The sequence below is a fragment of the Ambystoma mexicanum genome, chromosome 1q (assembly GCF_040938575.1).
Source record: "Ambystoma mexicanum isolate Mex_15411 chromosome 1q, UKY_AmexF1_1, whole genome shotgun sequence".
Classification (NCBI taxonomy): domain Eukaryota; kingdom Metazoa; phylum Chordata; class Amphibia; order Caudata; family Ambystomatidae; genus Ambystoma; species Ambystoma mexicanum.
In genome coordinates, this window is record NC_090922.1 from 976,685,811 (window position 1) to 976,829,989 (window position 144,179).

A 144,179-nucleotide genomic window follows, 5' to 3' on the forward strand; every position below is an offset into this window, starting at 1 on the left:
CTAACCACTTATTTTCCCCCCTTTAAGTGACTTTTCTATATATGTTTGCAGAGTAAATGCATTATCCTATGACCTGTGGAAAACTGCATGAGTGCGCAATTACCAATGGTATAATAACCTTGTCTTTTCCCTTTCTAAGATTGCTGCAAATGTAACCCGAACAAACACAAAAGTGAAAGTGCCCTTTGAAGTGTATTAGTTAGTATTCCTAAGTGTCCTACTGTTACCGTCTGAAGTATTTAAAGTGATTCTGGTGTAAATATAATAAATATATATATTTTATATAACTATACATGTAAGCGCTCCTTTGCTGTGCCTGTCTAAGAATCAGAATACTTACCTACAGCTCACATCTACCTCTTATTATAGATAAGCCTGAGTGCTCTGCCAGACTACCAAGGTCCAGAGCTAGTAGATGCTGATATAAAGAGTTGGGGATCTACAAACCACTGGGATAGCTTACTAAAGTCTTACTCAGTAGGACTTTAGGAACACTCCCCTAACACTGGTGTTACAGCAGTGGGATTTGTGTAGGTTGGAATACTCTGATTTCTGGTTGTGTTGCACACAAGGAATCCATCCTTGAGGTCATTGTACTATAAAGTACAAAAAAAACGATTTCCACTATGGAAAACTATAAGGCAGAAGCACTTATGTCTCTTACTGTTGAAAATGTGAAAGAAATGTGTAAAGATAAATGTATTAGTACAAAAGGAAAAAAAAATGAGTTAATCCGAAACTTGTTAGATTACCAAATTGTAAGTAGACCTGTAACTCTTTTTTCCAGAATAGAATTCTCTGGTTGGAATACTCTGATTTCTGGTTGTGTTACACACAAGGAATCCATCCTTGAGGTCATTGTACTATAAAGTACAAAAACGATTTCCACTATGGAAAACTATAAGGCAGAAGCACTTATGTCTCTTACTGTTGAAATGTGAAAGAAATGTGTAAAGATAAATGTGTTAGTACAAAAGGAAAAAAAGCTGAGTTAATCCGAAACTTGTTAGATTACCAAATTGTAAGTAGACCTGTAACTCTTGTTTCCAGAATAGATCTGGAAGACAATGATGGTCAAAGTGTAACCCTTAGCCCTCAACTTCCAGATCATGAGTAAGAAAATGATGTGGATTAAAGTGTGAATATGAATCTTTCCACCCAACCTCTGACTTCATCCCTACCTATTTATAACATGTCAGCTGAGCTAGTTCTAAAATTAGAAAAGATGAAAATGCAGCTTGAATTCAGGAAACTGGAAATACAGTCTGAAATGAGAGACTGCAACTCAGGGAAAGAGAGATGCAGCGTGAACTAGAGATGAAAAAGTTGTCCTTTAATTCAACTTCTGTTCAGAGTCCTCTTTGCCAGACCACTCCAGAAGCATGAATCCTTGGGCCTCATTACACGGATGGCGGAGAACCATGGCGCTATTAGCGCCATGGTTCATGCCGGTAAAATACCAGCACCGCCTTGGTGGAAAGGGGAATTACCGCCCTATTCCAAGGTTGGCGGGGCTGTAATTCCCCCTTCCACCATTGCCCTTCCCCATTCCCATTTTTGCCCCATAGGGCTCTATGGGAATGGGGAAGGCGCTAATTAAGGTACCGCAAATTGTGGTACCGTAATTAGCTCCCTGGGTCCCTTTGCGGGTTGGTTTTTAACGTTAAATTCCCCAACCCGCAAAGGGACCTCGTAGTAAGGCGGTAAGGATTTACCGGTACCGGTATTTTACCGGTACCGGTAAATCCTTACTGCCATCCGTGTAATGAGGCCCCTTGTCTCTCCAAAGATTTGGTGAGTTTGTATGAAAACTGATATTCTTGATTGGATGACTACATTTGAGTTTACATGTAAAGTACAAAGTATTTGTGAAAGTGAGTTTGTTCCATGGGTAATCTCGGTGTCCAGTTAAAGGTGCAAATACAAAAGGTTCGAATGCAATAGGATCGGGTCAATAGGACCGAAAACAAAAGGTTCACATTTTTTTTTATTATATATTTTTTGGGGGGTTTCCATAGGTAAAAAAGTGTTTTTTACCACAAAAACAGGGATTGGGGGAATATTATTTTATTTTTTTTTTTTTACATTTTTTCAAACCTTTTGTTTTCGGTTCTTTTGATTCGAACCTATTGTATTTCAAACCTTTTGATTCAAACCTTTAACCTATAACCAGTAATCTCTAGGCTTCCCCAGAATGGCTGTGATGCTATGATGGAGCTGAATGATGTTAAAAGACACGATTACCAGTTGGTAAAAACTGCTCCCATAGCCAGGTTTTCGAAGACTCCTTCCCAAACCTAAAAAGGTTTACTGACCAAAAAGAGAGAGATGGTAACTAGTGGGCCACTTATAAGGTGTGAAAGCGTGATAAACCTAGATGGGTGGATCAAGGGCTACAAGGTGAGCTGCTCTTATGAAGGCATTAGGTGTCTCTTCATGCTGGAAAGTATTTTCGAAGCCTGTTCCCCAGAGCTGAGACAGCACCTTGCTGGAACCTAAGAAGCTAGCAGTGGCTGCTGATTTATGAGTGGCCAATAGGGCTACTTATAAGAATTCTAGGGCTCCTGATAGGAAAGAGGAAGGGGAAAAAGCACAAAAAGAATGAGAATGATCATTAAAAAAGAAATAAACACCCAAAGAGGGCCGCAGACATAATAAGAGTAATTATCCCACTAAAGCAACCTTATAGGGTTAGTGAAACCTCTGCATTAAAACCAGCGTTTTGAATCAATAAAATAAAACACATTTCAAAAGACCTTTGGGAAATGTGTGGTTTGGGTCTGGTGACAATGTAAAAGGAGATTCCAGAAGAAAGGCTAAAACTTCAGGGATCCCCTCTGTCAGCTTAGCATTCACACATGATGTGAATATTCCAATGACAGGGGCTAGCTTTCACACTCAAGATGAAGAACCCATTGGTGTTCAGTGTAGAGTTTCTTTATTATCTCTGTGACTGTGAGAACAACAGAACATTGAGGTTCATAATTCCATCCCAGATAATACTAAAGAGTATTATAAAGACAGGTTACCCTACACCCGACAATTAGAGTCACTGGGGCCAGTATAATTTTGGTAGATACATGGTTCTCTCAACCTGAGGAAGTTGCTATGACTCCCAAAAGGCTTACCAAGTCAGTGGGAGGCCCAGTCCAAATGTTCCCAGTATTGTCAGCTATCATTAAATGTAATGAGATGATGTTAACTATTTCTGAAAGTGTTCCATCAGAGGTATCAGGAAGAGTACTGTTAGGCAATGATTTAAAGGCGTTAGGTGTAGTCTCCATTACACCAAAGCCCCCCTCTAAGAAGAGAAGGGAGCTGACAAGGAAAGCCAGAGAGGCAACTTTAAAGGATCTGACAACTGAGAACAGGGGGAAACCTAGAGTCTCCCAAGGAAATAAGGGCACTAATCCCAAAACGTTGACCAGGAAGCAGGTTCCTGTAGAAAACCTAAAGTTCACCCTAGTGACCCCACCACCAGCTGAGACTGAGTTGGTGCAGGAAGAATCCCCTGAAGAGCCTTCTACTGATGAGGCAGTGGAGGAGGAGTTTCAACCCTGTCTGGAAGATCTGGATCCCAGAGACCATCCTGAGCTGCAGACTTTGCTTACAGAAGGTGGACCCTCCAGGACAGACCTCAGTAGGGGATACAGAGAGGATTCATCTATAGAATGACTGTCAGCAGACAGCTTCCCAGAGTGAGAGGCAATACCCTGGGAAGCGTAGGCTGTACTATGAAGATGAACCTCTATACTGTGAGAATATATAGTCTGTTCCAGGAGACCTCAGGAGACTGGCAGTTCCTCAGGAACTAAGACTCATGTTCCTACAGTTAGCACATGAAATTACCCTGGCTGGTCACTTAAGCTCTGAGAGGCCGAAGGAGAAAATGTCACTGTACTTCTATTGGCTGTAGATGGGTACAGACCGCTCGTGCCATGTAAATTGCATGGAAAAAGATCCCCTGTGGCGTGGGCTGCCTGTGGGGCATGGCCAGGGTGGGTGGGCTGCCTGTGGGGCATGGGGAGGGTGGATGGGCAGCCTGTGTGAATTTCGGGGGTGCGCAGGAAGTTTCACACGTGATAGGCCCTGTGCGACGTGGGTACGTGTATTCTGAGGGGTGCGCGGAGGGTTTTACACGCGATGGGCCTGGCGCGAGTGGGGTATGTGTATTCTGGGGCGTGCACAGCTAATTTTACATACGATAGGCCCTGTGCGAGCGGGGTATGTGTATTTGGGGGTACGTGGGGAGTTTCACACGCGATAGGCTATGTGCGAGCGGGGTACGTGTATTTTGGGGGATATGCAGGGAGTTTCACACACGATAAGCCCTGTGCGAGCGGGGTATGTGTATTTTGGGGGTACGTGGGGAGTTTCACACGCAATAGGCTCTGTGTGAGCGGGGTATGTGTATTTGTGGGGTATGCAGGGAGTTTCACACACGATAGGCCCTGTGCGAGCGGGGCACGTGTATTCTGAGGTGTGCGCAGGGAGTTTTACACGCGATAGGCCTGGAGCGAGCAGGGTATGTGTATTCCGAGGGGTGCGCGGGGAGTTTTCCAAGCGGTGGGCCTGGCGCGAGTGGGGTACGTGTATTTGGGGTATACACGGGGAGTTTTACACGCGATAGGCCCTGTGCGAGCGGGGTATGTGTATTTGGGGGGTACGCAGGGAGTTTCACACACGATAGGCTCTGTGCGAGCGGGGTACGTGTATTTTGGGGGGGTACGCAGGGAGTTTCACACACGATAGGCCCTGTGCGAGTGGGGTACATCTATTTGGGGGGTACGCAGGGAGTTTCACATGTGATAGGCCCTGTGCGAGTGGGGTACGTGTATTTGGGGGCTACACAGGGAGTTTCACACACGATAGGCCCTGTGCCAGTGGGGTACATGTATTTGGGAGGTGCGTGGGGAGTATCACACACGATAGGCCCTGTGTGAGCAGGGTACGTTTGTTTGGGGTGTAAACGGGGAGTTTCACATGCTATTTGGCATTGTGGGCCCTCTTGGGTGTGTGGTTTCCCCCCTCCCCATGCCCTGCAGGCAGCTCACACCACAGGGGACTACCCTACAACCCTCATCATGCCCTGCAGGCAGCCCACATGGCACCATTCACTTGTGAGCACACTTGTGAGCCCCGACTCATGACCCCCACCCATCCACCCACCCCCAGTGACGGGCACCTACCAGCAGGCCCGACTCATGTCTCCCACCCACTCACCCACCCACTATTGACGGGCAAATGCCAGCATGCCCCGACTCATGTCCACCTGTGCCCCACCCACCCAACAGTGACGGGCACCTGCCAGCAGGCCCCGACTCATGTCCCCCCACCCACTCACCCACCCACCATTGATGGGCACCTGCCAGCAGGCCCCAACTCATGTCCCCCACCCACTCACCCACCCAGCAGTGACTGGCAACTGCCAGCAGGCCCCGACTCATGTCGCCCCACCCGACACGTCATCACACTCCAGACCCATGGGCCTTATGGCCATCCAAATAACACCCCCGGCATCCCCAGTCCAAACACCCCACATAGAATTCCCAAACTCATGATAGAAAATACATAACCAACATGCCCATGAATACATGTACCTCAGACCCACACAATGGTGACACATGACTGTGAAAAACAACATTGTGACATGCACAAAAGAAATGATAGAAGACCACACAAGTAAAGTAAAGAAAAAAAGTGTATTGAAGAATCAACGAAATTAATAAAATCAAATCACACAATAATGAAAAGAAATAATCCAAGTCCGGAACTCCAAAAAAAATGCTGCAACTAATAAAATCCAAAGTAAAATGGCTCCCATGGGTCTGTCCATAAAAAAAAATCACAGTTCAAAAAAAGCAAAGTACTCCACCATTGGTCCAAGAAAATGAAATTCACATCGAAAACTATTTACAAAATAACATCCAAGGGTCCATGAGCCCAACAATCCAAAGGAAACCTACAAAAAAACCTACCTAATAAATATCTATATACAAAAAGATGGGGCATAGTCCATGCGCCCCAAATGAAAGAAAAATAGAAAGGAAACCTAACACTAATGAACTATATACAATGGCGGCGGGCAAGTCCTATGGCACACTTGTTGATTTCCTGGGCCAAGGCATCATCGAACTCCTGGTCAACGTCCTGGAGGCGGGCCTGTTCCCTGGCCCCGAGGTCTCTCAGGGATAAAGCCATGTCCACCTCCAACTCCCTGCGAATATCCTCGAGGCACTCAGCCCGCCTCAACGCCCTGCACAGGGAGTTCTCCGCCCTGACCACAGTGAGCCATGTCTCTTCCGCCCGCTGCCGCTCCGCATCTATTTGCTGGCCTAACTGCTGCCACACGGAAGACACTCCCAATCCAGGGTCCTCCTGCACTCTGGCAGATGCCTGCCCCTCTGATGTTGATGGCCTCGAGCAATCATCGCTCCCACCTTGAGCCTGCTGCTGCCGTGCATGTGCCCTGCCTGTTGATGCTTGCACGTCCTCCTCCTGTTGGGGGCCAGTTGTTGGGGTGCCCACCCCTGCTGGACCTCTGACTCCCTACTGTGGCAGGGATGTGTCCTCCACCAGCCTGGCCGCTGAGTCAGGGGCAGCTCCACAGGGTGGCTAGGTGGTACATGGCCAGGAAGATGGCACGGAGGATGACTGTTGCATAGGGGGTTCAGTTGAGGAGGGGATTGGTAGAAGGTCCAGCAGATGGAGGAACCCAGCACTGGTGACCCGTCGTAGTAGGTCGACGCGGTCAATGAGGCATCCAAAATAACGTGCAGAGTCCTCACGAGAACCCTGCACATCATCCCGATGCCACGTTGACTTAACGCCACCCCAGCCAGGACAGGCTCAACACGGTCCCAGATTGCCACGTCTGCAGGGAGGGGAAGGCCAGTTGTTGTTAGCGGATCCCCTCCCTAAAAACAGGTCTGGACGAAGGCATCCCTGCTGGTGCAGGATGATGCACTCACAGGATCGGGGACAAGATTAAACACAGGCACCTCCGTGGCCGCCTTTGCTGCCTCCCGTCCTTGCCCCTGCACTGCACCACTAGCACCAGTGGAATCCCCTTCCAGACCACGTGTGTGGCCCTTCCACGGCCTCCTCCTCAACCAAACCCCCCACCGACCTGGATGACTCCGTGCCACCTTCCTCCATAGGCCCCTGTGGGGTCTCAGCTGCCCCTTCTGCTGCTTAGGAGTCCACCTCTGACCTCCGCCTCTTGGACCTACCCTCGGCAGCTGCGGCCATGGACGCGGCACTTGACTCCTCACTCCCCGACGAGATGACAACCTGGGAGGGGAGGTTGGCCTTGCGTCTCCGGCTGGCAGTGGGATCCCTGCCGCTGTGCTCCACAGCACCGTCTCCACCTTCTTCATCAGTTGACGCTGTAGACAGGGAGAGACAGAACACAGGCATCAGGGCAGTATACAATGGTCTGATACACATATGACAGTTGCACATGAGCTGCAGTGTCAAACTTCACACATGGCATCACACTCCCCAACACACATATCATTTGAACCCACACACATGCACAAATTCACAGGAATGTTGCAGCCGGCAGCACCATCCATACACATACAACAGCATGAGCATCCGAAGGTTAGCCTGACATCACATGCAACACGAGAGTGCCAAACAAATGCACACACGCCACCAGACATACATGCATCTGTACATCTCCACCACCTGTTGCAGTGAAATCATCCGCATCCATGTCACATCTGCCAATCAGCCTCCTACATGTCGGTGTCACATGCATCCATGGTGTATCACAGTGGCACACATGTCAAATACACACACACACGCACATGTACATTGTGCACATACATGAAGGTGGAACCGGCATCCATGTGCCACACCACAACCATGCCACAGTACATACACAGAAATCTAAACATGTGTGTACCAACACATGCATTTGGGCACGATGCATTTGAACACATACACCATTGATGTGTCTCACACATGACTGGACTCACATGCGGCAGGCTCATGTCCCTGTACATACACATCCATACATGGGCCTTCAAAGACGTAGGTCTAACCTGCACACTCTTGCCACACCTCAACATGCACAGCGTCCAATCAGTACGCATGTACACTTACTGCTCGACTCCGGACAGGTCTGCCTCTGAAGGACTTAGAGGTGGAGCGCTGGGCGTATACGTTCCAGGACCATCATCTGGTTGACGGTAACGCGGTCACCCCTCAGCATCCACTGCATGTCGTGGGCTGCCAACCCCTCCACATTGATGGCAGCCATGTTGTCCTTCCAGATAATCTTCCGTCCTTCATTGTCGGCGAGTGAACTTCCAAAAAAGGGCATCATAATGCCCCAGGACTTGCTCCACCAGGATGCCAACTTCATTGGCACTGAAGCTGGCAGCCCTCTGCCTTTCTGCTGGGGGGTTGCCACTGGTGCCAGATGGTGTTGTGTCAGACATGGCAACCCCGGAGGCAGGTGTACTGGGGATTGGGGCTGGGCTGTGGAGTGATGGAATACCAGTTAGGAGTCTTCTGTTCCAGCAAGGGTGGTCACAGCAACTGGACCCCTGCATATGGCTGACATGCAGGCACCAAATAGCAGGGCACATGGCCAGCAGACAGGCAGCAGCAGATGGCAGGTGGGAGCGTGCTTAGGGCTCTGGGGGGCAGGAAAATGGCCTTCTGAGCAGGAGTGCGGTCTTCCATGTGTTGTCGCGTGGCCAGCTTGATACAGAGTGATTTGGCATGTGAAAAAAGTGCACGTCAGCGTGTAATTCGAGGAATGGCCCTTAGCGCGTAAGTGTATATGTGACGTGATATGCGCAGGCGTTTCTCTCAGCACAGATCCATCCGCACGTGCAAAAAAAATCACGTACGCGTGTTAATGGGTTTAATCCGAGGAAAGGGCCTAAGCGCGTAAGAGAAGTGACGCGCACAGGCGTTTCCCTCAGCATGGGTTAAAGGTGAGTGGGGCCAGCAGTTCGCTGTACGTGCCTTTCGTGGAGACCGACATGTGTGTCGCTACTTCATGTTGTTTTGCGTGCCATCACAACTTCACAGCAGATCAAGGACGTATCTATTCTTTTGGCGGGGGTATTGGCTACGTGTGTTTTTCATTATCATGCTAGTCTGACAGTGAGTCGTGCATGCTATTTTTCCCACTGCGGGTGCCCCTGTGTATCGCGTGCCTGTTTTAGAGGCCATAGTGGCCTGCGTGTCCCACGCGTACGTGTTTTTCATGTCCCTGGGTGCCACCGTGTACTGCGGGAGGTTAATTCCACACACGTGGGCTACCAGGGGTTGCGTGCGCGGTTTTACTGCAGTTTTGGGGTGATTGAGCATTGCGTGACACGTCACTTTATCACTGCGGTCATATACAGCCTTGCAGATGCACAGGGGTGCTGTTAAGATCTTGTATCCCACCCCCTTCACCCCAATTGCCCAGGACAATTGTTGTGTACACCTCCCATTGGCACTACTACCTCTGTGCCGGCACTAATACATCTGTGCCATGGCTGGGAGGCCACGAAAGGTGAGGGGCACCTCAGCTGGGCGTACTCCACGTGGCGGCCATGGTCAGAGACATGGCCGGGGTGACCAGGGAGTAGGGGGACTCCAGGGTGTCCAGTGTGGCTGCAGAAGGGGAAGAGGCAGGGGTGCGCCACTTCGACACGATGTTGTGCCATGTGTTGGTGCAGTCATGCCACCACCCCCTGTGGCTACGGGAGATGCAGTTCTTGCATTTGGCACTGGCACCCATGTGACCCGGCAGTCTGTTTCATCGACTGCCAAGGGCCCAAGGATAGTGTAGCTGCAGGTTCAGCTGTGGACATCACCACCCAGGCTCAGGGTCTGCCAGCGCAGGCTGCGTTGGCACCTGAAGAGTCCCTGGAAGATTTCCAGGAGCTCAGGAGGCACACCGTAAATCCATGCGAGCTGCCCTGACCGAGGCACGTGTTCCTGGGGTAGTAATGTCATCTGCTGCCCCGACCAGCCGGGTGTTGGCAAGTGCATGGGCAGATGCAGCCGACACCACTCCGGTTGTGAGTCTACCATCCAGGACAGTCCCGGTCAATGACCCTGGCACAGAGGTTGTTGCTGTGCAGGGTCCATTCCAGGGCACCCAGCAGCCACTGACGCAAGCCAGGGCTTCAGTCCTTGTACAACCTGCCACTCCCTCGGTCCAATCCACCAGCGCCACAGCCCATACTGATTAGGGTGGCATTTGCCAGCCAGGGTCTGGACCACTGTCCAAGAGGAGGAAGGTTGCACCTGCAGTAGAGGCTGGGACCCCAGACATAGCTCCGGCCTCCGGCACGTCGAGGGAGAAGCCTTTCTGCAATGAGGAACTGGACTTCCTTGTGGACTACGTGTGGGACCACAACCGTGATATGCTAGTGGGTCCGAATTGTCAAACTACGGCTGCCCATCGTATGTCCCACTGGAAGCAAGTTGTGGATTGTGTGAGTGCATTCAGCCATGAGGTGCGCACAGCTCAAGAGTGAAAAAAGCATTGGGATGACCTCAAACGCAGTACTAAGACGAAGCGTGCCTCTAATTACATGACTCTGGTGACTGGCAGTGGGCCACCACCTGAGGAGGAAGACCCTACTTCGCACGAGTCAGTCGCTGCGGAGTTCATACTGGCAGGAATGGTCGAAGGAGTGGGAGCGATGCTGGACTTTGATGCCCCGTCCAGTGAGTGTTGTTGCGTGTTTGTTAAGGCCATGTGTGGTTTGCTTGTGTGATGTGTTGTGCTTGACTACCACTACATGTCATGTGTACATGGTTCACATGTGCAAGTCATGCAATGCTTCACTGATGCTTGCCTGCTGTGCAGGATAGTGGACATGTAGAGCAGATGGGGACTGTCCTCATCACCACACTTGCACCCTACTCACATGCTACTCACCCGGCTGCTCCTCCGGTCCATGTTCCAGCTCACTGGCCCTTCTACATGTAGCCTGGGGTGTCTTTCCTCTCAGCACTGGGACTATGTCATTGCATGACTGACATGCATGTGTCTTCTGCCTGCATGCGGGTACTCGACGCAGGCATGCTCCCTTGCCCCTGCACCCCCCCGCACCCCAATTTCACCATGGCACTGGTGTGCATCATGTTGGCGTACTGCAATGGCCTTTTCAAGGCTCCTGTGTACATGCAAACTTCCACCAGCCAACCTGCCAGACACATACAGTGGGGTACATCCTATGTCCTTCATGCAGGGCATCTCACTTGGACTGTGCAGATGGCAGATGCTCCGCAGGGACATGAGTGCCCCTTCATGCTCCATGTGCATTCCAAGCATGCCCCTATGTGTCCTTGACAGGATATTAATTGTAGTACGTGTCCAGGATGACCTACATTTCATGGCATTTGATCATCCATTCCATGCCCACTCTGGCTCAGTCCAGCATCACACACAGGTTTAGGGTGTCACAGTCTGTGTGGAGCACAGGTCTCCCCTGTTTCAGGCCCACTGACTCTGTTCAACTGGTGTAGTGGCTTCTGCACACATGGGTGTACTACTGAGGGTTCATCATGTGTCCTGCTTACTGTCCCATCATCATCTGCTGTGTTGTCAGTTGACTCAGATGATGCAATTGACGCTAGTCAACACTATCTGCCAATCCACAGGTCTCAGGTCACCCTTTCGCTGACATGCAATGCCTCCCTGCTATTTCACTTTGGGGGGCGGGGGGTTGCTTGTAGCCATGCAACCCATTGCATGCACATTGAACGTGATGCCTGAACATGCCCTTGCACTGCCTTTACGTTTATTGAAAGACATCATAATGTACTTGTTCATGTAGATAGTGGGTAACGTAAACATGTTCTGCACTGCATCAATCCACTTCTGAGCCATGTTACACCCTTCAACATGCCTACTCACTTGTGCAATGTCAAAGTCACCTGGCATGTATAGCCAGTTTTTCATCCCTTCTCTGTCATGAATGTGACGGGCACAGGTGCATCCTGTGACACATGTACTCAGTATTGGAACTCCTTAGTGGTTGTTTAGATGAGTTGATTGGTCAATCTGCGGCCTATACCAACTGGTATAGGGCACTGATTGGATGTAGCCTGCCAATAGGGTTGTAATGACTGTGGAGCTTCCTGCACGTGTGTATGTGTGCACTTCCACACACATCAAAGCAAGCAGCGTTATAGCTGCTTCCTTTGGTGTATTGGATGCTGGTCATGTTCACAATACAGGTGTATGGGGAAATGGGTGTATTTGAACACTTTCACATGTACATATGCAAGCAGCTTCAACGTTGTGTGGTGCAACATTGCGAGTTCTAACTTATGTGTTTGTGAAAGTGTCCATTTACATATGTCTTCCACAGTTTTTTTGTTGACTAATATGTAGTTGATAGACGTTTATGCTGGTGAGACTTCTGCATTGCGCACGTTATGTGGAACTGGCATAATCACCAAGGTTCACTGTTGTGCAGTATGTGTATGCCCATGCCCACTTAGCTACTATGGTGGGTCCTGGGCATGGAGAGTTCCACAAGGAATGATGTAATAGGGCACACTCACAGCCCAATGTGCTCAATCAGGCCCTGAGGGGTGTTGGGGAGGCCTCATGTCCTGCAGCTCGGACAGTACTGGGCGTTATGGTCCCTCATCCCTGGTTGCAGGCCCTTGCTTTGCTTGGGACATTCACTATATATACATGGCCCATGCCACCCCGTATGGGCCAAGCTGCAGATGGATGTAGCTATATTGATGATGATGCTTTAGTGATGCATGTCTACATGCATGTTACCTGTGTCATTGTGTGTTTGGATTCACTTGCAGCAGTGGTCAATTTGCATTTCAGAAATGCTTATGGTATGTTGCATCTCTTAGTTGCCATCTGTCTATTCCGCCTGTGACATGTGCCTGACAGAGGTGGTGTCTGATGGAGTTCATAAACTACATTTTGTACTTGTGTAGGCTTTGCTATTTAGACACATCCATTTCTGCTTTTGGGATGTGTTTGCATTTCAAGGCCACTGGATGCATGCAGGTTCTCATTTGTGTGTGACATGTCTGCTTCATGTGTTGGCTGTCTATGTGATGCCTATGTGTGTGTGTGTTATGTGCTTCTGACATGTGTACTAATCTTAATTTTTCTCCACTTTTCAGATGATGACACAATGGAGCCAGAGGATGGTGTTGTCATGCTAGGCACAGGGTTGCTATCACACCAGCAACCCAGCACAAGTGGGGGTCGTGGGGTGGTAGACCACGAGAACCTACTTGTGTTACAGACCATCTTGTCTATGGCTGGCAATGAGTCTAGCCCAGATGATCACTTTGACAACAATGTCGAGTTGGATGTGCATTGGGTCCATTCGTCAGGAGTGAGCGATTCTGATGTGGACGCTCCTCTATCCGCGACACCTACACTGAGGGGCCAGACAGTGGTGGGACCTCCACCTGTGGTGGATCGGGACGCATGGTCACCCTCCACTCAAGTTGCTGATTTGCCTGGGGCATCAGGTTAACGGAGGAATGTAGTCCTGCAGCCGCGGGCGGTGCCAACCCAACAAGGATATCGGCTCCTTGGACCCCGCAGGTGTCAAGCCCAGCAACACGTTGGCCGCACGCCACTAGGGTATATTGAGTGGGAGCAAGCCATGGTTGCCAATTCAGAACACCAGGGGGCAGCAATTGATAACATCGCTGAGAGCATGGAATGTGTGGCCCAATCCGTGCTACCCCCTGCTAGGCAGGTGGAACTCAAGCAGCGGGCGGCACAGTCCACAGCCCGCTCGCTCAGGCTGGGCATGGCGGCCTCAGACAGGGCACCCTGGGCTGAAATGGTGTCTTTGCATCAAGCAATTGCTGCTCACACAGATGCACACATGTAGGCCATGAGGGTTGACTATGAATCCCTCAAATCTACTCTGGCTGTGCTCATGATGTCCCAGAGGATGCGGTCAGTGGAGAGGTTGGAGCAGCTAGAGAATACCATCTCAGCTGAGCTACGTGCTTGCCGGGAGGTGTACCAGTTGTCCAGCTAGGAAATGCAGGAAGAACTCTGTGTTACACATGTTACCTTGCAAGAGGAAGAGGAAGCACACGTATCACGCAAGTTTCTACATGCTGACCTACGTGTCATCGCCGCACAGAACCAGGCTCACCCGTCCCGCAGACTTTCTGCCGACGAGGGGCAAGCTGCACCTAGGCGTGGTCAGGGTACTGTGCCATGTCATCCTTTTCACCCAGATGGTGATGAGGACGACAAGTTATCTCCCACACAGGTCGGGCTGTGCATGCGTTGAGCCCATGGAGGTTGTTTTTTTTTGTCTCAACATCATCGCATGTGGATGTTGAGGTGCACCCTGCACCTCCCCCCTCCTGGGTGCCTTCTCGCCCGGGACATATGTGGCCATTTTTGATTTTGAGTTTTAGTTTATTTAGTGAATATGGCTTTTGATAGTTTAATTAGGAAAATAGGTTTTTTATAACTAGTTTAATTAGTTAATATAGTTTAAAATTGCTTGTCTATTGTGCATTCATGTGACGGTGTGGTGTTTTGTGGCTTTTGAAAGCATCCACTGTCTGTTCCAGCTGGGCCCTTCAAGCTTCTCTCGTGTATGTGTTTGCAGCTTGGGGTCCTGACTCACATAGGCCACTCCTGCTTCGCTTATCAATGGGCTCGCAAGGATGGTTCGGTGTAACAACCATTTAAACAAGGGCTTTGGACTTTCGTCATATCTGTGGCCTGTCTGCTGCTGTAATACTTGTGTTAACACCCCTAGTGGGAATTGAGTGGGTTTTATCCATGGCATGTCTGTAATCAATTTGGGTGAGTACATGATTGATATCTCCATTAATTAATGTGGATTGTGATGTATGTTATTTTGTTGCCTATATATGTGCTTGATGCACTTCCTGCTGTACGCAGTAGCCTGCAACCTTTGCCTGTCAAAGTCACACTGATGGTGGGAGGAGTTCGGATGTAGGTCTCTAACATGGCCCAGTGACAACCAAGACTACCTTTGCCAGCAGACACAGGGCCAAGTTCTACTGCAACCTGGACACGTTCAGTGGTGCAGACGTGCGCATGTGTGCGCAAGCAGAAGCACAGGGCTTGTGCTCAGACGTCCAACAGAAGCAGACGTGTTTCCAGGAGCTCCAAGCAAGCTGAGCAGCACAAGGGGCCACACTGCAGCCAACCTTCCACCAGGTCACTTGCCACTTGCACATGCATGCTAAGTAGCGCCAGTGCTGGGGAGCTTGGCCAGGCATTGTTGTAGAAGCGCACAGTACAGATAAGATGCATTGAGGGAAAAATGCCAAGTAACTTTGCAAGTTTTCAGGGGCACACGCAGGGGCCGTCGAACATATCCTTGAGTTCCCCCTGCTCCATAGAAGCTGAGTTATTAGCGCAGTAGTGTTCCTAGCCAGAAACTAATACAGCGCACAGGGACACCCAGCGAGGCACAGACTCCTGTGCAGTGCATATTATTTGCATGTGCAAATTGCCACGTGCACTACCTATTGAAATCCACGGCTGCCAGAACACGACTTGTACTGAAGTCGCAACTCACTATACGTGTCTAGCACCCAGGGACCATTCTATCATGTGTGATTCTTGAGGCATTGGTCTTCCATTTACCGCGCGCCCACGTGCGCCTGCCTTACTGCATTGACAGTGTATGAACCATCACGGGGGCAAGCTAACGTATACGTAAACAACAGCAGACAAGAGTGTTTGTGGAGAAGTCACTTACTTTGGGGCATGAATGGTGTGTGTGTGTGTGTGTATTGTAAACACACACAGATTAGTAACTCACACTCTTTGCAGCATTGAACAGCTCCTGTTACAGGACCTGACAGTGTGCAGGCATGAGGCCAGCACTCACCCCAGAGATAAGTCTCTCTTTGGCTTGCATTTGACTCATTTGGTACAATGTGCATGATGAACATGGTTTCTCTGATTGAGTATGTGTTATTGTCAATAGTTGTATATTGTATTTTCCTACTTTCCCTTGCCAATCCAACTCCCCTCTCCTGCCCCTCTTTCCGGTTATCTTGAATACCAATGCATGTCAAAACAACAGATCCCTGACCCTCTTTCCCTGCAGGGGTCTCGGAGGCCTGTGTAAGTTTTACCTTGTAGGCGCCCAGACCACGGAGGGGGTGGTTGGTTCGTGCCACTCCTGCACCTGGAGACCAGAGTTGTGACACTACCCATCAGTTGTTGCATCCTCATTGTATATTATGTACTGAAAATGGTACCCATACTGTTGATCCATTGTTGAACTGTGCTACCTTGGTTGTTCTATCATTCTGCTTGGACATGTGCCTGGACATTTTCTGCTACTTCAAGTCATCTACTGGAGACTCTTCCAGGGTTTTTTGGTGTCTACAGGCTTCTTCCCTGGTTTGGGGGTTTGGCTCCTTGGAGTTCTCTGCGATTTGGTATTTTTACCAGTCAAGGTGGCCTCTGAGGGGCCTGGACCCTATTTACACGCAAGGTGGAACATGGAGACCAAGGGTAGGGTGATCCTGTAACCTTGTAGACTTGAAGGAAGAAGGCTACATACCCCAGTCACAGTTGTTCAGAAGGTCATGGTGATGTGTAAATGAGGGAGGGCCTTTTGTGGTTGGACAGTTGGCTTGGGCTACAGTGTTTGGGCACTTTGACATTGTAATTGTGGGGTACTATGTACATGATGTGTTCTGCTGCTCAATGCCTGTTCCTGTGTTGTGTTTACTTTTCAGGTGTGATGGGATTGGTGTGGGTGTACACGTGGCCAATGTTCACATGTGATGTGTACAGGACACTGAGGGTCACTTGATTTCACATGCATATATTGAGTGCATGTCCCTACTGACACACACAGTTGCACAATGCTCCACCACACATACAACCACCCGTCCATGCCCACAAATGCACACAGATTGCCTTCTAGGGCACGCTGTGTCCCTGCAGCGCATGATCAATTACCATTTGAGGATCCTGTACATGTGTAAATAGGTTATTTATTTTGTTTGTCCTTTTCATGTGATGCTCAAGGTGTATCCCCAACACAATGGCTGCTCATTGTGCTGTGTACGGAGCAGTGTGTTGCAGGAGACACACACAGCACACGGGTTCGGGAGTAGCAATTTTGGCTCGCCCAATGTGCATGTGAACAGGAATTCAGTGTTGTGTTCATGCTACCACTCGTGGAAAGCATTTGTGTATGACTTGGTATGTGTGGGAGGTTGTTGGTCAGTCATTTCATCTGATTCCATGTCAGGCATCATTGTCTCGGGCCACTTTCCATTTATCACATGTCACTTCGTATCTTGTTGGTCATGTGTTGGGCTTTTGCTATTGCATGCCATGTCATGGTGTGGCAGACAAGGGTGATGTGGGTTGGGAGGGTTTGGGTGACATACCAGGGATTGTCTTGGCTTGTTTTGCAGGGAGTGGGGGGGGGGTGATACACACCTTTCATGTGTTCCTTTTGGTCACACGGGATCGGTTATGTTTAAGTAGCTAGGGATGCACACAATGTAGCACTTCCATGGCAACATTCTCAGGGTGGTAAGGTTGTGACAGTTGACTGTCTCTTTGTCATCATCGATTGTCACCTGGTATGTGCCAGGCCCATGTGCACTCCGCAGGGGTGGGAGTTTAGGTGAAAAATGTCGCCACAAGCTGGATCCAGCTGCCTCGCCACATGCTCTTTCCCCTCCCATGGGCAGCACCTGTGCCTGTGGTTGGGGATGTGGGGGCACCACCATGTCCACCGGTACACCCTGCCGTGTTGCAACATTGTGCAAGATAAATGCTGCCACAATAATCCTGCACACTACTGGGGGTGCATATAGTAGCTGGCCGCCAGAGCGGTCAAGGGAGCGGAAGCGTGACTTGAGCACTCCGAATGTGCGCTCCACTATGCCCCTGGTTGCAATATGGGCAGCGTTGTATTTCACCTGGGGTGGTGTGGTGGGGTTCCGGACTGGCGTCATCATGTGGTTGCTCAGAGGGTAGGTACTGTCCCCTGGGGAGGTGATAATATTTGTGATTAGTTGGGTTTGTGTTTGTGTCTGTGTGTGACATGCATGCATGTGCACAGGCATTTGTACTCACCAATAAGCCATGTGTCGCCATGCTTCCCAGCTTCCAGGGCCCGGCTCAGGGCGGACATTCTGTATATGAAACTGTCATGGGTAGAGCTAGGGTAGTTTGCATAGACAGAGGTGATGATTCCCTTGGCATCGCATACAACCTGCACGTTGATGGAATGCCTGTGCTTGCGGTTTCGATAGATGTGCTCAGTGGCCCTAGGTGGACGTAGGGCCACATGGGTGCAATTTTTGGCACCGAGCACTTTGGGGAAGTGTGCTACCCTGTAAAAGTCCTGGACCACGGCCTGCCTTTCTGCGGGTGTTCTGGGCATGTATATGTGCCTGTGGACTGAGGGGCGCGCATTCATGATTGCCTGGTGTAGGCAGCATGACTGCGTGGTGTGTGAGACCCCCCCCCGACTATGGCGGTGGTCTGCTGAAATGACCCAGTGGCCTAAAAATGCAGGACATTGAGCACCTTCTCCAAGGGGCTCAATGCTTGGGAGCAGAGGGTGGGGGATGTAAGGTCATCTTCCCACTCCCTGACCAGGTCTAGGATGATACGAGGTGGAAACCTATACCTGCCATATACCTGGTCGTCAGGCATCCCAAAAAGGCTGGTCTGGGGGAAAAAATGCAGGGCCTGGCTATTCTCCTCCTCCTACGGTGTCCCACGATCAGTGCTGCGACAAATGGGGCATTCATCGTAGCTGTATATACGTGTTCGTTGTTTGCACGCACTTTTATACTGCGCACGGGGACGCTTCTGCCTGCCTTCGTGTGGTGGACATGTTGACGCCTGTGTGCGTCTATTAGCGTGCACGGGTTTCCCATATTCGATTCCATGAATACGTGTCATTCGCGTAATTGTGGGCTTTCCGTGTATTTCCCTGCAATGCTTCCCCAATCACGCCTTCTTTTTCACGCGTTGTTCCCCATTCCGTGTGTTACGCCCCGTGTCCCGCCCCCTTTTTGGTGTGTGCGCCGACGTTGTGCACTTTCCCTGTGCACGTCGCGCACGGCATTTGGGATGTTGCTGTGACATGTGCACCCGTACGCACCCCACTCGGATTTGGCGCACATCCCACAGTGAACATACGCAGGCCCTTCCATGAATCACAGGCGTACGCGTGCGCTTGCTTTTTCACGCTTGCGCCGGCTTGCACCAAGATTGTCGGCACACATTTGTTCCATGAATCGGCCCCTCAATGGGCAATCAACAAATTATCTTATTTAAAATCTGCAGGGCCTGATGGGCTACCCCTGTGTGTTTATAAGAGCGATCCAGACCTATTCTAAAAATCAAATTCCAGAATATAATCCAATTTGGGGTGGTCCCTTCTTCCGGGTTGACCTCGAATATAATCCCAATCTATAAGAAGGGCGATCCTTCCCTTCTTAAAGGTCTATACTCTAAATTCCAAACAGGCTTCCACAAAGCAATGAGTACCTCCCTAAACGCTACTATAATGGAACATGTTATAGCTGGGGCGCAACCGAAGAACTTATATCCTGTTTATATTGCCCTGATTGACATGTCCGCCGCTTTCGACAATGTAGTTCGTAACATACTTTGGGCCAAAATGGCAAAAATGGGAATTCCATCAGAACTAATGTACTGGTTTGCTAAACTCCACACAGTCACCTCATACAAGATCAAGATCACTGCTGATGGGAGAATAACTGAGCCTATTAAGCCCTTCATGGGACTGAAGCAAGGATGCTACCTTGCTGCCTCCTTTTTCAACCTATACATGTCGGATATAGATCATACTTGCAATGAAATAAATCTATTTTCGGTTAAACTTGCTATTTTACGTCTGCAATGGCTCGCCTTTGCAGACGATATCATAATATTTGACCCCACGCCGATGGGCGAAACGAAATTATATCTCTTTAAAGATTTTGCAAAAGCACATAATTTGGCCCTGAATCCTACAAACACTGCTATCAATGGCAAATTGTGGAAACACTGATACCACAGATAACAAACACAATTAATTTGGGCTATCATATTTCCTGGAATAATTCGATCAATTTCTTGGGCTTCATTATTACAACTAAATAGCCGGCCATTGCTCTCTCAATTAAAAATAATCTATGCAAAATATGAAAATAAAAAAATACTTAACCGTGAACTACTCTGAACTGTGTGATCCTCTGCAAAGACTTTGGTCCACTGACTTTGGCCCTGGTCTCTTGATTTGATTTCCTCACTGTAGTTATTTTTTCTAGATTGCCCTGCTTACTTGTTGGTGCTGCTCAGCTTCTGTCTAACTTTGTCTTTCCCTCCCTTTTTATCACTGGAGTGCCATTTTGCTCTCACTTCATTTTGAGCCTAACTTGTCCAGAATCTATTGGGTGTGGTGTAGTATGTTAGAATCGTGATTTTTCAACTGCTTGATAATAGTGAAATGTTTTATAACTGATGTGTAATTAAATGTATATTCTTTTACTCAGAAATCTTGAGGCAGTGTTTGTTTGAACCTATAGTAATTGCTGTCCTTTGTGTAACTATTGATACTGCTCACTTTACTCTTGAGATAAGTCTGGCTGCTCAGCCATCGCTACCACTTTACTGTGTAGAACATGCTTGTACCAAAGGTGAATTTGTACTGTCACTTGTAGTCTTAATTGTGTGTGGTGTTCCCAAAGGGTACTGCATATGATTCTGTGTAAAAGCACTTATGATGATAGAGGCTAGTGAGAATTTGAAAAGTTGGCCAAGCTCTGGTTAAGCAATGGCACTCCCAATAAGACATAGGGTCTTGTCAGGACAAATAGACTGGCCCCTTTTTCAAAGTTGTGTGAAATCTTGGAGAGGTCAATTATTTGTTAAACTTGGCAATCCCAAGGAGACCCCTGGGGTCTTTCATGCCACCCGGTTGAAGGCTTATGTTTCCAGTCCAGAGAAAGGAGCTTCTCTTAGCTTCTGTTCAAGAAGAATAGGTGAGTGAGCCTCTCCCAGATCTTCTAAGGTGACACATTTCAGATGGGTCAGTAGAAGGGGTGAAACGCTGTACTAATCTGACAATGCAGCAACATTAGGAGTGCAGATGCTTGTTGACTCATGTTGCCCCTCTGTTCTCACTTAAACCAGGATTGACCCCTTGCGGCCACCATGACATTTCCACAAGTGATAGTGTACCTGTTAAAAGCAGGGGCTAAAGGATGTCATATAAAGTGAGGATTCACATAGAAGATGATGGCAATAAGATGCTTGACCTTGGAATGATTGCACATTCCAAAGGTCCTTGGGCTAGCCCATTTGTGTTAGTACCAAAGACAGGAACTAAGGAACTTAGATTCCCATGTGGACTATAGGGCATTAAATGCAGTCACCAAGACTGATGCCTATCCCTTGCCAAGGACAGATGAACTGGTGGATAAGCTGGGCTCAGCAAAATTCCTCAATACTTTTGACCTGACAAGTGGATATTGGCAGATGGCCATGAATGATCAGTGTGAGAAACCTGAAGGTGTCTCACTTACTAATCACCTGGGTTCTGTCATCCAGGTGGCCAGGACACAGCCATCTCTATTGGATCCAGTTCCTAGGGGTGGACCAGTGCAGGAGGAACACCTGGAGGAGGGGGCCCCGGGTAGTGGAAGTGGAAAACCGAAGGTTGAGATGTGGTGCTTCCTTCCTTATAACACCTTTTTCCATCCTACCACATAGGTTATTTAGATGCTCTACCCCCCTTTTCGACAAAAAACTTTCTTACACTGTGAAAGACAATGGACTAACACCAGAGCCTTTTACCTGACATGTCCCAACACAAGGGTCAGACAATTGACAATAACTACACACACCTGACGGCCCTTTCCCTTACCCACAGGGATAAAAGGTGGAGCACGAGAGCACACTTTTAGCAAGGCAAACCGCATGAGGAGGCATCTATTCCAGGACGGCAGTTAAAAAGGAGGAAAAGGATGTTGAGAACTGAAAGAATGACAAGGAGGGGAGTGCCCTTGCCCTTTTTGACCCAGTCCTGCGAGGGCTCTGTGAAAGGACTCATAAGACTTGTATGTACAGCTAGCGTGTGGTGTAACCGATGTCAATGGTGCACAGGGCCCTCCCACACTGATAACCAAGGCGGGGAAACGTGCTTGCTTCTGTGGTGCTGTCTTTGACTCCAGAGACAAGAAATGCCAAGGAGTTCAGCACAGCCAGTGAGTCAGAGGGAGAACCGATAGTAAAACTGGACTGTTTTGAGCGAAGGTTGCAAACAGCAACATGATATGAATTGAAAGAACTTGTGAACAAAGAACTTGCATGTTACTGAACTTTTAAGAAAGCCCAGGAAAAGACCAGCTGCCGAGTGGTCCGGCACCATATGGGCATTCATTCGAAACACTCTGGATGGTTTCACTTTTGTTGAAACTACAAATACCAGAATGCCCCAGGAGAGCCCGAAGCAAGAAGTCAATGTGGTCAAACAAGGGTTGAGTAAAACCCCTTGTTCAACTGAAAGTCTTTGACCCATAGCGAAGAGGAAAGCTAATGGAAGTGAATCCCACATTGGTGGTTAAGCAAAGTGAATTGTGTCCCTGACAAATGTAAACCCGGCTGAGGGATGCCTGAAAATTGGGGTGAAGCATAACCCATTGAACATTGTGTTGACAAGAGTGAATGTCCATAGTGAAGTTAGGGTGAGGCATAATAACCCTGTGAACATTGTGGTGATAAGAGTGAATCCGGCTGAGAGATTTCCACAGTGAAAGGTTGTTTACAAAGACATTGAGACTCATGAAAGATACTGGTGAAATTATTTTGAGTAAAAGGCCGTAGTTAGCCCAACGGAGGGAGGCTAATATTCAAGAAGGATCGGATCTAGTTGAGGGGGATGCAGGGGTGAAGAGTTATCACCCAACCTAAAAGAAAGATTATGGAAAGGAACTTTTTGTCTTGTTATTGTTGACACATCAGACTCTCGGAGGCAAGAGACTTCATTTGAAAGAGACTTGGCCACCGAAGGCCCTGATATTGGTGAAAAGAACTATACCCTCGTACTGGAGAAGCCCAGTTGTGTATTGTTGTAGAGGTGGAGCCAAGTACCCCTCCCAAAGCTCCTCCCCATTCTACCTATATGTTGGGAACCAGAGTATGAGACACGTACAGTGCCAGTGAAGATACCAATACCAAGGAGAATCCTGGAAACAAAGTTGTCAGACGCACCCAGATGAGATACAGAGATGAGAGAACATAAATATTCTATAGTCTCTAGAAGAGGAGGTGTCAAAGATGAGCAATATTTTGGGCTCAAGATAAAGATGCTCATGCTACAGAATAAATAAAGAAGATATCAAGTCTTTTTACAATTGTACAGAAGCAGCAACGCAAGTAGACAAAGTATTCTTAAAGGCCAGCTATGTAGTTAATAGATTGTGGCAATATGCCAACGTATATGCATAGGAATGTATGAACTATGCATGGTTCCACAAAACGCACTTCAGCAGAGCTGAACCCAGAAGGCAGAAAAGCTTTTCAGTGTGTCGCAGTTGGAAATCGAAAACTTAACCATGGAGGTGAGAGGCGAGAACATTGAAAATGTCAGAGTTTCCTCAAATAATAGTATTAAGACTCAAAAACATGGTCTGCAGTCACGTGGTCAGGCGGAAATAGACAGTGGGGCGAACTGTATCGAAACCAAGAAGACAGAGTATGCTTATACTCCCTTGTATTCTCCAGAGCAAGGACCATTTCCAATACCAAGTTCAAAGCCTTACTTGACTAGCATACTGCAAGTGTGATGATTGATGAAGGGGTAATTGGTGGGAAGCTATGGATATGACCAACTCGCCAGCACCTGGGTGCAAGCCTGAGTGGTGCTTGCGCATGTGGAATAGTACAGTGTAGTACAAGGGTGCCAACCAATGATAGACGGCCACATAATAGAGAGCCCTTTAGTTTGTATAATCAAAGGATGTTGTGTATTTGATGACATTCATAGAAACCTGCACTAGAGAAAGACTGTCCCACCTGATGTTAGATACCCAATCACCTTCACTGACAAGTATGGAACATATACCTAGATGTTCCCTGTAACCCTATCACCATCATAAGTAGGTTTTTGTAGTTTGCAATGCAGAGTGATATCAATGATGATGAGTTTTTAGTACATAACCTGCATTTTTCATATGATGCATTGATTGAGACGGTCGAGTGGGCACGTTGATGTTCGTTGTAACTCCCTGTTTTAGATAATTAATATTAAAACATATGCGTTTTTCCAACTTCCTGAATCAGTTTTGATTATTGATGTTTCAGTATATTTTGCATCCCATCTGTCTCTAAGTATTGCTGCCTCATCTTAAAGAGCGGGGTCGGACACCCCAGTTCGTGGTGTCAGAGCTGATGGTTAAAAATCCATCAATCCAATAAGCTTTGGCTTCCTGGAAATATCAGACGTCCTCCGCCATTTAGCTTAAGGTACATGAAGCTCCCTGCAGATAGTGGCCCTTAGTTTAAAAAATCTTGTAAGTACAGGTGGGTCAGGTCCCTCGTTTTCAAGAGAAATCCCCATCCCGACGTCTACACGAAGCTCAGAGGACTGAAGGCTGAAGCGACTGGTTGAGGAGGCGACGATCCCGAGAGTCGGAAGTCGAAAACGCGAATAATGAGTAGGCTGAGTGATGCAGCAAATTGAATGAGCACTGAGTGGGGAAGAGTGATAACGGGGAAAGTGTAACGGAGGGTTGGTTGGGATATTTTGGTATTTATTTAAAGACGAGGAGTGTCATAGTGTGAGACGATGAGCATCACAGTTTAAGTTATATAGACGAGGAGCGATCTATATAGTAAACCCAGAGACCCACGTCAAAAATGTTTAGAAGGAGCTCGTCCTAAATTCCAAGTGGACATAAATAGGCTACAAACGACCAAGGTGTTGTTAAAGAGGACAGCTCATACTCCATCAGAGTAATTTTAGAGGCAGAAATAGTCACAAGGAGTGTTGACGAAGATATACTGGGGGCCGGCCGAGTCTGTCAGTTTGTCTGTTTGTCTGTATATTGTATATGGCGTACATGGTAAAGAAATTAGACATTGAAAGAACGAGGAAGAAAGAGACTGTGGTGGAAATATTAAGATTTTAAATGTATTATTTATTTATTGGTCATCTGATAATGTTTGGTGAATAGGTAGATCGAAGTGAAAGGTGATATACAGGCTTGGAGCTGCGACGATCGGTGCACACTCATAGTGTGTTATTGAAGAAGCATTGATCTGTGTAAAAAATAACGGTAAGTAGTGACAGTCAATTGTGACTAAGTCACAATGGAGGATATTACTCCACTTACACACCCAAGCTTAAACAGTATAGTTCAGAATGGTTTAAGGGCATGGCAGACAAGATGTTCATGCCATGGCCACATGGGGAATACTGTCCAAAGTGGTCTTGCACCATATGACAACATATTTGCACGCAGCATATACAGGGAAAAAATTTGAAAACAGGCTTGTAAGCTCAGAGCTCTGGAAAATGTACCAGAAGGAACGGGAACACCCACCTCCTGATGACTGGATGCTTAACCAGTGTAAAGAGGGGGCGAAGGGCCTTCTGCTCCCCCTCCCGCACTTGAAGTAAATGCCGATAGTATGAAATATGAAGGGGTATATCCTTTAAGAGGGTTTAAGGCAGCGACAGGGTATAGCAACCCAACATATAAATCGCCTGCATGTAGCGGTGACAAAAGTGCAGAGAAGACTCCAGAAAGGGACATAATCCCTAAAGTCATGTGGGACAAAGAGAAAAGGGACAAGGAGAGACGTGTCCGACTAGGTATGTCTCTATACATAGAGAAAGAAATAAAGAGATGGAAAGGAAAAAAAGACACAACTGATGAGGCAGCGCTCATACAGAATGAATGGATGGGCAGTCAGATATTGCTCAAACTTGATGGAAAGAGCATTGAGGAAGTAAGGCAAAAGGAAGTTCAGGACGAGCAAGACAGAAAAGATGATGAGAGAAAGAAACGAGTGAAGGAAGATGAGGCCAAAAGGAAGAGTAGACAAAGGCGAGAACAACTGTATCAAGAGAAACAGTTGATAAAACAGGAAAGAGCAGATGAGAAAGGAAGTATGATAACAGACAGAGAGCAATTGAAGAATGGGACAAACTAGAAAGAAAAAGAGAGGAAGAAGAACAACAGAAATTAAGAGATAAAAAAAATGCAAAGATGAAGGGATGAAGAACTGCATAGGGCAAATGAGAGAAGGGAGGAGAAAAGGAAGATAGAGGAAAGGGTAAGGGAAGAAGCAAGGAAATTAAGACAGGTTGATGCGGAAATAGAACTCAAAAAGAGGCAAAGGCCACGCGACATTGATCGCATAGGGTGAGAGTTAATGGAACCTAATGCAATAGTAGCATGGGAGGACAGAGAAAAATTCTTCCCGACACATGAACCAATGCCAGGTCCATCTAGAGCAAATCTAGATGATGATTTGGATATAAGAAGCATTGGGGACAAAATCGATAAGGTCTATCATGAGATGAGGACCAAAAGTGAATCAAAAGGAAAGGGAAAAAACAATTGATTTGAAAGTACGCAGTCAAAAGGCAAAGAAGAAAGTTTGTTCAGTCTTGAGCATAGAACATTGTCTTTGGACAAGCTGACTCTGAATATAGATGAGAAAAAGGGAAGTCACATGAATTGGGCACTGGATATTTCAGATGAGGACAGAGAAACCTTCCCTGGATTGGAGGGAGATAATGCATGTGGTCCTGAAGGGTGTTCTCCAACAGACAAGGAAGTAAAATGGTCAGATCTAGTGCAGCCAGCAAGTGGAAAGTGCTGTGTTTACAGCAGCAGAGCTGTGTAACACTGATAAGTGCAGAAAAAGAAGAAATATGGGGGGAACTGTATGGGTACAGGTACAGTCCCCAGTGCAAGGGGTGGCCAGGAGGCAGTGCAAAAGAATGGCAGGGTGAGCAGGGGACAGTGGGTGGCCAGGTTCACAGTGCCAAGACAGAGCAGATCAGCAGGGGAAGGGTGGAGAGAAGGCAGAAGCAAAGAGGAAGGTCTTGAGGAGCTTCCGGAACCGAAGATGGTTCTCCTCAAGTTTTAAAGCGGCAGGGAGGCTGTTCCAGAGGGAGGCCCTGGCCGAACACAGAGATCTACCTTTAGCTCGTTTCTTTGAAAAACAACTGACCATGAACGAGTTAGAGGTAGAGGAGCTAAGAGCTTGATGGGGGAGGTATTTGCAGAGGGATAGCTGAAGGTATTTTGGACCCAGGCCGCAGAAAGCTTTGTGGACAATGCAGAGGCTTTTGAATTTAATCCTTGCATCCACTGGGAGCCAATGGAGAGATTTCAGTGCTGGAGAGATACGGTCCCAGGGCTTGAGGCCAAGGACAAGTCTCACAGTCCTGTTCTGGATTGCTTGCAGAGGGTGGAGACTAGAGGCAGGTAGATTTAGAAAGAGGCTGTTACAATAATCCAACCAAGAGAGAACCAGAGCTTGGGAGACAGTGAGCTTCTGGGGGAAGGAAAGGAAAGGCAGAGTAACTCTGAGGAGGTGCAGTAGGAAGTTTGACTTTTTAGAGACCTCAGAGATGTGAGCGGAGAAGGAAAGTGTGGAGTCAAAGATGACCCCAAGGTTCTTAGCCTCACAGGTGGGGGTAGGAGGAGGGCCAAGAGAGGCTGGCCAGTGAGTGGGGGGAAAGGATAGTGAAGGTGTGCCAATGAGAAGGATCTCCGTCTTGCTGGCATTCAGACAAAGGTCATTGGCAGCACACCAATCTTGATTGGCAGTTAGGAAATCAGAGATGAGAGAGGGAGAGGAGGTGGCCTAGGGCAGCCTGAAAATTAGTTGAGTGTCATCAGCGTAGCACTGGAAATTTGAGCATAAAATGGCAATGCAGTGGGTGAGAGTTGCCAGGTATTGGTTGAAGAGCCTGGGCGAGAGGTTCGACCCCTGGGGAACACCACAGGTAGAGAGGAAGATAGATGATAGGAAGGACCCAAGTTGGACCTGGGAGGGTCGATCAAAGCGGAAAGAGGTCAGCCAGGCCAGAGCCTGATAGGTGATACCCAGGTTGTCACGGAGACGGTTGAACAGGATCGTATGGTTGACTGTGTCGAAGGCAGAAGAGAGATCGAGTAGAATGAGGACAGAGGGAATGTTAGAATCGAGGTTGGAGAGAAGATCTTCACGGATGATCAGGAGAGCAGTTTCCGTGCTTCTGGCCATTCTGAATCCAGACTGGTGGTCATGGAGACAGCCAACAGAATCAGAATGAAGATTAAGCTGAGATATTGCCAGCTTTTCCAGAAGTTTGCCCACAAAGGGAGTAATGAAGATTAGACGATAGTTTGCCGGACAGGAAGGATCAGCTGTGGGTTTTTTGAGAAGAGGATGCACAAGACAGTTTTTCAGAGAGGAGGGAAGGATCCTGAGGAAAAGGAATGGTTTCAGAAATTGGCAAGGGCCGGAGCGAGTGTGTCAATGTGGTCCTTGATGGTTTTAGAGGAACAGGGATGAACCTGTTTTGATGAGGCTTTCATAGATTGGACTTGTCGAGCAGCCTCATCAGGGGAGAAAGGAGGAAAGGAGGAGAAGGAGGGTGGGATGGTGTTTAAAGGGGGGTCAGCAAGCACAGACTGAGAGGGAATAGGAGGGTGAGGGGAGGAGAGGGTGGACAGGATGTCCTGGGTTTTAGAGATAAAGCGAGAGCCAAGGGAATTGCAGAGAGCCCGGGAGGCAAGGGGTAGAGACCGCAGAAGGGTTGGCAAGCTCTTTGCAGATTTTAAAGAGTTTGGCTGAGTTGTTAGATGCCGCAGTGACACAGGCTTGAATGTGGACTCTCTTCTTGGTGCAGACAGAGAGTCGGTATTGCCTTTGGAGCAGGTGACAGGCCAGTTTGTAAGAGGATGAACAAGAAGCCCTCCATTTCCTCTCGGCCGCCCTACACTTATGTTTAAGTGTAGCTAAGTCAGAGTCATACCAGGAATTGCACTTGGCTTTGGACTTCAGGCCGATCCTCATGACAGGGGCAAGAGCATCCAGAGTATCAGAAATGGAAGAGTAGAAAAGGGACAGAGTTGTGTCCGGGTGTGTGTCAGCCAGAGGAGTAGCGGGGGAGAGAAGGTGGCAGCGAAAGCCTCAATTGACACACGCTTCATAGGTCGGATGTCTGAGAAAGTAGGTGGCAGTGTTTGGGTGAGCTTAACTAGGGGGGATGAGAGTGAGAGGTGAGAGGAGAGAAGGCAATGGTTACTCCAGGAGAGAGGAGTGGTCAGAGGGATAGAGAGGGGGAGGCCAGAGGAGAACAAGACATCAAGTGTGTGTCCTGCAGAGTGCATTGGACCAGATGGAAGGATAGTGAGGGAGAATGAATAGCCAAGGTCATGAAAGAGCAGAGATGAAGGACAGGGATAATCGAGGTGGATGTTGAGGTCACCGAGGTGGAGGAGTTGAGATGTTGAGGCCAGGAGGGAGGAGGAGAGGTCAGCCCATTCAGAAAGAAAAGAGGCAATTTGCCCAGGGTCCGGTAGAGAATAGCAACAGTAAGAGAGTGGCGAGGAAGGATTGAGGGCCTGCAGGCAAGGCTTTCGAAAGAGGAGTAAATCTGAGTGGGAATGATAGTTGCAGGAATCCACTCTGGAAAGATTAGGGCAACAACCCCTCCAGGCCGAGTGAATCTGGGTGCGGAGAGGATCTTGTAGCCATCAGGGAGAAGAGTGTCAAAGCTTGTGACAGAGCTGGCCGTGAACCATGTCTCTGTAAGATCAAGAACATCACGGTCCAGTTCTTCAAGGAGGTGGTCGATGTCAGAGGAGTGTTTGACAGCAGAGCCAGAGTTGAGAGTGGCAAGATGAAGAAGGTTGCCGGCCTTAAAGAGCTTCCAGGGAGGGGTACAAATCAGAGGTACGCCCTGCAGAGGAGTGGAGGTAGCCTGAAGTGGGACAGAGGAGGAGGGACAAGTGGGCAAGGTAGCCAAGGAATGAGAAGAGGGGACAGCCGGAGATGAAAGGAAGTTGATGAGGTGAGGGAACCGCCTGTCGAAGAGGAGGAGATTGGCCTGAGGACCTTGGACCATGACAGTGCCATTTAGATAGACATTAAGGATGACTCTGGAGGAGTCAAAAGAGGCCATGTGGACTTCCCAGCGAGTGCCACCATTAATGGGAGAGGAGGAGACAGGACAGAGCACAGAGATCATATGGGGGTCCAAAGATCCGGCAAAGGAACAACAAAGAGGATGTTGATGAGGGGCTGTCTGGAAGAGGTGCTGGTATAGGTATCAGCGATTGAGAGACAAGGGTTGGAGGCCAAGATATCCTTTATAAACTTCTTCTTTCCAGACTTAGCGAGAAGGGAAGGACAGTTGATAGAGAAGCAGTTAGAATAGATGGAAGAAACGGAAGGCACCATGAGTGGGAGGAGAGGAGGCAGAGGGAGGAATATGCAAGTACAGCGGTATAGAACAGTCACTGGGAGGGCAGGTTACAATCAATGGCCAAAGGTAAATGTAAAAACACCCAAGTTTGATTTACAAGTAAAATGCAAGAAACACCCAAGTTTGATTTACAAGTACACATTTACAATGTGATATGTCTGTGCCATTATTGTATTCAAGGCAGACACCAGTTAATATGCTGGGTCGAGATTTAATGACAAAGCTAAATATGATGATTTTGTTTACTGATGAAGGCATAGTGTGTTCAACACCAGGAATTCATTATTTAAATGTGAGTACATTCATTATGGCATTTCCAGGGCAAATAGCCAAATGAGGAGTACCTTTAGAACCAGAAGTGTTTTATTATGGGGTACGCATTTTGCTAATTTGGCTGCCTGGGTTAGTTTGTAAGACCATTAGGATACCTGATGAGTTTCTCTTTAGGCCAAGTATCCCTATGGACAAAGAGTGGGGACAGATTATCCCCTTAGAGCTGCAAGCAGGTGTAGTATGATGGGTTTTGGCTATTCTCATAGGATAGATGACAATGGCAGATCATGGAGCACAGTAATTGCCATTGGAGAGGGTTACAGATTAACTGAAGTCACTGATGAGGATATGTTGAAAGATGACACATCTGATGACCAAGTGGTGTTCAACATGAGCATTACATATTGGGTTAGATCACAAAAATGTGATATCCTGCAGAGATTCATGATAGTGAGATAACCTCCTGCGTTTTATGATGAAGACATGGCAAAAGTACCAGTTTCTTTATGGACCACATGCCCCTATGACTTAGGCCTATTAAAGGGGTTTGAAGAAGTTAAGATTAAACCGAAGCCAGGAACAATTTTACCTCGAGCACGACAGTATCCCATGTCTCGAGAGGCTGACAAGGGTATTTTTAAAATGATATCCGACCATGATGGATCAAGGCATTTTATTGACGTCAGAGTCACCATGCAATACACAGGTGTAGCCTGTGAAAACATTGAAGGGGGAGGTTGTGGCGTTTAGTGCAAGATATGCGCCTAATGAATCAGATTCCAAATCCAGCAATGATCTTATGTAGTATCCCTGTTGAGGCGTGATATTTCACCGTGATTGACTTGAAAAACGTGTTTTTCTCAATCCCATTGCATAAAGATTCTCAAGATCTGATTTCATTTACGTTCATACCAACTAAGTTAAAAAGCACAAGATTACCTCAGTGGCACTGTGAGTCCCCATCGATTTTCTTATAGAGTCCTGCAGATGAACTTGAGCAATATTGATTTGACAAGTACTGTGCCGCAATACATAGATGACATTTTAGTCTGCAGCAAGTCAGAAGAAGAGTGCAGACTTGATTCCGTTCAGCTAATGATTATCTTAGCCGAGAAAGGATATAAAGTGGATAAAGAGAAATTGCAGTAATGCCAAGAAGAGTTGTTAAACATAGGCCAGTTAATCTTGCACGAAGGAAAGAAAGTTACACCGGAAAGGGCTTAGGCAATTCTGAAAGCTTCAAAACTGCTCACGATAAAGCACATGCAGCATTTCTTGGGACTGTGCAATTATATGAGAGCATGGGTATATAATTATAGTTCATACTCAAGGCCATTGTTGCAGGCCCTGAAAAAGGCTCAAGTAATTCTGGAAAAAAAATTATTGACTGAGGAGATGAGGAAGGTTTTGATGAATTGAAAAAGGCAATTTGCACAGCCCCAATGTTAGGGATTCCGAATTATTTTGAGGAATTCTTTTTGTTTTCGCACGTGAATGGGACAGCTATGACAGCATTACTCATGCCCAGAACTACGTTGGGGTACAAGCCTTTAGCATATTACAGTGGTATTTTGGTCCCAGTAATAAGGGGTCACTTCCCCTGCAAACAATCGTTGGAAGCCTCCTCGTTCGCTACTGAGAATTCTGCCAGCATAGTAATGGGGTGTTCCATGACAATGTTTGTTGAGCATGCATTATTTGCTGTGTTGGAAAACCTAAGGGTACACTGCCATCTCAAAGAGCTTCTGCTTATGAGGTGGTCAGAACGAATCCAGTGATTAAAATAGTCAGATGTAAAATGGTGAATCCTGACTAGTTTTTAACCGATCCACTGGTAGAAGACGAGCATGCACATGATTGCTCGAATTATGAGGAATTCTATGATGAGATTCTAAGTGTGAAAGAAAATGCTTTGGCAGCTGGGGGGATTATCTTTATTGATGGGTCTTCAAAGATCGATCAAACTGATGGGAAAAGATAATTAGGTGCTGCTGTGGTAAGGCACATGGCTAATAGGGAATTTGAATTAATGATAAGTGCACAACTACGTCTCACTTCTCAGTCCAAGCTGCAAAATTAGTTGTGCAGATTGTCACGCTCGAGAAACACACAGACCAGGAAGTAACCGTGTACAGTAACTCTGCCTATGTGACATCGACAATACACGCAGGGATAGAATGTTGGAAAAGGAGGGGCTACCTCCAAGCATATAGCACTCCAGTGCAACATGCCAACTTATTGGACAGATGTATTAGAGCACTACAGCTCCCAGTAGCCATTACAATCATTAAATGAGCAACTCGCACTAAGAGAGAAGACTTTATTACACGTGGAAACCAAGCCGCAGATGAAGAATCAAAATGAGTTGCATAGTCAAAAGCTTTGATACGTCTGAAGTGAATGAAAGAATGGCGGTGATGATGATTATGAATTAAAGTTTCAATAACTTGTTGAAAACACAATTAATGGAAGTTCAAGGTGAAATACCACAGGATGAGAAATATCTGTGGACACGGAGGGGGTGTTCTGTATCTCCTTCCGAGGCATTGTGGCAACAGGAAAGCACTGGTAAACCGGTGATGCCTGTAGCCTTATTAAAGGTGGCGTGGGAACAGCTGCACTACCCTGCACATGTCACTAGGGAAAGCCTTGCAGCAACTGTTACGGAGGAATGGTTTGTACCGAATTTGTTAGAACACTTTGAATTTTCTGTAGTAAATTGCATCTTATGTCAAAAGTTTACTGCTGGGCACACGTGGTGAACAGTCAGAGGAGTCATACCTCAACCAAATGGTCCTTTTCAGCATTTACATACTCATTATATTGACATGCTGCAAGTCTGTAATCGCTATAGATACATGATTGTGGTAGTGTGCCCCTTCTCAAGATGGGTCAAAGCTTGCACATGCACACATCCAGATGCCACTTGCACTGCGAAGTTCCTAGTATGAGAAGTATTTCCTAGATGGGGAATATGTGAAGTATTAAGATCAGATAATGGCCCACATATTGTGAATGAAGTATTCAAGCAGATCATCTTATTGCTCAGTATAAAGCATACATTTTCTTCGGCTTATCACCCACAAGCAAATGGAATCTGTGAGAGACTCAACGGCCTGCTTATAAAAGAGATGATAGCCAAGCTTAAGTTAACATTGTAAAAAGGATGGCTGCATTACCTTGCATTATATGCTTTGAGGAATCAACTGGGCTCTGACCATCATCGTATGCCCTGTTAACTAGTAAACGTGAGGCAAATGAGAACAAATGAGAATGACTCTCAATCCTCCATTGAGGAATAGAAGTGATGTCCAGACCACAGCAGAATTGTTAGGAGATGAGCTACATGCGTATTTAACATGTATGGCTACAAGTATCTCGGTCATTTCAGACCAAGTAAAGCGGAAGGGGTGTCAGTCTCAGAACACAGATGAAGACCATACAGCAACCTGATCAAGCGAACTTCTATTGCCAAAACTTCGTCCCAGAGATCAAGTTCTGATCTGGATCTTTGTCCACAAATGGGATCAACCCAGGTTTAACGGTCTATTCATTGTCAAGGACGTTACTCCATCAGCAGTCAAGGTATTAGGAAGACGAGCTTGGATAATCCTTGGAGACATGAAGATCTACAACGGCGACACCGCTTCACCCTCACCCCATTTGGAAACAAGCAACAGAGAAGTAGTTCATCATGTGTAGACTAGATCGATGACAAGGAAGAAGGACGCAGAGACTGTTCAGTAGACGGATAAAGAGTTCATTGGACTGTGGTTCGTTTGAGACCCTCTTTGTAGCTGCTAAACAAGGAGTGAAAGAAAAAGATATTGTTCTTGAGCCACAAGAGCTTGCTAACATTGGACTGAAACATATTAAAGTATTGAAAAGAAATGCCAGACCTAGAGTTCATCTTTCACAATTGGAAAAGGGAGCAGTACCCCGATTCCTTCCTCAATGAGTTTCTCTTTCGAAGGCACCCATGGTAGTGCCCGATGGCAAAATTCAGCAGACAATTCTTGCTGTTTTTTCTCTTCATTCTTCTTGCATACCCTGCGCTTGTGGGTAGAACTGTTAACATTCATCTGTTACTGCAAGATCCTAAAAATGGTCCAGTCTGGAGGAGATTGCTTGCAGCCCTATTAGAGCATAATAGAGCAAATCCTCCAATTTCCAGAGTACTGTATGGAATATACAAATGCCCCTGTCTGATGAGGATGCTCATAGGCTAGTTGGAATGGTCTTTTATTTCTTGATTGAAGAACATCCTCATCTTGTTGGACAACAAACAGGCACCCTTAGTTTTCTTAGAGATGCTAGGAATCAAAAGGCAATCAATCAATTGCTACAGGATATAATTGAGCAGGTCCGTCTATTGTCCGAGACAACACAGAGAGCATCTTGAATGGGTCTGTTGAGCCACAACATTCATAATCCACTGGCGTTGGTCTTTTATTATCTGCTGAAAGCACATCCTCATTTGGTCTGGCAAAAAGACAACTCTTTTGTATTCATCGGGAACCCTATCAACCGTCCTGCCATAAGGCAGGTGCTTGTGGAGCTTGTGGAGAAGATACATCAATTGCCAGAATATTTTATGAGATTGCCCGATTAAAGTTTGTTTTTTCCTTCCTTAAAAGTAAAAGTAGAAAATGGGTAACATAGATAGTCACATCAATGTGGCAAACAACGAGAGACAACCACAACGTGCAAGAAGCTATTGTTGTAAACATTGAACTTATTGGTACATCATCTACACATGCATTATGTTCATTATCATTTTACTTTCTCTCACAGTACATACTGTCTATTATGTAGATCCAAACAAAACAGTAGTTACAGCGCATCTTCCTATGCAGAAGGAGGGTCCAGATGTGGCAGTCATAAGGAAGCCAAAGCCTTATGCAATAGTCCCTACTACAGTGGTGCATATGAATGCACCTAGCCCTGTGACGGATAGGTCTGGGCTTCCCTTTGAGGGGAGGTCAGCTTTAGAGGAGGTTTTTTGTGATTCTATGCTACCTTCATATTATGCCAACAGGATGAAACCTTGTGTGAATGGTCCTACACCAGTAGCACATGTAAAAACACAGATTTCACTGACCAATGTTCCTATGATTCTCCCAGTGAGAATGGATTATGCTGACATACTTCATGAGATGATCATAGCAGCTCATGAGGCAAGAAGGAGACCTAAGAGTAGTATAAGGGAATAAAGGAAGATGATCATGACTATCATTTGGGAAACAATATGTGGTATCAGCATGTGAAAGAGGTAGGAAAGCTAACCCCAGAAGAGCAATGCTGTGTATGTGCACTCCTGACTTATAGTATGGGAACGTCTAAGATATTCATAGCTATTGAAATAGATGTTCAGACAGCACACTGCCTATCTCACATTGTAGTCTGCTGAGCAAGAGGTCAGTTCATGGTCCAAACAGGTTATTTAGCATGGGCAACTGAATGGACAGATCCAGATGATGATGACTATGCGCAAGACACAAAGACAAAATCACATGATCAGATACGAACATCCTGGAGTGAAAGGGGCTGGAATTATATGGGAAGTAAACAGAACACTTGAGAGCCCAGGAAAATCTGTAGAAGACATTCGAAGATGGAAGAATAGAAGCCAAATGCAGATTTAGGATCAGTACTTTCTCCAGATGTATGGGAGGAAGGAGTGGTTATCTGCAGAGTATGGGTAGTGATTGGATGCTACATGACTATTGACATTGTAGAGAATGGATGCAAACCTATATGGCCGAGACTTGCTAAACTGCAGACATGGGTCAAAGACAAATAGTACCTCTGGAAAGTACAAAGCTATGCTTCAGAAACAATGGAACAAGAAAGCTTAGAATTGTGGTCAAATCTTTGACATACCAGGAATGAGCATTGGAACAGCAGTGATAATGGATCACTACTGGGCTTGTGGATCCAGAGCTTACATGAAGCTGCCCAAGGATTGGGGTAGACTTTGTTCTACAGTAAATGTCCATGTTCCAGCATTTGTGATTCCTAAAAGTGACCAGAACATAGGCGAGTTTCCAAAAGCAGATGCTCACCAGAGGAAGAAGAGATCTGCTGAAATCCTGAATCGAATGAAGAGAGATAGAAGCCTTTGATTCTATTCCATATGGACACAGATTGTTTAGTAAGACTTCATCGATATTCACAATAATCTTCATGCCCAGGATCCAGACAGATGCAAATACTAAGTGGTTACAAATAACCAGGTGGGAATTGTTGCAGATGATCAACACGACCAAAAAAGGATTCATAGCTATCAAGGAAGAGCTAAGATCCATAAGATATAATATGATATGATATGGCATTCATAAGGCACCTATGCACAAGTGTTTCTAGGCGCGACGAGGGAAGGGAGGGGAAACAGGGGGAAGACAGAGACAATGATCCTACTAGGCCGGGTGACATTGAAATCACAAAATGGCAGGGGAGAGCTGATTGGGAAAAGTGCAGGGGGAAAGGGGAGGGGGCAGTGCAGTACATAGGATAACAGTAAAATAAATAAAGACAATAAATAAAAAAGTGCAGCCAGCTGGTGGCAAGTGCTAGTAGGGGCTGTAGGGATACAGAAACAGTCCCGGAGTGCATGATTGCCAGGGGGGGCAGTGCAGGTGTGCATCTGGCAGGGGGGCCTGGGCCCGAGATCAGAGAGTAACCAGGTAACCAGTGCAGTATTAGATTCAGCCAGGAGATCAGCAGGGGAGAAGAGGAGAGAAAGCAGAAGCAAAGAGGAAGGTCTTGAGGTGCTTCCGGAACCAGAGATGATTCTCCAAAAGTTTCAGAGAGGCAAGGAGGCTGTTCCAGAGGTAGGCCCCAGCAGAAGAAAGAGATCTACCACCAACTCGCTGTTTGGAGAAGCGACTAACCCTGAGGGAGTTGGAGGCAGATGAGCAAAGAGCTTGCGAATGAAGATATTTAGGAAGAGAGAGTTGAAGATATTCATGTCCCGGGCCCCAGAAGGCCTTGCGGACAATGCAGAGGGTTTTGAACTTAATCCTCGCTGCCACTGGGAGCCAGTGTAGGGATTTCAGTACTGGAGAGATACGATCCCTGGGCTTGAGGCCAAGGACAAATCTCCCAGTCCTGTTTTAGATGAGTTGCAGAGGTCGGAGAGTAGAGGCAGGCAGATTTAGATAGAGGCTGTTGCAGTAGTCCAGCCTAGAGAACCAGAGCTCTGGAGACAGTGAGCTTCTGGGGGAAGGAGGGGTAAGAAAGAATACTTCTTAGGTGGTGCAGTGGTAGTGTGACTTCTTAGCGACATCAGAGATGTGAGTAGAGAAACAAAGTTTGCAGTCGAAGATGACCCCGAGGTTTTTTTACCCTCACAGGTGGGAGCAGGAAGAGGGCCAGGAGAGGCCGGCCAGAGAGTGACAGGAAAGGAGGGAGCAGGTGAGCCGATGAGGAGAATCTTGGTCTTACTGGTATTAAGGCAGAGATCATTGACGGCACACCACTCCTGGATGGCAGACTGACATTCGGAGATGAGAGAAGGAGAAGAGGTGGCTGAAGGGAGCCTGAAAATGAGCTGAGTGTCATCCGCATAGCACTTTATGTTGGGGCAGAGAGCGGCAATGCGGTGGGCAAGAAGTGCTAGATATTGGTTGAACAGCCAGGGAGAGAGGTTAGACCCCTGGGAAATACCCCAAGTAGAGATAGAGATAGAGGAGAGAAAGGACCCAAGTTGGAACTGGGAGGGTCGATCGGAGAGGAAGGAGGTCAGCTAAACCAGGGACTGATCTTCGATACCCAGATTATCACGGCAACGGTTGAGAAGGATGACATGGTTGACCGGGTCAAAGGCAGAAGAGCGATCAAGTAAGATGAGGACACAGGGGGTGTGGGAATCGAGGTTGGAGAGCAGGTCTTTACAGATGTTCAGGAGAGCAGTTTCCATGCTTCTGGCAGCTCTGAAGCCAGACTGATCCGAGGTCGATAAATGAGAACCAGATACTGTGGGTAATAATAAGCAGCGCTTAGATACCTGAGGGTTCATAGCGCTATATAAATGAAAAATTATTATTATTAATTATTATGGAGACAGCCAACATATTCAGAGTGAAGATTAAGTTGGGAGATGGCCAGCTTTTCCAGTTGTTTGCCCAGGAAAGGAGTGATGGAGATTGGACGACAGTTAGCAGGGCAGGAAGGGTCAGCAGTGGGTTTCTTAAGAAGAGGTTGCACAAAGGAGTGCTTCAGGGCGGAGAGGAAGACTCCAGTGGCGAAGGAGTGGTTGCAGAAATCAGTTAGAGCAGGAGCCAGGGTTTCAATCTGGTCCTTTATGGTTTTGGAAGAACAGGGGAGAACCAGTTTCGATGAGACTTTCATAGATCGAACTTGTCTAGACAACTTGTCTGAGGAGAACAGGCTAAAGGCAGAGTGGCAGGGAGGAGAGGTGGCTGAAGAAGGGCCAAAGGAGGAGCAGGCAGTAGAAGGAGGGGGAGGAGAGGAAGAGAGAGAGGACAGGATGTCCTGAGTTTTAGAGATGAAATGAGAAGCCAGAGCCGTGCAGATGGCCTGGGAGGGGACAGGAGAGATAGAGACTGCAGCAGGATTGGCCAGCTCCGTGCATATTTTAAAGAGCTTGGCTGAGTTGTTAGATGCCACGGAGATGCAAACTTCGATGATGGCTCTCTTCTTGGTGCAGACGGAGAGCCAGTATTGCCTTTAAAGAAGGCGGCAGGCCAGTTTGTCAGATGATGTACCAGAAGCATGTCATTTCCTCTCAGCCACCCTGAACTTGCGTTTAAGGGTGACAAGGTCTGAGTCGTACCAAGAGTTGCACTTGGCTTTGGGCTTCAAGCGGATCCTCATGACAGGAGAAAGAACATCAAGAGTATCAGATATAGCAGAGTGGAGCATGGGAAGGGCTCTGTCAGGGTGTGACCCCTGCCAAGGGGAAGGGGGGTGAGAAGGTGGTGGAGAAAGCCTCAACTGACACATGCTTCATGGGTCAGATAACCGAGAAAGTGGGTGGCAGTGCTGGGGTTGGTTTGGCCTGATGGGTAGAGAGGGTGAGATGGGAGAAAAGGAGAAAGAGGCCACTCCAGGAGAGAAGAGTGGTAAGAGGGGATGAAAGGGGACGGTCTGAAGAGATCAGAACATCCAGAGTGTGCCCTGCAGAGTGAGTTGGGCCAGGGGGGAGAAAAGAGAATGGGAGAGAGTCGCAAAAGTCACAAAAGAGTCCGGTGGAAGGACAGGGAGCATCCAGGTAGATGTTGAATTCTCCAAGAAGGAGGAGTTGGGTGGTTGAGACCAGGATGGAAGAGGAGAGGTCTTCCCACTCAGAGAGGAAGGGGGGATCTGACCAGGTGGCCGATAGATGGTAGCCACAGTAAGGGAATGGTCAGTAGAGAGAAGGAGCCTGCAGATGAGGCATTTGAAAAAGAGGAGTAGGCCTGAGTAGGAATGACAGAGGCAGGAATCCACTCAGGGAAGATCAGGGCTACACCCCCTCCGGAACGGTTGGACCTGGGTGCGGAAGAGATCTTGTAGCCATTAGGGAGGAGAGTGTCAAAGCTCATGACAGAGTTTGCCGTGAACCACGTCTCGGTGAGACAAACGACATCGAGATCATGTTCCTCCAGGAGGCGGCAGATGTCAGAGCGAGAGTTTAAAGTGGCAATGTGGAGAATGTTGCCATCCTTGAAAGACTTCTGGTGAGGGGTACAAATCAGAGGTAAACCCTGCAGAGGTGTAGAAGCAGCCCGAGGGAGGGAAGAAGAGGAAGGAGGAGAGGGCAAGGTAGTCACAGAGAAGACAGCAGCGGGAGGTGAGGAAGCAGTGGAGGGGAGAGAGGGGACAGCAGGAGAGGAAAGGAAATTGATGAGGCGCGGGAAGCGTCTATCAAAGAGGTGAAGGTTGGCGTGAGGGCCTTGGACCAAGAACGTACCGTTCAAGTAAACATTAATGACAACCTTAGAGGAGTGAAAGGAGGCCAGGAGGGCCTCCCACTGGGTGCCATCATTAATGGGAGAGGAAGAGAGGGGAGAGAGCACAGAGACCATATGTAGAGTCCATAGGTCTGCCGAGGGAACGACAATGAGCATGTCTGTGAAAGTTTGCCTGGAGGAGGCACTGGTATAGGTGTCAGCGATAGGGAGGCCTGGGTTGGAGACCAGGATGTTCTTTTTAAACTTCTTCCTACCAGATTTATTGAGGAGAGCAGGATAGTCGATAGAGAAGCAGTTAGAAAAGATAGGAGGGACAGAGAGCACCATAGAGTAGGCAGGGTGGGGAGAGAAGAAGAATGGAGTGGGAAGGGGTAGGGGAGAACACTAGGGAAGGACAAAGGGCAGGGTGCAGGCAGACGGGACAAGTAGACACCTGAACAAAAGGACAGGCGCTAAGATAGTGGTAGAAAGATTCGCTAGATGAGTGCTTTTGCTAGGAGGGAAAGCCACGGAACGGCACTGCATTCACAATGCAATTTTAAAACAGGAGAAAAAGACACCTAAGTTTGAGAGATCTGAATAGTGGTGAAAAGGCCTAGTTTTCATAATGCAATTTAAATACGTTCACAGTGCAATTTTAAAACAGGAGAAAACACGCCTACGTTTGAGAGACCTGAATAGTGGGGAAAAGGCCTAGGTTTCACAATGCAATTTAAATACTTTCACAGTGCAATTTTAAAACAGGAGAAAAACACACCTAAGTTTGAGATTCCGCAATATGGTCATGTTATCAGGGTAGCGTGAGATTCGACACCTAATCCGGGCACACCTACCTGCCTTCGTTGTAGCTGGCAACTGGCTTTCTCTGCGTACACCTGCAGACACTAGATGGAGCCGCATTTGAGGGAACCACCCTTTGCCTATGGAACCATAGCCGCAGGTGCTGCCAGGCAGGGGGCTGCCCTCGGAAGAGGGGCTAAGAGGAGGGGAGTGATCAATCAACTGTAGTTGGGCATGATGGAAGGAGGAGGGAGCGGGGAAGCAGGAAATGGGAGAGGGGAAGGGAGAGAGAGCACTCAAAGCGACTTGCCCAACATGGATCTCAAAAAACACAAGCAATATGCAGGGGTCAACAGACCAGCCTTACCTCCACCTGGATGGCAATGGGGAGGTCACGGGAGTTGTGGACACTTGGTCCCACACACCAGATTTCTCAGGCCGAGCCGTCCAAACAAAGAGAGGTGGGTGGAATGGAGGGAGGAGGGAGCGGGGAACCAGGAAATGGGAGAGGGGAGGGAGAGAGAGCCTTCGAAGCACCTTGCCCGACACAGATCACAAAAAATACAAGAAATATGCAGGGGGCAAAGGGACCAGCCTTACCTCTGCCTGGATGGCAATGGGGAGGTTGCGGGAGTCGTGGAGACTAGGACCCACTCACCAGATGTTTCGAGCTGAGCTGTCCAATCAAAGGGAGGTGGGCGGAATGGAGGGAGGAGGGAGAGGGGAGCGAAGAAATTGGAGAGGGGACGGGAGAGAGAGCGCTCGAAGTGCCTTGCCCAACACAGATCACAAAAAACTCAAGCAATATGCAGGGTTCCAATGAACCAGCCTTACTTCAGCCTGCATGGCAATGAGGAGGTTATGGGAGTCATGGAGACTAGGTCCCACTCACCGGATGTTTTGAGCTGAGCTATCCAATCAAAGGGAGTTGGGCGGGATGGAGGGAGGAGGGCGCAGGGAACCAGGAAATGGGAGAGGGGAAGGAAGAGAGAGCGCTCAAAGTGCCTTGCCCAACACAGATCACAAAAAACACAAGCAATATGCAGGGGGCCAATGGACCAGCTTTACCTCTGCCAGGAGGGTAAGGTTGCCTGGATGGCAATAAGACTGATGACTCTTCAGAATAGATATGTCCTGGACATGATCACAGCCATAGATGGAGGTGTTTGTGCCAAAATTAGAGAATCGTGTTGCACGTTCACACCTTCTCATGACGATGAGAATGGTACCTCATCAGAGGCCATAGAGATGCTGACGAAGTTACACGTCCAAATGATAGACAAAGTGGAAGACATTGCTGATGACAGTTGGTTTGGATCACTCGTTTCGTGGGTCCCAAAATGGATGGCAGCTATAGTCAAGTTCCTTGGAGCCTTTATAGTGATGCTAATGCTTGGATTCTGTGTGATCAGGATAATTATCTCACATAGCAAGAAGACTGCAAAGAAAGCGGTAGGAATGAAGATTATGATTGATGTTGAATCAGGATGGAAGACAAGGGGCTCACAGACAAAGAGATCAGAGACTATGTGAAAGCTAGTATCCATGCACCTGAGGGAACGAAGTTCCTATACCCAAAAAACCACAAGAAGTATGTTGGGAAATGGATATACTGCAGTCTAAGTTGACAATGCATGCTTATGTCTTGGAATAAGGATGAGCATGTTAAGTCAGCAGGATGCCTGAAGGTAGTTAATGTTAATGTTAATGTTAAAGGACATTTGTACTGTGCACTATCACCACCAGAGTGTTCTCCTGGTGCTCTGGTGGCTCTGAAAGAGGGAGGGAGGGTGAATTAATGGGAGGAGGGTAGAAAAGTGCAACAGTGAAAACTGTATAGTCTAAGAGATTGGCACACCCCACCTTCAGTGGAGTGCCAAAGTGATACTTAGTATCCCCCTTCTCTCTGCTCCTGTGACTTTCTAGTCACATAGACAATTGCCTAGTTATGGCTGGTGGCAGTGGATGTGTTCTACTAACAATTATGTCTTTTTTATACAGCATGCTATGTCCATAGCCTCGGTAGTAAGTCGACTGATGGAAACAGAAGTAACCGAAGAGAAAGACAACCAGAGAGATGTGCAGACCCTTTGCAACACTGTGAAGTGACTACTGCTGTCCTGACCCTGTTTTCTATGTGACAGTGAAGCTGCGAAGAGGATGAATCCTTCCCTTTGGCTGGTGGGAACAACCAGCCTCAAGACGAACTATGAAACAAGCTATTTCCCGAGGTCATTCAACTATGTATTCCCTTGCCATGTGCACCTGTTACCTCATAGTTCTGCTCACTCTGTTGTCAATAAAAGATATCATGTGTCATCCACGACTCGTGAGCACTTTATCATGTGTGTGTGTACCTTGTACCTATGTAGCGTGGGGTGTGTCGGGCATTGACGACCCTAGACATGCACATGGCCAAGGCATATGAATTAATACCACAGCATTAAATTGCCCTCAGATTCATTCCATGATGTGTACCCATTCACATGGCATGTCTGTGTGATTGTGTCACAATGCACATATGCATCCACATGTTTATCAGTTGTCTAGTCCTGTGATGGAGGTAGTGTGTCAACTCCATTAGTGACACGCACATCAGACCATACAGCTGTTGGAAGTGTAATTTGCAGGTATGGAGGTGTCGCACCAATGATTAGGTCAATACATCAAGTGCACTTAATCTTGCATCGCGTCAAAAAATCCACAAGCAGCACCAACACATTTCCATATGGTAGGGTAATGAGAATGGCTTCCCTGGAGGTTGGGTGAAGGGAGCGTGCAGAAGAGTGTTGGTTGCCATGCATTCCTGTAAGCATCTGCCAAGGCCTGCCTACATCCTGGAACCACAGACTGTCCTTGTAGTTTCCTGATATGATATGTGATATGATAGGTTATTTATAACACGCTTAATACCCAGGGGTTTCTAAGTGCGTACCCGCGGATTGAACCCGTGGTGCTCTGTGTTGTCTTGCTTCTAAGATGAGCATGTTGCCGGTGAGCTATCCTCCCCTCCCGATATTTCGCTAAAATGACTGGGGCCTTGTTTTCGGCAAGCTTGTGTGCTGAAAGTCTCACTGCAACAGTGGAGGACACAATGTTCATTGCGGCCTAACTCAACTGATTAGTGGACAGAGACTTTGACTGTGGTTTACATGTTAAAATGTGTGTGGGGGTATGAGTCCTTCGGCAGATAATTATGTGAAAGGACCCCATGTTGCAGTCTGCAAGTATTTTGCACAGAAGGGGTCTTGAAGTGTTTGCTCGGACATTTAGCTGCTCCTCTTCAGAATCCCATCAAACTACCAGTGGGAACATGGTAAGTATGCATGTACCAGTGTGTACCACAATTTAGGACTATGTGCAGAGCCATGTGCTTTGTGAGCCCTTGCATGAGCATTTGCCTATATGTATTGCATCCTCAGCATTGGACCCATACCCACTGTAAGGATGTCAACACAAGCCTATCCTTCGGGAACTCTCCAATTGATGTAATTAGCTTGACTCCATGTATGTGTATTGCTGCAAGCTGTGTGAATGGGTGAGCTCCCGCATCCCATATTGGCCACTGGCTGTGGCTTCCCTCTCCTCGTCCCCAAATATGTGGGTGGGGTTTGTCAAAGATGCAGAATTTTTGTCCCTGAAAATTGAAGTTTTCATGAATTGAAGGTCCTTCACCTCCCATGTGGCGGCTCACTGTTGATCATGCACATTGACATGTACGGACTGATGTTTGTTTGTTTGTTTATTATTTATAATGCGCCGGAATACCCTAGGGTAACAGGGCGCAGCAGATACAGGAATATGCAAAACTTAGTTGCAGACAATAAAATATATACAAGGCATAAACACAATAATAATGAAGGTAAGCAGGAATATATACATATATACAGTTAACAGTTGTGTGTCCAGTATATCCAAGTGACGAAAGGGAGAGGCGGAACCTGGCTCAGTATGTTTAGACAACGGCTGTCTTCAGCCAAGACATCATCTTGGAACAGAAGTTTTGGTAGGGTAAGTCCGTTCTAAGAGTGGGTGGTAGGGAGTTCCACAGTTTAGCCGCTTTCACTGGGAAGCTATTACCTCCTATGGTAGAGAGTTTGTAGTTAGGGACGGAGAGGCAGTCTCTGTATGCTGTCCTTGTCGGTCTCAAGGATGTCAGTCTGTGAAATCTGTTGATCAGATAGATGGGGGCCGCGTTATTGAGGGACTTGTGGGTGAGTGAGGCAGTTTTTAGGGAGATTTTGTCTATGATAGGGGTCCAGTTGTTCTGCTGGCTGTGTGCTGTGATGTCGTCTCTTCTTGAGATGCCCAGGGCCGCTCTGAGTGCATTGTTCTGGAGGGTTTGTAACTTGCTAGTAGTGGCTTTGGTGGACCCAAGATAAAGGGCGTTACAGTAGTCTAAACGGGATAGTATGAGGGCTCTGGCCAGGGTCAGGCAGCTGGTGTCGGATAGAAAAGGTTTGGCTGTACGGATCAATTTACACGTGTAAGCCATGGAGGAGGCTTGTGAGTTCACCTGTCTGTTAAAGGTGAAGTTGGAGTCCAGGTAGAAGCCCAATGTTTTGACTTTGTGTCCCACTCTGATAGTGTTGCCATCAATTATGAAGGATGAGTAAGCTGGGCTTAATTTCTTTAGGCTGGCAGTGGTACCCAAGGTGATGAGTTCAGTTTTATCAACATTCAGGCATAGACCGTGAGTGGCCATCCATGCCTGGATGATGATGTAAACCCTATTCACCAAGGCCAAATCCTTTCCATAATATCCAGAAAGCAGAAGGAGGATCTGGGTATCATCTGCATGTAGGTGATACCGAGATGATCCAGATCATCGAAAAGGGGCTTGGTAAATATGTTATACAGTGTGGGGGAGACACAGGAACCCTGAGATACGCCACCGGTGATGTGTATGGGGTCTGCAGCATCTATAGGCGGAAAAACCCTCATGGTTCTGCCGTCAAGGAAAGATCTAAAGTAGATCGATCTGTGTTTTAAGGTCGATGAGAGCTGTCTCAGTCCCATGTTGGGGTGTCGGAAGCCTGATTGTCTGGCTCCTAACAGATGGTGTTCTTCCAAGTGCTTCTGTATTTGAACATAGGCGACCTTGTCCAGGATTTTCAGGAGGAATGGTACTGTTGTTATAGGTCTGTAATTAGTGGGGGTAGCTGGGTCAAGAGTAGGTTTTTTTAGTAGGTGTAATACCCAGGATTGTTTCAGGTTGGTTGGGATGGATCCAGTGGAGAAGGAGGCATTGATAAGCTTTGTGATAAATGGGGAGAGGTCGCGGGCAGCGTCTTTTATGAGCTGTGGTGGACATAGGTCTCCCTGGCAGTTAGAGGGCTTCAATGACAAGATGATTTTTTCGACTTCGAGTATGGTCACTTTGGTAAAATTGAAGCGTGTATATTCACTTGAAGTCTGCTTCACAGGTGGCTTGGACAAGGCAGGGTTGTTCAAGGATGCTTTTTTACAAGATATTTTATTTTGTAACGTAGCGATTTTGTTGGCTAAGGCATTTTGGATATCAGTGCACCAATTCTTATCTTTAATGCAGGTGTCCAGTGGTGCTATGGGGGTTTCTACGTCTTTTAGAATAGAGAATAGTTCCTTCATGTTTGAACGGGGTAGGGAGATACGGGAGTCAAAGGAGGTACATTTTGCTAGGATGATTTCTTTTTTGTACAGGACCGCTAGTTTGGTGAATTTGATTTTATTGGCTACTGATGGGTCTTTTTTCCAGATGGTTTCACAATTTCTTTTTTGCTATCTTAAGTTTTTGAGGAATGGTGTATACCAATTGTTCAGGTGTGTTTCGGGCTTGCTTGGCCTGAGTTTGAGAGGGGCGATTAAGTCCAGGGAAGTGGACATAATTTTATTGAATTCCACAACCAAGGTCTCAGGGTCCAAGTTGTCAGGGAGTGAGTTGAGTGTCTGGAGTAGGTTAGGGATAAGTCTCTCTACTCTTTTTGTTTCTCGTGAGTGTGGGTAGGGCCCTACTGGGCTGCATAGGAGGAGGTCTAGTGGTGGACAGCAGGAACGATACCAGGTGGTGGTCAGTCCAGGCTAGTGGTGAGATGTCAGTAATGTTAGCTAGGCAGTTGTTGTCAGCCACCCAGTCAAGTATTCTGCCCTTGTTATGGGTGGGTTTAAGGCTTCTTTGAGAAAATCCTAATTCAGTGAGGGTGTTAAGCGTGGTGATGCCAGCTTGGTCTTCGGGGTCGTTGAAACCCATGTTGAAGTCTCCAAGGGAGAGCACCTGTGTGGCGTTTTTTAGGTTAGTGGATAGGATAGTGTTAAGATCCTCATCGAATGTGCCTAATGGGCCTGGAGGGCGATAGATCACATGGATGTTAAGGGTTTGGGTATTGGTAATGGGAACTTTGGCTGAAAGTAGTTTGCAAGAAGGGACACTGATGGTGGTAGCTGCTCTTATAGGAAGGCTACATTTATGAATGATGGCAACACCACCTCCTCTAGAGTTAGGTCGGTCTTGTCTCAGGATGGTGTAATTATCAGGGACTGCTAACATAAGCATGGGGCCTGCTGCCGGATGGAGCCAGGTCTCTGTGATAGCAAGGAGGTCCAGGTCTTCATTGATAATTAGGTCTGCAATTTCAGTTGCGTGAGGTACTAATGATCTAGCGTTGATTAGAGCTCTCTTGATTTGGGGGCTCGCTATGGGTGTAGTGGTAGTAGAGGCCGACAATTTCTGTGTGGGTTTAGTGCTTCTCTGGTTGGTGGGAAGGGGTGGATATTTAGTATGGTGGTTTAGAGATAGTTTAGGTTTGTAGTTGTTAGGGCTGGTGGGAGTGGATCTGGGTCTCTTGGTGGGCATTGAACGGGAGAATGGCTCGTAGATATTGGCTAATCTAGCTCTGAATCTTGTGTTCCTGTCTATAGTGGGGCAAGGGATGCTGGTCAGCACATGGTAGTTGGATGTTGAGGCGGCATGTTGGACAGTATTATGGTGATTAAGAGGATCAGGGAGCAGGCAAGGCAATTACTGAGCAGGGGGGGCATGCTCGTTAGTTGCAAGAATGCAAAATGTATATGCAGATGGGTGCACCTAGATACAGAATTCACACTAGGGCTAAAAATGCATGTGCAGACAGGGTTTACCTAGATAGAGAGTTCAGATTGGCTGAGAATACACAGAATGGGCAAGTACAATATAGAAGAATATTCATAAAAATGTGCAAATTCGGCTTGGCTGAGGGTGCTTAGCTAGGAGTGCACAAAAAGGGCAAATTCGATTTAGCAAAGTGTTCACCAGGGTGGGCAGGTTCAAATTGGCTAAGAATGCGCAAAATAGGTAGGTTCAATATAGCAGGGTATTCATAAAAATGGGCAAATTCGGTTTGGATAAGGGTACTTAGCCAGGCATGCACACAATGGGCAAATTCAGTTTAGCAGAGTGATCACCAGGGTAGGCTGGATTACTGTACTGCAGAGTATACATAGAAGTGGGCAAATTCGAATTGACTAAGAGTACATGGAGTATGCAGGGTCAACTATATAATAGGATATGATACATAAGTTAGTCACGTTTAGCGGTTAGAATTAGCAGTGACTTTGGGTATATGGATTCAGGGGAATACCTACTGTTGTACTTATTTCGCACTGTACGCAATTGTCACTATCTCTTATAGTGCAAAGGATTGGATACTCCTTGGAAATTGAGGCAGAAATATGTAGCTACAGGGGTGAGGTCGCCAAATGATGGACGATGGGCCATTAAGAAGAGTGCACATAGACACTGCACATATAACATATGAGACCGACATTAGGACTGCATGCTGTGCTATGCATGGTGACTGATGCCCTCATGATACACCTGTGATGCAATCTGTGTAATTTGTAACAACGTGTACAATTTCCCCAGGCACCAAGAACATGTCTGCATGTCGTACATGGTGATTGCTGCTCATCCTGGTGCCCTGGTGGTATCATGTAAAATTGCTAATTCTCTCACATGCATGCAGAGTGGCTATGCAGAGGAGCTTAAAAAAGGGGGTTGAGGGCACTACTAATACTCTAACCGCGCGTGGTAATGTAACTTCGTACGGTTGCAATTGTGCTGCAATGTTAACACAGGTGATGATATGACGATACCCTAACGTCATCTAAAGCTATGAAAGGTTTTCAAAGAGATGCTGTGCACTTATGGCGCTGGGTCAAAATTATTAAGATGTTAACAGCTGAAGACCATGTCTAGTGTCCTAGTAGGGTTTTAACAAAATAAGTTCCCAATTAGGCAACTCCCGTCCCCTGCACACTGTCTGGGGCTTTATAGCCAAATCTTATAAAGTTGAAGAAAATCAATTTTCGTTATATTTCTTGTAAACAATATTTAGACATTCAATTCATGAAGTAGGATTTATATGTAACATAGTCTAATCATTAGGTACAGTAATGATGGCATTTTAATTTTTGTGAACAAAACACAACTTATAAATTGATTATTTGATTGGTACAGGATTTATTATTTCAATACAAGTTGCCCAACGCGTTTCGAGAATAGGTTCTCTTCTGGCTGTATTATGCAATTCAAACTTTCAATCTAGTAGAAAAACAAATTAAATAATATTCTCAGTTAGATAAGGATAGTGAACTCAATGTTACAAAACATTTTTTGCTGCTTATAATATAAGATGCATAAATTATACTTAATTAATACAACATAGAAGTTTTGACCAACAAAGTCATTAGAAGAAAAAGAACAACCAGATTTCAGTTTCACGCAATCTTGTGATGGGGTGAGTAGATATAAATACATCACAGTAGTGGATTAAACAACAAAAGTGGTATAGAAATAAGGTTCTTCATAGATGGTGAATTGATTTAAGGTAAGTCTGGTTATTTGTTATCAAGGAAAAAAACCTCTTTGCACAGACACTCATAGTTGTCCTACTACATTTGGGTATATCTTCCCTATTATGGTCTATCACCTATAATTAATGATTTAGTGGAGATTGTGCTTACCCTCTTCCTATTTCTTTATGGGATGGAAAGAAGGACGTTTTTCCTCCATAGTGGTGACCAAAAAGTGAAAATGGATATGTTCTCTGTATTCTCCAGGATTATCTAAAACATTTATTGCATAATTAGCCTCACATTTATAAGCTATTGATGATCATGTTCTTATTTTAATAAAACTATCTAGAACATATATTTCATGGATAGCCTAGTCTTGATATTAATGATCAATTCCAAGGTATTATTCTAGTATGTCAGAGGAAGTTCTACCAAAAAATAGTCTTTTTTATATATGCAATGAAAAAACGTTATGCATGACAATCACGTTCTACTTAGAAAAGTCAGGTCTAAATGTGAATCAACACTTACTTGAGAGGAGTAATGCGTTCTAGAGGGAACTCAAGGGTTAAATCCGCTTTTCAAGCGTAGTAGGACGTTCCAGGTCTGGCCACAAAATGTCAAAGATCCAGTGCATGAACACCTGGAGATGCAGAGACCCACGGTGAATGCGCATTCGTTTTGACTTGCCCCATAAGGAAGAATTACCTAAATTCTAAATTCATACTTACTAGTGCAAGTTTAAATAATCTCCAGGTCACTGTGCTGAAGTAGACTCTGTAACCAGGATTCAGCGCCGGATGTGTGTCATGTTAAAGAAAATGGCCGGTTATATGGTGTTTTAATCGTGACGTCATCACATAATGTGCGTGAATGATGTCACTATGTAAACAAACTACGAGTGAGCAGACACACTCAGATTTCGGTGTTTCAATGATGTGGATGAGCCAGAAAAGATGCCCTTCCTTCTAGATAGTAATGTTCTTACTTATTTCCACAGTCGATGTCAATTATGCACGACGTGAGGTTAAGAAAACATAAGGCTGTGAGGAGCTAAAGGGTATGTTCCTTGCCTGCTCAAGTTCAATAGGTTATGTTTTGTCACCATCAACATAAGGTGAATTATAGTGCAATGCCCTTACTGGTCGACTAATTGTATGAGACTAACTATTAACCAGAAATAATAAAATGCTTTAAACAGGCCTGATCTTGAGAGGCATTAAAAGGTTTGAAAATTAGAGGATTAGAAAAGAGGGTTTAGGCTAAGAAGGTGTTCCCATCATATTGAGATAGATCATCTAATGTTGGTCAACATTGGGTAGGTTCGAACATTAGAGGTTTAAAATAAGAGTTAATACCTGTTCCCCTTATGTGGAAAGAGATCATCTAATGTTAGTCAATTCTGTTATCCATTAGGTAGTGTTCCTCTCAGTGTGGTTCTTACATTCTGTTTAGGATTTTTGACAACAGGATGTGATTAAATTAGATACATACCTCATAATACATGGTTGAAAGTTCATATAGTTTAGTATAGCGCTCTCTGTACATACAGTTTTGCCTTGTATACAATGATTTCTGTCTCATGAGGAGTTCACAATCTAATTATTTGAAAAATAATTGGTCAACTGTAGTCTATTGACCAATTTAGGATTTTAAATGAAGTACATATCATACTAAACCAATTAACCATGGTGGTGTGTACAATTAAATTGAGAAGGTCCTCATAGTCACCGATTTCAAGAGCAAAGGAATTTTATTCCTATGTGTGAAGTGATATGAGGCATGTGTGGTCCCAGAGGAGATCAGGTTCACAAGAAAGGGCCTAAGTAGTATTCTTCATTGAGGCCATGTGGTGCCAGTGTGTCAAGTTTATGAATCCAGAACAATTCTCTCTGGGATAATCTTTTGCATAAATCTCCACCCCTTGGGAGTGGGTGGATCACTTCCAATATTGCCCATCTCAATTGGGCAATGTTATGTCCATTGTCTTTGAAGTGTCTATATACTGGCAATTTGTCATTGCATGTCCTGATGTTTGATTTATGTTCCGTCCAGCGTTCCTTCGCTTTCCGGATTGTCTTTCCCACATAGTATTTCCCACAGGGGCATCGCAATGTGTAAATTAAGTTTTTGCTGTCACAGGTCGCAAAGTCCTTCAGGAATATTTTTTTGCCACTGCTTGGGTGTCTTATATGATCTCCTTTTATAATATTTGCACAGTGTTGACAATTCAAACAATGGTATGTCCCCAATTTCTGTTTCCTTAAGGTGGTTTGAGTTGGTTTCTTGGGTCTTTCAGCTCTGATGAGTGTGTCTCTGAAGTTTTTACCTCTCTTAAATGCCAACATTGGTGGTTCAGGGAAGAGACGGTTTAGATTAGGATCAGATTTGATAAGATTCCAGTTTTTGTTGAAGATTCTTGTTATCTGGAAGCTCTGACTAGATAATTTCAAGGTATGAATCAGATGTGATGTTGTTTTCTTTGGTTGTTCTTCCAGAAGTTTGAGTCTCTGTCCCTTGGACTGCTTTGTTAAGTATTTCATCAGGAAATCCTCTTTTTTTAAATCTTAGTTTCATGTCTTCATATTCATTATGAAGATTTGTGGTGTCAGAGGTGATCCTTTTTAGTTGTAACAATTGACTATAAGGAAGAGTGGGCCTCACTACACGGATGGCGGTAAGGGTTTACCGGTACCAGTATTTAACCGGTACCGGTAAATCCTTACCGCCTTACTACAAGGGCCCTTTGCAGGTTGGGGAATTTAACGGCTGCTTTTTGCAGGTATTAAAAACCAACCCGCAAAGGGACCAGTGGATCTAATTACGGTACCGCAATTTGCGGTACCGTAATTAGCGCCTTCCCCATTCCCCCAGAGGCAAAAATGGGAATGGGGAAGGGCAATGGTGGAAGGGGGAATTACCGCTCCGCCAACCTTGGAATGGGGCGGTAATTCCCCTTTCCACCAAGGCGGTGCCAGTATTTTACCAGCATGAACCATGGCGCTAATAGCGCCATGGTTCACCGCCATCCGTGTAATGAGGCCCATTATCCTTTAAGTATGATTGGTGAAAACTCCCAAAGTGAAGAGTGTTGTTGGTATCTGTGGGTTTTCTCTAGATACTTGTAATAAGGTCAGTGCCTTCTTTGTTAATGTTGACATCCAAAAAATGGATGTTAGGTCTGCCTATTTCCAAGGTAAAGGTGATTCCTTTGTGGCATTTGTTAAGGTATTCGAAGAATAGATGGAGTTCTTCTTCGGTCCCTTGCCAGATTCCAAAGATGTCGTCAATGAAACGTTTCCAACAAAAAAAAATGTTTTTCCATGGATCTTTGTTAAGCACGTGCGTTTATTCAAAATGGAACATGAAGATATTAGCATAGGAAGGGGCGACTGCAGACCCAATTGATGTTCACAATGTTTGTAAGTAGTATTTCCCTTCGTACCGGAAGTAGTTGTTGTAGAGGATGATGTTTATCAACTCTATTGCGAATACCTTATGTATCAAGATGTCATGATGATTCAGGAGGAACCATTCAAGTGCTTCTATACCTTGATTATGGGGAATGGATGTATACAAGCTGTTCACATCAAGGGTGAATAGAATCACTGAGGGATTATCAATCTCTGTTTCCTTAAGTAGCCTGAGGAAGCGGGCCGTGTCTTTTAGATATGTGGACGTTTGTTGTACCAGCGGTTGTAGGGCTCGGTCTAAATAAATTGCCAGAGGGTGGAATATGCTTTGTGTACCTGCTACAATTGGTCTTAAAGGGGGATTAGTCTTGTTTTTATAAATTTTGGGTAATGAGTAAAATACCGGGGTAACCGGAAAAGTTTTGGTTAGAAAGTCATCTGTGTGTTCAGTGATCCATTCCATTAATAAGGCTTTGTCAACGGTCTTCGAAACTAGTTCTTTGATGGATAATATAGGGTCAGAGTCCAAAGCCAGATAGGTACCTTGGTCATTTAACAAGTTTAAACATCCTTTGTTGTAGAATTCAGTGTCCATAAGTACCAAAGCTCCACCTTTATCTGCTGGTTTCAGAGTAATGGTTGAGTCCTCAGCTAATTCTTTGATTATTTTTAGTTGGTGTTTTCTGATGTTCACTTTGTTGGAGGATGTATATTTAATACGTCTAAGATCTTTTATTGCTTTCAAGTTGAAAAGGTTAATTGTCGGATGGTTGATTTGGGGATGGAATGAGCCTTTATTTCTTAATTCCAAGTAATCTGATGACTTCTTCTTTTCAGTTATTTCTGGAAGTGAATCAAAAAATACTTTCAATTCCATTTTTCTTATTAGTTTAAACATGTTCACTTCTTCATCAAACATTCTGGTGTGGTTAGTTGGAATGAATGACAGGCCCAAATTGAGAGTATCAATTTGAGTTTTTGTTAACTGTTTAGATTAAATGTTTAGGACTATTGAATCCGTTACTTGTTCTTCGTGGTAGTGTTTTAAAACATACAGTCGGCATGGACAAAGTCCAAGCTCACTGTCCATGGCCCAAGGCCCTGGCTAGTGAGCCTGAAAGACATATATAGTGGCCACAGCCAAAGCCCGTCACCACCTACTGGGTAAAAAGAAACATATTGGGGGAACATGTACAATGGACTTGGCCAAAAGGTAGTGTTTTGAAATATACAGTGGGCATGTCCAAAGCTGTGCTCAATGGCCAGGGTCGAAAAACACGTATAATGGCCAGTTAGCGGGTCCAAAAAATACATATTGGGCGAACATGTACAGTGGGCAAACAATTACTATATACACAATCTATACAATATACAAACTTACTAACATTTAAATTAAAATAGAGGTTGGGGTTAAACAGGGATGCAACTTGCCAGCGACCCTGTTTAACCTCTAACTCTGTGATATAGATGAAATACGGTCTAGTGAAGTATCATATCCAGCAAGGTTTGGCCACCTCAAAATCCAATGGCTTGCCTTTGCGGGTGATATTTTAATATTCGATCGAACACCCTACGGGCTGCAGAACAAGCTTACCATCTTTGCTGACTATTTATATAAGCATAACTTGAAATGTAACATAAATAAATCAAGAATATTAATTTTTAAGAACTTTAAAAAAAGATGCACACCACTTTGTGGAACCTGGATGGAGTGCCATTCTTGGTGGACACATCCCTTAAATACCTTGGTTATGAGGTGATCAACTCTAATTCAAGGAAATTGTGGATGGAAAATATTGATGCCAAAGCATATGCCCTAGGCACTCAGATGAGGATGGTGTACTCGAAATTTTGTACATTTTCAATGATTCCCTTATTTGAATTCTACACACTAAAGGTAGAAGCAATCCTATTATATGGGCTAGATTTATGTGTATTAAATATTGATATCATGATTGATCAATTACAAGGCAAATTGTGGAGGAACACTTTACGTCTTGCCAGCTCGCTTCCCAACTGTGGGCTTCGCCAGGAACTTGGGTTAACCACACTATCAGCCAGATATCACTCGCGCCAACTTACAAACCTTGCTAAAAAGCTCTATCCCCCTGAAGAGTCGTTGTACGAAGAATTTTGTATCATGATCAAAGCAGGAAAGCCACCGGCATGATTTTATGACTCAATGCTTAAATTGCTTGATGATTTGGGTTTGAATCCGTGTGACTTAGAATTTCGTCTCACTCTAGTAAAAAAAAACAGCTCTTTGAGTCTGATTGGGTTAGGACCCTTACTGATATCCATACGAAGAAACTGTACTATGAGGCATCACGGTATGCAGCGAAAAGGATGACTCGTAGATTGTACCTCTTGAAATGTTCATGTCATGTCTTAAGAGACCTATATTTAAGATTTAAGTGTAACCAAATTCACACTGTAGAGAAAATAGCAAAATTGGTTAAAGCCTGTGTAATTCAAGAGACTGATGCATGTCGTTTTTGTAATCAAACGGGGCAAAGAGAAACATTGAAACATCATACAATTTATTGCATTCATTTTGAAACTTATCATATTACAACTTTGGGATGTGCACTGCTGGGCTCCAAACAAAGTGCACATGAATGGTGTTGGATGAGATTGATGTAGGGCAATTCATGTAAATCTGTATTAGAACTCACTAATCTTTTTAAGATTATTATTGGGGAATTGCTCAACAAAAATGGATTTTAGAGTGATCTACACAATTCCTTTAATTTTAATTGCATATATTGTTTTATGCCTTAGGTTTGGGTTCTTTTTCTTTTATTCCCTTTTTCCTTGTGTATGGACATTTTATATATATGATGAAACACCTATGATTATACATGTCTTAAAGTTTTTGTATTGTAATGTTGTATGTTGTAAAAGATTGTTAATCAAACTACAAACAAAATTTTAAATATATAATAGTCATACTTTACATAAACAGACACAAACACATGCAATTTCTACTTAAATATGACTAAATAGTGCAAAAATGATGTACCAAAAGCAGCACAAATATAATACACATTAAAAACATAAATCAATCAAAATAATGCCACATGTTTATCAAACTCATACTTATAAAACGTATTACAACACCTTCATTGTAAAAATATTACAAACCAAGCTAAATATTACAAAAGAAAAACAGGGATAGGTAAGGTTGCCATGATATGTGATTTAAATATATCTTATGGTTCCAAAATTCAAAAGAACCAAGGCCGTGGGATGCCGCTTCCCCATCGTGGCAGCAAAAGCTAGGAACGCTCTACCGCTAACCATAAGAGCTGACCCCTCCCACTCCTCATTCCGCAGAAGACTCAAAACCTGGCTCCTCACATCCAACCTGTAGTCCTCCCTCAACAGGAGTATTCGCCAGACCCTGTCCACTATTTCTTTGCACTAAGGACCCGAGAATTGAGAACCTTATCACTGTATAATGTTACTGTATCTGTAAATACTTATTGATTTCTGCATCTATAAATAATTATTGATTGTAAATATGCATAATCTGGCTACCTGTAAATCCTGTGTCTTACATTGTTGCCTGTGGTAACACCTGTAAATTGTATTACCTTGTTTTCCAGAGCCCAGATACCTATGGGTTAGGCGGGCTCTACAAATGTTAAATACATTTTAAAAATGTTTTCATTTATTAATAATATATTTGTATGTTGTTTACTTCATGTTATTATTTCTTTTGTTTGTAGATTTTAAGTTTTTGTTGGTTTAACCTTAACTCTTTTGTAAACAATAATTTAAAAAAAATAATAATATTTATATAGTTATGGTTCAGTTACATTTCCCTTAGGAAGAGCACTAGTTGGGTGGGTTACAACTTTGGTGCAGTTCAACGAATCTGCACAAAATCTTTCAAGTGATTGTGGCCACTGGCCCTCTGTCCCACAATCTGTGTCTAATTGGCCAATCTCAACAGTGTCTTAGTTTATGGTGTTTGCCTCATGGCTAAAGTCCATTCCCCAGGGTTTTCTACCATGTGCAATTGCCATAATCCAATGGCCCATGGACTCATTGTGGCATACGGAACACTGCACTAGACTGTAGGCTAGATCCAGTGGCTATTGAGGGTGGTTTGATGGGGCCTGTTAGGGATTTTGTCAGAGGGCTATACCTAATTTGGTGGTATTTTAGTATCACAGTAAAATGGTGGCACAGTGTGGCTATGGTAATGCCCTATATGATGTGACAAGATTCCCCACCATTACCTGCATTCTATTTAGGGTTAACTCTAAACACTGATCATTGGGCCTTAAACACTTGACATTTTTAACAGTGCTACCTGTCACCACAGCCACTTATCTACGAGGCTGGACAACTGTCTTTGACAAATTTGTTCATAAAACATTTTCCACTGTGAATGATTCACCAATCACCCATGCATCATATGCTTTTAAACTTAGAACATGTTGTGCAGTATTAACATTAGCACTAAATCGAACCTCCACATTAGATTGCATGACCAGTCTGTATTCATGACTAAACATCCACTGTTCTTATTTTACCACAGACCTTGAGTCCCGACACAATTGGCAGAAGACACAGTCTAAGAGAAGAAACACAAAAAACACAACAGCGGGCCAACTTTCTTTATCTCCCTTTACATTTTGACATTTGTTTCTCGTTCAAATGCTAAAAAGGCATTATTCATAAAATAATCAGTTGATCCTGACTGACTGTAAAAATAAACCCAATTATCTGTACCTGCACCCCACTTTACAAATATACTCACTTCAAGTGTGGGTGAGATTTCTGCGCTGTTATCATGGGAAACCCCTCTGAACTGGATTATAAGAACACAGGTGTATTGCGGATTCTGCAAAGCCCAGCCACCCACTAAGGACACTGCTCGTCTGTTAAGGCCTATCTTCCTGGAAAATCTTGCACTGCACGATTCTGGCCAATCACTTGCTCGCCTGTCGGCTGTCTGCTGCTCTGCTATTCTGTCATCTGAACCTGGTTTGCACTGCTTTGCTAAGGGTAAATTATCAATTAATCGGAAATGTGTTAATTGGTTAGTTTGGGTTAATATGTGCATAGTGCAAACCTTAACAACAATCAGGGAATCTGGTTGAGGGAAGAAAAATAACCTTAAGCGTTAGATACAACAATGGTTATATCACATAGAAACACCTTCAAGACGCATACTGAGATGCTTTTAGGAGCTGGTTTAGATAGTTTCCATCAAATGAAACATTCCTAACCTTCTGTTGTACAGCAGTGGCTGCAAAGACATCCACAGTGAGGCAGCTCTGTGTTGTCAAGATGATCTCCCGACTCAAACCGGGACCAAGAAAGGAATCACTACTCCTGAGACCTTGCAGCAAGAAAAAAAAAAAGAAACAAGTGGCCTAGATCCAATTCCAATGATTCTGGAAGCAAGGTCAGGATATTGAGGCATGAATTCCTTGATGGAGCAGATGATCTGTACAAGACGTATCTAAACTGTAGGTCCTGAAGAAGATGACAAAAATCAGCAGTTCATCGAAACCGGTCGACCACCACAATACGCGATATCCGCTAAGGAAATACAGGAGACAGTAATTTAAGGAATAGCTTTTAGTGGAGATACAGGCTCTCCCTTTGGTTGGTGACACATCATCATACGTCAACTGGCGGTACACAACATTCTTTCGTAAATAGAGTACCTTACATACAAAAAAACAGAGGTCTCTTTACCTTGAATTACCACCAGGTTTTTAAAGTTCCACAATTGTCTTCCTGCACAACCGAGTTTTGTTTGTTATGTAGTGTGTTGTTTTGTGTTGAACCGCATTGAGTCATCAGGTCTACACCCCATGCACACACCCCTGCTGGTGGTGCATCAAGACATTTATGGGAATTGTGCACTATAAATATAAAGAAAAAGTCCTCCAGGAAATTTCTGAGGAGAAATAATAGATTTTGTTTAACAATTTTATCCACTTACCTGTATTGGAACTGTATACATTGTAGAAGTAGGGTTAGCACTTCTTCCTTTCATTTTAGATAGGCGGTGCATCACCTCCTACCTAGGGACAGCAACACCTTATAGGTATAGTGCAAAATTCACAGATACCTTGTTCACCCTGAATTGGATAATTTGGAAACGTGCTTACTACAAGAATGTACACTCCCTTTTGATGTCTGTATTCCAGCTGTTTGATGTTTTTATTGTGTTTACTGCCTCCTCTGAATATAATGTCATGGCCCACTTACTGCCCCTCATATACAGTATCCCTACATCTCCAGAATCTGTCCTACAGGCCTGAGGCATGACCGAACTTCATTAACCAGATACTTCAGTCATAACTTGCATCTCAGCATGCATTCCTCAAAATGCACAAGTCAATGTGTGCTGCAAAATAAATATATATCAAAGGAACTTGTGTTGTTTCATATATTGTAAAAAAGAGTTTGTATTAAATCACAAGCAATATTGAGAAAAAAATGAATATTTTCTTATAAAAAAGCAGTGGAATTCACTGGAAAACATTTTTAAAGGTGAGCTATGGTCGGGTTTCCCTGTCCAATTGTTTGTGGGGCCTGCAATATGTCTAAAGCTCATTCCCCAGGGATTATGGACATGGGCCCAGGCTGCAGGCCATGGACATTGAGTGACCCACGGCCCAATATGGGGATATAGTGGACACTGGATCAGGCCAGAGGTCATTTGCAGTGGATATTCAAGTAGTGCAAAAATATGTCTGTAGCATTAGAATTGTTTCATATATGTCAAAAGGGGAATTCATTATAATTTTCATCCATTGCTTCAACAACTTGATTTACAAAAAACATAGAAATAATGTGAATTGTTTTTATTAGAGGGACAATATGGTTTGGCTGCCCTAATTATAACCTGCGATATTCAGTGAACAAATTATCTAAAAACCAAAGAAATTTGACCGTAATATTCTGTAATTGAAATGCTAAGTTGCAGCCATTGATTACAAGTCATCTCACAGTGAAGTGTTGTTCTTCCTCAGTTTTATTTGTGATGAGAAAGACTGACTGATAGCAAATCCGGAAATGTTTTCTCTACATCAGATAACCATCCCTTTTCAAGGTGATTCAACTGGAATTGGAATTAGAATTTGTAGATAAAGTTTTCAGAGGTCTGGCAGGATGTGTAGCTATCTTGATGGGTAATTCAATACACTTGCCATAATGCTCTAAACATGAACATTGGGGATAGCAGAATTGGCATCATGTACCTTATAACACCACAATAAGATTCATATTATGATCCTTTACATCAATTTCCATGGTATGCCAAGGGAAGACCAAACAAAAGCATCAAGCCCAGGTGAACTGCAATAATATGACCATTCAGCCTCATAAGGCCTGTTAAAGACACGCTATGCTAGGTACAAACTCTCATCATTCTATGCTAAATATAGCCCAGCATGCCCAGGTGCTGTGAAGATATATTAACTGAAACCTCAAACACTGTGGGATGTATCAACCCGCACATCCAAGCCCTGCAACATCACTGTGCATTGCTGGCAGCATAAACATCATAATGGCCGCCGGAAAGCATGCTGCTCGCCAGAAATTGCCAGAAAGTGCACAGTGAAAACCTGAAAAATAGACCACCATCTACTTTGTGCCTATGTCAGTAGTGAGCACAGGAGATCACTGGCCAAAAACCACCATTGGGCTACCCACAAAGTAGCCTGAAACCACTTGGAAATAGCAATGCTGATTGAAAAAGAAACACAGAGCTGTTTGAAAATCCATTTTCTTGATTGTCTAAAATGTGCTAAAATCATGGCTCACAAATCACCTAAAAGATCCAACCTCTTTGTTGGGTGTTCCACATCATTACTGCAAGAATCCACATCAATAGAATATCAGCAAGAATCATGTGCTATCAGAGCAAAATCCCCTTTTAAAGATACTGATGGAAAGACAGCTGTCAAAAATGGGTGTAGTACTGTTACTCACCTCTGACAGGTGCTGACGATTTATGATTCTGACAGGAGAGCTGTTTTTCAGAAGTTAAATATGCCAAAGAGAATTCCATCAAAATGCCACATAGAGTGCCACACAGTGATTCATGTTGAAAAAGACTTGATTTAAAGATATGTTACTTATTTTAAGTTTATAAATGTTATTTTTTTCACAAGGAACTATGTTACAATTGATCAGAAAGTAACCTGATGCAGTTAAAACTCCAAAAGGCTTGCTTCCCCTGAGAACCCTTCACACCTTGGGACTTCCCACCAAAAGGGAGGATGTCGCATCGACATGTTAATCAGATGGGGAGGGGATTCCTCTGCTGGCAGGAGAAAGAGACAATAGAGTTTTTCAACTGAATAGGAATATGCTAAATTTGGGTGTAACTGTCAACAAAGTGTTGGCAGGAAACAAGACATGTTACCATCTGACTCAGCCCAACTCTAGGGGCGGACCAGACTGAGATGTGAATTGAATGCAAATGTATGTTTTATAAAAATGCTTATAACAAAGTGCACTGAACTGACAAAAATGTAAAACTTTGAGGTTGTGAAATTGAAAAATTCACTCACAAATTAAGACTATGCTGGAATCCGTGTGATGTTCAAAGACTAAACCCCAGAATGTATTCATCTTTTAGCTGCAATGTTTATGCTAGGAACAGGAAAAATTACAGAGATGTGCTCAGATGGAGTATGTATGCCTGTCTAAAATTTGGTGCAGAACCAATATTGGGAAACCCACCAAAAGCGCAAATAAGTTGTCATTTCTGAACCCAAGCTCGTAGGAACATGGGACTTGAACAGAGACATGCCTTAATTAATCTGTGATGTGTATATGTATTATGAACAACTTGTGTATCTGGGAAATATGTTTTTTGGGAAAATAGTGTTTCTATGAAAAAGCAAAGGGGAGCGATTTCAGTTAAAGCAAAAACAAAGAGGTGATGGCTGGAAGGTTTAGACTGAATCTTAACCACTGGCATTGCTCGGGGCAACCCTCCAGACCATCGTTCTTCGCCTGCCAAGCCATTACAAAAGGGGAAAAACCATATGCAAATCAGGCTTGGTCCCACCCCTAAAGGGGTAGTCCAGCCCGAACTGCTAGGTCACATCCCTTCTGTACGAGACCACAAGCATCCCCAAACATGTTTCGCCCTTGTTGGGGCTCATCAGTGAGGAGTAGCTTGGGTCTCTAGGCCCAGCAGGCAAGGGACCCACGTCTGGGCATACCCTTCCCACTCGGGGTGACAATAGCAAAACAAAAGAGTTGATGGCTGGAAGGTTTAGAATAAATCTTGACCTCTGACCCAAGCTACTCCTCACTGATGACGCCCAACAAGGCTGAAACATGTCTGGGGATGCTTGTGGTCTCGTGCAAAAGGGATGTGACCTAGCAGTTCGGGCTGGACTACCCCTTTGGGGGTGGGACCAAGCCTGATTTGCATATGGTTTTTCCCCTTTTGTAATGGCTTGGCAGGCGAAGAACGATGGTCTGGAGGGTTGCCCAGAGCAATGCCAGAGGTCAAGATTTATTCTAAACCTTCCAGCCATCAACTCTTTTGTTTTGCTATTGTCACCCCGAGTGGGAAGGGTATGCCCAGACGTGGGTCCCTTGCCTGCTGGGCCTAGAGACCCAAGCTACTCCTCACTGATGACGCCCAACAAGGCTGAAACATGTCTGGGGATGCTTGTGGTCTCGTGCAAAAGGGATGTGACCTAGCAGTTCGGGCTGGACTACCCCTTTGGGGGTGGGACCAAGCCTGATTTGCATATGGTTTTTCCCCTTTTGTAATGGCTTGGCAGGTGAAGAACGATGGTCTGGAGGGTTGCCCAGAGCAATGCCAGAGGTCAAGATTTATTCTAAACCTTCCAGCCATCAACTCTTTTGTTTTGCTATTGTCACCCCGAGTGGGAAGGGTATGCCCAGACGTGGGTCCCTTGCCTGCTGGGCCTAGAGACCCAAGCTACTCCTCACTGATGACGCCCAACAAGGCTGAAACATGTCTGGGGATGCTTGTGGTCTCGTGCAAAAGGGATGTGACCTAGCAGTTCGGGCTGGACTACCCCTTTGGGGGTGGGACCAAGCCTGATTTGCATATGGTTTTTCCCCTTTTGTAATGGCTTGGCAGGCGAAGAACGATGGTCTGGAGGGTTGCCCAGAGCAATGCCAGAGGTCAAGATTTATTCTAAACCTTCCAGCCATCAACTCTTTTGTTTTGCGATTTCAGTTAAGCCATAAAACACAGCATCACTCTGACACATATGACACACTGCTCCTGTCTCAAATCAGGGGACAGGAAATTCTCTGACCTATCAGGATCCTTAGAGGGTTGGGCATAGGGAGTCAGCCTCCCCACCCGCTTTGGAAATACATAAACAGGGACTGCTGAGACCCAGAGACACACACATGTTTCCACTACTCAACTGATTTCTTGGTGCAGCACTCTGTAGGAAGACTCCAGACTCCAGATCTAGAACCAACTCTAGAACCAAACTCTAGAACCCTGAAGCAGAGGCCTAACCCAAACTGAACTCTTTGCAGCAGGCCTTCAGAATCTTTTGCAACCTGATTCTAACTCCTAAACTTCCACTGGGCCTAACTAAACCATTCAACAGCCTGGCTGAGCTGTTTTGCTTTTAGCTAAGAACCCTGTGCTAGAACCAAGATCCAGACCCAGAAAGCAGTGCTGTATCCAGAACCCGTCAGATCCAGTCCAAGAAGTCGTCCAGACCGCAGTGCAGTGCTGAGAGCAGAACCCAGAGTGCCTGAGACCGGTCCGGTGGCGAGAGTGAAGCCAAACCCTTGACCAGATCTTTGACGAGGCCCATTCCAGTCCAAAGCCTAGGAGTGAGTATTTAGTCTAGAACTGTCCATAGTCATCTCTTAGTTTAAAGTAATCCTCTTCCATCCATTTCAACCTGTCCAGAACTGCATTATAGATTCTTGTGTCCATCCTGTTGATTCCAAATCTGTAAAGCGCAATCTGTCATTTTGAAATCTTGACCTTATTTCTGAAAGCTAAGATCCAAGCCAATTCTTTATAGTTTTTCGGTAATCGCGTTTAACGCACGCGGAAAAATTGCCGCAAATTGCAATTTAGCTACATTTCACCACATGTCAAAATGGCTGCTTCTTGTTTTCAACTGCTGAATTTCATTTTCAATCTGATAATAATTCATGAATCATTGCTAGTGTTGACCTGAACCAATCCAAGTAACCATCACCTATCCTGAACCTCCTTTCGTGAATTAAAATCATTTTAGAATATTTTTCACATTCATTACAATCACATTCAAAAGTATTTTGCCTGTTTAAAATCATACCTGTTTCTCTAAGCTTGTAGGGGGGAACTGGGATTGAACTGCATTATTGATTGTATTCCTGAAACCTGTGTGCCCTCATTTCCATCTCTTCATATTGCATAGTGGGGGGAGTGAGTAATAACAGGGGAAAACGTTATCATATTGTCTTTTGATGGAAACCATATCAAGTTTATTTCTGTGTTGCATTTTCCCATCCTTGCATTTCCTTGAGCCCATACAAGTATTCTCTGCTACCTTATCCTTCCTATTCCTACTCCTTACTGATTAAATAGATTGTTGAGACTGTAATATTACCCGTTGCAGATAATTGTCATATTCATAAATGTGCTATTCAGAGATTATTCTATTCATAACAGTGTGAAATATTGTTCAATTCTTCAAATAAACCTTTTAATTTCAAAACAAACCTACTTCTTGGCTCAGTGAGGTCGGGGAGATTCAAAGAGAGGGGTGTTATATAAGGGTTCATCATCCAGATTTAAAGAACTTAAATAAATAAGGGCTTCCATTGGGCATCCCATACTAGGGATTGACTTAGTTGAAGTACCGGATTGAAGTAATTTACAACACCCAGTTTTTAGCATCTTATGCCATGTGAAATATTCTATGACAGTAAAATTAATCATATGCAAAGCTGGCAGAACTTGGTCATGTGAGGTGAAGTGTAGCTTCAATGGATGAATTACTGCCATCTTATGTCATGAAGAGGTATCATGTGTAAATTACTTCTTCTTAGGCACTGACATCATATGCTAATTGTACTCTAATTTGCCCAGGCACTGTCTTGTGCCACTGGACTACCCCGGCCCACCTGCAGTGGACAATGAAGCCAAAGCACCCCATAGGCAGCAATAGCAAAAAAGGTTGGAGGGGTTGTATATGTGGGACAGTGACAGAGTGGGATGTTACTTAGTAAGAGGACTTGGGTGTGACAATAATGTATTTTGGAACACATGATTTTGCTAGTTTGTTTTTTCTTATAATCAAACCAAACTGGATCACGTATTGTGATCTAATTTAATGTCATGTGAATTGTCCAAGTTGTCTGGGGGTATCCTGGCTAATTAATCAACAGTGTAGCCTGTAGACCAGATTTTCTACTAAACCATCTTTGGATGTACACCAACAAGCAGGAGCAGTGCCATTGCCCAGATGGGCCCCACCATCACGGTAAGCCCCTGGGATTCTCACTGCACCATTTAGCTTGAAGAGCTAGAATCGCACAAATTCCAAAATTACTTATCCACTTTGCCACCTTTCGCTAAAACAACAAATATCTATGCTCATTTCCGCACCTCATGCTGTACTTTATTGCTTTTGCTCACTGATCTGCAGTATACGCAGTTGCTAATCCACGAGATTAGCCTTTCCAAAATGGCCATCCTAAATTGCTTTCTACCCGTGTTGCCACCCAACTTCTGCTAGGCCTCATAGGATTGGCTGGAGCCATCCTATTTACCGGATGCCCATTCGCCAGCAGGCGAGAAGCCGGCCCGCCTCCTAAGGCACGACAACCAAGGCTCGCTTCCTGTCCTGAGCATGTCCAGAGATGTCGCCGGAGCCAGACACTTTGCCCTTTTTATTTTGACTCATCCAGACTCATGGACATCTCCCTAAGTGTGCACTCATTGTGAATGGACTTACACACCCAAGGCCACACAGCTGAGTAAGATTTTAAATGACTTATGCTACCCTCCTACCCAATTGCCTTCACACATGCTAGCCCTAACCTTACGGCTCATTTCCCTACTCTATTGTCAGATTTGTGTTGTACCCTATTCGAGCTGTGACCTCCCTGCTATCACAAACGGTACCAGCATTGCACTCGCTCGAAAACCTCAAACACCTGATTTAACGTTCACACTAGCAAAACTGCAAAGTTTGGATCGTCCGTTTCTACATTGTGAATTGAATCCGCCTCTAACCTGTTCCATGCCCAATATGGCCAGTGATTTCTTTGCCTGTGCGCTTGGTACTAGCGTATGAAGTGTCTAGTGCCCTGAGCATCTGTTTTGCCCTCGCTGTAATGTCAATGTACGTATTGCTTAATGGATTCAATTGCATAAGAAGCTGATTTGCATTTTGCCCAATACAGGCTATATCTTACCCTACGCAATATCAGTATTAGTACACAAGATGTTTAGCGCCCTTATTATCTGATTCGTTTTTCACCTCCGCACAACCACACGCCTCTGCTCATACTTTGCTCTAGCCCATTACCGCCTATGTTCCTTGGCCTACTGCATCTAACCTGCACCAGCCTATTTATTATTGAGCAAACCTGCCTTGTGAACCAGGCATTTTATTCATGACCTGGTCCATTGTTCCTTACCTGTACTGGCCCACTGTTTAATGTGTGATTAACGAGCAAACTAGTGATTAACGAGCGAACTGTACCCAGTCCATTGCTATTGCTACCTATATTGGCCTACTGTCTAAGGAGTGATTAATGGCAAACTAGCCTACTGCACTGTTATGTACTTAGTCCACTGCTCCCTTCCTGTACTGGCCTACGTATTATTAAGTGAACTAGCCTATTGCATCCTATCTGTACTGGCCTACTGCTTATTTGATGAACTAGCCTACTGCATTTTTGTGACTAGGCCCACTACACCCTATCAGTACTGGCCGACTGCTTACTTAATGAACTAGCCTATTTCATTTTTTTTACCTGGCCTATTGCACCCTACCGGTAATGGCCTATTGATCAATGAGCGATCTAGTCCACTGCATCTTCCTTTTTATGTGAACTGGCCCACCATACTTCTTATGACCTAGCCCAATGCTTAGAAAGTGAACCCAACTGCTGCACCGCAAGAAATCTAGCCAACTGCATTTCAGGTGAACTAGACTGCTTCCTTATAACCAGCCTGTGCTACTCCTACTGAATCAGCCTCTGTACTATGGTATACTTCACCCTAACTATGGCCTCTGTCCTCTCTCTCATCAACGCACTTCCACTCCCAGACAACCGCCCCTCATTGCAACCAGATCCATCGATACAACCTTCACACATATAATGAGCCTTCAACTGGCAATTATTGTAAAACGTACTACTTCCCGAGTTCCCCCCTTAGCCCTACTGAATGGATCAACCGCTCTGCAGCCCCACCTGCTCCCTGGATCCCATGCCCAGTGGAGGCAAGGAACCTCAGACTCTGCTCCTGGATCCCCCTACGGAGGACTCCAAACTTGAGAACCTGCCAACTCCACCTTCCCAAGCCACCACCCACCAGGACGTCTCTTCTCCCACCCTCCGCGCCCAATGCTCCTGAAACACCAAGCTTAACTAAACACCCCATCATTAGAGGCACACTCATCAATGCCCTTGGTTGCCCACGATTTAGACATTGCAGACCTAATCTCGAGGAATGACCTTCACTTTCTGGCAATCACTGAGACAAGGCTGCATCCAGCGGCAGCCCCACCACTGTCATTAGCTGTCCCAGATGGTTATTCAATAATAAGGAAAGACAGAGAGAACAGCAAAGGAGGCAGAGTAGCCTTCATCGCCAAAACTTCCCTCGGCCTTAGAGCCATCCCCACTGCCAGCCCCACCTCAATGGAGCTACTCTCAGTCAAGCTCCCCCTTTCAGCATCCCAAACCATACTCATCCACCTCATCTACCGACCCCCAGGTAATATCTCCTCCTTCGAGGAAGATATTACAAACCTTATGACCAATAACACCGAACCTGGTTCACAAATGATCCTACTTGGTGACTTTAACTTAGGTCTCTCCGATCCCAACGACTCCAATGCCTCATCCTTGGAAAACACCATCTCCCAACTTGGCTTTAACCATCGTGTTACCTGCCCAACCTACAATAAAGGCAGAACTCTGGACTGGTTGACAGACCTCAACTTCTCTACAATCATCCTCCAAAATGCTCCTACCGCATGGTCGGATCATCACCTCATCTCCTTTATCATTCAAGGGAATGCACCGACCCTCCCTAACCCCCACACCTCACCACACGTCCTCACCAGGAATAACCGAAACCTAAAGCTCCAAAACATACGCCCCTTGATCTAGAACGTCCTCGACCCAGCCATTTTCAAGGATCTGGATACAACTAAGCTAGTGGAACTTTACAATAACACTCTTGAGGCCACTGTTAACAGCATGGTCCCCATCAAACTAGCCAAAGCCAAACCAGCTGCCCACCTCAAGAAATGGATTACGCCTGAACTAAAAATCATTAGGAATGCCAAAAGAGCAGCAGAAACCCTCTGGAGAAAATCACCCAAGCCAACTATCAAGGCCCTATTTACCACAGCAGCCGCATCATACAAATCTGCTATCCTTAGCGCCAAAAAAGGAAACCTATGACAACCGCATCCACAATGCCAAATCCAAGACAAAAGAACTCTTCAGTATTCTCAGGGAACTAGATTCTCCAGCACCACCATCGTAAATGTGCGCTAAAGACGCAGTCTGGTGTGCTAACACACAGAAAGCCCTTGCAGACAAAATTGCTCTGCTCCAATCCAAAATTGAGCAAAAAAAGAGTAGCCTAGCCAAGAACACCATCCCCACCACGGCCCCCCCACCATTTAATACCCCAAATTGCCCACCGTTCTCTTCCAAATGCCAGGGGGATCTCTGCCCAGCGTCAATCATTCAGGAAGGCACAAAGGAGCTGGCCGCATTTACCTTGCCACTAATCAACTCCTCCTTCAAGACCAACACGGTACCCAACAACCTCAAGGAAGCTTGGGTCATGCCCCTTTTAAATAAAAAAAACAACCTAGATCCCAAGGCTCCCACAAACTATAGGCCCATCACCACCATTCCTTTCATCCTCAAGATCATAGACACAGTGGCCTACCTCAACATCCAGAAACACCTGGAGGATCACAAATTACAAGGCCTGAGACAATCAGGCTTCAGGCCCAGACATGGAATGGAAATAGCCCTCCTGGATCTCAAAATCCAAATGGTTAAGGCTAAGGACAAGGATAATCTTGCTATGTTCCTGCTGCTAGACCTATCAGCTGCATTTGATCTTGTCGACCATCAGATCCTCACTGATCACCTGTCTACAGCAGCCACCGTTTCCAGCAATGCCTCTACCTGGACACAATCCTTCTCGTCCAACTGCACCGCCAGGGTCTTCGCACCCTCTGCCGCAGCTGACCCAATTCCCATCCACTGTGGCTTACCGAAAAGCTCATACGTCTCTCCAACGCTTTACAACATCTTCACCAGCTCCTCTTTGACCGTCTCGACAACCTGGGTGTCACATACAACAATTACACTGATGAAACCCAGGTTCTCATCACACTCTCAGGGTGCTATGGAGATGATTGTAAGAGAATCAAAGAGATTTACTTGGAAATCCAGGCGTGGATGGCAGATCACTGCCTATGCCTCAACGATGAGAAAACTGAGCTCCTGATCGTCGGCTCCCAGACCCACCTGAAAAAACTAGCAGTGGCGGCTGGTGAATTTTTTAACTGGAGGGGCGTAAATATCTGTCCCTGATATGGGCGAGTGGCCGAGTGTAGCGAGGGAGCCCACACCAAGCAAGGGGGGTTAGAGGGTTCTCCCCCGAGATTTAAAAAAATAATGGCTGACAATGGTTCATTTCAGAGCACACTTTTTTTTTTTATAGAAAAATTGGGTAAAAAGCCAAGCAGTTTGCAATTGGGTTTTGTAGCGTAACTCATTAAAGCAATCCAATAGCTGCAAGTCACCAACAGTGCACAAGAGCATTTCTCAAACACATTTTCCTGATGCCTTTTCCCACCTTCTGTGCCAGCATAAAACATGTTCACACTGGTTGTGCCCGTACATTTGACTGCAACATTATACCCTATTATTCACATGTAAGAACATACTCATGTTGGCTTTGTGCATAATGTTAGTAATGATACTATAAGAAAAAGTGTCCACGTTTGTTCTGCCAATATATTTCAGTATCCTAACATAAGGACATACTCCAGTTGCCTTTACCATTATAAATGCCCTGCCACAGTATGAAAACATGTCCAAACTGGCCATACTAAAATGCCAGTCGAGCTACATAATAGCACATCTCGCGAGAAATTGTGACTTTGTTTTTGAGTTCTTGAGAACTTTAAAACTTGACATTGGATAAGGAAATGTAGACTGGAACACAGGTGAAATATTTGGTCATTCATAGAAAACTCTATGTGCATATGTAACTCGCTGGAACCCCGTGGTATGTCCGCATCTTCCATTTCCCATCTACATTCTGAATTAGAGGGTTTAGCATCAGCGACTGACATGTTTAACGTGCACTGTCACTGTGCACTGCATCCATTCCACGTGCAATATCACTGCTGCACTGCATCCATTTTACGTGCACTGTCACTGATGCACTGCATCCATTCCACGTGCAATATCACTGCTGCACTGCATCCATTTTACATGCACTGTCACTGATGCACTACATCAATTCCACGTGCACTGTCGCTGCTGCACTGCATCCATTTCACGTGCACTGACGCAGAGCATCCATTCCACGTGCACTGTTACTGATGCACTGCATCCATTCCAGAGGTGCAACTACACTCTTCAGAACTACTCCTGGTTAAATATATGAAATCACCTATTCCACAACGTGTGTCACGCAAAATAAGTATCGAATCTCACACAATTGCAACACACAGACATTATCACAACGAGTAAATGAGAGCCCTGCGGTACATTCTTTCAGCTATCTTCCTGCCGCAAAGTACATTTTCACCACATTGTGCTGCGTCGTGGACTGACTCAGATGGGCAAAGATTAATTGAGATTGAAGGTAGCCTCGTCGGCAGGACATTTCTCCTCACCACTTTGAGTGCATGAAACAGTTTGACCGTTCACCCTGGGGAAGTAAATCCAGCGATGGAAGGAATCCAAAGCACTGACCGTCATATAAATGAATATTAGTCCCGGAATTCCACCCTCCTGATTGGCCGTTCTCAACATCAAAAACATGGGTTAATAAGGCATTAAAAGCTTTCGCTGGAATCTTACATTGAGCTGCCTTTTTCATACACACTGAGTGCAGCCGACAGTGTCAGCTGTCATATTCTGTGCTACCATGAATGTAAATCCTAAATGTGGGCCTGTTGTTATGACTATCCTTCATAGTGTCAACTGCAATTACCGCCAGTTTGGCCTGATTCGTAAAACGTTTTTATAAACGCTTGCAGAAACAAACAGTTCCCCACTGATAGATCATATCACTAAACAGTGCTTACCATTAAGTTGGAGTCCTCGGTCGGTCCACAACTTACAGCAATGCCGAGAGGCCCTGCTCTGCTGCTTGCCGAGCCGAAGCAGACACGCCCTGGTTGGGGACCCTGAAAATCAAGTGAGGAGGCGCACGTCCTCATCACCCTTGCCCCATGGGACTGTCATTGTCAAACAGCCAATGACAACAATTCCATACATTGTGTTTCTATGGAAGAGCAGCAAAGTCTACGATGTTTGCGCAAGCATTATACTGGCGGGGGCACAGCTGTAGCACCCCGCCAGCCTCCTGAGTGACCTGCATGATAATGACTTACGTAAACTGCGCAGAGTCTACGAGCTCTGTGCAGTAATATGATGGAAAAGTGTGTAAAATGGGACACGCCCCTGGGTGTCTCTGTGATTACACTGATCAGGCCCAGCCGAGATGCCGCTTTATTTATGTAGTTGCTGTAACGCTTTGCCGAAATAAAAGCAATACAGAGAGGTAAAATGAAACACATTTATTTTCTCTGTACTCCCTGAGGGAACGAGGGGGAGGGGCGGCGCCCCAACGCCCTGAATAAGCGGCCGCCACTGCAAACTAGACCCTTCCTATGTCTCCATCAACATCGATGGAAACCCAATCAAAGTGGCCAAAGAGATCAAAACTTTGGGAGTATACTTGGACTCCACACTATCCCTCAAGAAGCAGGTGAACTCAACTGCGTATTACACGGCCTACACGAACAAACTATTTAACGCCTGCAAGCAATTCCTTTCACCTAGTAGCTGCATTACACTAGCCATGGCCCTAGTGTTATCCAAGATCGATTACTGCAACACCCTCTACCTGGGCACTTCCTAAAGGAACCTCGACAAACTCCAGGTCCTACAAAATAACACCTTAAGAGCAGCTCTAAGTATACCGAGATCCACGCACATAACTAGTCTCAGGCAGGATGCCCACTGGCTCCCGGTACAGGACAGAATCGCCCTCCGCACACTTGTCATCACCCACAAGTGTCTATCAAACACTGCCCACAAATACCTAGCAGATAAATTCAACATACGCCAACCTACGACCAACTAGAGCCATCTCCTCGTACTGTCTAGATGTTCCATGATTTCAACCAAAAAGAGCGGGAGGAGCGAGCTTCCCAGTTCTAGCTGCTAAACAGTGGAATGCCCTTGCTCTCAGCCTCAGGACTGAACCAGCATTGTTGACCTTCAGAGCTAAAGTAACGAGTTGGCTTGTCGGGAATTTCCAAGAATGCTCAGTTTCTGGCCCGTCCGGTCCCCGCCCACCCGTTGTAACTCCATTGCCTGACGCTGTATTTCTTTGCCTCCTTCCACGACCACCTTGTAACCTTTGATCAACCTGCACTTATCTCTGTTCTTGTACTTTTTGTATTTATCAGTTTCTCAAAAGTCTGCATTGTCTGTATATCCTTGCTGTCAAAATCTGTAACTACTGTATAAACTTTTAGCGCCCAGTTACCCGAGGGTTCGGTGCACGGTACAAATAAAGAAACTAAACGAAGCTAAACATACAATGATTCATAAATTGCAATCTGTCAAGACAAAAGTCACTTGCCTGTTGCTCAAGTAAGCTGAATTGTAAATTAAATTACCAAATCAGATGATAAATTAAACTGACAATATGAAAGGTGTTTTGTAAAATAGCCCCTTGTTTTTAAGTAGCACTGGGTAAAATAGCGTTTCTAATTGATAGCGTTGTCAACATATGTTACTGCTATCCTTCTTATATATACTCAATGTGTCACCATCAGAAAGATAAAAGACTAAGTAGTGTTTTTGTGTGATTCAAACTTGTAACACTCTATAGTTTGAACAGCTATTAATAGAAGCAAGCACTTAAGGACCCTGAAGCAGGACACTGAAACATCTCCACCCCCTTTTTCACAGTGTATAAAACAACGTGTATTCTTTACATTGGGAAAGCAACCGAGAAAAACTCTTTACACAGATTGCAATTAAATATCATAAAGTCAAACCTAAACTGCAAGCACGGACATGTCAGATCCCTAAAACAAAAAATGCTGCCATGCCTGAATGAGTTGTGTGTGGGGATGACTCGAGCACTTGTAATTATGAAAATAGGGAACACACTGTGTGTGAAAACAAAAGTGGTTTACAGGCAGACCGTTGTTTACAAATGAAAACATGTTGGCTGAAATGATCCAATTGTTGACACTTCATTAAATGGGTCAATGGGATTGCTACCTCTGCTTATCCCTAATTGACATCCTTGACTGTAAGGTCGATCATGAAGGGAAAAAAAAAGAATTCTTTCTTCTAACTGGTTAAGTTTTCATTTGTTTTGAATTTAATGAATTTAGCAACCTTTAAACTGGATTAAAACCCAACACATTAAGTGAAGATTGCTAAAGACATCATTTAAATAAAATTTCTGAACAGAAGTGAAGTTTGATATATATTGTATCCCCCAGATTGCACGAAAAGATATCCTAATGAGCTATGTGCAGGTGTGCTGCATTTGATGTATCTTCATTCTAGAACAGGACTTTGCACAGGTAAATGAATGGAGAGCAAAGCTTTTGCAGAGAGAATTTGAATGCTTTGCTGATTGGTTCCAATAGTGTGTCTTTGCCCTTCTTAACTGCTCGAAAAGAAACATTTGCAAAAAACATTTGCAAAATGTTCTCCGTTTATTATGACACTGATCAATGCCTTGTATGAATCAAGTACTGTCCCCACGAACCTCAAAAATGCCTGTGTCCTACCACTGCTTTAAAACCTACACTTGAGCCTAACATCCCGACTATTGTCCCATAACTATATATTATCTTTACTGCTTAAAAAACTTGACCGGGCAGCTTACCTGCAAATTCAAAACCACGTAGAATTGAGCAACCTTCTTGGCCTCCGCCAGTCAGGCTTTAGGCCCGTCCATTGAACTGAATCAGCCTTAGTTGATTTAAAAATACAAATGGATGAAATAAAAGATAATGGCAATCTAGCACACCTTCTCCTATTAGACCGCTTTGTGGACTTCAACCTTGTTAACCATGACATACTCTGTAAACATCTCGCCTCAGCGACTCACTTCTCCACTAAAGCTATACAATGGACACAATTCTTCCTCTCTAATAAAGCTCTGAGATTATTCGCCCCATCGGCAGCAGCAGAGAATGCACCAGTCTCTTGCGGAGTCCCACAAGGATCCTGCAGTTCCCCCACACTCTACGACATTTTTAGAAAACCACTATTTGACCACTTGGTCAATTTGGGTGTCACATATACCAACTACACCAACAACACCCAAATCCTAATACCCATCACAGGTAATCATGACATTTATGCAACACTACTAAATGAAATCTCCCAAACTATTTAGGCCTAGATGTTAATTCACGGCCTATGCCTAAACAACGACAAAACTCCTTACAGGCACTCAAAACCGACTCAATAATCTAGATGACCAGTTCAAGTCTTTCGCCATTTATAACAACACAATCAAAGTATCTAAAGAAGTGAAAATTCTAGGCGTCTACTTCGACTTTGTCCTCCTGCTCCCTGAACAAGTCAATAACACAGTCTCTGCTGCAGCTTATACTCCAAGCTCATTAACACCTGCAGACGCTTCCTCTTGCCAGACTGTTGCATCACCTTGGCTAGAGCACTCACCCTATCAAGACTAGACTATTGGAAAGCCCTGTACGTGGGTACGAATAGTAGCAACGGAAAAACCTATAGGTGATACAAAATAATGCTCTAAGAGCGGCACTCAATATCTCCAGAAAAATACACATCACTACCTCAAGACGGAACATCCACTGGCTGCCCGTGCAAGATGGAATCTTGTTCAAAACACTCTCCCTGACACACAAATGCCTGCCCAATTCAGTGTTGAGATACCTGGGTAACAAATTCACCAAAACATCAATCTAACAGACCAATACGTTCCATTCAAGCACACTTACTTACTATTCCTAGGATCAAATGTCAGAAAGCAGGAGGTTGTAGCTTCCCAGTTGTAGCTGCCAAACAACGGAACACACTACCTTTGTCATTAAGAGCTGAACCATCCTGCTGGACCTTCAGAAAAAGTTTGAAAACATGTGTCTTTTCGCAGTAATGATCTTTGCAACAGTCTGACCTGCTATTATGCACCTGTTTATGCATATTTACTGTATTCTTAACTATAACTGTATATGTTTCTGTTTCTTTTGTCCAACTTGTCTACTGCTTTCCTGTTACTGTAACCTTTATTTAACTCTCAAGAAATGCGCCCAGATGCCTGAGGGTTAGGCGCGCTATAGAAATGTACAAAAAATAAATAAATAAACATTTGTTAGCAAATTAATGTATCCTAGGACAGGGATGCTTTTAAGTACCTGAGTTTGACTGTGGTGTGATTATGTCAACCTAGAATGGTTTTATGGGGTCAGCTGGGCGCAGCTGTAATTTCGACGTGGCTTGTCTATGGCTGCCCGCTGCTATACTACATCAGTAACCCAATCTACCCTTTTCATATAACTTGGTGTAGTAATGTATTTTTTTAGTCCTGCTCATGGTTATTTTATTTTTGGACAATTCCTTCATTTTTGGAAACCATCAAACAAGCCACAAGTGGCCATTATGAATGTATGTAATATTAAGAGCCCAGCAATGCCTCATAGTTTGGACTATTTTGGAGAGGTTGATAGCTTTAGATAGGCCATTACTCATCGTGTGTGCGTGGCCCTGAGTGTGTTGCAGTTTTTGGGGCCAAACTGATGTGCTGGCAAACAAAACCTTTATTAGGTTCTCTGTTATGTGATTGGAGGACTGGTTTAAACCGGTTCATATGATTACGGGACAATTTAGGGAACATAGCACACTTTTGCTAGATATGGAACACTCCAGGAGTACGTAACAGTTGGGGAATTTTTATCAAGAAGATGCTGGTGCAATTTTGAGATCAAATTTGGCTAGAAAGACAGGATTTGTGTCGCATACCCTTAGTTCCGATTTTGATTTTGATCTGCCTTCATCTATCAACTGGTACTCCGCATTCACTGAACTGACACTCCCAAAATATGTCATTGGTTCTTTGCCTTGATGTTGGGAGTTGCTATTGTCTGGATGGGTATAAGGACGCCTGTCCTCTTTCTTTGGGGCTTTTGTGTAGCCTCACTATTGTCATCATCGTGATGCCATTTTCGGCTGGCTCGCTTTCCCTCTTTTTCCAGTCGTCAGAGTTTGTTTGTCCCAGGAACTCTCAGGGTCGTCGTTGGTCATTGGTGACTGGATGCTATAAACTGCACTTGTAAAAGAACATGTGTACTTGAATGGATTGATCACTGTTCTTGATCTGACTTTTTAGGAACCATGAAAACGAGTATGTACCTGTCCGTCCTGGGTTGGTGGATTATTTAAAATACTTACCATTAGGGGTACGGTGTCACTGGGTTATATTGCTGAGGTTTTCAGCAGGGCCCCTTCTGCCGTATCCTGGTTGGATTCTCATCTTCCTGCGGCTGGTGGTTTCAAATTTTGCACTGGAGCTCTTCAAGAGTGTCTCCTCTGGTGACACCTGGGGTTAGTTGCTGGCTTTTCCACATTAGTTTAGAAAAAACTGGAACTTACCTTTCTTTTTCCTGTTACCATGGCAGTGCCAACTGTCTGTTTCTCTTGAATTCCTTTGTGGAATATTTGAACTTGCCTGAAACTCTCTTAAGGTGACTTTGAAGGTACATACTTATCCCTGGACCTTTGCCCTGAATCCCCTCATTCCATGGAGCTTTGAGTCGATGACTAAACTGTTAGAAAGTGCCACTGATTTTAGCAGAATTTTTAAAGTCTTAAATTTCACTACTGCATATGAAGAATGCATTGTTACAATGTACTACTGCAAAGTGTTGCTGTATCTAGTTTGGAGTGAAATTTATCTGGTGCTATAAGTGTAATGTGTTCTGACTTTTGTTGGCCCGTGTCTCGGTGTTATGAGAGTATGAACCCCTTCCCACTCTCTAGGTGTTATATTCACTGTATGGTGCAAACATGTATCACTCATGAAGTTTAGAACTTCTTGTGACTGTGTTGGCATATGGAATCCTGATAAAGAGAATTGAAAATGTATGTGTTGGTTTCCTATGTTTCACCTTTTCTTCCCAAGTCATATATCTGTGATGTGCCTACCAAAAGGAGTTTAGGAGTGGGTTGGGTCTTAGTGACCATTATTGTTTTTTTTATGTTCAACCTATATTGCTAATTTTATCTGATAGAAATCTTGTGTATTATTTTATAATTAACTGTATATTTTTCAATATACCAGTGTGAGTGTTTTGTTTGGTTTACTGTGTGGAGTAACTGTACTTCACTACCAACCTGCCACCCTCGATTGAGTTAAGCCTGAGTGCTCTGCCACGGCTACTACCAATGAGCGTACGGTCTCACCTTTTAGTGAGAAACACTGTCCCACTTTCAGTTCCGATGGTTAGCCAGTCCTCACCAACAGGGTTGTGCAAAAATGTCCTAAACAGAGGAATCTACTCAAACTGCCACACAGCTTCTCTTAAACAATTATAATTAATTATAATTATTATTTTACAATGTGCATTATACCGACCTGTTTTGTGCTGTGTTGTTTTGCTTCCCAGACAAACACCTTGCCCTGAGCTATCCTTCATCCCCAATCAATATTCTCACCATCAATCGTACACAACTTGATGTCTGCCCCACAAACAAAGAAGGTCACACACCTTTTCTGATCTTTGTCCAGTGTTCACAAGGATTGGTACAAACACTATTCCCATTAAATCTGCAAAATAAAGTATGTATATTTCCACATACTGATCTCTACTTGAACACTCCCTTTACATGATTCTTGAGAGATTTTGCAACTAGCCATCATGCTGCTAGGCCTAAGAGCAACCTATCTAGCACTTTAATGTGGAATATCCTGGATAATGACCCCGCAAAGACATGCATATCTTAATCCAGGTGGCTCTCATTCACAGTTAATGCTCTTTTTCTTTTAGATCAAACTGTAGGCCCACACCAAATAAGGTGTGTGATATGTAAAAGGGGTTGCATAATGACTAGTCACCTCCAGAGGGGAATAAAGATAATGCACTTTGCTTTCTCTCTGATGGCAGAAGAAGACAAGGGAGGGCAATTCTGAGGCAGACCCACGCAGTCAGTATTGGCAGTAGGAAGGTCATATTGAGTGAACCCCACCGTAATATCACTTCAAAGGGAGTGAGAGAGTGCAGCAGCAAATACACCAACACAATAGTTAAAACTCGGTTTGCCTTTCCCCTCACCAACCTGTATCCTCTGCCCCTAATCATTGTCCTCTTCATTCTCAATATCCACCCAAGTGGACCCTAAATAGTACATTATTCTGGTTGTATTCATAATATTGCATGTTATGGCTACATCCCCCCTGTTGTATAATAATCAGTTACTTCACAGCTATTAAATGAAGCACATACATGGTTAATGTCTACCTTGCACAAATTCCAAACTAGGGCTACTACAACATGTTGTCACACCAGGCCAATGGTCCATTTCACCTCTATAAAAATGGGTTGTGTGTGTCAAAAAATAATATTTCTCTGCTAGTATAGCCATTGCTTCTTTTATTGATAATAAAATTGGCAATGTGTCCAAAGAATCCTTGCTACATGTGTTCCTCCCCAATGCTGCCCATGTCGACAGAACTGCGTGATACAATTGCCTTTTTTTCCCTTTGGTAAATTGACAAGAATTCATAACCAGATCTCAAACAATTTGGTCATCCCTCCTATGCTCTCTTGAAACAATGTTAAATGCCTAGTCTGATTGCCCTTTTGTGTAGTTGCTGCTTAGTTTCACCACTACACGTTTGAACCATGAGCAAATAAAAAGTGACTTGACCGAAAACCCACAACCTATTAAAATGGTGAGTAACGAAATGCATCATGTTGACCACATCATCACTCACAGTGACAACTACATGCACCATCCACCTTCTAGTGTGCTAGGGATTTTTCTGGTCTGTGCAACCTCCACCTGATTTCTGTGCCCTGTGTGCTGTTAAAGTTTCATAAAGGCAGTTACTTTTCCACTCCATTACTTTGAGTCTCAAGATGATATGGATTTTCTAGTAGGCAGGACTGTGGCCACCATAGACATAGAATCAGACATATTACTCGTTTTGGCCAACTGACAGAGGCGGACATCTTCAGGTTGGTGCTTGAGTTATCTTGCTCGTTCTTGACAGATTTCAGGTAGAATAATCCTTCTCTTCTGAACCCTTGACCATATCCCGTGTACTACTGCTGAGTTCTCAGATGTTATTGATTCTTTTCAGGTCAAATATCTGTTTCATGGACAGCCTCATCCACCTCTACAATATGCAATTTTATGTTCTAAATTGATAGGCACACAATGGAAAATAATGTCCTTAATTTCTTGTTTGAATAATCCAGTGGGTGAGAATACAAAAACATAAATGCTACTCTGATACTTTGGAGCTTATGATAGACGCAACCAGTAAGACAGTCTAGGGACTCATCCTTTTGTCCACTATCTATGGGGTTTCGCCCTTATCCAGTCACTTTGGTTAAGAACCTTTTTTTCACCCTGATTGTACTATCTGCCTTGAGCCACAATTTAATGTTGGCAAGCACATGCTATTTCTTTCCAGTGTTCTCCACGACATTCTGTGTTTTCTTCGCACCTCAGATCAGACTACAGTAATCACTGTGACTATAGAATCTAAGTTACACTCCATAATGGTTATTTTTATGCGTTGCCCTTATATCTTATCAATCACCTCTATCCCCTCCAAATTGGTGTTTCATGTTTTCTAGTGGTCACGCGTTGGTATTTGCACTTCACACCTTCTTTCTGTCATCTCCATTGGCTCTGGTATTCTAGAGTATACACTTTAATGTGTTGAATATACTTCATTGTGATTTCTATGGACAGGGTCCACAACTTCTATTAATCAAGATGACTCACTATAGTCCCATACTTTATCTCCACACCTCCCACCAAACCAAATCAGGTTTCATCATTGTAATGCAATCACTTATGTGGATCCTAATTCCTAATACTAACCCCATATCTAGAACTTCCTTCATGAGAATCTTCATCTCATAGTTGGCAACCTAATTCTTCAAGACAAAATGTAAAACCTGGCTCTATCTACATTCCTTGCAGCATCTTGGCTGGTGAAGTATGTTGTCAAGAACCCCATCGGTAGTTGTGGACACAAAGCAAGAAAAGGCAATAGATATCAACTTAGAAAAGCAGAACATATGTTCCCCAAATTAATGTCCTGCAATAACATGTTCATGACATCACATCACACCACACCATAACATTAAAATTAGCATACATGGAGAAATCACAGAAAAAATGACTATGATCTGAAATGTCTGATATTTGTGGCAAAGTGCGTTATACTATTTCAGGAATCAGATGAGATCACTTCTAACCAAGCATAAGGTGGCTATTCATTGTAGTGTTGTCTGCAGTCTTAAACACATGCTACGCTGCCTTGTATTATCTGACATGCCTAAATTGACTTAAGGAATATTTCCCAGCAGAATTGTGTATTATGTTGGATCCAGCGTACAATCCTTTCATTCCACTCCTTCAAGGAATACTGAAACAGGTGCATATTGTTCGGGTGCCACCATGTGTGGATTCTAGGTGCTGACTGACATATGAACTCTCTGGTAAATGTTAAATCTCTCTGTGAAACTGCTACCTTCCAAGAAGCATTGTCACTGGCAATCCAAGGAGATAGAGTGGTTCATATATCCTGTAGTTACTTCCTTGAATGTACATTGTTTTCTTGGTTCAGTTATTGATTCATTGATCGTTAATCATATTCTTTTGGTCAATCCAAGGCTGTCACTGAACCCTCTTCCACTGCAATTTAGCTCTCTCACCATTGATTCTAGATGGAATTTGTCAAATGTGTGCTTTACATCCCCAGCCTCCAGGACCATGTCTATATTTATATTGCAAACAAAGTCGTATTCTTAAGGTATACCATTTTGATTTCCTAGATATGTGTCTGAAATAAACTCTGAACTTGTGGCAAAACAAAACGTCCTTCTTACATTGGAATGTTTGATGGACCAAACTTTTCAACCTGAACTTGTTTTGGTTGTCTCTTCTAAGACACAACATCTATCTCCCTCACAAGGTCTATCATCAAGGAATCCAAGTAGTGGTGTGTTGCTTATTAAATGGACAAACTTCAATGCCCAAATAAACACCTATACAAGCCCAGAGACCCAAATGAACCTAATTGGAAACCAGATCACAAAGTGTCTTATGTATTCATTCTCCCATTCAGAGCAATCATTTGTTGGACATGACTAGTAAAACATTTTCATATCTGCATCACTTTATATTTCAACCAATTAGCTTTCAACGTTCTAGAATCCCATGAGGATTTTCATGGCCCTGGTCATACATCGTTGAGGGTTGTTTAAGGTCAATAATAGGTTATCTACAAAAAAGGACGCTCTTATAAGATTACTGTCCACTCGTTATTTATTGATTCACCATCAGGATTTTCTCTACGAGTAAATACTAAGACTTAGCTTGTTAGATTGCTTTGCATTAGGTATAGAGTGCAGCAATTATGGAGCATCTCGAAAAGTGTGTTGTTTGTCATAGCAACAGCTCTTGAATGTGTGCAATGTTTTGGCATCACGCCAGTGAAATCCTGTGGAAATTAAATCTGATCAAAAGATCCAAATGCTAGCCCTCAGATACACTGCTGTATGCTTTTTCAACAAGAAGGATTAGGACAACAGAAATGGACATGTTTTTATTTGCTGTTACACGATGTCTCCGAGTTGCCATCTCACATTGTCTGTACTTTATGTCCCTTGAGAAAGCCTGCCTGCTGTCAGTGAACAAGTTAGTGTAGACCCTATGCAAATGCAGAGTGAGAATTTTTGTCACTTTTTATTGTCAACATTCAGTAGTGGGAAAGGCCTACAATTCATTTAAGACAAAGGGTCACAGTCTTTTTTTATGAAATGGACTTAATGATAGATTGGTAAATTTCTTCCATGAGATCCCGTCCATATACCTGAAAGTAAAGCTCCAATGGAATGCCATATACGGTAAGCCGTTTTCCAGGTTTCATACCTGTCAATGTTCAGTCGTCTTCTTCACATACTTTGTTGTTCTGTTGGTCCAAAATAATAATAATATAGCATTTATATAGCGCTGCGAACCCTCAGGCATCTGAGGGCTACTTATTATTACCCACAGTGTGTGGTGCTCATTTATCGACCTCGGAAGGATGAAAGGCTGGGTTTGGCCCTGCCAGGATTGGGGGAGCACTCTACTCGCTGTGCTATCGGACCTGCTAAATACAAGTGATTCTCATATTTGATTTAAGGGAAGACCAGTTTATCTAATAAAGAAAACATTGTAGCATCATACACATTTTTGTGTAAATACATGGAACCATAAATACTTAGAAACACAACAGATAATTCCCTTTTGGCAACTGTGACGTATCAGCCTCCCAGACCTGTCCCCTTTGTCCCAGTATTTTTGTGTAGTCCCAAACAATCAATGCTCAAACATATTAGTTCAATATATGTTTATATTATTGTGTTTAACTCTAGATGACATGATATGACTCGTTAAATTGTACATTTTACCAGTTTGTTTTTAAATATATAGATTTTAATGTTATTGACATTTTCTTTTCTCCAGGCCAGTGAGGTCCAAGGCAGACTGCGAGGCATTCAGCAGTGGGTTACTCTCCACTTTAGTCTATTAGCAAAGATCATCCATGAGAGTCTGCAACAGGCGGCTTAGGCCATTACACCCTTTTCTGATGTCCAATCCCATTGGAAGGTGGGTGTCAGATGCAGCAAACACATTATGGAACCGTGTGTAAAATGCAACAACCCCTCTATGAGCATAATAAGGAGCTGTACATGAAAGGCCACAGCAATGGGGCATTATGTACAATGCAGACATCCCCGTTCTGCAGAAGGAGGAACAGTAGTGGGTTGGGCACCTTAGCGGTGATCCCCAGGCATCAGTCCCTCCTCATCTTCCATCATCCCCCTCAAGCCACTCCCCTTCTGGTCAGGCAACACAGGAAGAGGGAGGGCAAAGGAGGTCACACTTTTTAAAGGGGGTGAAAAGTGACACCCGACCTCTTTAGCAGCTCACATCTTCGGGACTCTCTCACCCAGTCCATTCATAATGAGTGGTATTTTGAAGTAATTCATGACTGAGGTTTTGTTTCCCTCAGAAGTCGCAGCTGGGGATGGACAACACGTTATAGGGTGATCTCTAAATAAGAAGCAGCCACTGCAACAAAATAGGAGGGGCTGCACCCAAATAGCCTGTGGCAGAGCCATGGCAGCTGCCCTCAGGATGATTGCAACTGCGCCCTATCAGCAGAAGAGAGGGCGAGGGCAGTCAAAACCACTGGCTGAAAATGGGGCAGACCAGGTCCTAACATATATTTACCCCTTAAGTAATCCATTCAGAGGTGTCCTGCTCTCCTTCCATTAATGCTTATTGTTTATTGATCACCTGCAAACTAACTCTGAGTAAGTTATTAAAACCTGCAACCTTTTTATATCCCGTTACCTGTTATCATGGCTCTCTGCTATTGCCATGTGTGAGTTGGGGACAGATGTTCTAGGTTGTCACTGCTATGCAACAATCACTTTAAGGAAGAAAGAAATGGAAGCAATGCGTGAGCCAGCAATCAAGGAGTAATGTATGAGAGCAATGAATGAGCAATGCATGATAGGCAACAATCAAGCAGAAAAGTGTAAGGGCCTGATTCATGGAATTATTTGCAAATAGGGTAAATCCGCTTTCGTTGATTCATGGAATCTAATGCACAGTACTTTTCCTGGACTTGCGTGATGTTCGTGCATGCTCGGCACGTCTCTGTGAGCCGTCGAGGGCCTTGTGCGAGACTCCTCGCCAAACATGGGCGTGGCTTGCACAGACAGCTTAAAAGGGGCGGATCCCCAAAAATGGGGAACAACTTGCTCAACAATGGGCGTTCCGAGGGAGTTCCTGCAGGCAGTCCCTCGCACGTCCACAATTGCGTGTCTCGAGACGTATTCATGGATTTGATCACACAAACTATTGGCTGGGAAAGGGCGTAAGAATGGCAGCGTGGAGTTGGGGTTGCATGTTGGCTGTAGGTGTGCATTTACTCAGCCGGTGTTCCGATCTAATTTAGGGGTGTGCATATTCAGTTTAGTAGGCTGCAGGAATGGTTTACTGGGGTTAGCACGCAGATTTCCTGAGTAATTACTGAGTTGCAATTTTTTCTGCACATGTTGGGAACCCCATACAGTTATGAAGGACCCCGCGCAGGGTCCACGAGATGCAGGCCTGCTTGCAGGGTACCCCACTCACTGTTTGGAGGGTGCGTAAATTCTGAAGATGCATCTTAGTAATATAATTTAAAAAAAACAATGTGCAGTGTTTCTTGCAATTCTAGTGTAGGGTCCTCTTTTTTTTCCTTTGGCTTTTGTCCCTCCCCCCCATTCCACTTCCACCTGCAGTGGCCGGACCTAAAGGACAGCTGCATTTGCAGGCAGAGAGAGTATATGCAGTAAAAGAGTCTATGGACTAAGAGTACTTACAAGAGTGATCCCCTCTTTCCTGCATTCTAGAGCAGAATAAGATTACATTGAGGCTTTGCCTGACCCTCGCTTCGCCACGCAGGCTAAAAAGGCCTGCCTGTGCAAACTGAGCACCGCCTCGTGACCTAACGCCCAGTATGCTGAGTTACACATCACCTCGCTTGGTACTTTTTTGAAAGGTCGCTGACATTTGTTTTGCCTCACCGTTTGCAGCGGATGGCATTTTTTAGATTACTACACATGGACAATATTATCATCGGCTATTGACGTCTTAGCTGCCTGTCACGCAGGTGGCTCCGACATTCGAAATATTTCCCAAGTTCGTTCTATTACCTTCCTCAAATCTTGGCCTACTGTGGCCATCTCTTTATGGTGGAAATGAGGGGGAGTATTCACCTTTCACCTTCACGATTACACGCATCACCGAGCATGACTACATTCATTGTATTTAGCAAAACATATTTCGGATGCTTCAGCCATCTAGAAGCTTTATATGCTTAAAAACCTCTGCAATTCAGCTCTCGGGCTGTTTTCTGTCTGGAAGCTCGGCCTTCACGTAGGATCCAGATTTTGTCATTGACGCATGAAGAAGTATTTTAGATGTTTAAATACATATATAAAAAGCATATTTGTTAAAGTGTTGACAGTATTTGGAATAGCAGAATTGTGCGTACATGATATGACTGACTTCTGCCAGAAGTCTCGCGATGGGAATATGTAAGACAAAATAACTTAATTCGGCTTTGCAACTTCTGGATTGGAAGTACATCCCCCCCCCCAAGAGGTGTCGGTTGTATTATTAATCGGTGCTCTCTAACAAGTTGGCCTGCGGGTCCCCTGGAACATGCATTGCAATTCTCAGAGAAGCAACTGGGTCAAAAGCCCAGGAGGGAATTTCTCCTGGTTCCTGATTTTCTGAAATCCTGCTCTCACCTCTCAAATCTATACACAAAGGACCATTTGAACATTCATGTAAACTGGCAGAAATCAAGAACTTCGTTATCTGAGGGAATGTCATCAGAAAAAAAGAAAAGACTGTCCTAAAAAAATGGCATTGTTCGGAATAAAACTCTGTACCTTCGTTATTACTGCCAAAGTCTAAGAATCTTAGCTATAGGTGGTGGAGATGGATTGGAATATCTCCCTATAAAGGCACAAGTGCCACTTGTATCACCAGTCAAATAATAAGTAGGGCAACCCTTTTATTTTACATGTTGTTTAGCCACAAGTACAGTATGATATGATATGATATGGCATTTATAACGCGCCTATAAACAAGTGTGTCAAGGCGCGATGAGGCAAGGGAAGGGGAACAGAGGGAAGACAGAGACAACAATCCTACTAGGCCAGGTGTCATTGAGATTGCAGAACTGCAGGGGAGGAGGGAAGGGGAAAAGTGCAGGGGTAAAGGGGTAGGGGGCAGTGCAGTACATAGGATAACAGTGAAAAATTAAGACAATAAATAAAAAGTGCGGCCAGCTGGTGGCAAATGCAAGAGTAAGTGCAAACATCAGTGGTCAAGTGCTAGTGGGCCCTAGGGATACAAAAACAGTCCGCAAGTGCAAGAGTTGAGAGGGGTGAAGTGTGGGTGTGCAACTGGCAAGGAGGGGACCTGGGCCCAAGATCCTAAGGTAGCCAGGTAACCAGTGCAGTTTCAGATTCAGCCAGTGGTTCAGCAGGGGAAAGGAGGAGAGAAAACAGAAGCAAAGAGAAAGGTCTTGAGGTGCTCCCAGAACTGGAGATGGTTCTCCTCAAGTTTCAGAGAGGCAGGGAGGCTGTTCCAGAGGGAAGCCCCAGCCCAAGAAAGCAATCTACCACCAACTCGTTGCTTGGAGAAGGGACTGAGGGAGTTGCAGGCAGATGAGCGAAGAACTAGAGGAGGAAGATATTTAGGGAGATGCACAATGACAACCATGATCACCAGACCTTTCCACAAATGATGTCCCTCTGGAAGCCACTCGGACACTCATACAACTACGGACCTTTGCACTCAAGTACCTGCGTGCTGACTTCACTGTGGCACATACATATATGTCAGCGTTTTGCTGCTTTTGTTTCCTATGACTAAAAGAACGTTTCAGTCGTGTGGATTGGCGTTCGAATTGTAAAACCTGCACCCTAGTTGTGTGGATTGTTTTTATGTGGTTTAGTAAACAACCATGGTTGTCATCTCACTATGAATACATACGATACAAAACAAAGTGTGATAGGGCAATAAAGTTACATTTGTTTGTGTCCAATACCACACCGAGATACAAAGAATTCGATTGTTTCAGAATATCCTATTTAATCCCTGTTATTTTTTCTCGAATTTCATGTCCATAATGAGTATGCATAACAGCTCGTTCACATTGTATGACGGCTTTGAATATGTATAACATCAATGCTGGCTGCACTTCCTCATCAACAATCAGCCCCGAAGCCCCGAAAAGAGCTCCAAAAACGAAGGCCCACTTGTCCACATTCGAGCACAACATAAGGTCTGTCCATGAGGCCCATATGCTTAAATCCTATGGTCACAAATGCGCAGTGTCTGCTGCTGTGTCAAATGCAGACTCTTCGCTCTCTCGGGCCCCTGAACATCCTCTGGCCGCCTAAATCGTGCGTCGCTGCCACCAATTCACCGACGCTTAAGCCTGTCAGCGTTCGCTGAGAAAAGGATCGGAAGCGCACGGCGCTGTTGACGGTCAGACTGAAAATAGATCCCTTGCTACTAATTTCTATTGAGAATCATTTCAGCATTGATAACGCGCATTGATCCAGAATCGCACAGGAGACATGCAGGACCTGGTGAAGGGCCTCGAATGAACAGCCTGTTGTTCGTGCTGCAGATAGTGGGTGCCCTCTAGTGACAGGAAACGCATTCCCAGGCATATTTCTCTAAATGAAGACACGCTGGTAACTCAATAACTGAATAGATTTTCTTGCTGTGAGTTGTTTCTCTGCTAAAGCTAAGTCTTATAAGGAATTAGAGAAGACATACGACGATGATTGCATTCCCTACACAGACATGTATCAATAACACACACTACTTTTCGTGTTTTAGTCCCAGCATATCTTCTAAAGCAGGAGGGACTTATATGACTGCTGTGTTGTTTTTAGAACACCTCTAAAATGCAATGATAGGAAACCTGCTAACATAATAGGATCAGCATTTGTATTCCCAATTCAAATGAATACAAGGCCAATTAAATTGGCTAGCATGCATTTTCATGCGCTTTCTTGAATGCAGTGATAACGGGAGCCTTACTGTTCGCAAACACATGCGAAGTTTAACAAATGTATATATATGGCATTGGATTTCCCAAAAACTTTAATCCGACATATGCGTCTGCATGAACTCTACAATAAAATGTGATCCAAAGTGTGATAATGGTGCGTTTTGAAAAATATTTTGCATCGGTCGTCTCATAGGGATAATTCACAATATTTAGACAGCAGCACACCCTAAACGACTGAGAAGGTTTGTTGGAAAACACCCACGAGCATTCCTTTGTTCTTTTTTTAAAATTCAGTGACGAGTTGGGCGCTGCCAGTACTCAATAAATAGCTTTGTCTCCCATGATGTATTGCTGGATTGAAGACTTCTCAGTTTGAAAAGGCACCATTTAAATCGCCCTGTTGCACAGAAACAATGCTGTTATAAGGTAAGACTGCGCTGCTGTGACAAATTGCCATCTGCAAAGGTGCGAAAGGGCTGGCATTTTGGATTTTTATTACTAATACAATCATGCAGATAATTCTGTTTCCGGAAGGGAAGCCTGCTTAGCAGCCACCCCCCCCCCCTCGTCATATGCACATTGCATCCATGTGTCTTTGCTGCAGCAGTCTGTTGATATCTGCAGCCCTGCTCTCCTATGGCATATGGCAAGTTCAAAGGTTACATGTGCAGTTCTGACAACTCTGAAAACTATTTTGCCCGAAACTCACTACACACAGAGGTGGCACTTTAGGTTCTGCAGCTCTGAACACAAATGCAATAATTATTCTCTTATCCTTTGATAGCAATTTCATCTCTAAGAGTAAGCCATACCTGGTTATGTGGTAAGTTGAACAATGTGGCATTCTCATGGAACCTGTAAAAGTGGAGGACTATGGGCCTCATTACGAGGTTGGAGGTATCCACGGTGCTATTTGAACCATGGCTACCCCCTTACCGCATTCCGGGTCCGGGTTCTCGGATAGGGACTTACCGGGTCATTCCAACCTTGGAAGACCCGGTAAATCCCCATTCTGAGAACCATTCCCCATTCCCATTGGAGCCCCCATAGGACTCAATGGGAATGGGGATGGAAAGGGCTCAAAAAGTTCCAAAAAGTATGTAGATCGGCAGGGACATTGTCTGGGGCATGTGCAATGGTGAACTTATACTGTAAAATACTTTGGATTGCTCCAAAAAGCACTTTGTGAATGTGCGGGGGCCCGGACAGTGACGACAAATAAGGACACGTGCTCATTGTCAGTGCGGTCACATGATGACATCACAGACATGTTCGCAAATGGGACGGCTGTCCGCAGGACACCAAATGCGCAGGAACGGTTGTGTGCATGTGCGCGGGTGTTCTACAGACAGTGTTCGGGTCCCTGAACTAATTAAAAGTGTGACACACATGCCGCGGACAGTTGCGGACAGGCGCGATGTTCGTAGGACCCAAGTGTGTAATGCACATGTGAGCGGGTGTTCTACGAAGTCCCCGAATAAAATAAATGTGCGTCAAAACTTTGCGGACAGGCAGACGGGATATGCCTTCTACGGATATATTCCTTCTGGTTGCGGACATTACGAACAGGGGGGGTGTTCTTAGGACACCCCCATTTTGGATGATTGCGGACAAGCGGACATCTTGTGTGTTCTAAGGACACCTCCATTTTAATTACGGACAGTACGGACAGGTATAGTGTCCTTAGGACACCCTCATTTTGGTTAATTGCGGATGTAACGGACACCCGTGCTATCCGCGGACACCCTAACTGCCTTATAAAAAAACATTACGAAAGAGACGGGGGAACAGCAACTGGGGAATTAGGGGTTTGAACATGATGTATGGGAGGGGAGGAAGGGATGAAAGTCTCATTGTAATGTTTTCTTGCTGGGGAGGGTTTGGGGATAGTTGGCCGGAACATGGAGAGGGGGAACAGGTACATGTGGGACAGTGATATTTAATGTTTTCTTTAATGTGGTCCTCAATAAACTGTTTTAGAAGATTGACACTTTTCATTAACATATCCATTTTTAGTTTCATTGATTTCAGAGGATCTTGTAATGTCCCTCTTGGTATATTATACTTATTGTCTGTATGGTCTGTTAAGAAAAATATGTTAACTACACATAAAGTAATGGTTATTAATTGGCTTATATAGAGACATGTTATGTCTACCATTACCTTCACTCATTTCCTATTGTGGGAATTTTTTTTCCAGCCATTCTAAAGTACTGGACATTTCTGTGTAAAAAAAAAATATATATATTTGTTTTAGTGTACGTAATACAGAATGTATAAATATATTAAATAAATATTGTCTACTTACTAGTTTCTTTAAAACATTTGGTGTAACTGCTGTGTAGGTATGCTCTTGCTTTTTGCTGCACAGTTTCTGTGAGGTAATTAAGTTGGAGGCATATTGATTTTGTTTTGGTATATTCCTTTATGTTGGAAACGCTATTTCAGTGGATGGTTGGTGTCTTACATATACAGTTTCCACTTCTTATTTATTATTAAATGTCATGTATTTATGTGGTGCTTTTTGAACATGTTTGGTGTTTTTATTGTATGATACAATAATGTAAGACACCCCCTGAGTTTTTGGATAATGTTGATGGGGACCGTGTCTGTCCGCGGACATGAGCACGGTCCGCGGACCTCAAAATCTATAGCGGGGCAGAGGGTTCAGTATTTTCTATGTTATATGTATGTAAGCTAAGGGAGTCTTGGTAAACATTTATAACATTTACATTATCTATGTCTATATTCAGTGAAGAAAACGGTGTTAAAGGGACGTTATGGTTAAATTGCACTACTAAAAACCTATGAAATTCAGTGAAAAAAACTTTGTTAAAGGGACATTATGGTTAAGTTGCGCTACTAAAAACCTATGATATTCAGTAAAAAATCTTTGTTAAAGGGACGTTATGATTCCACGTAAAACTGAAAAACCCTTGACATTCGCAATTTATGGTACGCTAAGCAACCATAACTCGCACCACCACTGTGCACTGCTAATACTAACACCCAGGACATCAAAGATGACATCACAAACATCATTGATGACATCACTGATGACATCACATGTCTGGCTCCCTCTTTTCTCCTTTACCCGTAGCGGCCATGTAGTTATGGTTAAGGTGCTAAACCCATAGGAAGAGCACTTTTTGGGCGGCTTATAACTTCGCTCCCCCTGGACGAATCCTTACCATACTTTGCAAATATAGTATATGTTACGCTTACCTGGTCTCCACAGGGGCGCCGAACGAAGCTGGACGGTCCGTTGTTGAGTGGTTCCTTGTGTCCCCCTCTGATTCCCCTTTTCGTCACAAAAGCAGGTTGCCTAAAAGGTTAAACCAGATGTTACCCAACCATAAAGACGAGGGCAACTCCCGCCTCCTGTGACCTCTTCTTGCACCCTTCTGCTATGTCTCACCTGTATGTTATGAATGGCGGACTCTCCATCCTGCGACTGTGTGCAGGGGTGCGTAGTTGTTCAAGGATCTGGTTACCTCACTGATCCTGCAGAGTTCCAGACAACTGTGACTCAATGGGTAAGTCTTTATTCCAGGGTAGGGATTGCTTAAGAGTTAAAGTTGCCAAAAGTTCACTCCTGTGCCTCTTCCTTATAGGTTTCCCCTCGGTGCTTAATATGGAGCGGGGTCCCTTCTGGAAATGGTAGCTGGCTTCCAAGGTAGGTCTAGTGTCAGCGTTATGCAATAATCTTTCCACACGGTAATGGTTCTCTGCGCACCTAACCTGCTGTTCTTGTATTCTGCAGGTGCGGTATATCTAAGGCGGAGAGTGCGTGGTGATATCTTGCGGGACCACGAGGAAGGTCTGCCTCCAGGTGAGTAGCGGCGCTGCGCAAGATTTTAAAGTCTGAATGAGGCCTTTCCCCCACTTCGCGGCTAACCTGTTGTCTTCTTTTGTTTTCTACAGAGGCGGCAGCTCCGGAGCAGCGATCGGATGATGGAGCGGTGATCGAGTGATGGAGCTTCTATGGATCGCTGGAATGAGCAGCCTTCTGGTAAGTATTAGCGTTGCGCTGCTAACCTGGTGTCTTTTCCTTTGCAGCTCTGCAGAAGCGGTGACTCAGTGTGACCGAGATGGAGCATCAGGTAAGAGTCTTGTTCTGTTCTCTGCTCTCTCTTTCTTCCTTGCAGGTAACTCGAGAGGACAGGATGGGTGTGGCTGAAGACAGGCCTGGAGTTTGCAGACACAGTGAGCGTTACGCTGCAGGAGTGCAGAATAATGTGAAGCGTGTTCTGTACTGAAGGCGTGGTTTATATAGCCTTCAAGAAGTAGTTCCCAGGTAAAGTAGTCCCTCCAACCACACCCTAGCAAGTAGTCCCTTGGTAAAGTAGCCCCTTCAGCCTGCCTCAGACTGGTCTTCACGTGGTTCTCTCCCTTTGAAACCTGCCTTACTTGTGATGGCAGCATGAGCCTGGCGCCAACGGCGCCAGGACCGAGTCCAGGAATCCCTTAGGGAATCCTTTGGGACCTTGAAGGTCCCATTGGGTGCCAATACCCTGGGCTGGTTGGTCTGCTCTTGGTGTCTGGGGGCAGGTACCATGACAGTATATGGCCCACTCTGAATTCATTTGCAAATTTTGGTGAGGTTTGGTACGGGTAGGGCAAAGTTATAGGGGGCTCCAAAATAAAAAAAATTCCCAAAGACATAATGGAAAAAAACTTTGCTCATGCCTACAGCCCAAAAAGCTGGATAGAGTTTAACCAAATTCATGGCAGGAGCGGCAGCTTGGTCCTGAAAGTGTGCGGACATTGGACGCACCCACTGATTGGATGGTGAAAAACGTGCAGTGCGTCAGATTTATGTAAACGCCTGCTATCTTGGATACCATTGCGGTAAAAACATTTTAAAAAACTCAACATTGCTCATAATTTCTGGGGAGATGAGGGGTGATGAGGATGGGATGGGATATGGCTGCAAGAAGCAAAAAAAAGGGGGTTTTCACTGTGAAAGTCAGCGAACAGTCCGGATGTTCACGAACAGTTCTGAGAAGTTCAGGTACTCCTCAGCATTACAGGGTTGGTGAAAAGCAGTTCTTGGATGGCTTATAAATTGGCGCCACTCAATGAAACTGCATGAAATTTTGCAATTTTATTCCTGATTCTGAATGAGTTTGCAAAGTTTGGTGGGATTCTGTCAAGAAGGAGTGAAATTAGAGGGTGGGTCCCAAAATAATATAAAGCCTTAAAAATGAGGTGCCATTTGACAAATCTACACTTAAGTTTGGGAACTGATAATAGATCTAGGTATAAATGCTTTTGCAAAGTTTGGTGGGATTTTGTAAAGAGGGTGGTCACAAATTATTTGAAAGGCTTATAAATGTGGTGAAATTTGACAAATCTACACAAAAGGTTTGTAAGTAGATTATAGTTCTAGATTTAAATGATTTTTCAAAGTTTGGTGGGATTCTGTCAAGAGGGGGAAAAATTAGAGGGGGTCCCAAATTATTTTAAAGGCTTATAAATGGGGTGCCATTTAACGAATCTACACAAAGGTGTGCAAAAACAATATAGATCTAGATATATATATTTTCATAAAGTCTATATGGATTTTGTCAAGTGGGGGCTAGGTTATATGACTATTGTGTGTGCATACATTTGAGACTTTTGAAAAAATAAAACATGTGTGGCTTTCCAGCAAACTTGTGGAAGGAGCATTGGCAAGGATCTGAAAACATGGGTTTGCAAATGTGCCTGTGTTTTAATTTTGAGCAAGAGTCATAATGTAGGTACAAAAAATAGTGATATACCTTTTTGGTGACTGAGGTATAGCCGGTAGCCATTGGCAGTAGCCAGATTGTCCAGGTCATGGAATAAGGCCATGATCTTGACAATTTGGCTACTGGCCATGACCACGAGGGACAACACATCGGGTTAAAGTGGCCATGTCCACCTGGGACTGGCTTTGTGGTAAAGTTGTTTGAAATTGGGATAGGTTTGAAAGGGAAGAAAAATGTGCTCGTAGTAATATGGTGATAGGGTTTTCTCTTCGCCTTCTGCAGGCTGCCATGGAAAGCGAAGAGGGGCCCTGTATAGAACACCACCTTCCCTTTGCATGGTGGCCATCTTGGAAAAGGATTTTCCTTCCTACACCGGGATGCCGGAAGCATCCCGTGTAGGAAGGAAAATCCTTTTTTGGTACCCCGGGTTCCCGCTTTAGGAACCTAGGGTGCTAATGGCCTTCATCTCACATTACAGGGATGGAATGGGGGGATAAGGATCCAGAGACCTTGTTATCCACCCTCGCTTCACTTGGGCTGATACCTTGGGCTGCTGGGCAGGTATCCAACGTTGCAGTCCCTGGAACAGGGGATGAACGCCACAATATTCCCATTAGCATAACACAAAATGCAAATGGGAATGTTGGAAAATCTTATTGAGTCTATTTTACTGTGAAATGTAAAGTAGATGGAGTCTATACATTTTTTTTAGTTCTATTTTTTAGTGTGAACAGTGGTTCCTAAAGGAACATTTATTTTGTTGTTTTTGGATGTATTTAATTTTTTTTTGGCAGGAGAGCTAAGAACGAAAGGTGGGGAGGGAAATGAGTGTTACGCTCACCTGGTATCCACAGGGACGCCACTCAGCCTGAGCTGGTTGCCAGAATCTTCTCTCCCCAGCTCCCCTGGATGTTGTCTATGGAGGATGTTCAGCCTGAAAACACAGGAGGCCTGGGTTCAAGACTGGCCAACTGAGGTAAGTATCCTCCCAGCACCCCTTTTGTCTTCAGCCCCTCTGGGCCCTCTCCTCACCTTGTTGTGGAATTAGGCGTGCTCTCTGTCCTGCCTTCTTAGCAGGGGCGCGTTGTCTTCAGTGGGCTTGGGTGACCAAGTTACTTCACTGGCGTGTGCCCATTAAATGTCTCTAAGGTAGGTTTTATTGCAGCTGTTCTGTATAGCACTGTTATCCTTGCATACCTTTCTTTTCATTAATAATGACTTTCTTTCTCTCTAGGTGTGCAGAGCTTCGGCGTGGTGAACTGGGCAAGTTGGGCCTCGTCGATAAATGATGGCGCGTGATGAGTGCTGTAATGCGGTAAGTAAGCGCTATGTACGGCGCTTCTTTGTCTTGCCTTTGCTAACCTGTGTTCTTTCTTTCTTACAGGTCGCGGTGCTTCTCCAGTGTGTATGGAACTCCGGAGCGATGCCGGCCGGTGGGCGACCAGCCAGGTAAGCTTATTGTGCTGTTCGTAGCTTAGCAATGCCAGAGAATGCCTTTTCTAATATTGTCTTCTCCTTTTCTCTTTCAGGTCTTTTCAGTCCGGAAAATATGCGATGTCCAGAAGAAACTGTTCACTGGAGCTGGGAGTGGATGACAGGATGGAGATTGCGGGTAAGATGCTGCTAACGATATCTCTTTTGTCTCCTCTGCAGTATCTCTTCTCCGAGGCTCGTGGGTATCACAGGACACGGTGAGCGTCACGTTGCAGTCTGCAAAGTAACGCGAAGCGTGCTTTGTTGCTTGGGTGTGGTTTAAATAGCCTCAACAAAGTAGTCCAGGTAAAGTAGTCCGAGGCCACCACACCCAAAACACTATACCGCTTAGCTTAGTTCCTAGGAATCAAGCTATGTGGGTGCCTCCATGTTAGCTGCAAGTCCAAATAAAAAAGTAGTCCCCTTTTGTATACGTTCTTCAAAGAGTATGAGCCTGGAGCCAGAGGAGCCCGGACTGGCTCCAAGAGAGTCTTGGGAGTGGGTGCCAGGCCTTCAAGGCCTTAATGGATCCCCGAGCCCTGATCCTACCTGGCAAGTGGACTTGTTAGTAGGGGTCTGGGGTAAGGGTCGTTACAATGAGGGAAGAGGCACCAAACACTAATATGCAGGGGCAGGTGGACAGGGGAAAATGTTGCACGTGTGTTATTTCTAAGGTAGGCGGCAGTGCTTCTTATGGTCTTTGATTACAGCAGTGGTGGTGGCTCTTGGGGAGGAGGGATGGCAATAGCTGATGCCATTTTAAGATAAATAGCAGTTTTGCTAGTATGTACTGTGTACTAGATTGTTAGTGAATAATGAGTAGAAATAGGTGTTGAAGCTGTGCAGGGGAAATTTTGAAGTTGAAAGTTCCTAGATCAGTAGAAAATTCAGTTCCGAACTGTCCGCGAAGCACAGATCTTATGGTGAAGTGCGGACAGGTTCTCGGACATGCTGCACTCCAGCGTATGGTCATGTGGTACTGACCGGAAGGTCCACAATGAAGTCAGATGTTCGTCGACATCTACAGAGCTTACCATAACTGATGAATTTCCGGAGTTTTCCGATATTACTTGTAACCAAACGTCCTTTTAACAACTTTTCTTTACTGAATTTCATAGGTTTTTAGTAGTGCAACTTAACATAACGTCCCTTTAACAAAGTTTTTTCATTGAATATATATACACATATATATAGCACAGCAGTAGAGGTTTGTTGCCAGGCCTCCTTTAGTCGAGTATCAGGTCACTTGGTGGGTCAAACAGCTTGATAGGATATTTGGCTCCTTCAGGTTTCTCCAAGATCTTTGAAGAATGGGTGCAGGGATCCTCCTCCATCCCAAAAGCCAATTAAGAGCTGAAACTCTCACTAGCCAATAGCAGGACTAGCCCACACACACACCCCAGCAGTAGTCCAATCAGGACCAATTGTCGGAAAGTTCATGCATACCACTCAGACACATTGAAACCAGTTTGTGGATTGGAGTCAGACTCACCCAGACCACAACCTGCCAGGAAACACACACAGCCCTCCATTAGCTCACCAAAAGCTCCTGCTTTCCCAGACATTGGATGTCCTTAAAATGATTTACATGGCTTCTGAGGTGAGGAAGAATGCTAAAGAACAAGATGGCAAAAGAACAGGTGAAAAATCTTGTGGTACGGCCATGTTTCACCAATAGCCACAGTTATTAGCCAAACGTGGATAACGCAGTTGAGATTAAATGAAAATCCCAAAAAGTATGGGAAAGTAACTGCTGCCAAAAACCTATCCTTTGAGCACACCCAGAGTATCCCAAAATCCTCTGAGTGTTAGTCTAGGGCAAAACAAAAATGCACCCCATTGTACCGCACCAAGATAAAAAGCTACCATAAGTGATACAAAAAAGTAACCAAAAGTAGTAACACAGTAACACGACTAAGGGAAACAAGGTTTCCCAGTACTGACAGCCTGGAGGACATATCAGTTTCCCTATAACATATGAGCAAAGGCAGGTCAGATTTGAAAATAAAAGCAAAAAGTTTAGGGGTTCCACAAAGATGGAAGGAAAGGTGCAGTACATAGAAATCTTACCTAAAACACACCACTGTGTAGGGGGAAGCAATTTCAAAGTGCTTTATGAAGCTTTGGTCAGAGCATGAAAACCAATGCCCCCTACCTTAGATGTAACACATATGCAACCCCTTCCCCTATCCACCTGCCCCTCCATATTACTGCGTGGTGCTACTACCTCATTTTCCGGCCACCATCACTCACAGTTAAAAAAATAGAACCAGAAAAGTAATCTTATAGAATTCATCTACTTTGCATGTTCAATAAAACACATAAACTCAATAAAATTCTATCGACCAAACTTCAAAGAGCCGCGCAGCACTGATAATAGCCCGCTCCTAATGCTAACATCACTTTACGCTCAGAATGAGCTTCACCTACTTCCATGATGTTAGTGGGCAGCATAGCCAAACATACATGGTCATCACCAGCGTCACAAACGAGCAAGTTAAACACAAACATTCACAAAAAACTTAAAATCATAGACACATTTTATTTTGAAGAAAACAGCAGTAGTGGGGACCGTAAGAAATACTTGTAATTTTGACACAACTATGAAAACATTAACTTAAAGACCACGAGAAGTTTTTTAACTTTTTCGAACACAGTTCATACTTACCGAATGTCGCAGTGTTTACATTTTCACTGAAACTAACAACTGTAATCTTCTTCTGCCAAATCCAATCATTGATCCATCATTGCAAGTCTTTGCATTCTCCACCAAAAATTATTTTCCATTAGCGATGAATAATCTGTCCACATGTTGCTCCATTACGGAGAACAAATTATTGCTTACACATCCGCACTTTTCTAGAACCTATATGCGAACATGTTGCTTCTTGTTACTGCAACGACAAATGGACAAATTGTTGTCTGGCCATCAACCCACACAATGTTTATGATAGATCCATTGTTGATCATTATTGTCCAAACGCTGTTGAAAAAACTGTCGCCGGTAGACTGAACCCATGATATGCACACTGTGGGAGTATGTAACTATGGGAAATAGAGAACAGAAAAACATATTTCAGTAACCAATTTACAATTCAATATACAAATGCATTCATAGTTTGGCTATAAATGAAAGTGTCTCATAACATGTACTATGTCGACTCTTCATGGCATATTCAATATTCATGCATCACAGCGTTGATGATATGGCAGATAGTACACTTTTGCCACTTCAATAGCTTTTACGTAAAATGTTGCTTACATTGCGTTTTGCAAATCCATTTTTTCCAATTATGTACACGACAAACCATTACACAACACAGTTTTCTGAAATACAAACTTTACTTTCCAATGTCTGATTTTAATACAGTGAATCTTAAAATTTCTCTGCGGATTGTGGTCACATTTACTCCCACAAATTCTTAGACCACTGTTTTGAAGGACACATAAAAATACCACCCTTTGTGTACCGGTCACAGCATGCCCGAATCAGTTTAGTTTCTGGAAACACATGCCACACAGCCTTGTCAATAATACAATGATCTTCAATTTCGGAATTCCGGAATGTTGGCTGAGCAGGCAGCAGGCTGAAGTAAGAGCTCCTGTCTCCCTGATTTTAGATATTATGTAGACATAATGAATTCAAAGAAAAAGATTGTTTCCCTTTAAAACCATGCTTCCATGAAGACCAATGCTGACATGGAGGAACCTCCAAGCATCCAGGACCTTTATATATTACTGCTAAAGGTATCTCAAGATGTGGGGGAGATGAGAGCTGACCTGAATGGTAAGGTGGCTAATCTGGACAACAGGGTTGGAAAACTGGAGAAAGACTCAGCTGGCTTTTCTTCTGAGATTTCTGGAAGCTGTATGGCATATAATAATATGAGGAAGGACATGGAGGATCTGCGGCTTAAAAACTTGATGCTGGACTTAAAGTCCAGAAGCCATAACATTAGACTCATTGGTCTCCTCGAGGAAGTGACTGCAGATGGAAATTTGGAAAGTTCTTTAATCAAAATGTTATCAGAGTCATTTGGCCAAGGGATTCTCTCACCAGGTGACTTGAATTATGCCTTCAGAGTTGGGAAACTGATTAATACTAAACCAAGGCAAATTCTAATGGTTTTCAACAAAATAAGTGCTAAAGAGAAAGTTCTCAGGGAAGCCAGAGATAAAGGTCAGGCAACATACAATACTTCTAAACTGGCAATTTTTCCAGATTACCCTAAAGACCTGGTGGAGGAAAGGAAATAATTTCAAGAGTTCGAGAATTTGGTAAAAGATAAGGAGATAAAAGCTATCCTGGTCACACTTGCATTTATATTTCTCATCTGGTTTGAAATCAACTGAAGACCCGGAAGAAGCAAAAAAATGGATCTTAGATTATAACAGCTCTAGTCCCAGTAATTAGGATAGCTTTAACTTGGGGAACTTGTGTGTGCAGTTGTACGTTTGTATGAATGGGTGTGATTACTCGGTTGGGACCTTAGGAAGCACTGGGCTTCATTTAACGATATAGTACATTCATTTCCCACATTTAGCTCGATTTGTAATAAATTATTTGTTTTTTTTTTAAATTGCAAGTTTTATGATATTATTGTTATGCAGTTGCCGTTCAACGTATTGGAATGCTTGTTTTTGAATGTGGGTTGATGTATTTTGAAAGCAAGAAAGATCTAGGTCCTTTCCTCTGCTTTCGCTTTCCTGACGTAACGTGATGACAGAATAGCATGTTGTGTGCTGTCCTTTGTCTATGGTGGGTTGGGTCGAAATGCGGCCTTGTGTGTATCGATGGTGAGGTACGGACGAATGAATATGAAATGCTGTGGTGTTGACTCATGAGGGGCTTATAGATGTGGTCTTGCTAAAGTCGTGCTGGACTGGTTATGTGCAGATGTGGAACGGAAAGTGGTGAGTTGCCCTTGACTTACGATGATCCTATAACAGGAAATTAACAACGCACCGGTTTTCTTTAAAAGATCACTGCAGGTTAAGGAGATTTCTGTAACTGTCTGATATCCATCGGAAAGCAAGCTATGGTAGTGTTTAATGTTATATTGTGTTGGTTTTCAGTATCACAAAATGCTCATCGCCAAAGAAAAGATGAAACTCATCAGGTTCTGGTTACAATGAATACAAGATTCCTGTATACACTGTAGAAACTAACACAGGCGCAATGTTTGAATTTAATATATCCCGAGGACTAGTTAAGCGCATTGTTTTCCATATTACAGGTGGGGTCTGCGGGTTACTGGGATTGTGCCAAGGTCTCTGTGTTCTGTTTTTGTAAGGATTAATACTATGTCCTTTGGTTCATGTTTAAGTGAGGAAACATTACTGTAATTCGAAAGGCTTAACATTGGTGTTTCCACGCTCCTGCTTCACGCAATATGACAGAGATGCATACGCTGGCAATTAAGCTGTGGTGGCTATGTTCTTATGTTATGATATGTAGATATTATATTATGCTATGGTTTGTTAGAAAGATTGTAATAAATCTGGCTTTGATCTCATGGATACCTTTAAGAAAACCACCATTTGGCACGTCCTTTGTATCTGTTTTTAGGATGTTGTGCTTACAAGGCTGTACTGATGAATTTGCGGTATTGCCTTGGGTTTTTGTGGGTCCATTTATGTGTATTGAGTTTCGTTGTGTATGAGGGGATGTATGCCTGGTTGAAGTGTTCTATGAAGTGGTTGAGCAGACACGTCCTGCATATTTAAAATATGTCCTTTGAGTGGTCAGTTATTTCCCACATTTATGTGGACTAAGCATCATATTTCATCTGACAAGTATTGCCTAGGTGGTGCCATCATCTGACCGCTTACTGACACTGATACTGACAGTCTATCTCCATTCACACTACCTATTTCTAAGAAGTATACTGCTCGTCTAGTATTGTGGTGTTGTTGCCTATTCATGCCATACGGGTAGTGGCAAGGTTTTTACTACAGATATGTACCTTTATGCCATCAATAACCCTGTGTTTTCATTTGATATGTTTTGTCAACCTAATCCAAGCTTTTTGCACCACAGGTCCAGGTGCCCCCATCATCTGTCAAGGTTCTGACAGGGTCTCAGGGCATTTTCATCTTATAACCAGGTAAAGACATCATATACCAGATAACCGAGACACATGGCGACAATTAACTTCACACGACATGCCATTTACTCGTTGGCCACCAGAGTCACATGGACTCTAATCCACAGCCTTCAAAGGATGATCCCCCAAATGTCTGAATGCATATGTCCTCACCAATATGCATCAACACAAAGGGCTCACTCCTACCTTTAATTCATGCCAACACTCATCAACTTCAAACCCCTTCTCCTGCTCGTCATCATTGCGACAAGGCACCTGATGTTTGGAGGTTAAAACACCCAAGTGGGAGCGAATATACCTTTAATTCCAGCGCTCATAACATATACTCTTGTTCAGACTTCATGTTGACATCTGATGTGGTCTGATTGTAGAGAATTGTGAAATTGATTCCATCGTGATTTCTGACCATGATCCCATTTCATTAGATCTATCTCTCAGCTATGCATACATCAGATCTAAGGTTTGCAGGTTCAAGACTATCATTATGAAGGAGGAAGGTTTGAAAGAGATTCTGATACAAGAGGCTAAAGGATATATTGAAACAAGGTTGAATGGGGAGGTAAAGTCCAGCACTGCATGGGAGACTTTCAAGTGTGTGATGCAGGGTATGGCAATGAAGTTATTAGGGATTAGAAAAAGGAGAAACGTTGAGGCTGAGAAATAAAAAATGTCTATTAAAATTCTGGAGTAGGAACTAATGTGTAGTTTTGATGCAGAGAAATCAACCAAATTGCTGAAAATGAAACACGACTTGAATAAGATTCTAAGTAGTAGGGCAGAGTTCATGATTTTTAGATCCAAATGCAGGTACTACGAAGGGGGTGAGAAGTGTAGCAATTGTCAGATGCAGAAACAGTCTTTCTGGATTCAGAGAACTCTCTTGATGAAGTGAGAAAGGCAATTTGGAAGCTTAACTTGGGGAAGTGTCCTGGTCCTGATGGGTTCCCGATTGAATTCTACTGAGTGATGCCAGAAGAAGTATTGATGCTGATGAGGAAGATGTTTAAAGATAGTAAGATAGTAAGTCAAAAGGTCTGCTACCACCAACTTGAAGGCATGCTACAATATCACTCTTGCATAAAAAGGGTCATCTGGGTGCAGGTAGTTATAGACCAATCAGCCTGTTAAATTGTGACTCAAAAGTCCTTTCAGAGATCCTGGACAGCAGGTTAGAGAAACTGCTTCCTAAAATAATTCACCCTAACCAACCAGATTTCATTAAAGGAAGACTCTCCTCTATTAATATGAGAACATTATTGCTTACCCAGGAAGTATGTCAGAAGCACAAATTAGATGCTGTTGCCTTATATCTGTACGCCGAGAAGGCACTTGACCATGTGAGATAGAGCTTTTTGATGAGTACCATCTAGAGGATGAATTTTGGGCTGGGGTTTTTGAGCTGGGTTCAATTAATATATACAAAACCAACTGTGGAGGTCAACACGAATGTCATATCTGAGAGATTCGATCTGCAATGGGGGCAAGACAAGGCTGTCCTTGGTCTCCTCAACTCTTTGTAATTTCAATTTGGGGGAAGCAATTAGACCTAATGAAAAAAGTGTGGGAGTAAAATATAATGGAATATGTCAAAAAAGATGGCTTTATCTCGATGATTTACTACTGGTCGTCCAAGAGCTGGCTTCTTCGATTTCAGAAGTGATGATCTTGATTGACAATGCAAATAACAAGGGGGGTCCTGTGAGATCTCTGCCAGACATGAGTCCTGGTTACAAGAGCCTTACCGAGAGTCTTTAACTCACTATCTTTCACAGAGGAGAAATATCCTAAACACATCAGTCCCTGCCCTGCCCTCGGGCAGTCCAGCACCGAAATGCTAGGAATTTCTCCTCTGAACAAGAGTACCAACAGCATCCCCAGACACGTGCTTTGGTCTGGTTGAACCTCGTCATTAGGGTGTAGCTGTGCCTCTCTAAGAATAGTGAGCAAGGGGTCCACGTCTGGATTCCCCTACTAACTCAGGATGAGACCCAAAGTTACTTGAAATATGCAAATAACAAGGGGGTCCTGGGAGACCCACTGCCAGACATGAGTTTTGGTTACAAGAGCCTTACCCAGAGTCTTTAGCTCACTATCTTTCACAGAGGAGAAATATCCTAAACACATCAGCCCCTGTTCTGCCCTGAGGCAGTCCAGCACCAAAACTCTAGGCAATTCTCCAGTGAACAAGAGTACCAACAGCAACCCCAGAAACACGTGTTTCGGTCTGGTTGAACCTCATCAGTAGGGTGTAGCTGTGCCTCTCTAAGAATAGTGAGGCAGGGGTCCAACGTCTGGATTCCCCTAGTAACTTAGGGTGAGACCCAAAGTTACCTGAAATATGCAAATAACAAGGGGGTCCTGGGAGAATCTATGCCAGACATGAGTCCTGGTTACAAGAGCATTACCCAGAGTCTTTAGCTCACTATCTTTCACAGAGGAGAAATATCCTAAACACATCAGTCCCTGTCCTGCCCTGGGGCAGTCCAGCACCAAACTGCTAGGCTATTCTCCTCTGAACAAGAGCACCAACAGCAACCCCAGACACGTGTTTTGGTCTGGTTGAACCTCATCATTAGGGTGTAGCTGTGCCTCTCTAAGAACAGTGAGCAAGGGATCCACGTCTGGATTCCCCTAGTAATTTAGGGTGAGACCCAAAGTTACTTGAAATATGCGAATAAAAGGGGGGTCTTGGGAGACTCTCTGCCAGACATGAGTCCTGGTTACAAGAGCCTTACCCAGAGTCTTTAGCTCACTATCTTTCACAGAGGAAAACTATCCTAAACACATCAGTCCCTGTCCTGCCCTGGGGCAGTCCAGCACCGAAATGCTAGGCAATTCTCCTCTGAACAAGAGTACCAACAGCAACCCCAGACACGTGTTTTGGTCTGGTTGAACCTCATCAGTAGGGTGTAGCTGTGCCTCTCTAAAAATAGTGAGTAAGGGGTCCACGTCTGGATTCCCCTAGTAACTTAGGGTGAGACCCAAAGTTACTTGAAATATGCGAATAAAAGGGGGGTCCTGGGAGACTCTCTGGCAGACATGAGTCCTGGTTTCATGAGCCTTACCCAGAGTCTTTAGCTCACTATCTTTCACAGAGGAGAAATATCCTAAACACATCAGTCCCTGTCCTGCTCTGGGGTAGTGGCGCACCAAAAAGCTTGGCAATTCTCCTCTGAAGAAGAGTACCAACAGCAACCCCAAACACATGTTTCAGTCTGGTTGAACATCATCAGTAGGGTGTAGCTGTGCCTCTCTAAGAATAGTGAACAAGGTGTCCACGTCTGGATTCCCCTAGTAATTTAGGGTGAGATCCAAAGTTACTTTAAATATGCAATAACAAAGGGGGTCCTGAGAGACTCTCTGCCAGACATGAGTCCTGGTTAAAAGAGCCCTAACCAGAGTCTTTAGCTCACTATCTTTCACAGAGGAGAAATATCGGAAACACATCAGTCCCTGTCCTGCCCTGGGATTTTGTTTGACAATTTCAGCCCGTTGTCAAATTATAAAGTCAATTGTACAAAATCAGAGGTTCTGCCAGGTTCACACTTCACAAATTGCAAGGTGCTGGAAAATCTAGGTTTCAGATGGTGCCTAACAGAAATGAAATATTTAGGAATTTGGGTAACTGGAAATTTGAGAAACATGATGTGCCTGAATTTGGACATAGGAGTTGGATCATTGGAACAAACTTGGCCTATCCATTGGTAGAAAGATGAATGCCATTAAGATGATTATGGCTCTGAAATTAAACTACATTTTGAGCATGATCCCCCTTCCTGTAAGTAACCAGGCATGGAGAAAGGTGACCAGTACTCTACAAAGCTTTTTTTGTAACAGGAAAATGCTGAGGTTAAAGCTGTGAAAATTGCAGTTACGAGAGGACAGAGGAGGGTTTAATTTCCCAAATTTCGAAAAATATCATTGAGCATTTTTTTTACAACATGCCCTGCCTTTTTTGGACGAAATGGGTGATGATTGGGCCGAGGCAGAGGCTAGGGGCACGGGTCCCTAGAGCCCTGGGGCTCTTCTGTCCACTATCACAACGGATCGAGATAGCCTTAGATCCACATGGAGGTCGTATGAGCTGTCTGCGGGATTAACAACTGGTAAAACAGGTATTTCGTCCATCTGGATGAACCTGGATATCAAGTTGAACAATAAAACCTTGTTCTGGCCAGCATGGTACTCTGCAGGGGTCACAAGAGTCGAGGACCTTTTTAAAGGAACAAATTGGAAAACATCTTGAGATTTGAAACTGGAGTTTGATTTATCATCTTGCACATATGGCGAGTACAGAAAATTAAAGAGAGCAGTGAACATTCCATCTTTGATCATATCTGATTTGCCGTTAGTTGTTCATAGGATTGGCAAAAGTGCACATTCAGCATCTAAAATGTATAATATGCTGAACAGTTTTGCTAATGGGAATGTTAAGCTCCAAGAGAAATGGTCTTGTTATCTGACGGAAGAGATGACTGCGGATAGATTGAGTAACCTATGTGGAAATATCAAAGAAATTTCCCTGAATGTTGGAGAAAAATCCCAGCATGTCATGATCCTGAAGAGTGTTCTGGAAACCTGTGCAGATGAAGGAACGGAACTTATCAGTGATGGACAGCTGTTGGGGATGTGGTCACTTACGTGGCACTATGGAGCATATGTTATGGGAGTGCCAAAAGGTGAGGAAATTCTGGATGGACATTGCATCCATGATGAATAAGGTTATCAATGAGAATTTGGATTTTAACTTTGAAACTTTAGTCCTGGGAGAAACCGCCATGCTGGACTCCTTGAAGAAACATCAGATCACATGGATTTTACGTGGGGCCATGTTGGCGAAAAAGCTAATCCTAAGAACTTGGAAATCAAATGCTTAGCCATCGAAGAACAATTGGATGGAGGAGATGTATCACACAAGCAATATTGAAAATGTGAAATATTCAGGGCAAGGAAAGAAGCATACTTTTGATAAGATATGGAGGGTCTTTCCAGAAGTGGACTAGATCAGACCTTGCATCCTGTGTAAGGTTAACCCGTGTACAGATAAGTAGAAATGCAGGCTTCTATTTTTTTATTGTACTGGTTAGTAATGTTGCTCATATGTTCGTGATTTGATATTCTCCAATATCTTCTTAGTGAATGCATTCAGGACCGTGTTTTAAATGCTTTTAGTCACTCTTTTTTGTATTTCTCCTTTCTCCCCCTCACTCCCACTTTTTTTTGTTTTTTCTTCTCATCAGTATACTCTTTACCACTGTTTTTAAGATATTTAATAATTGTAAAGCTCTGTTTCACTGTTATATGGTGTTAAAGTTTAATACATTGGCTATAAAAAAAAGATCTTCCATTTCATCCTTAAAGCAACCACCAAGGCCCGCTGAAAAGTATCATTGCTCTGCACACGTTCAGCTTCTAGATAAAAGTTAGAGTAGGACAATAACAAGGGCCTGCACCACGAAATAGGGGCACCCTATTTAGCTAGAAGGCATTGGAATGCAGCGGGGGCTGCAGGGACCCATAGGACGAGTACAGTGGTGCTGATGCAGTACAATATTACTACAGCACAATAAGTACAGAACACTGATAGTGGTTGCTATCCCCTTTTTCCGATCTAAGTTCTCGTTTTCTTGTTTTTCCCTCCCCTTTCCTTTATCCACAATGCATAAAGTGGACCACCGGGGGAACCAAAAGGCAAGTTAGGATCTCACACTATGGTGCCAAAAGGGCCCAGGTGTCACTCTGCAGAACAGGAAAGGAAGGGAAGCAAGTGCGGCATAGGTGGATGGGGTAACACGCATATGCAAAATTGTCAGCGACAGCCGGACGGCAAGGGCAGCAAAGCCACTACCAAATAAATAACCTAAGGCCACAAAAAGCAGATAAAAGGAGCCCTGCCAGACAAGGGGCCTCATTCAGAGTTTGGAGGCAGCCCTTGCGCTATTAGCGCCATGGTTGCCTCCAAAACCGGGTCCGGCACCAATCTGGCTGAATGGGGACTTACTGGGACATTCCGACCTGTGCAGACCCGGTAAGTCCCCATTCAACCAACCATTCCCCATTCCCAATTGAGCCCCCATAGGGCTCAATGGGAATGGGGAAGGTGCTAATAACAGGCCTGCGAATAGCAGACCCGTTATTAGCGCCCTGGTCCCTTAGCGGGTCCCGTAAATAATGTGTGGTCAGACCACACGTCTTTTGCGGCTTCCGCTAAGGGACCTCGGGATTGGGCGGTAAGGGTTTAACACCACCAGTCTCCTTACCATCCAAGTCGGAATGAAGCCCAAGGTCTCCAATTCCCACAGAACACCTCTACTTTTTCACCAAACCCACTCACCCGGAAATACAAGAAAAAAAAACACTGACACAAAAAAGAATCACAGTACAATAAACGTTGTCACACAGTCATGGGAAAATAAAGCAGCACAGGCCAGGGGTAAACCTACTGCCCTTGTGCCCAAAAGGACTTTTTCATGTTTGTAATGCTAAATGTTATCAATGAAATTTTATTATGATATATATAATTGTGCAATAGACCAATGCATATGTTATTGCACACCGGTATGTAACAATACAATTATATGTTTGAATGTGTAGTGGATTTACAGACTTACATAAATGTCTCACAACTGTTTACCTGCAACTAATTGTACATTTACATTTTTTATCTAGTATTTTTTTTTACTTTACACATATTGCTACTATAATGATTCTGGCCTTACGCCTACTACTTATAAATGCAATACACATACTACTGCTGTTGTCATTGTGCCCAGTGCACATATTCCAGTGCATATATTCTAGTGCCATGCCCCAGGAATCTAGCCCCTGACTACAGCACAATTAACTGAATACCTAGTATGTATCATACACAGTGAAATAATGAAACTCACCCCTAACCCCCTGCAAGCAAAACGATATTAGCATTATGTGTGTCTACATTGCAGAAGAAACACACCCATTGTTTTACTTTTTACAGCTATATCCCATCCTCATCACCCCTCACCTCCCCAGATATTGTTTCATTAGTTTGCCAAGCACAATGTTATCTTTCTTCATATGATTTTACCCTGATGTCCGCGGACACCAGCAATGTCCGTAAATCCAACATGGAGGGCGTCTCCAAAAATCTTACGCACATCACTCTCTTCACCATCCAATCAGCGACTGTGTCCAATGTACATAGACATCACGCCTGCCCCTTGGCCAATCGGGGGCCCGTCCGCAGAGCGAAGAAGGATATCACAATTTTGTTTTAGCCAACTTTTTGGTCATTTAAAAAAAAAATACTGGACGGATTTACACCAAATTCCAAAAAGCACACTTTCGGGACCAAGCTGCACCGCCTGCCGCAGATTTGGTGAACATCTGTACAGTGGTTTGGGCTGTAGATGTGGGCAAAATTATTTTTCCATTACAATTTTCCATTGCATCTATGGGAAGAACCACACATTTTGGGACCCCCTTATAACACCAGACTATGACCACAATGATGACATCACAGATCACATCACTGACATCAATAATTACATGTTGTATGGGAACAATGATGACATTACAATCACATCACTGATGCCATCACTGGTGACAACAGTAATTGCATTCTATATAACTGATTACATCAATAATGGAATTCGACATAACATCATCTATAAGTTAGCTCATTAAAAATTTGATTATCTTCTTAACAATTTAGGATGTGGACTTGACAATGACAAAGGCTGAGGTCACTGGCCAGCAGCCAAAGGACATAGCTACTGGTTGATTAGGGTTAAAAAATACAAATGTGCATGATTAACTGCCATGCCTATTAGCCTGTCACTGTTTTAAAATATACAGTAGGCAACGTTGAAAGCTGTAGTCAATGGCCATGGCTAAAGGCCTAATTACTGCTGATAAATAAATCAGAATATACAGCCGGCACAGCCAAAGGCTGTGGCACTGGCTAGTACTGTGTTGAAGAGCATGGCTAGTGGCTGGTTAGTGTATATAATATTCAGTGGGCACGGTCAAAGGCCATGGTTAGTAGCTGGTTAGTGTTGTGTAATACTCAGTGGGCATGGCAGAAGGCCATCGCTTATTGCATTTTATTATTTTAAAATGTACAGTGGGCATGGCTAATAGATGTACAAACTGCTCATGGTTAAAGGCCATGGCTAGTGACCTAATCATATGTTAGTAGCATATAGTGGGCACAGTTAAAGATATTGGCCACTGACCAGCATTGTGCTAAAGTCCATGGCTAGTGCCTGGTTAGTGTATATCATATACAGTGGCAATGGGAAAAGGCCATAGATAGGGGCTGGTTAGTGTTGTATAATACACAGTGTGAACATCTGAAGTCCATCTCTTACGCCATGTTAGTGCCCAAAAGATATACAAACTGCTCATGGTCGAACGCCATGGCTAGTGTCCCATTTATATGTTACCATATATTGTAGACATAGTCAAACATGTGGCCACTGGCCAGTATTTTCTAAAGTCCATTGCTAGTGCCTGTTCAGTGTATGTAATATACAGTGAACAATGTTGAAAGCTGCATCCACTGGTAAAGGCTGCAATCTACGGTTGATAGCTTGTTAGCATTCTAAAGGTTCATTGCACATCAGTGAAGGTGTGACCACTGTCCATAACTGGAGGCCATGACTAGTAGCCACTCATGTCTTAAAATATATATATATATATATATTTGGCCATGCACACTGAGCATGGCTGAAGCACATGCTTAATGGCAGTTACTGGTGTAATGTAATTAGTGTTCTCATCAGTGATGTCATCTGTGATGCCATCCTTGTGGTCATAGTCTGTGCAACAGGGGGTCCGAATATAACGTAGCATTAGCTGAATTTACAGGGATTTGTTGCATTAAGTTCTCACCTTAACATCCCTGCAACTAAAGTTCTTTCGTTGAATTTCAAAGGTTTTGTTACAATGTATTGCTCACCTAAACATCCCTGGAACTAAAGTTTTATCCTTGAATTTCAATGGTTTTGTTATTCCACATAAATAACATTGATAATTCAGCTAATCAAAACACTGTATTATGTCTAGAAAGTAAAATAAAAAACAATTGGCCAACCACATTTCCCCCAAATAAACCTGTTGTTACAAAAAATGAGTTTGCATATGTACATGTATATCTAATTTTAATGAATAGTTATTAAAGTGTTAAAGTAACTGCAAATATTTCTTAAAAAAAATATTTATAAGACTAAAGTCCATATATATGTAGACACATATATATATATATCTATTTAAAAAAAGGTTTTATAGCCGCGTCTATCAAGGATACATGGGTGGCTACATACAGCAATGACTGGGGGTCAGGTGGTAACATGCATGTGTGAAATAAGCCAATAGAACCTTGGCATCCTTCAACATGGCTACACATCTTTGCATCTAATACACCAGCCAATGATACCACGTGCTACGGTTCAGCGCCTACACGTTATATGTGTCAACAAATGATCCAATCACACATTGCAACGTATTGAAGGAAATACGCCCTTGCTTTTTGACATAATCCACACGTATGCAATAAGCCGATGGGACGTCGAACTCCTGTAACACAGCTACGCCTCTGTGCATAATGCATCAGTCAATCATAACCAGCGCTGCGGCTCAACGCTTACACGTGACTTTTATATGCATCAACACACTATCCAATCACACACTTCGATGTATTGATGTGAGTAGGCCCATGCCGTTTGACGTAACCAGCACATGCAAAATAAGCCAATGCGACATAAAACTCCTGTACGCGGCTATGCCTCTTTGTGCATATTGCATCAGCCAACCAACATGTGCTTTGGCTCTGCGTCTACGTGTGACTTTTATAAGCGACAACAAACTATTCATTCACACATTGCGCTGTATCGATGTGGCTATGCCCACTCTGTTTGTTGACATCTGTTCATACTTCACTTTCCAATCAAATGGCACAGCAATCTTTAGCCGCGATTAATCACCACACCCACAAAAGTAACGTTCCATTAATCATTGCTTTCTGTACTTGCTAGTGAAAGTTTTTCTGAGTAACTACAACCACATTTGGCACTTTACCACTTAAACTCTTCATCCTTTTTAGCCAGTTTTCCCAAAATCCAATTTTACTTTGTCTTGTGATTTGTTTATTCTATTATTTAATACATTTTTTGTTTTCTTTTATTTTTAAAGTTTTCATTTTTGGCATCATTGTCTTTTTTGTGTTATAATTTGTATTCTTTTATATTTTACTCCCTGGTTGGACATTGGACATGTCCGACCACAACAGTAGGAGCTGTGCGGATGATGTCACCATTTGGGTCGACAATCCTTCACTATCAAGGAAGAAGTACACAGGAATGAAAAAAAACTGCAGACAGTTGGTGCTTCTTTAAAGTGAAGGAACACTGCTCCAGAAACAAGGCATAGGAGGTACTCTACACCTTCTGCAATAAGACTCTATGCATGGGCCTTCCTATATCCTCTCTCAAACTCTAGGAACTTCGATAATGATCAACCATCTGGTGCAAGTCCATGAATATTTTAAAGCCCTTGTACATTACAAAAGAAAAATGCATGGGGCCCGTACCTTGCATAGACTGTTGCAGTTGTTGCCCATAGCCATGGTTAACAGAGGTGTTTAGCCGCAAATAAAAGCACTTCAGTCGTTGCTCACCTTAGCTGTGCAAAAGAAATCCTGCTATTCATTGGCTAATACTGTAAACGTGGTTAGAAATAATATTATGAAAAAAATAAACAATTCTTTGTATGCACATATAAACATTACACATATATATATCAAAAGTCATATCAAAATGTACTTAATACTAATGCTAAAGGCCATTTATACCGTGCGATATCACCACCAGAGTGGTCCTATGTTGCTCATCATAACAAAATAAAAACTAAATTATTATTCTTTTCTTCTCATAATGATACTAAAGGAATATTGATTTTATTTCAAGTGCATAACCATTACCAAGTGTTGTTAATTGATCATGCTATGGAGGAAAACATCTTCTCGTTGGAGAAAAAAAAAACTGTTCTATTATTTTAAATATTTAACATTTAAATCATTATTAACTCGTTTTTGCATCAGCAAATACAATAAATAATTGCATATAACATCCATAGTGTGTACACCAATAAATGCATTTCACTGCAATGCCCAGGTGTTACAATACTATACAAACATTACTTTATGCTACATGATGACTAATTTACAGATTATTTTATGCAACCTTCACCAGGATACCAAGACGAATAACATAACTATGTCTTCAGTCTTACAATGAAATAAATCAAGACATGCCAACACTGTAACATTATTTTGAGTATTGATCTCTTTAAACTATAATCATACCTATATTCTAAATAATAGGTAGACAATAAAAAATGTTGTGAATAAACATATTAACACTTAGCAAAAACGACACTAAACAACTGTTATTTCCATACTTGTTATAAAATCTGTGTGCGACCTTTGTTTGGCCACCTACACACATGAGAAGTTCATGATGACATTTCACATTTTACACATAATATTATAAAAAAACTTAAAACCACAAATTATTATATAAAGTTATGTTAGCACTGATACTGCTACACAGTGTGGAATACCTAGTTTACTAAATCAAAATGCAATCTAAATTATAAAAATGATATCTACATTGACATTTCATAACTTCATGTCTATTAGGCCTCGGAACAAAGAACGTCTTTCCTGTTCAGTGGTGAAACCATGTATTAAACGCACTGTCCGACGCATGCATATAAATTGAGCTATTGCTCACGAATCCAAATCATGCAAAAACTAAACTGTTTCAGCACGACTGGATTTGTAACAGAACTAAATGTTGCACTTACAAGGATTTCAACGGCCAACTGTTTGGTTCAAAAAAATTCCGAGACATGGCCGATTATTTGTTAAAATTTCCTTCCTCTTATATTAGACAACAGTACATGCGATTTAGATTGAATTTATTCCCAACGGCAGAAATATTGGTAAGAACGGGTCACTTTCCAAAATACTCAAGTCATTGTCGATTTTGTCTTAATGAGAAACATCTAGAAACACTACAGCATCTGGTTGTCATCTGTCCAGAACTAACCTCAATAAGAAAAACCTACTTTCAAGGTCTATTATCTGCATATATTCCAATGACTGAAGACTAACAGGCCGATTCATGGAATAAATGTGCGCCGAAAATCCCGGCGCAGAGGGGCCAATACGTGCGCTGCGCCGAAAATAAGCGAAAAGCGCAGGGAAACCAGCGCACGTCGATTCATGGAAGTCCGTGCGCAAGAAAAGCAGAGGACGTGCGCTGAAAAAGCGCGCGGCGCAGGCCGGCGCACAGGTCAACCAACGTCGTGCGCCACGGCCACTGCGCTATCACTCCGAGCGCAGCGCACAGCTCTAAAGTAGGCGGAACACAGGGCGGGACACTCGGAATGGGGAATAAAATGGGGCACAACACTCGGAATGGGGAAGAATGTGGGCGGCACGGGGAAAGTATAGGAGGCAAGTGCGCGGAACGCCCACACGCTCGCATACAACACGTATTCATGGAATAGAATAGGGCAAAAAAGCGCACGCTCAAAGCAGCGCACAGGCACAAACAGGCACAAACACGACCGCCACAAGAAAGCAGGCGGTAGCGTCTCTGCGCCTGCAAGAAATGTGCGCTAAAAGGTGCGCCAACAAATAGCACCTATATACAGACATGATCAATGTCCAATACTGTGGCCCTCCAGGACAAATGACGTACAAAGGGGTACCCACAAACACAGACACGGGCTGAGAGAAAAAATAAACGTGTGCGTGCATACCGGGGTGCGTGGGAAGTTGCACACGCGATATGGCCGGGTACGTGGATTACAGGGGTGCGCGGGAAGTTCCACACGCGATTAGTCAGGGTACGTGGATTGCAGGGGTGCGCGGGAAGTACCACACGCGATATGGCAGGGTACGTGGATTGCAGGGGTGCGCGGGAAGTTCCACACGCGATATGGCCGGGTACGTTGATTTCAGGGGTGCGCGGGAAGTTCCACACGCGATATGGCCGGGTACGTGGATTTCAGGGGTGCGCGGGAAGTTCCACACGCGATATGGCCGGGTACGTGGATTTCAGGGGTGCGCGGGAAGTTCCACACGCGATATGGCCGGGTACGTGGATTTCAGGGGTGCGCGGGAAGTTCCACACGCGATATGGCCGGGTACGTGGATTTCAGGGGTGCGCGGGAAGTTCCACACGCGATATGGCCGGGTACGTGGATTGCAGGGGTGCGCGGGAAGTTCCACACGCGATATGGCCGGGTACGTTGATTTCAGGGGTGCGCGGGAAGTTCCACACGCGATATGGCCGGGTACGTGGATTTCAGGGGTGCGCGGGAAGTTCCACACGCGATATGGCCGGGTACGTGGATTGCAGGGGTGCGCGGGAAGTTCCACACGCGATATGGCCGGGTACGTTGATTTCAGGGGTGCACGGGAAGTTCCACACGCGATATGGCCGGGTACGTTGATTTCAGGGGTGCGCGGGAAGTTCCACACGCGATATGGCCGGGTACGTGGATTTCAGGGGTGCGCGGGAAGTTCCACACGCGATATGGCCGGGTACGTGGATTGCAGGGGTGCGCGGGAAGTTCCACACGCGATATGGCCGGGTACGTTGATTTCAGGGGTGCGCGGGAAGTTCCACACGCGATATGGCCGGGTACGTGGATTTCAGGGGTGCGCGGGAAGTCCCACACGCGATATGGCCGGGTACGTGATTTGCAGGGGTGCGCGGGAAGTTCCACACGCGATTAGTCAGGGTACGTGGATTTCAGGGGTGCGCGGGAAGTACCACACGCGATATGGCAGGGTACGTGGATTGCAGGGGTGCGCGGGAAGTTCCACACGCGATATGGCCGGGTACGTGGATTTCAGGGGTGCGCGGGAAGTACCACACGCGATATGGCCGGGTACGTGGATTTCAGGGGTGCGCGGGAAGTTCCACACGCGATATGGCCGGGTACGTGGATTTCAGGGGTGCGCGGGAAGTTCCACACGCGATATGGCCGGGTACGTGGATTGCAGGGGTGCGCGGGAAGTACCACACGCGATATGGCCGGGTACGTGGATTTCAGGGGTGCGCGGGAAGTTCCACACGCGATATGGCCGGGTACGTGGATTTCAGGGGTGCGCGGGAAGTTCCACACGCGATATGGCCGGGTACGTTGATTTCAGGGGTGCGCGGGAAGTTCCACACGCGATATGGCCGGGTACGTGGATTTCAGGGGTGCGCGGGAAGTTCCACACGCGATATGGCTGTGTGCTCCCAGGCATTACCTGTACACCCTCCACGGCCCCTGCAGGCAGCACACACCACAGGGAACTACCCTGCACACCTGCTCATGTCTCCCACCACCCCCACCCCCCATCCACCAGGGACACCCTCCACCAGGCCCCCACCCATGTCTCCCACCACCCCCACCCCCCATCCACCAGGGACACCCTCCACCAGGCCCCCACCCATGTCTCCCACCACCCCCAGCACTGTGGGGAACCTGCCAGCAGGCCCCCACCCATGTCCAACCCATGTCTCCCACCACCCCCACCCCCAGCACTGTGGGGAACCTGCCAGCAGGCCCCCACCCATGTCCAACCCATGTCTCCCACCACCCCCACCCCCAGCACTGTGGGGAACCTGCCAGCAGGCCCCCACCCATGTCCAACCCATGTCTCCCACCACCCCCACCCCCAGCACTGTGGGGAACCTGCCAGCAGGCCCCCACCCATGTCCAACCCATGTCTCCCACCACCCCCACCCCCCATCCACCAGGGACACCCTCCACCAGGCCCCCACCCATGTCTCCCACCACCCCCACCCCCCATCCACCAGGGACACCCTCCACCAGGCCCCCACCCATGTCTCCCACCACCCCCAGCACTGTGGGGAACCTGCCAGCAGGCCCCCACCCATGTCCAACCCATGTCTCCCACCACCCCCACCCCCAGCACTGTGGGGAACCTGCCAGCAGGCCCCCACCCATGTCCAACCCATGTCTCCCACCACCCCCACCCCCAGCACTGTGGGGAACCTGCCAGCAGGCCCCCACCCATGTCCCCCTGGCCCCAGGTCCTGACGATACACAATCATGGCAGTAATGGCCAGCATACCCAGCACAAACACCCAGGCAAGGATTGCATGCACCCACATAGTGAATGCAATCACATGACACAACCCCAAAGGCAAGTATGCAAAAGAACACATGTCTGTCACACACACATACACAATGGGTGCAAGTGAATGTCAAAACCCATATCATGACATGTAAGAAACCAAAGAGAAAATAACACAAGTGTAAGATAATATAAAAATGTATTAAAAACACAAATCAAGTAAACCAATAAAACATACAACTATGTGGCAAAGTAAATAAAAGGTCCATGTCTGATAACAAAAATGAAAAACCAAAAAACAAAGGATTAAAAAATCAATATAATTTGTCCAAAGCAAAACCATGTAGTAGGAAATCAAAGAAAAACCATTACGTCATGGTGTAAACAATAAAAAAATCAAAAAATGTATCTCCCAAAATAAAACAATATATACAGGAATGTTCCAGGGTCCATGAGCCCAACAGCACAAATGAAACCTAATACTAACTAATAAAATAAATATGTACAAAAAAGTGGCCATTGTCCGAGCCGTCCAAAATAATAAAAATAAATAAAGGAAACCTAGCACTAACTAACTAAAAAACTATATACAAAGGCAGCGGGCTAGTCCTGCGGCTCACTTGGTGATGCTGGCCAGGGCATCCTCGAACTCGATGTCAATGTCCTGGAGGCGGGACTCTGTCCTGGCCCCGAGGTCTCGCAGGGACAACCCCATGTGCTCACCAAAATCCCTGCGAGCCTCCTCGAGGCACTCAGCCCGCCTCAATGCCCGATGCATGGAGATCTCCGCCCTGGCCATGGCGAGCCGCTCCTCTTCCGCCCGCTGCCGCTCCGCACCTATCCGCTGGCCAAACTCCTCCCACACGGAACACACCGCCATGCCAGGGTTGCCCTGCCCTCCGGCCGATGCCTGCCCCTCTGATCTTGATGGCCCTGAGCCATGATGCCTCCCACGTCGAGCCCGCTGCTACCTCCGACGCCACTGCCTCTGCCAGCACGACGGCATCCAGGCTGATGGTAACAACCGACGCCGTCGTGCACGTGCCCTGCCCGATGATGCCGGCACATCTTCCATCTGCTGGGGTCCACTTGCTGTGTCGTCCACCCCTGCTGGACCTCCGACTCCCAACTGTGGCAGGGATGGGATCCCCACCGAGCTGGCTGCATTGGTCGGGGCAGGTCCACAGGGGGCCATGGTGGCATCTGGGCCGGAAGACGGCAAGGAGAACGACCGTTGGATAGCCTGCACAGAGGAGGAGAGGGCCGTCAGATTGGCCAACACATGCAGGAACCCCCCGAACATGGCCGATCCCAATTGGGCCACGTCGGCACGGTGCACTTCGTGATGACGTGCGTGCTCCTCCCGGGAAGCACGCACGTCATCACGAATCACAGCCGTGCGCATCGCGACCCCAATCAGGACCTGCTCCACGCGGCCAGGGGTTCCCACGGCCGCAGGTGGAGGGGAGTCAGTTGACATGGACATCCCCACTACCTGCGGACGGGCCTGGGACGGGGCATCCCTGCTGGTGCATGGTGGTGCACTCACAGGGTCAGGGACAGCGACATGCACAGGCACCTCCACGGTGACCTGTGCTGCCTCCTGCCCCTGGCCCTGGACTGCACCACTTGCACCAGCAGGGATGCTCCCACCAGGCCCCATGTGTGCACCAGTGTCGGCCTCCTCCTCCTCTGTGCAAACCACCAACCTGGATGGCTCCTCACCGTCTCCGCCGTAGCAGGCCCCTGTGGGGGCTCACCCACCCCTTCCGCTGCAGCCGTGGGGGCATCCCCGCCGCCTTGCTCCACAGCGCCGTCTCCGCCCTCTTCTTCACTAGCCGCTGCGTAGAGGGAGACAAAGGACACAAGCATCAGGCTACTGTAAAATGGTCCCCTAGACAGGAAGCAATAGCAGATGAGCACCCCTGTCAAAGTACACTTCCATCATGTCCCTCCACAACACATGGGTCAGTCCAGGCAAAACACACACAGTAACAGGCATGGTGCATGCCATGCACATTTCCATGCATGTCCAATTGACTCTTGAAACATTCAATGATATGTGACTCACATGCATCATGGCTCATGCATATCACATGCACACACTTCACCTCAGTCACATCCATCTGGCCCCAAACACAACGAACACAGGCGAAACAAGGGTTAGTTGGGTGCGTCACAGAATCTGTGCATTGTCACACACATGTGTCATGCATCCATGGCATGCACAAGTCACAGACACGCAGGTCAGGCACACAGACATGGCTACCATATATGTACCTGGCATCAGCACCCATCCTTCACCCCCATCCATGTCCAGGTACAGAGACTGGCATGCTCTCATGTCCTAAATCTGCATAGGGCTCCCCATGCCACATTTCAACACTTGCAACAACCATGTGGGTCACACATCACTGGTCGCACATGCATTACCATGATGTCCCTGCACACATACATGCATACATGGCCCATGGCACACATACAGGCAAGTATCATAGAACCAGCACACCGCAACATGCCCTGTCTCACACAGAAATGCTTGCACACTTACCGCTCAACTCCAGACGGGCCTCCCTCTCAAGGACCTGGGCGTGGAGCGCTGGGCGTACGCGTTCCAGGACCCTCTTCTGGATGGAACTCATGCGGCCCCGGCCCCCCTCCACGAGGCGCCGGGCCTTCACAAGGGTCCTGGACCTCAAGTCCTCCCAGCGCTTCTTGATCTTCTGGACGTTGCGGGTTGCCACCCCCTCCGCGTTGATGGCAACCACACAGTCGGCCCAGATCCTCTCCCGTCCTTCCTTGCTGGCGCGGGACGATCCAAAGAGGGCATCATACTGCCCCAGGACATGCTCCACCAGGACACCAACTTCGGTGGCAGTGAAGCTGGTGCCCCTCTGCCCCTCTGGCCTGGGGTTGCCACTGGTGCCAGATGTCGAAGTGCCCGACATGGCAACCCCAGAGGCAGGTGTGGGTGGGCAACTGGGTCCTGGGGCTGGGCTGTGGAGCGATGTAATCCCAGTTGGGAGTCTTCAGTTCCAGCAGGGGTGGACACAGCAACTGGACCCCTGCAGATGGCTGATGTGCAGGCACCAAATGGCAGGGCACGGTGGCAGCAGGCAGGCAGGCAGGCAGGCAGCAGCAGATAGCACGTGGGAGGCTGCTCAGGGCACTGGGGGGGCAGTAACTCGGCCTTCTGGGCAGGAGCGTGGTGTTCCGTGTGTTTTCGGGTGGCCAGCTTGATACGGAGTGATTTGGCACGTGAAATTCCTGCACGTCAGCGTGAAATCCGAGGAAAGGCCCTTAGCGCGTAAGTGCATCAGCACGCATACGCGATTCTATTGGACCAGAGTCCCTCACCGCGTAAGCGCGTCTGACGTGATCCGCACGGGCGTTCCCCACTCAGCACGTGATGACGGAGCACACGTGGAAATACTGCACGTCAGAGTGTCATCGCGTGTAATTGGCCAAAAGTGCGCGTACACGCGATTGGCCAATGTACGTGTATTACATCGCGTGTAATTGGCCAAAAGTGCGCGTACACGCGATTGGCCTATGTACGTGTATTACATCGCGTGTAATTGGCCAAAAGTGCGCGTACACGCGATTGGCCTATGTACGTGTATTACAGGGGTGCGCGGGCACTTACACACGCAAGTACGTCAGCGCACCTGTATGCCTGCTGCGTGGGAATTTCCACACGCTATTGGAGTGGGAACTAGATTCCAGGGGTGCGAGGGTCACACGCTCGCCTAGAACACGCGCAAGGCATTAATTTGCGCACTTATCAATAAACAAGCCAGATGCCAGGATGAACATACCGTTCCTAGCAGCAGTGGCAGTGGGCTACCAAAGGAGGAGGAGGAGGAGAGTCAGGGCCAGAATATTCACACCCAGAACCAGCCTATTCGGGATGCCTGATGACCAGGTGTATGGGAGGTACAGGTTTCCAGCACACATCATACTGGACCTGGTCAGTGAGTGGGAGGATGACCTCACATCACCCACCCTGTGCTCCCAAGCACTCAGCCCCCTGCAGAAGGTCCTGAATGTACTGCACTTCTTGGCCACTGGATCCTTTCAGCGGACAAGTGCCATAGTGGGTGGTGTGTCACAGGCCACGCAGTCACGCTGCCTACACCAGGTCTTGAACATCATCACTGCACGGCCATCAGTCCGCAGGCACATATATCTCCCCAGGACTCATGCAGAAAGGCGGACGTGCATCCAGGAATTCTATGGTGTGGCTCAATTCCCCAAAGTGCTTGGTGCAATTGACTGCACACATGTGGCTCTACGTCCACCCAGGGCAACAGAGCACATCTATAGAAACCGCAAGCACTGGCATTCCATCAACGTGCAAGTTGTATGCAATGCCAAGGGAATAATCACATCAGTATATGCCAACTATCCCGGGTCCACCCACGACAGCTTCATCTACAGAATGTCTACACTATGCCGGGACCTGGAGGCTGGCCAGCATGGAGATACATGGCTGCTTGGTGAGCATGAATGCCACTGCACATGCATGCATGTCAGATACTGGGTCATGACACAACACCACTAATGATACCCATCACCACCTCCGCAGGGGACAGTGCCTACCCTATCAGCCCCCACATGATGACCCCAATCCGGAACCCCACCACGCCACCCGAGGTAAGGTACAACACAGCCCACATTGCAACACGGGGCATAGTGGAGCGCACATTCGGAGTGCTGAAGTCACGCTTTCGCTCCCTTGACCGTTCTGGCGGGCAGCTGTTATATGCTCCCCGAATAGTGTGCAGGATCATAGTGGCAGCATGTGTCCTGCACAACGTTGCAACACGCCGGGGCCTGCCCGTGGACATGGTGGTGCCCCCACATCCACAACCACATGCACGCCCGCTGCGCATGGGAGGGGAAAGGGCACGGGGGGTGGCAGCCCGTACGCAACTGGTGGCCAACTTCTTCACCTAGGAATCACAGTGCTGGCTAGTGCACACTGCTCTGGCACATACCATCTGACAATCAATGATGACACTACCTGACAATGTCACAAAATTACTCGACAATAAACTGTCAGATACACATCAGCCTGAGATTGTTAACATGGAACTGTCACTATGTGTGCACCCCTACCTACACATACACCAGCAATGCATCACAACGAGAAGACACAACTCCATCAATCAAATATGCATTGCCACAGGCGATTCACTACATGACAACATTGCCATGTCACCCATTCCCTTCACAGTCCCGCCACTGAGGACACCATGTCATGGTATGTGAGAGCAAACAAACTGGCCATCACAACATGACACCGGTGTCACAAATAGCAGTGCCCCAAATGGAACATAGCTGCACTTGAACAGCTAACCGCGCTGGAGCCACTACTACACACCTGTGTAAGAGTAATTTCAATCAAATTACACACCAACCCACCTTGAAGCCCACCCAAACAAGACACAATGCATGTAATCAATGGTAGTCTCATTACCTGATTCTGCTGGTATGTCCTCACCGTCCAGATGTACAGTGATGGCGCCACGCAAAAGTGTCAGTGCACATCTACCGACATGTAGTCTGACTCCAGAGAGTATGCCCGTGTGAAGAACTGTGTGAAATACCTGCAAAACATGAGCAACATATGTAAGTAGAGGCACATATCAAACCATCATGCATAGTTAGGTGCAACAACAATGTACACTATGAATGTCTACACAGTATTGACTATGGACTGCCCAACAGCTCATGGGAGTCCAATGTCACCGTGTAATTTGCTGTCACTTGGGCACACCCTTTGCAAGCCCATGTAAACGGAAGCAGGAGGGGTGTGGATGTCTGCTACCCAAGCATCTAAACCAAACTCAGGACAAGCCTGCATGTGCCCAGCCACAATACAGTGTATGCCCAGGTACCCACACAAGGCAACACTCTTGGAAAAGGAAAAAGAAAATTGAGAAAAAATGGCCATGAAAGGGCCGGCGGGGGGGGGGGGGGCACCTATGAGGTCCGAGGACAGGATGCACGCCACAATCCACCTGTGTGGATCATGGGAAACTAAAACACCCCATAGGCTCGTGGCCCACACGGCTACTCTGTTGTGGGAGATGAGTCGCTATCGCTCTGGCCAGACCCTGCAGCTGACTCAGGAGGTGGGGGAGCTGCCTCAGAAGATGGTGTGACAATGGGAGGCAGCCCACGCAAAGCACGAGTTTGCTCCTCCATGGCTGCAAGCAGGCGGGTCTGGTAGTTCTGGTTCTGGGTTATAATCATGCGGAGGTCCCCATGCAGTAACTCCCGGGATGACCTGACCTCCGCACGAGTTGCCTGCATCTCGGCCGAGAGCGTCCGTGTCAGACGCTCCAGCTGCTCCTCTGTCCTTCTATGGGATGAAGCCTCAAGCTCCAACAGGGTCGACCTGAGGTGACGGAATTCTTCCCTCAGGCCTTCCCTGTGGCGCTGGGACTCCATGGAAAGTGATTCCCGCAGAGTCGCCAGTGCCGCCCGCCTGTCCTTGTTGGACGCCAACATATCCTCCCTGTGTGCCTGGCTGATGGACTCTGTAGCCTGCTCCAGTCGCTCCATCAGCCTTTCTGGGGGGACAATGGAAGTGGCCACCCTATCCATGGCCTGTGCAATCATCTCGGATGATGCTGCCTGTTGGTTGGCCATACCGTAGATGGATTGCTCCCAAGCGGTATTGCCAGGTGGCATACGGCCACCACGTTGACGGGCACCACACCTGCCTGGGGCAAGGCGGACTGCGCCTTGCTGTGCCGGCAAGGCCTCAGGCTGCAGGACTGCATTCCCTCTCTGATCTGCAGCCCCAGGAACAGGATCAGAGATTGTGTGGTGTGGCCCTGCATCCGTAACCACCGGAGGCTGAGCTGCCGACACTGACATCCCCATTGAGGGCAATGGCCCGGCTGCAGGTGGGTCGGACAGAGGAGATTCTCTCCCAAGAACACTCACCTGCGACTGCACATAGGTGTCATCCTCCGAGTCTACACCTGAATACTGCTCGGGGGAGGAACCCCCAGAGACACCCCTCGACAGCACGACCTGCAGCACTTGTGGGTTTTCACCCACAAACACACCACGTCCCTCACTTGTGGAAGGTCGGCCCGGGTTGCCCTCCTGGGACGGCTCAACCACCACATCCCCAGCATCAACAAGTGCTTCGTCCCCTGCAAAGACATGAAAGAGAAAAATGGAAACAGGCATTAGCACCATGGCATGCAACAAGGGCTGATGAACAACAGAGGCAGTAGTTCTACGACACATGTCCCACATGACTGGGAGACCTCCTATGCATTCACCATCACTGGGTCTGTAGGGGAGGCTCAGGGCATACAATGTACAGATTGGAGAGCAACGCCTGCTCACCATGCTGCCTAGCACTGCCATCACACATTGGCCGGTGATTGCCATGTCAAAGGCACATGCCATCACACACATGGCATGTGACATAGCCACCAAGTGAAGAGGGAGAGGAGGGCAACTTTTTTGGATTTCTACCACTCTGGTCCTGACATTGCATCATCACATCAATAAGTTGACATGTTGTACATGGATCTGCTAGTCCAAATTGGCCACGATGCACAGTGCCTTGTCTACATCAACAAAATGCAGTAAACAATGAGATTCCACCTCCCCATCACCTGTAAAGGAATCATATAGCATTCGTGAAGCACCGGTCCAGAAATGTATGAAGGTACAGCGGAGCACTGAGGGGTGGTGGGGCAGTAGGGGATGCCAGTCAACAATCCTACTGGTGCTGGTGTCATTCATGTCACGCAAGTGCAGGGGTGGGTGGCACAATGATGTGCAAGGGGAAGTGGCGGCTGGAAGTGCTGTACAAGGTAAGTAGGACTTAACGTCAAGGGCAGATGGTGTTAGGCGCAGACAAGTGCTGGGGGGGGTGGCCTATAGGGGTACAGAGACAATCATGCAGTGCTGTGGGCTCGTAGGGGACAGGGGAGGTACACACTGCATCTGGCTCGGCAAGGTCCTTGCAGATTTCTATCTGTCCTGCAGAGTTGTCACATGCCGCAGATATGTGCCCTTGGATTGGGGATCTCATCTTGGTGAGAAGGGTGAGGCGCTATTGCCTTTGGAGCATGTGGCAGGCCAGTTTGCCAGAGGATGAGCATGATGCAGGACATTCCCTCTCTGCCACCCGGCACCTGTGGTCTGGGTTCACATGATCCGAGTCATGCCAGGACTCTGCATTGGCATGGGGCTTCAGACAGGTGGTCATGACCGTGGCAAAGACATCCAGTGTACCTGACATAGAGTGGAGCATGGAGTGGGCCCTGTCAGGATGGGAGTGAGCCTAAGGGGGAGCTGGATGGGGGGGAGATTTTGGCAGCATGAGCCTCGACTGACACACACTTCATGGGTTGGAATACCAAGAAGGTGTGTGACAGTGGTGAGGGTGGCTTTGCCTGTGGTGTGGTGAGGGTGAGCTGGGAGGAGAGGAGAATGTAATCACTCCAGGAGAGAGGAGTGCAGAGATGGACGGAGAGGGGAAAGTCAGATGAGATCAGAGCATCAAGAGTGTGCCCTGCAGAATGAGTAGGGACAGACGGGAGTCTAGAGGGTGAGAGGGAGTTGCTGAGGTCACAGAAAGGTCACGTGGGGGGGTCAACAAGCATGCAGGTGGATGCGTACAGCAACAAGGAAGAGGATTTCTGTGTCTGGGGACATGAGTGAGGAGGAGAGGTGAGGACACTCAGAAAGGAAGTAGTACATTTGACCAGTTTTCCCAGACACAGTACGCAAAGTTTGTGAATGTCAAGGTGTGGTAGAGAGAGACGTCACACAAGCCATTCCAGAGTGGAGTAGGTCTAAGTAGGAGTGACAGTGGCAGGAATACCCTCAGGGAAGCCAAGGGCACACCCCCCCTGCACAGTAGTGGCGGGCAAAGGAGAGGGTCTCCTGAACATCAGGTAGGAGTGTGTGAAGGATGCAGACAGAGCTGGCCGTCAGACATGTTTCCATGAGACCAAGGATGTCAAGGTGCATAACCTCATGTAAGTGACAGATATCGGAGGAATGCCTGATGCAGCCGCAGTGAAAGGAGTGTAATTGTGGAGGAGGTTGACAGCCTTGGAGGACTTACGGGGAGTGCTAGAGATCAGAGGTGCAGCATGTGTAGGAGTTGGAGTGGGAGGCGGAGAAGGATCATGGGAGGGTGCAGGGAGGCAGTGCAGGATTGATGAGGAGAGAGGAGGGGGGACAGCAGGAGAGGTAAGGAAGTTGATGAGATGTGGCTAGCATTTCTCAAGGAGAATGAGGTTGGCCTAAGGGCCTTGGACTGAGATGCTCCCATTACCATGCACATCAATTGTGGCCTCTGAGGGTTGGAAGGTGGCCAGGAGTACACCCCAACGGGTCCCACCATTGATGGTGGAAGAGGAGCAAGGAGAGAGGACAGGGACCATGTGAAGGGTCTATGGGACAGGCAAAGGCATGTATGAGCAGATGTCAGTGAGAGTTGGCTTTGAGTAGGCTCAGATGCACTTGTCAGCAATAGGGTGGGTCGCATTGGAGGGCAGGGTGCCCTCATTTGACTGTTAGCAAGCAGGTGTCGTGAGTAGGGCACGATGGTCTGAACTGTAGAAGTCAGGGAAGATAGACCATGAAGAGCAGCATGGAGTGTGAGGGAATGGGGCTCGAAACCAGACGGTACCAAAGCACACAGGTAGGAGGTGGATGTCAAGGCAACATCCACAGTATGACAGCATGTTGGTAGGCATTTATATACAGAGGACGCATTAGCATGTGGTATCATTGCATGTCAGGCATGTGAAGATGAAACTTGATTGGCTGGGGGAAAGTATAGGAATGGTATGTAAGACATCAGATGAATAGACAGGGGAGTATGAGCAACAATGTAGTGACAAAATGACAATTCAAGGGCAACTTCCATGGTGTAGGGCCATATGTGCACTGTTGCCAGTTGGGATAGTGCTGTGGGCAGATGGTGTTGCACTGAACATACTGGATGAGGCACATGGGTGCCACTATCTACTCTGCCACACACCCCCTTGACAGGCACCCAACATGAATGCTTCACACACACACCATGCACATGGATAATACACACATGCATGTGCACTCACTGGATGATGCCTCGTAATCAGGGAGATCTCCCACACCTTGGAGTTGCCCCTCGGTGACGTAGGATCCAGCTACGGACTCGTGTGGTGTGAGTTCTATTTCCTGTGCTGGGGACCCACCTCCAGTCACCAAGGTTGCGGCATGACTTGAGGCCAGCTTATCCTTTGCCCTGCGCTTAAGGTCATTCCAGCGCTTCTGGCAATCACTAGCTGTGCGCCTCACTACTCCAAGGGCACTTATTCTGTCAGCAATGGTCTGCCAGTGTGCCTGGCGTCTGGCATGTGTGGTCTTGGACCCTGCAACGATGACCATTTCCCTATCATGATCTGACACATACTGAACAAGTGCATTCAGTTCGGCGTCTGTGAAGCTTGGCTTCCTTGATGGGCCGGACTGTGCAGCCGTGCCTGGGGTATCAGCCTGTGCCGGACGTGCACTCTTCCTCTTGCGCTTGGAAGGGGGTGGGGATCCAGAGTGTCCTACGCCGCTGTGGACACTAGGGGCAGGAGCCGTGGTGGACTCAGTACTGGGTGTGTGGGATTGCACACTCAGCATGGGAGTAGGTGCAGGCATTGGGGGTAGTGGGATGGGGTCAGGCCTGATCTGAGGTGCATGAACTAGGACCGACACAGTCTTGGCAGGGTGTATGAGAGGTGGGGTGGATGGAGCCACACCCTGGCTACGGGGGCCAGCAGATGACCTATCTGGCATAGATGCGCGTGCCCTGATGACACCAATGTGCACCGGTGCACGTGCAGTGGACCTGCTGACCTGGATGTCAGCGATGGGATCACCCTCGGACAGGTCTGCTGCCACAATGGGCTGGTCCAACAAGGGCTGATCAGGGTTGGTATCAGCCACATGACCCTCAACTGGGGGGGGGGGTGGGGGGGGGGCATGGGTGTCCCTGACTGGTCCTCCAGACTGGGGGGGACAGGGGCACCCTGCAAGTCACAACCACGTCCCCTAGTGGATCCTCCACGGCTACCACGTGTGGCTCGGCCACCTTTGCCACCCTTACGGCTTGCACGCCTCCCAACCATGGCACTGATGTTATTGTGCGTATGGGAGTCGGTGTGCACAATTGTCCTGGGCAATTGGGTGCCAAAGGGGTTGGGTACCAGATGGTATTCGTACCCTAGTGCAGTGGCAAGGCTATATGACACCCCTGGGGAAAGATGACGGGTCATGCAACGCACAGGCACCCCAGAAAAGTTAAGGAACGTGCACAATACCCCTCCTAGACCACGTGTGCTGATGGAAAACCCTGCACTACGCTGTGGCATCCAGTAACACAATGAACGTATGCGTGTCACACGCAGCCTAGAATGACCTCTGAAGGGGTAGGCTACACACGGGGCAAGCACAGAAGTTAGATACGTGCGTGACTCACCGTCTGCCAGGTAAAAGAGCGTGAAAAATGAGCGCGTTTGGTTGGCAACACCCCCGCCAAAAGAAGATGTGTACGCTGTCTGAGGAGACAGGACAACAGTAGAAGGGGACACTGTTTGAGGGAACAGGCCCAGGTAAACCAGTACAAGAGGAAAAAGAGAAAAAGCTGTCAGAGGTAACAGGGAGTACGAACTGGAAACGCCGTGAAGTAAATCGCGTGTGAAACGACAAGAAGTACAGAATTCACCCACTCGCTCTCCACGAAAAGCACGTACAAGGAAATGGTGTTCAACACTACCTTATATACAGGCCCACACGTACAGCGTCACTTACGGCGTGTACGTGCTTGGCCCATGTTCACCAATCACACGCTTTGTCACTTCTGCGTGTGGATCCTTTTTCACCAATCACACGCTTTGACACTCCTGCGTGTAGCTCACTTTTCACCAATCACACGCTTTGTCACTCCTGCGTGTAGATCCATTTTCACCAATCACACGCTTTGTCACTCATGCGTGTAGATCCATTTTCACCAATCACACGCTTTGACACTGCACGTGCAGGTAACTATAGACGCACATATGCTGGTGACGGGTTTTCGCGCGATTCGCTGAGTGTGGGGTTTTCACGTGCAGATTCACTCCCTATCAGGCTGTCCACGCGTTCAAACACGAAAGACCACGCTCCTGGCCAGGAGGCAAAATTACAGTCCCCCAGAGCCCTGAGCACGCTCCCACCTGCCATCTGCTGCTGCCTGACTGCCTGCTGGCCACGTGCCCCACAGTGCTGGTGGGTGGGGGGGGTGGGAGACATGGGTGGGGGCCTGGTGGAGGGTGCCCCTGGTGGATGGGGGGTGGGGGTGGTGGGAGACATGGGTGGGGGCCTGGTGGAGGGTGCCCCTGGTGGATGGGGGTGCAGGGGGACATGATCAGGTGTGCAGGGTAGTCCCCTGTTTTGTGGGCTGCCTGCAGGGGCCGTGGAGGGTGTACAGGGTACACCTGTGAGGGCCCACCCAGCCTAATCGCGTGTGTAACTTCCCACGCACCCCTGTAATACACGTACCAAGCCAATTCGCGTGTGAGAATTCCCACGCACCCCTGAAATACACGTACCCTGCTGAAGTCGCGTGTAAAACTTCCCGCGCACCCCTGTAATACACGCGCACAGCCTATTCGCGTGTGGAATTTCCCGCGCACCCCTGAAATACACGCGCACAGGCTATTCGCGTGTGAGAATTCCCGCGCACCCCTGAAATACACGCGCCCAGGCTATTCGCATGTGGAAATTCCCGCGCACCCCTGAAATACACGCGCCCAGGCTATTCGCGTGTGGAACTTCCCGCGCACCCCTGAAATACAAGTACCCTGCTGTAATCGCGTGTGGGACTTCCCGCGCACCCCTGAAATACACGCGCCCAGGCTATTCGCGTGTGGGACTTCCCACGCACCCCTGAAATACACGCGGCCAGGCTATTCGCGTGTGGAACTTCCCGCGCACCCCTGAAATGGACGTAGCCTGGGATTTGACGTGTGAAACTTCCCGCGCACCCTTGAAAATCGCATGGGCCGCTTGCCGTGATGGTCCAGTGTTAGCGCAGCCCCTTGCGCTGGTTTGTGATTTTTATGAGATTTCACAGCGCAAGGGGCGTTCCTGGGGGCGTAACTGGCGCTGCAGCGAGTCGCTGCGCCACTGTGCGCCACGGCTGCCTGGGGAAGCTAAAATCCATGAATACGCTGTGCGCCGGATTCGGTTTTGGCGCACGCGGCTGGCGCAGACTATCGCAGGCGCACGCTGTGCGCCAGCCGCGTGCGCTACTTGTTCGCTGGATTCTATGAATTACCCTGAAAGTTTGGTTTGGAATCTTTACTAGCAGGAAACTAGCAATTAGAATTGCTGTAGTACAATATTTAGAAAACATATTATAGTTGGTCAATATTGAAACTAGTCAGTAATTAGGCTACTGACCTCAATGACAAGTATGATACAGAACATACGTTCTTTGTTTTGTGTGATCAATCTTGATGAATTTTTAGGTTTAGTGGAGACTTGACAAAAATTACCTAAGGCTTACTTGCATTATAATACAAACGGTGCACCCATTTCAAGCTATAAAATGCCTTCAATGGAAATCAGCCAAATTACCTCCTTTCGAGTTACTAAAGGGCATTCGTGGCAAAATAGTATATTTGGCATTAGATCTAAAAGAAAATGTCCAAACTCTAGGAGTACAACGACCAAGAGATGAATCTTTGATTATACCAGTTAATGGTGTGCCAACAAAATACAAAAAATGTTGGCAACAACTTGTCAACTTAAACAAGGCTAGACAAGCCCTACAATATCTAAAAGAAAACAATTAATACTACACATAGTGGAAAACCACCCAAATTATTCAACACTCACCAGCAACTGGCCAATTTAAACATGTAGATCCTGTTACTGCAGACAGCATTTTAGGCCATTATACAATTCACCCACTACACTACAAAGACAGCATTGGCGGTGCATTAGAAAAATATCAAATGCATCAAGCCAAAGGATACCCAATGAGCATATGGACAAACAGTGTAGAAGCATGTTCTTTTCCCCTACACTTTTATACAGGAAAAGGAGAAAGATATGAGAAAAGGTCCACACAAATGAGTACATCAGAATATTGCTATTTAAGAATGAATTCTGAAAACCCCAGATTCAGACAACATGTCTAATACATTTCCCACCTCCTCTTTGAAAGTGAACTAATAACTCTATAATATGGAGTTGCACACACATTAAAAAACAGGCTCTAACGTTTAAACAATATCAGCTACCCAACTGCTTCAAAAAATAAGAGACAAACATGAAGTTTTGCAGTCAAGTATCAAAATTCTCTGGGCAAATATGTGTGGTACAAAAAAACACTGGTTCTGACATCACACTGTTGATTGTTGTATGCTAAGGAACATAGGCCCACCCACATGGGTTGTTGCTTTAAGTTGTGCAATGTGGGCATTGGATGACACACATGACTTATTAAGCACTGCAAACCAAAATAAAGATGTAATAGATATAAAAACATCAGGAGAACTCTGTTCTCGTGACCCAGTCAATGTATCAAGGTACTTTCACCATCTCTTTATTGCCATGCTGCACTTCATTTGAAATAAAATTACCCCTCTGCTCAGAGAAGAAAAACAATTATTTTGGCAAAAAGAATATCAATCCAGAGGTGTACCACACATCCACATGCTTTAGCGGATAAATGATGCTCCTAAATTTGACTCTGATAGTGACAAAATACATTACATGCAACATCCCTTCAGAAAATCACAGATAGTGAGCTACATACACAAGTCTTTTGCTTCCAAAAACATAAGTGTGGCTAATACTGCTGACATAGATATAAAAACAAAGGCAAATAATGTGCCAAATGTCGTTTTGGCTTTCCTAGACCAGTTTGCAAAAAAGGACAAGTAAATAGCTTCATGTCTTCTGTTAGACACATCGTAAAAAGAAATCCCCTAAAAATGCATACAACATTAAAAGTGACGAAGCATCCAAGTACATCAATGATTACAATCCAATCTCGGGAGGATAGCTCAGTGGCAACGTGCTCACCCTGGAAGCAAGACGACACAGAGAAAACCAGGTTCGATCCCCCGGTCCGTGCTTAGAAACCTCTGGTATTAAGCATGTTATAAATAACCTATTCTATCATATCATATCATTGCCCTCTTGTGGAATTCAAACATAGACATACAATACATTGCAGACAATTCCACTGCAGTTGCAATATATGTCACAGCCTTTCTTGCCAAAGTTGAGAAAACAGAGCTAAAAAGTCTGTCAAAAAGAGGAGAACCATTTTAAGGCACCCTCAGATACCTGAGCAACTGTAGATAGTTTGGAGATGAACATGTTAAAATCAGCAGTATCAAAGGATGCTGATAGGTCCAACATGATGAGCATGATGATGTCACCCTCAATGGCAGCCCTCAAAATATCATCGCAGACTGTGACAAGAGCTGTCTCCATCCTGTGTCCTGGTCGAAACCCTAACTGGTATGTACCCAGCATGCCATAAACTTCCAAAAACTCTGGAGCTGCATACTTTCTCCAAAATGTTTGCAGGCCAAAGAAGACCCGAAACTGCACGATCATTTGATAGAGTCTTATGGTCCAAGGATAGTTTTTTTAAGAGTGGGGAAGATAAGATGTTTTTACTTCTAATGGGGAGCATCCTTGTCTCAGTGAGGCATTGACAAATGAATGAACAATCTAACTCAAAGCTGATGCATGCTGTTTGACCAGGTAAACTGGAATGGGTTTGTAAATAAGATTAGTGGGTTTAAGCTTATCCCTGAGCAAAGATACTAAGAAAATAGACTGTACAATAGCATATTTCCTTCTTTTCAAAGACATGTCTGAATGCAGAAAACAATTCTCACTATCCCTTGCATATGCTGTCACTATTCATAAATCGCAAGGTCTCACTCTAGATCATGCATTGATTGACATTGGTAGCACTTTCACATTTCCGTACACTCGATGGTCTATTCCTAGTTAAATTTGATGCAAACAATGTCAATGCAGACATTCCTTGCATTCTAGAATACAACAGGTTACGTCCAATGTACGTATAACCCCACCTAGCTATGTACCATGTACCTTAAAAAAGAAAACCTTTAAAAAGAAAAGCAATACAAACAGAACCTATACAAGAGCTCTCATCAATACAGCTGAAAAAAGAAATGCTAGTCTTTCAAATAATACAACCACAAAACTCTAGTCCATAAACAACTTTCCACCGATCAGAAGAGAAAGAGCCAAATGTTTCTTCTCAAAAAACAATTGCAAGCCCATCAGAAGATACAAAGGCAGCATTTTCGTGTCCATTTAATTTCAAAAACACAAGTGGGGTAACTTGCTATGCAAATGTAGCAATCGATCTTCTCTTCCAATTGCCACCATGTGTACGCACCATTTACTTAAACGGCTTTGACCTGTTGTGTTTAAAATACAAGTGCTACAAATAATCCTGACAACACGTACCGTGTGTCAAGTTTAAGGCAAGATTTATACTACTGTGCAGGAATGGTAAAATTCACCTTAAACACACAGGAAGATCCACAATAATTCATAATGTACTTACTGCAATAACTAGAAACCAAAAACATGCCTATAAATGACATCTTCCTGATTTCATACATGTGGAAACATACATGAACTCTCTGGAGCCATGTTTCGCTAGAGCACATCCCTAATGAGCGATTTGTGTATGTTTCCATACCAAATTTTGAATCAATTCCACTTCAGAAGCTTCTTCAGAATGCAAATCATAGCATATTATGCCCCTTTTGCATTTCAGACAATCGTTCCAGCGTACAAATAAACTCACATTGCCAATATGTCATACTAATTCTTCTAAAGTACAAAGCAGTTGGTACCAAAAATAACTGTAAGCTGACTAGCTTCACACACGCCAAGTATCTCTTGGAAAGAAAACATTCACAACAGTAAGAATATTCTACCACACTGGTGCCACAACCACTTCAGGCAACTATCCTGCATATGTTAAAAAAAGGTGGTTTGTTTGAATGTAATAACACATCCGTTACTCCAAAACATAGGTTACTAGCACATCTAACAAATGCCTACTTAATGTTCCTTCAACCCAAATTTGCTCACTAAAGTATAGTACAGTAAACAGTTAGAATACGCCAATGGGTATCTAACTACATCCATAATACTACAATAGTAATTTTAATATCCAGGGCAGTTAGAATACACCGACGGGTATCTAACTGCTTTAAAAATCCCTTCCATTCTAATAGACATCAAATATACCATAACACTTATTGTTACTGCAATACTCTAAAATCAAATATAGTTAGAATAAGCCATCGGGTATCTAACAACTTTATTTACAACAGACATATCTTTATTTACAACAGACTTCAAACAAACATCCTATCACACATACACTCTCAGCATATATCAAGGCTACCACACACACTCTGTAATATGCATATTCTTTAAAATGTAGTGTTTATTTTTTCTTTATGCACTATGGAAATGTTTTCCAATGACCCAATGAGTATCAATTCAACAATTGATGTATGTCCTATGACAGAACACCCATCTACAGAAATGTGTTTTATACAATATGGCTGCAGATGCTCTCTGCGAAACCACAACCACCTTGCATCTGGCCAGACTTTCATACAGATCCTTTCCATTTTCTAAAAACAAGGATTTGCACTGTGTAACAATTGGTTTTTTGATTTTGTGTCAAATCTTTTATTTTTTATTTTTATTTTTTAAAGTAATTACATCTGTAAATTGATATAAACCATTGATGTCATATACCTGTCATGAACAACATGTGGGAATGAAGTAACACAGGCCTGATTCTATACTACATGACAGCTGACACCCAAAGGGATTGACAGTGGCTGCCATCATCATCATGCGCCACACCTTGCATGACTTGCATTTTGGCCCTACTGAATGCCTGCATTAACTCTAAACAGGCATTTAGGTAGTCAACCCACCACAGGGCCCTTGTTCTTCAACACAGCCCTAGCCCCAGACACCCAATGGGATTGACAGTGGCTGCCATCATCATCATGCGCCACACCTTGCATGACTTGCATTTTGGCCCTACTGACTGCCTGCATCAACTCCAAACAGGCATCTAGGTAGTCACCCCATCACAGGGCCCTTTTTCTTTAACATGGCCCTAGCCTGCATTCTACACACTTGCATCCTCGACATCCGAGATGACACACTGCTGCTTCAACGATCTTGGCAGATGAATGCACTGGAAATAGGTAAGCTCTACTACACCCGGCTCTATGCACAGAAACTGGTAGGCCTACCCTCACTGTAAGGAATTTCTAAACAGTATGACTCTGCACATTTAAACGCCCATAGCCCTTCGTGCCACCTACACCATAGGCTGCATGACACTTGTTGTGGCACCGTAATCCAGAACTTGCACTGCCCACATAGATCACGGTCCACCCTTCCCCCAGGACCGTTGAGAAGACGCACTCTTTTTAATCACATTGTATTAAATACAGATTTGCACTAATTTCTCCGTGCACTTGATACATGTCATTTGTGATTCCACAGAAGCCCTTTTTATCCCATTATAGCACACTCCACGTTTAGTGGGATCACCACTAGGTCTACTCTCACCAAATCTGCTAAAACCTACACCACCACCTCCCTAGTCACACACCAACTATGGGCTAGAGAGGAACCGCACCCTTGGGGCACCATTCAGTAATCCTACCTCCTTATCCCCTGACAGGCGTGACCGCCCCTGTTGACAAGATGATGACTGCACCCTAAAGAAGTGGATCCTTCCACTTCTTAATCTAAGCCACTAAGCTCCTCGGATTCGGTAAGCACCGGCATCTGCCTTGCATAGTATTCATAACTTCTCTCTGCTAGATCTTTAGCTGACCATGTACATCTTGACACGTTCTGGGTCTGTTTCACTCCTACAGAACACATAGGACCCTCCACTCATAAAGACACTCCTGTCCTGATGAAGGCCTACACCATTAGAGCTCATCTGCACTTACCTTGCACTTGCCACCAGCTGGCCCTATTTATTTATTACTTTACGCCACTTACCTTGTACTGCACTTCCCCCCTCCCCTTCCCCTTGCACTTTTCCCCCTCCCCCACCCCTGCACTTGCGCGATCTGAATGACACCTGGCCTAGTAGGATCGTTGTCTGTCTCCCCTTGTTCCTCCCCTCCCTGCCTCGTCGCGCCTTGAAACACCTGTGTATAGGCGCGTTACAAATGCCATATCATATCATATCACCTAGCTCCACGCAAAATGGCCGAAGCACTGTCGTGTTGACATGTATTATATGTTGTTGTTCAACTCTTGATAGTGCCCACACTCTATGGGCCCCCTACCTGTCTATGATTCCACTGAATTCTCTAAGCTTCCTTCCCAAGGAACCTATAGAGAATGAACAAACTGTACAAGTAGATGTCTCAAATATTGACTACTTGATCATTCGTACTTAGGTACTACACTTTGTATGTCCTCAAATGTGAATGTCCTATGTTTTTGAAAAATACCAGTGTATTACTACACCACTGCACTTCAAAATAAAACTAATTTGTGCAGAAGAACAGTTTCATGAGAATTCTGTGACCACCCACGCAAGGGGTTACCCACTCAGGGTGTAGCAGTGGGTACTCTTCAGCAGATATCGACCTAACCTTGCTCATTCATTTGTTGATATTATTGTACCGACATGGGCAGAGCAAGGCAGTAACCAGGTACCCTTCCGAATACTAGAGTTGTGAATAGGCAAAAGTTGTGCACTTTTCTTCTTTGAAAATATATGGTAGCCTCCGCATGAATATGGTGCAACAAGGGGAAATGTACAAAATATAATTTGCATAGTGTAGGAGACTGGTGCTAATTACCGTCCTGAACATGCTCCTTTTAAATAAGCGAAATAAATAGGACAATATATGTGTGGAAAGGTGAAGTTTTTTGTAAAATGGGAGTCCCTGAAGATTTCAGTACTTTTTATTGATTCTGTTAAGTTGAGCTACGCAGCAAATGTCTAAAACCCTATTTTTTGTCACATAACATTAGCTTCCATGTTGGATGCTATGTTCCATTTAATGAATTGTAACAAGATGAGTTGTATCTAAAATTTTTATGTATTTGTTAGAAAAGCACTTTTCCAGTGGTTTACATGTATATGAATCTTATCGATTCCCTGAAATTTCACTGCAGTGGACTTTTATATTTTTGGGTCATACTTTTAAATGTGCTTGTCTATTTTGAGTAATAACAGAGTGTTTTGTGTTGTTTATCTGATTCTAGTGAAGTTGAAGAAAATCTTATCCAACAAAATATCTACAACATGGAAGGAAAATTAATCCTGAAAAATGTATCAACATTCATCAGAAAATATGAATACAAAATGCAAACATGATAATACAGTACACACACACACATGCACAATCTGCATGTCCATAGCAAGCTTGCATCAGACCACAGTGGTGGTACACCTATGAAATTCTCAGAAACACAAATGACACAAAAGAATGTAAAACATTTGCACTTTGACAGGCAGACAGGCAAAACCGAATGGCAACAAATCTTCTCTTTTGCTGCCAGACCTTAACAACGAATTCAATTGAGCAGTACCTCATTCAAGGACGTTTAACAGTCCACTTTCAAACAAGACTCCCAAAATGAATTATTTCAGGTCTGTTTAAAAGACGTGGGTAAACTCAACCATCTGACTTTCACCTCCTGGGATGAGAAACAGGTTGTATTGTAGAACCTTCACTGGATAATTCCTTTAACTTGGAGTGTTATACTTTACTGATTGTGTTGCTACTGAACCACATTCATACCCCTCTTAAGAGTATATCCTTCCCTGAGTCCATGTTACCACAAAAGGTGAAACAGTTATATCTTTTAACTGTGCCTGTTTTACCTTTATGATTGCGTTGCTCTTGGTTTGTAGAAGTGTGAGGGTCGAGTAGGTGCCAAAGCCTTTACTCATGCTTGTACTTCCGCAGGGCAGAAGTCAATTCATCCCTTTCTGTCAGTTACATTTTAAGATATTTCATTTTTTTTTAAAAAAGCCTATCACACAGAAAATTATGTAATGAAAATAGTAAAAAAGATTCTCAGTTATTGGTCTCAGGAGATCACTTATATCAAAATAACCTGATTTATGTGCTGCTTAAAATGTAAAAGCAATTTAAATGGGAGCTTTTAAAATGACATTCTGTTTTCTAGGGAAGGTTTAGGACTACCAAATGAGGTGCATATTAGGTGTTTGTTGCCTATTCATCACCTCGCCCCCTTTTCTAGTCCATTTGAAGACTAGCAAGTACATTCAGGATGTTTATTTAGACTATGGCCATCACAGGTCAAAAAGTCATTTAATCACTTAATCTGAAAGATGAATTGCACCCCATAATTTAGTGACACATACAAAATCTTGTTTCTGTGTAAATCAAGCACATTATTCTATTTCCAATAATCTGAGGGTGGTATGTTCTGAACTATAGAGATTCTGATAGTAATGTACTTGTTACTATCCTTTTGTATTATAGGATTATTGGATTTTTTAGGGCACAACAGGACTTTTTGCATGCTGGTTGTTGTGTTTGTTCTCTCGCAAATCTCTCCTCACTGCCTAGACATCAGCATGGCCTTAATATACCCCCAGAAACCAACTCCAACTATATTCAATGTGGTTCTACGTCTAAGAACTGGTCTCTCTTTTACTTCAGTCCCAGTCTGGAATGGGACCCCACCAAATTGTTTTAGGTCCCTTCTTCCAAGATGGTTCATGTATGTCTTCCATTAAAATCACTCTATCGCCATTGAGCAGTGGTACTCAAACTATGTTATGCTGAGCACCCCTAGAGTAGAAATATTGTTGCCAATTCACCACTCCCCAGAACGAAAGATATTTGGTATGGACCCCCTCTCCCCCAAAGGCCTTATTGGCTTATATTGTTTTAAAAACAGTGACTGTGCTGCCTTCTTCCCCCTCCTTGACTTCCCCACTGCTTGAAGGCCACCGCATAGGGGATGCACGGTATTTTTCCTGTAACGTCTTTCTTTCTGCTCTCAATGTTTCCCAAAGTTCTCCCATCTTTGCATAATTTTAGCGTTAAAAATGCCTTACCACTCCTCTAATGAGGTCTGTGTGATGACATTCAACGTTCACGACTGTCACGCTAATATGTTTTGAATATCTTCCTCCTGAGTCTTACAATCATATCAACATGTTTTCTCTTGCTTTATTATTCAGGAATCCAACTTCTGAAAACAACAAACGTAAAATGGCTTCTTTTTAAACATGTTCCTGCAATTTCTGTGTATTTCAACACAACACATTCCAGCTTACATGGAAACACCTGTAATGAAAAAAAAGAAACATTTGGAAGCCAGAAGCCATACATTGTTGGTTTCCCCGGGGTCTGGAAAGGAAATGTTGCTAAAAAGCATTTGATATTCTGTGCTTTTCAAAATGAGATAATGCACACTTTACATTTTAGGCAAGGTCTGGCAGAGTGCACACACAAGGGAAACATTATACAAAATACATTTTAAAAAGTTAAAGTGACTATCTAGGACAAGCTTGAAGTCTGTAAACAAGTTAGGTTTCCAAAAATATGGGTTTTAAAGTAAGCTTTCTTTTGGTATTTTCAGTGGCAATGTTGGATATTTTGCAGAAGCCAGTGCAACTGTATAAGCTGAGAATCCGGTGGCCTATGAGGGTCAGAGGGTATCATCCCCACACAGCAACCTTTGTAGACATTGGGTGTCATGCTATTAGTTTGATTAGCATCTCCATCTCCTTTGTGGAATGTCACTATTATGCTAGCATTAATTGGTGTGATAACTTGGGCAATACAGAGTGAAGCCTCTAACCCTTCTTGTATGCAATGTAGGATCGGTGAGCAACGCCACCCTAAATTGCCCTAGAAATTATGGTGGTGCATTTGAATCAACATTATATCATGAAAACATAATGCCTGGCTTTTTTAAAGGATTATGTACAGTGCAAACGATGTTTTGGGAAATGGATAACACAATAGAGCCTTATTGAGAACAAGGTTCCAATTTAGATCACCCTCCAAACTACGCAATATAACTGTGTAAACCATAGAGACTATTATTGAATGTTGCTTTTAAGATGTTTGTTTTCTGTTTGCATGTTGCCTGATGCTTTGAACGTTTTCCACTTAGAGTGTGGTTAATGATCATAATAAGAAGGCTTCTGATCCACATCACTGTATGGATATGTTAAATATGCAGCTACAAATTCTGCAGCCTTGTTCCTAAAAGAGCATGTTGGGGTGTGTTCCTGTCTCATCTGGTTGCCCTTTGAAAACACTAATGCTGTTGTTACAGGGGTTCAAAGGACATCAATGGCACCCATTATCTTCCAGTCTCATCCACCCCACTCCCAATAGAGGTGCTTGATGTACTGGAGATAGGCAGACATATCCTCTAATGCTCAATCCATCCTCTTTGATTTTGGCATTGCTGCTGATGCATGAGATTCGATTGGAACTGTCAGTAGTCACAGATAAAAAAAAAAAAAAAGCCTATGTTTTCTGCTCCATAGCTTCCTATATCTCGTTTCAGGTTGCTAACCTTTCTCTCAAGTGTCCACTGTTTAAATTCAGCAAGCTCTTCACTTAACTTTTCTAGTTTAGTTTGTGTTGCATCCGTAACTTCTGTGTTTTGTAGCAGTTTGTTCTCTTATACTCTTACATTATTTCCTATATTTCAAATGTCTAAAAGATACCCTATCAATGACATTCATTGCCCACTTAATTATTGATAAGCCTAACTTCGCATTATCAATAGAAACCTGTCAAATATTATAACCATGGATACTTTGGGGAATTATTTCTACTTTAGGATATTATAACATACTTTTGCCAGGTAGTTTGGTGCAAATCGTGTTCCCCTGTTTTGTTGTATGCCATTTAATTCTTCTCCTGGGCTTCTAAATTCGCTTCCATGTTTTTAACCAAGGGAACACAATGCATCACCCTCTAATCTCTCACAATTGTCATCAGAATATGACATAATAATGTTCGTTCTTCAGCTCTATATGTTATTTTAAATCAAAGAGTCGCTTATGTGTACTGTTACATAATCATTTTAATGCGACTTCATATTACCTAGTCTGGTATATATCCTTCATCATCAGAGGAGAAGAACATCATCAGAGGAAAACACACCTTTCAGAATGTACTATTGTTACTTTTTTTATTTTATTTGCATAAGGTTAGAAAAAAGTCAAACCTTACAATTTTGAGAGTGTTAGAAAAAGGCCAATCAGATATAGTAATTCATTAAAAAAAGAAGAACATTACATAAAATTAAGTTTTAGATTGCTTCTCATCACAGGGTCAAGGCCCTCTACGTTTGATCATATTGAAAGCGAAAACATTACTGCCATTAAAATCCTTTTTTACACATTCACTGCTCCTTTGTTTTGCCCAGCAATTGAAATACTTCCTTTAAGTAAGACAGTAGCGCCAATGTTATGAAGAGTCGGTCACCTTTAAGCAAAAGACCACACCAATTGGCCGCTGATAATGTAGAAGATAGTGTTAGAAATGTTCCCAGCCACCTACGTCTCGAGGAATGGAGAACCGGGCACATTATGGTTAAATGATAGAGCGTTTCGACCAATTATGGACTTCTACAAACTAAAAGTATCCCCTGTCCTGACCTATGCGGCTGAGAACAATTGTTTTCTTGCTCCAGAGGTTTGGCGCTTGTTGGAAAGCCTTTTTCGGAAAAGAGTTCTGAGATTACCTTCATCCCTTCCCATTGAATGCGTGAGAAAAGAACTGGGGTTAATCTCACTTTACATTGCAATGGTTTGGAAATCTCTAACTCTTTACAGCAAATGCCTGGACCCTCCGGAAATAAGTGGATTTTGGGCCATAAATGAAGCCCTGTCCGGTGGATCGATTCCAGCCTTAAACGCATGGCAGACAACTTGTAAAGGCATTTTGGACATGATTGCTCAAAGCACATACAGTTTAATGCAACGCCCACTCAAGGTAAAGAAAAAACTTCTAGATTGGGCCTGGATTGCCACGATGGATAGGCTTAGTGCTCTTCCGTCTATATCTGTGGGTAAGGAGGAACATTATAGCCGAGGTACAGTGCTTCCATATTTAGATAAATTCCCCTCCTACATGTAAAGACAGTTTTTTCTGAGATTCCACCTAAACCTCCTCCCCACGAGGGAGGTATTGGGAAGAATGATCAAAAAGAGAGAAGATCGGATTGTCGTGTGTCGCTGCTGTGGCCAGGAGGTAGAGACTCTCCAGCATTTGGTAATGAGTTGTGCAGTTCTTTCAGTCTACAGAGAAAAATGGCTGGGGAAGCACTTTGAGAATCTTGACCTTCAACCTCCTCAGGAGAGGTGGTCCATTTTAAGATGGGGAGGAAAGGTATCTTTAACCTTGGCCGTACTGAACTTTGTCAGAGAGATTTTTTTGATGTTGGACATGTAGAATTCTCTGATCTTCCTTTCCTCCCTATATAGTTGTTGAATTTTACATTTATTCTTTTCTTGTGTTTGAGTTTGTATTTGCATTTAAAGTTTTTCTGGAAACTGATTGATGCAATAAAAACATAAAAAAAAAATAAAAAAAATAGAGAGTTTCTCTGTAACCTTTACACAATCGCCACTTATAGCTTCTCAGTTTCTTTTCTTTTCTGACTGCCAGAATTTCTCTTGTCGGCATCAGGTTCATACGAAAACGCATAAATAGACTTCTCTAATTTCAGCTAGGGAATTTTTCAGATATTTAGGCACTTCACCCCTGGATCGATGCTTCAAGTCAGAGTTGCCATATAAGGACATTTCCCTTCCTTTTCCCTGTGTGTTGATCCAGTCCTGATCAAAAAGCTTTCGTTTTACCTTTCCAGGATTCGTTATTAGGGATTGTTCGCAGGTGTTCAGGTCCTTCAATATCGCAATACAAATAGTTTTCCAAGCCTGTAAGTGGCCCTCTTTGGTTTGCTGTAAGGCAATGTTTAGGACATTAAAGCCCCCTTCTGGCAGATCAGCCAAACATTTGCGATAAAATGATAAGGTTTTCCACAAACTAGCAGCAGCATATAGCGAGGTAAGGTCCAGCTCTGCTCTAATTATCTGGACAGGCAATCCACCATGGAGGGATAAAACCCTTCTCCAAAATATACCCTCCAGTTTCGGCCATATCAAATCAGAAAGTGTAAATGATGTCTCAGCTCAGTATGTGAGTATCGGAGCAACTTTCAGTCTATAGAAGTCTATTACTGGTGATAATGAGAACTTGCAGTATTTTGAGATAATAAGGTAAGCCTGCGAGGCCAGGTTTCTTGTCTTACTTCTTAAAATGGATTCCTTCTGGGTGTCTACTGTGCTGTTGTTAATGCTCATTCCCAGGTAGGTAATAGATTAAACTTCACAGATTTTTCCAATTTCAGGTTCCACAATGTTTTTTGCATGTTTATTTTTGGACTTCAACTTTCTCCTAGAGTTAGGATTGTTGATTTGAATACATTAATCCTGAGACCGTAGGCTTCTACGTAATCCTCTAGGGCTTTCAGTTGTCTCTGCAGACCCACCTGAGTTTGGTCTAAAAGGATCAAGTTGTCTGCCTACAGCAGGCGATTCACAGGTTCCCCTGCTA